This window comes from Bos indicus, chromosome 21, assembly GCF_029378745.1.
Source record: "Bos indicus isolate NIAB-ARS_2022 breed Sahiwal x Tharparkar chromosome 21, NIAB-ARS_B.indTharparkar_mat_pri_1.0, whole genome shotgun sequence".
In the NCBI taxonomy this organism is placed as follows: Eukaryota; Metazoa; Chordata; class Mammalia; order Artiodactyla; family Bovidae; genus Bos; species Bos indicus.
This window is the reverse complement of record NC_091780.1, coordinates 58,635,841-58,777,067: the sequence shown is the minus strand read 5'-3', so window position 1 is coordinate 58,777,067 and position 141,227 is coordinate 58,635,841. Positions and strand designations below refer to the sequence as shown.

Genomic DNA, 141,227 nt, shown 5'->3' with positions numbered 1-141,227 from the left:
CAGAGGATGAGATGGTTGGATAGCATCACCAACTTGATGGACATGAATTTGAGCAAGCTCTGGGAGTTGGTGATGGGCAGGGAAGCGTGGCATGCTGCAGTCCATGGGGTTGCAAAGAGTCAGACACAACTGAGCAACTGAACTGAAACTGAAAACATCCCTCGCTTTAAGCTGCGTTTCAGGGTGATTTGTCACGCAGCATTAGATGACTAATACAGTCTCTCTTGCTCTCAGCCTCAATCTGCTCCTCTAAGAAGTGGGGTTAAAGATACATCTCTGGGTAATCGTGTGGATGAACTCGGCTCTGGAGGTTCTTCCTCAAGACCCCACTGGAGGCAGAGTAGATGTTCCATAGCACCATCCCTCGCTTCTACTTTAGTCACACAAATCAAAGTCAAATAGCAAACTATGCAAGTGCTGGGAAGGAAGAGAACAGGGTGCTGTGGGGGCAGAAGCTGTGGCCCTGGCCTGGCCTGGGAGAGGGGAGGTTTCTTAGAGGAGGTGAATTTTGACTGAGATCTGAAGGCTGAGTTGGAAGAGGGTTCATTTATCCTTCTCTTCCCTACCCCCTTGTTAGTCTCTTTCTTAGCACTTTGTGGTTTCCTATCCTAGTACTTATCACAGTTCATGACTGCTCATGGAGAAGGAAATGGCAACCCACTCCAGTATTCTTGCCTGGAGAAGCCCAGGGACAGAGGAGGCTGGTGGGCTGCCGTCTGTGGGGTCGCACAGAGTCAGACATGACTGAAGCGACTTAGCAGCAGCAGCATGACTGCTCATGTGTCTCTGCCTTGAGGAAGCTCCAGGTCACATAGTAGAGCAAGTACGTGGCACAGGGCCTGGAACATAGTAGGTGCTCCAGAAAACTGCCCTGAATGAATGGGTAGGCACAAGACCAGGGGACAAAGCATTAGTGGGAGAGGGAACAGCATAGGTGACCGTCTGGGAGGGGGCCCATCAGGCTGGCATGAGGAGCGTGGTACCAGTCAGCCTGGAGAAGGAGGCCAGGGCCAGATCACGTAGGCCTTGAGGCCTCGGGAAGGGAGTTGTCTTCAGGGCAATAGGGAGCCATAGAAGGGACAGGAGGGAGAGCGACACAATCAGATATGCTCTTTTGCGAGATTGGTCTGGCTGCTATGAGGTGAATGGGGTTCAAGAGGGCAGCACTGGAAGCAGAAGGCTTGAAGGTCAGAGACGAGAGGGCCAGGAAAGAGTGGACCATATACAGGGACAGAAGGTGACATGGACAGGCCCTGTGGTGACTAGACCTGGGGCGGCAGGAGAGAGAGGGTCCAGGCTGATGCCACGACAGTGCAGCCTGCATTAGACTGAGCAGAGCTCAGTGTCTGAGGGAATCCCCCAGGACATGAAAAATGGAGACATTCAGGGCTCTGTGATCCTGGAAACTCTCTAGGTCCCTGGTGAGCAAAGCTCAGAAGAGCCTGGCCTTGGAGGGGGCTGGTAAAAGCTTCTTGAAACTCGAGCCTGTGTTTACAGACGATGGAGGTTGTGTGGGGAGAGTGCCGGCTTCCCCGGTCCAGGTCTCAGGGGTCCCTGAGTTCCGCCAGGCAGAGCTTGAAGAGCGAATAAACACGGAGCAGCTTTCTGGATCATCTGTTTTCCTCAAAGATTTTTACAGGGAAGAAAACAATATATATATATACTGGTATAAAACAAAGTATTACAAAGTAGAAAGCAAATTCACTCACATAAAAATTTCGTATGAAAATGCAAAAGTGTGAAGATATTTGGTTTCCCTCAGGTCCAAATACCAGACCCCTGAAAGTCTGAGTAAACTCTTCTCCACCACTGGAGATATTTGGGCGGGAAGGAGGGGAGGGTTCTTGACTTTGAGCATGAAAAGTGCTCTAACTTTGACGGCAGCCAGACTTCGGCTCTGCCACCAGATTGCTGTGTGACCGTGAGTGAGTTACTGTGCCTCTCTGAGCCCAGGTATCAGTTTCAGTGGCCCTCGAAGGACCTGTCACTCCCCAGCTTCAAGCAGCCGTTCCTCTCAGACTGGCTTTCCAGCTCTCCCAAGTCTTACCTTTTTGCCACTTGCTGAAGGAGGATTAAAATTTGCTCATTTCCTAAGTGGCAGCATTTTGCATAGAATAATTTCTTCTATGAGATCACAGGAAACAGAAAAATGAACTGAATCATTGTAGAAATAAATAACTGTAGGTATACCCAGTCTCCCCACCATATCTTATGCAAGCATTGATAGTAAAATCCAAACTGTATAAAGGTCTTAGATTAACTCTTTTTTTAGATCAACTTTTTGAAATCTTTTAATATGATGTGCTACACTATTTGGTATGAAAGAAAACAAGAAAGAAAATTTGAAAGTTCCCAATAGATATCATGAGATCTTATTTTTAATCAGAACTTCCCATAAATGAGCAAGAAGACATAAATAGACATTTTACTGAAGAGGGTGTAAGTTGGAAAATAAGTATACAAATAGGTTTTCCACAGCATTAATCAGTGGGTTATGCAAATTAAAATCACAGTGAGATACCATGATGTGCTTATTAATTAGAACAACATTAAAAAGAATGACTCCACCAAATAAGAGGATATAGAGAAATGGGGCCACTCACTCACTGCTAATGGGAATGTAAAATGGTACAGCCACTCTGGAAAAGAGTACTGTGGTCTCTTACAAAACTAAAATTACATTTACCAAACAACCCAGCAACTGTACTCTTGAACATTACATCAGAGAAATGAAAAACTTTTGTTCATACAAACGTGAAGTGAAAGTCTCTCAGTCGTGTCTGACTCTTTGTGACCCCGCAGACTACACATATTAAAAAGCAGAGACATTACTTTGCCAGCAAAGGTCCATCTAGTCAAAGCTATGGCTTTTCCAGTAGTCGTGTATGGATGTGAGAGTTGGACTATAAAGCAAGCTGAGTGCTGAAGAATTGATGCTTTTGAACTGTGATGCTGGAGGAGACTCTTGAGAGTCCCTTGGACTGCAAGGAGATCCAACCAGTCCATCCTAAAGGAGATCAGTCCTGAATATTCAGGAAGGACTTATGCTGAAGCTGAAACTCCAATACTTTGGCCACCTGATGTGAAGAGCTGACTCATTTGAAAAGACCCTGATGCTGGGAAAGACTGAAGGCAGGAGGAGAAGGGGATGACAGAGGATGAGGTGGTTGGATGGCATCACTGACTCAATGGACATGAGTTTGAGTAAACTCTGGGATTTGGTGATGGACAGGGAGGCCTGGCGTGCTGCAGTCCATGGGGTCACAAAGAGTCAGACACGACCAAGCAGCTGAACTGAACTGAACTGGACTATACAGTCCATGGAATTCTCCAGGCCAGAATACTGGAGTGGGTAGTCTTTCCCTTCACCAGGGGCTCGTCCCAACCCAGGGATCGAACCTAGGTCTCCTGTATTGCAGGCAGTTCTTTACCAGTTGAGCCACAAGTGAAGCCCACAACAGGTGAGTGGTTCAGCAAACTGCAGTCCATCCACATCATGGAACATTACTTAGCAGGACAAAGGAACAAACTATTGACGCACAGAACAGCTCACTCGACTGTCAAGGGAATTGTGTGCAAATAAAAATTATGAGTGAAAAAAAGGTCCATATCAAACAGGTTATATGCTGTAAATTTTCACCTGTATAACATTCTTGAAATGGCAAAATTAAAGAGAAAAACATGGCGGTGGTTGCTAGGTGTTGTGGTATTAAGTGGGGTGGGGAGAGCTTTTGATTATGGCTATAAAAGGGTGGCTGGAAGAATTCTTTTGCTGGGATTTTTCTGTATCCTGACTGTGGTGATGGCCACAAGAATCTACATGTGTGATAAACTGCATGCAACTAATTACATGCCCATATACATTCAATGAAGGCCTGCAGAACTGGGTAAAATCTGAATAAGTTCAATGGGCTGCCTCAGTGACTGTTTCCTGGTTGTTACACTGTGCTCCAGTTATGTAAGACAGCTACCACTGGGGGAAGCGGAGTGAATGCCATGCAAAGATTTTTGTATTATTTCTTACAACTAAATGTTGTAAGAAATGTCTATAATGTGTCAAAATAAAAGGGTTTTTTAAAACAAATCTTTTATTAAAAGAACTTCCCAAATCCATCCCATAGAGCTGGTGATAATCTAGCCAGCCATTGTGAATAAACTATTAACAGACAAATACACACACACACACACACACACACACACACACACACAAGGCCCGTCGTGTTTTTTTATCCCCTTTCCATTTCATCCATCCCAACTCCATATGTTAAAGGCCAGCGAGGACTGGAAGGGCTCTGTGGGCCGCTGTGGCTCACTCCAGAGCAAGTCTCTGTGGCTCCGAAAAGGTAGACACTGTCACTGTCTTGAGTGAGGGTACTGGCTGTCCTGAGGCCCCCTCCTCCCTCACCCCTTGGAACAGCCCAGAGTGATGGGCTACAGCATTCTTACGATCTATGATATTGTGCAGAGAAGAGAGAGGGAGATTTCCCCTGAGAATTCCCTTGGAGGACTCATGAATCCTCGCCTGGTTTAGCAAGTCTCACCCTGGGCGACTGGTGGAGAGACAGCTCACCCTGGATGGTGGCATGGCCCCACCCAGGTATCCATCAGCACCCATGTATGGGACATGGATGACCCCGATGGCCAAGTGGTAGACAAGATCCCTCTGCCTTCCCAAATATCCCTCACTCGGGGCTCCTATGCAGGCCTTAAACATCTTTTCTCTTAGAGATTCATTTCTTTGCTTAAGACTTTCGTTTGTTCATTCATTCACTCAGTGGGTATAAGAATGCATTCATTCAAAACTTATTTCCTGACACCTATTCTGTGCTAGGCTCCATGCTGGGTGCTAGAGTATGTAGTTAAGACATGACTTTCCTGAGAACTTCTCCTTCAGGTAGAGAAGATATAAATTCAAACAATTAAATGATACCTTTAAGGAGGTAGGTACTCTTGAGAACCTTGTACAAGGGGATAGCAACCCAGAGGTGGGCTGTGGGGCAGGGGCAGCTGGGAAGGCTTCATGGAGGAGGTGAGGCTGGAAGAGGATGGAGGAGAGGGGCAGGGAAAGGGAGTCAGGGCAGAAGGAACCTTCCTTGAAGCACAGGACCACAGTGGGAGCCCAGGTGGTTGATTGGCTGGCTAGAGACAAGGCTCCTCCCACTTCCCAGACGCCCTTCCCAGATCCCAGCGGAACCACGAGTCACACCTTCACCAGAGGGGAATGCAACCTTGCCTCAGAGCAAATTAGACCAGTGCTTGGCCATGCAGGTGGATCCTGAGAGGATCTTGTTAAAATGCAGATTCTCTGCCTTTCTCACAAGCTCCCAGGTGACTCCCGGGACGCAGGTCCCTGGACCACACTTTGAGTAGTTAGGGATCTATAGTAGCAACCTCCCTTGATTCCACCTGGGAACTTCATTTCACCCAGATCTGAACTTGAGCCATTGGCTGCTGCCCTCTAGGTCATGATTCACACCTTCATAACACCCACCCGTCCCACCAACTCTGGAAGGAGACAGATGTGGGGCCTGCCCCTGGGCTGTGTGACCTCAGGCAAGTCTTCAACCTCTCTGAGCCTCCATTTCCTCATCTGCAAAATAAGATAGTCGTTTTCACAGGGTGAGTATGAAGGCTGCATGAGCAATGATGAGCTTAGCAAAGTGGATGGCACCCAGCACGACCAATGCATGTTAGTGCTTGTACTTGCTCTTTTGCTGCCAACGTTTCCAGTTATATTGTTCCATCTGGAGCCCAGCGGACTTGAGTTAATGTCCCAGCTCAACCACTGAGCAGCTGTGTGACCTTGGACAAACCACACAACTGCACCAAGCGGCGGCTGCCCCTTCTGTAGAATGGAGTTGGGAAACTGCCGCTTCCTAGCTCACGGGTTGTGGGGAGGTTCCAGTGGTCTGTAAGCAGCCTCCTGGTACCACACCAGGAAGTCCTGACCACGTGGAGAGCCAGCAGGAAGCCTAGCTGTCTAGATTTACTCACACATCCTTGCTTGTCCAACACTGAACACCCGCTCTGTGCCCCCCGATAGGCACAGAGATTGAGGGGTGAGGGAGATGTCACTCGGAGCCTCACGTCTCGCCATGCACAGGGCTGGAGAGCCACTTGGGGGCCTCGGGCTGGGCATCCTGGCAGCTGGCAGCTAGGACAAGCGAGCTTTGGCACCAAAGGGCACAGAGATGGTGCAGCGGCCTCTGAAGATGCCTAGTAAGATACAGGGACATGCTGGTACCGGGTGGGCTTGGGTCTGAACACGTTTGAGATTTTTTTTTAATTTTTAATTGGAGTATAGTTGCTCTACAATGCTGTTGGTTTCTACTGTACAGCAAAGTGAATCAGCTGTACCTATACATATAGCCTCTCTTTTTGGATTTCCTTCCTGTTTAGGTCACCACTGAGCACTGAGTAGGATTCCCTGTGCTTTACAGTAGGTTCTGAAGACATTTTAGATGTTCCCGTAGTCTGGCCAGCACTTATAGTCTTGAGTACAAGTCTTGAAGTAGCCGGCCATTCCTGGGCCAAGAACAGGGCTGGGCAGAGCCTGAATCCCCAGGGTGATGAGCTGGGAGTGAAGGCAGAAATGCCCAGAGCCTCTTTTCAGCTGGGGCCATGGCGAGGAAGCCTCCTCCACAATTGTCCTGTTACCCGGTCTAGGAAACTTCCTTACCTGAAGAATGGAACTCAGATTGGGACATCAGATTTTTAAGGTTAGATAGAGACCATTCAGAGAATGGAGCCACATTCCAGAAAGCAGAATTGCTGAACTTGGAGAAAGCAGTATTCAGGGGCCAAGAACCCTGTCTTCAGAGACTGATGAGAGTCCTGTGGTTGAACCACCTGACAATCTGCTTTGTTCTTAGAGATGTCAAAGGTTAGGATCAGTGAAATGCCAAGAGTTGGTTTCCAATTACTTTAATCAATTTTTGAATAAAGTTCCCCCCCAATTATAAAAGTTAACCATGCTTATTGCAGAAACTTTGGAAAATATACAAAACTATAAAGAAAAAAATGAAAAATTAGAATCTTCCAATCCAGGGTTCACCATTTTTAACATGGCAGAACAGAGTTTCTAACTCTTTTTTGACAGTTCAGTGGTCCTTAGGGACCCAATTCCTGCCCAGCAGGTGGGCTGCTCCCCATATGCTGGTGATTTTTGGATTAGAAACAGCATGGAATTTGAAGAAGTGTGCAGGTGTATCTGACAGCTACTGCTGTGATACTGTGTAACAAACAAACTCCCAGTTCACTGGCTTACAATTATAAGCATTTATTTCATAATCAGGTCTGTGGGTTCAGTGAGGAGTGAATGGTATCAGTGAATCTAAGCTGCGGGTTGGTCTATGTGGGCTCCATGTGGCTTTCATCCCTCCGCAAGCTGGGAGCTCCCACAGGCACATAAGGCCCACTGCACAGTAAGTTTTAAGCCTCTGCTTGTGTCATAATCCACTAACATCCCATTGGCCAGAACAAGTAACATGGCCAACCCAAAGTCAAGAGGTAGAGATGAACACAGCCTTTGGCAAGAGTGTGGATGTAGATGCGCCCATGGGCTGGGGGGTGGGGCACTTATTCAATCTTCTGCATCTGGTGGGTCTAACACTTCCCACCCCCTCCCCAGGGTCAGGACCCTCCTGTGTGGAAGCACTGCTTCCGCCCTTTAGTCTATTTCCCTCTTTTACATATATAATTTTGATTACACAGTGTTAGTCGCTAAGTCATGTCCAACACTTTAATGGCCCCATGGACTGTAGCCTGCCAGGCTTGTCTGTCCATGGGATTTCCCAGGCAAGAATACTGGAGTGGGTTGCCATTTCCTTCTCTAGCATTGGGTGTATATTCAACTTTTTAAAAAATGCTTGTTTTCTTTTTTCACTTAGCTTTATACCCTATAGATAATTTCCTTATATTAAATATTTTTGAGAACATGGAATATAATGGCTACAGAATTATAAAGTCATAAAGTTTTGCATGACTGGTTGCACTCTCCCTCTGAGATACTGAGGTTTTATCCAGTTTGGCTGCTATAAGTAGCAATGTGGTAGACATCTTGGTACAGACACTGCTTGTACCACATTGGTCATATGGTTGGTCTCTAGCCATGGAAGATACGCACCTCACTAAAGCTCAAAAATTTGACCAAGGCCTGGAAATCAGAGCATGGAATCTCCCCTAGTCATAGAGATTTGTTCAGAATGGAGAGGGAGCCTAGGCTTGGCCAGTCAGGGATTTGTTTCAAGAGTGACATCTGACCCAAGGTGATCCAATCAGAGTAAAGCCTGGGACTTGCCGGGGGTTTACTGGGAGGAGACACACTCTCTTTTCCTCTGACTTCAACTTTAAAGGATGCATGCCCGAGGATGCTGGCAGCTGTTTTGTTTATGCGAAGCCTGAGAATGAAGCCAAGATGCAGGAAAGCAGAGCCCACAAACAGACTGGATTCTGTGGCCACTGGGCCCCTGATCAAGCTGTTCCTGAAGCTTGAGAATTCCTGGACTTCTTGTTTTATAAGCCAATACACTCTCTCTTTGGCTTAAGCCAAGTTGAGTTGGACTTTGTCATTTTGAACCAAATAGCTCTGGTTTCATTCACTTAAATTTTTTGACTTAGAATTGCTGAGCCAAAGGACACAAACATTTTGTAAGCCTCTTAAGACCCCTTTTCAGAGCGCTTTCCAGAGAGTTTATACAAACAGCATTGCAGTGTTGGAGAGTCTATCTTACATGGATTAATGTACTAGCTAATATTTTTTTGATGGGCAGAAGTTATAAGGTGTGGACGTCCCTGGTGGTCCTGTGGTTAAGAATCCACCTGCCAATGCAGGGGATACAGGTTAGATCCCTTGCCTTGGAAGAGTCCACGTGCCACAGAGCAACTAAGCCCGTGTGCCAGAGCTCCTGAAACTGCATACCCTAGAGCCTGTGCTCCTCCAGAAGAGAAGCCACCGCAGTGAGAAGCCCTACGGCCACAACTAGAGAAAGCCCCAGCAGCAGTGAAGACTCAGCGCAGCCAAAAATCAGTAAATCTTTACGTAACCACATCCACAAAGACCCTTTGAAAAAAAGTTATAATGTGCAATTTTATTTTCAGTCAAGAGAAAGATCTTTCATGTTTGTAGGCCATTTTTATTTTGTGATTTATTTTTTGTCCATTTCGGGAACAATTGATGTCATTCTTTTTACTCGCGTTCTTTCAATGTCAAAAACATTGATCCTTTTTCAAATTTCTCAGCATTTCCTTGATCTCACCCCACCCCCATTTTATTTTCTTTAGACATTTTGCTGTGTTCTGAGGTAGATGCAGCTTTCATTTTTATGTGGTTGAACTATTTTCAGGCATCGCTCCTGGTTGCTTTGATGCTTCCGAAAATTCTTCCGGACTAAAGGTAGATGTGGAGCAGATTTCTTCTTTTTGACGTGGGTGTACTCGGTGTTTCGCACCCTGTGATTGGAGACCAGTCTGCGCTGGAATCATCTGGGATGATTGTTAAAACAACAGATCTTGGGGGCCTCATGCCAGAATTCATAATTTCTGAGAATAAGCCCTGTTTAGCAAGTGTCATAGGTGGTTTTAATGAATACTGTCGTTGGAAAACCACCTCTCAAAGGAATTGGAATATACTATAATATCTGGTGGGAAAAAAGACATAACTTGATCTTTCTGCCAAATAGCCAATTTTCTCAGCTCCAGCCATTAGCTAATAGTCTGCCTCTTCCTGAATGGTCTGTAGAAAGAATGCTCTCACACTTAAAGAAAATTAAAGCTGGAATTTGATGTCAGGTACAAAGAGCTCTCAGTCTTGGAAAATGTCCAGGCCCTCAGGCTCCTGGTGTCTTGGGGTCTCAGGGTCTGGATGTGAAGTCAGATGACATGACATTTCATAAGGTATCTGAAACCACTGCTTTTTTCCTCCAAATGCTCCTGAAGGCCTTTCTCCAGCTAACTTGGAATCCAGAAAGAAAGTGCTTTGAAGGTTCACGGCCACGGCTGAGAGAGCTTTCTCAAAAGACAGCCTTTTTTTTTTGACAAAAAAGCCCAGCAAGGATAAACTCCCATGCTCTAGTACATGCCAGCAGCCTGGGAGCACAGGGCCCTTCAATGCAGGGCCCAGTTGTCAATTTCATGACCAGGCTCTGCCCAGGGGAGGCTGGGAGTTTCTAGAAGACTCGGTCGGATGCCTGCTGTAACTTATAGCAGTGACCAGGTCATTGTCACACCAGTCCTCTGTTCTGATGGCCCTCCTCCCCAGGAAGTGTGTCAAACATCTGAACTCGACCTACTAACACACGCATAACGTGTGCACAGCAGGTAGATGGCAGGGTACAGAAGGACAAGAGCTCTTCACAGAGCCCCAGTGGGCAAAGGCAGAGGACCGTGCCCTGGGCCCCTAACAGGGTGTTATGTCCAGGACCTCTGGGGAGGTCATATGGGGTGGGGATGGCCCTCCCAGAATGCCAGGACCCCATCATGCTTGCCCCATTGTACAGATGGGAACTGGAGTGCAGGCAGGGGGCTTGGTGTTCCACGTGGAGCAGAGCCCACCTTAAGCATTTGGGATTTGTCATTCCTCCAAAGCAGCAGTTCCCAAAATGTGGTCCTGGGACCAGCAGCATCAACATCACTGGGGAGCTTGTCATAAATGCAGACTCCAAGGCCTGGCCACCCCAGGCCTGCTAAGCTCTGGGTGTGGATCCACACTCGATCCTAAAAAGCCTTCCTATGCAGATTTAGGAATCATTGGCTTAACATGTGCCCACATGACATGGGATCCCATTACATGGGTTCTCCCACAGTACAGGGAAATTAAGGAGATGCTTCAGATCTCTTTGGAAAGCAGATGTTGCGGGGAGAGAAAGAAAGCAGAGGGGAGTGGATGTGAGAGGCTTCCTGTGATGGACTGAGCATTCCTGTCCCCCGGCACTCCTATGTTGAAATCCTCAGCCCACTACAATGGTGTTGAAAGTGCGGCCTCTGGGAGGTGATCGGGTGAGGGTAGAGCCCTCATGGATCGGATTAGTGTCCTTATAAAGGGACCCCAAGGGGCTCTATCACTCGTTCCACCGCCTGAACCAGGAAGTGGGCTCTCGCCAGACCAAACCTGCCATTGTCTTCATTGTTGACTTCCAGCCTCTAGAATCAGGAGAGAAACATCTGCTGTCTAAGCCACCCAGCATATGGTATTTTAAAAAGATTTACTTATTTATGGCTGTGCTGGATTTTCGTTGCTGCTTTCTCTAGTTGCAGCCTTATTTCATAGGCTTTCTCTAGTTGCGGTGAGAGAGGGATGCTCTCTAGTTGCAGTGTGTGGGCTCCTCATTGCCGTGGTCTCTCCTGTTGGGGAGCTTGGGCTCTAAGTGCACAGGCTTCAGTAGTCGTGACTCATGGGTTCCAGAGTGCAGTCTTGGTAGCTGTGGCTCACAGGCTCAGTTGCCCTGCAACATGTAGGATCTTCCATGACCAGGGATTGAACCAGTGTCCCTTGCACTGGAAGGTGGATTCTTAACCCCTGTACCACCATGGAAGCTCTGGCATATGGTATTTTATTATGGCAGCCAGAATGGACAAAACACTCCCATATATGTCCTCCAGAACAGAGTCCAAACCTCACAGCCCAGGCTTTGGAACCCCACGTGGCCCCCCAGCCCACCTACCATCTCAGACTGCCTGTCAGATTCTTCATGCTGCAGCCAAATGAGAAGGCCCCTGCCTTGTGTTTCCTTCACTTCCTCCAGCCCTCCCCTCACCTCTCTCTTCTGAAATCTGACTCAAGCTCTACCTGGGATGTTCTCTTGGCTCCAAAGGCCCAAGAGTCAAAAACTTGAAATGATGCTTTCTCTGCAGCACCCTCACCCTTTTGGTGTAAACTGCTCGTAAGACCTGACCCAACATCACCTCCTTTCTTATATTCAGCTTCCCTAATTAATTTAGTGGCCAGGTCCTACTCAGGGCCCCACCCCACTCTCCCTCCCTCTGAACCTCCCGTTATCTCTCCCAACAGTACCTGGAGAACATCAGTCCCGTGTTGCTTATTGGAGGAATTGCATCATCTCTTCTGAAACTCCCCCATGAAAGGTAACTTGCTGACATGCCACTGTTTGCCGCAAATCAGTTGCTCTGAACTTTCAACGTTTACCTAAGTCAGTCAACATCAGCAGATCCCCAGGGGCTGCGGTGGTCACTAGGATGATTTTACTCCGGTGGCTCAATGACACCAAGCCAGTGCATCCCTGCAGACCAAGTCTTTCCAACCTTGACCTAAGAACTTCAGACTGGAACAGGGACTCCCTTAGACATCCTCACACCCAATTTCACAGGTGGGAAAACCAGCTCTGAGAAGGGCTTTGCCTTGCCCCAGTCTCCCTAAGAGTAGCACTCATGCCAGGAAGCTCTTGGACCCTTGGGTGGGCAGTAGGCACTGGCTTGGTATCCAGCTTTTGGGAGCCAGTGATGAGATGCCCCCTACTAACTGAGTTCCCTCCACCCTGCTGTGGGTCAGGCCAGCTCCCATGCATCCTATGGCTCTGGGCGTCTCCTGTGACTCCTGTGTTCCCAATAATCAGGCATTTATCCAAAGCTCCTTGGTCTCAGATAGATCCACTCACAATAGTGAGAAATGCATCCCTTACTTCCGGTACGGGTCTCCAGCTTGATACCTCCCACCTGGCTGCTGCCTCCAACTCGTGACCTTCCCCTTGACCCCCTTCGCTTGTCCATGGTCCCAGGCAGGCCTCATCTTGATCCCTGTGCTGTGCTTAGTCGCTCAGTCATGTCCGATTCTTTGCGACCCCTTGGACTATAGCCCTGCCAGGTTCCTCCGTCCATGGGGCTTCTCCAGGCAAGAATACAGAGTGGGCTGCCATGCCCTCGTCTGAGAGATCTTCCCCAACCCAGGGATCGAACCCAGGTCTCCCACATTGCAGGCGGATTCTCGACCATCTGAGGCACCAGGGAAGCCCAAGAATACTGGAGTGGGTAGCCTGTCCCTTCTCCAGGGTATCTTCCCGACCTGTATTGCAGGTGGATTCTTTACCAGCTGAGCTACCAGGGAAGCTGCACTTTGATCCCTATCAGTCCCCAAATATGGGGAACAGTGCCCCCTCAGCCCCTTCTGGCCTCAGGATCCAATTCTGCTCTCTCACTGCCCCGCCCCCACCTGCTGGCCACCCCCTCCCTGCCCCACCCCCTCAATCCCAGGAGCCCAAGTGGGTGAAGAAAAGAGGCCAAGCAGGTGGGGATTTGGTCGTGATGCTGGCAGCCTGGAGGCCCCAGGCTGCCTCAGCTTAGGTTGAAGCACTCTGAAGTCTGGGTGCTGGGGAAGAGGTTCCTGGGGGTTGAGTCTTCACTCACTGAATGTTTCCTGAAGGGCCTAGGGTAGCTTCTGAGGCCCTGGTTGTTGGGATTGTTTGCTGTCCAGCACACGATGGGTCCCGTGAGCAGTGAGATGAATCTCACAGTCTCCATTTTGTCCAACATGAATTCCTGGAAGGAAACAGAAATCTCTGGCACCTGACTGGGCACCGGCCCCTGGACACCACTTCCCAGACACCAAACCACCATCAAAGGTTGACCTGCATGTCCTTTCACAAAGGTCCCCAACAAGGATGTGGTATCAATGCCAATTGGCAAGTGAGCAAACTGGGGTTCAGAGAGGTTAAGTGGTTTTCCTGAAACGACACAGCCCAGCAGTGGCAGAGGTGGATGGCTGAGTCCAGGTCCTCGTGAGGCTTCCTGAATGGGGTTGCCTCTTCTTACCACTTCCTCCAAGAAGCCCACCCTGACTGCCCACAGCCTCTCTCTCTGAGGGGCACTCATTTCTTAAGGGCCTGGTTACCGTTATTTCCTCTACCTCTACCTCTTTCTCAGGCATAAGAGTGTGACTGTAAGTCTTGACTGCTTGATTGTTGAGGGGGATCCTTGGGACCCCTTGACATCTCTGGGTAATTTCCTCCTTTTTCTTGGGAAGAAGATGAAATTAATACACTGTGAATATAAGGGCAAATAAGCCCTTTCTCAAATGTTCATTCGTGTCCAACATGAAGGAGCTACACCCCAGGGGATGCCAAATACATGGCATTCAGTGTGAGCTGTGCCACGGAGCAGGTGGCCCTGATACTGCCCATGACACTCTTGTGAGAAGTTCTTCTCAATTAAGACGCAGCCTCACTCACTGCTGGACAACACAGGCCATGGGTCTTGCCCGCCACCCTACCCCCTGCCAGTGTCCTGATAAATCCCATGGACAGAGGATCTTGGTGGGCTACAGTCCACTGAGTTGCAAAGAGTTGGACACGACTGAAGCAACTTAGCAGGCAGCAACAGGTCCCAGAGGCACTAACAATCCTGAATTCAAACTACTCCACTGAACCTGCCATGAACGAGGAAAGCAAGTGACGGCTTAGGATGAAGCCAGTGCTGAAGAGGAAATAGAGGAGGGTGGAAAGGACGGTCCTTGTGGTGCCACTGAGTCTGAACCCCACCTAGATGTTGAAATTACACGCACAATACAAGACATGCTGTTACAAGAGTCAAATAACCTCAAAAAAAAAAAAGGAAGAACAAAGCTGGAAGACTCACTTCCTGATTATAAAACTTACTACAAAGCTACAATGATCCAGACAGTGTGGTATTGGCTAAGGACAGATGTGAGGACCAATGCAATAGGATTAAGAGTCCAAAAATAAACCTTCACATCTGCAGCCAATTGATTTTTGATGAGGATGAGGAGACAATTCAATGAGGAAAGAGTAGTCCTTTCAGCAAATGGTAACAGGACAATTGAATATCCTTACACAAAATAATGAAATTGGACCCCCATCTGATACCATATACAAAAATTAACTAAAATTACATCACAAACCTAAAACTACAAATATCTTACAAGAAAACTTAGATATAAATCTTCATGACCTTGGATTAGGCAATAGTTTCTTAGATATGATGCATAAAGCACAAGTAACTAAAATAAAAATGTATACATTGGATTTCATCAAAATTGAAATCTTTGTGCTCTAAAAGACATCATCAAAGCGAATAGACAACCAGTAGAATGAGAGAAAATATTTTCAAGTAATATATTTGATAAGGAACTTATATTCAGAGTATGTAAAGAATATTTACAACTCAACAGTAAAAAAGACAAATAATCCAGTTTAAAAAACGGGAAAAGGATCTGAGTAGACATTTCTCCAAAGAAGATACGCAAATGGGCAATAAACACATGTTTATATTGCACATTATTCATCATCAGAGAGATTAAAATCAAAATCACAATGAGATACCACTTTATATCCACTAGGATGGCTAAACTATCAGAAACAGACCATCGAGTGTTAACAAGGATATGAAGAAACTGGACCCCTCATACTTTGTTCACAGGATTGTAAAATTACACAGCCACTTTGGAAACCAGTTGGCAGTTCCTCAAAACGTTAAACATAGAGTTACCACGTGAACCAGAAATTCCACTCCTAAGCGTTTACCCAAGATAACTGAAAAAGTTATGTCCACACAAGTACGTGGCCATGGGTACTTTCTTCGTGGTTCAACGGCTAAGACTCGAACTCCCAAGGCAGGGGGCCCAGGTTTGATCCATAGTCAGGGAACTAGATCCCACATGCTGCAACTTTAAAAGATCACACATGTTGCAATGAAGATCAAAAAATCCCCTGTGCTGCAACTAAGACTCAGTGCAGCCAAATAAATAAATATTTTTAAAGAACATGGGCAGTAGAGGCATTATTTATAATAGCCGCCAAATGAAGACAACCCAAATGCCCATCAGTTGCCTACCGGATAAACAAGAGTGGTCTGTCCATACAATGGAGTATTATTCAGTCATAAAAGGGAGTGATTTACATAATGAAGACATTATGCAAAGTGAAAGAAACCAGACACAAAATGTATTATTTGGGGGGAGTGGCAAAAGGATTCAGGAATGAGATACTGCGAATGATGGTGCAGTTCTGACTGTACTGAAAACAGTGAAGTGAGCTCTCTGAATGGGTAAGTCTTAGGGCACTGGAAGTAGGTCTCATTAAAGATATTATTAAAATTAAAACAAGGTGTGCTGTCATTGGTGGAAGCCAGTCTGATGACCTGACCTCCACTGTTGCAGCATCAGCATTATGACTGATGGGGGTGTGGACGACTGATGGGGGTGGGGACCCTCCCAGTGAGAAGGCAAAGCTCAGCGGACTTGAGGAGAGCCTGAAGTTTAAGACGAGGACCCCTCGGTCCTCATCGGGAGCTCATCAGTGCTCATCGGGAGCACTGAGGCTCCCTCGGTCACTGAAATATCCCTCCCCGTGCAAACATATGATCACACCTGTGAGCATCTTGGTGTGTTGCTTTGCAGGTGTGTCCATGTATGTTTCATGGGTATTGCAGGGTGTTTGGCGAGACCATATGACTATCTGTATGAGTGTGTACCCTGTATGTGTTTGTGTGTGTGTATGTGATGTAACAAAGTGGACTACACATTAAGACCAGGCAGGACAGGATTTCCTTTACAACTCTGACCCAGCACCAATAGGTGCTCACTACAAGTTTGTTGAGAGGCTAAAAAAGACCCCAAGACCCTACTGCACACATGCAGGCACCACGCAGCCAGGGAGGGAAGGGCCAACAGGGCAGCTCACCACGGACACACCAGGAGCCGAGGCCCAGGACAGGCTCAGGTCGAAGCCTGCCTGGGAAGCACAAGTCCTCACCTGGATGAGGTCAAGCTTGGAGAAGAGGCCCATGCCCCTGGGCACGGCGTGGGCAGCAGAGCAGCACTGCCGGGCCATGTCATTGATGGCCACTTGCACGTAGTTGAGCAGCTCGTTCTGCAGGGAGGGGAGCAGGCTGGGGCCCCCTCTTAGAATCCCCTGCCCCCTCTCCCCACCTTGCTCAGGCCAGATAGGCATCCTGGAGCCAGGAGCCACCTTCTCATCTCGGTCTGTGCTCCACACCCAAAGGGGCTGGGATGAGTCCCTCCACTCCCCGGAGCCAGAGCATCCTCCCCTGCAAAGAGGGACACAGGATGGACTGGCCTTCCAGAGAGTCCACCCAGCTGGGGACACCTGAGGTCCACACCCAACGGAGGGGCTTGGTCGGGGGGAACGTGAAGGAACCCAGGGCTCCTCACTCGGGGCAGCTCCAGAGTCCCACACTTCAGGTCTTCGGAGTCATCATTAGCTGCGGCTTCCTTGCTTCCCACCTTAAAGAGAAAGACCCAGAACAGGCTCTGTAAACTGCGGCCGATCCAGCTCCCCCTCAGGGCTCCTTGGCTGGGAGTAGAAGCCCATGGACTCCAATGCTCGTGTCTGCCAAACTAGTCTCCCATAGGGCCTGAGAAGGTCCCACATTCACCGACTGCACCCTGCCCATGTGGGGTGTGCCCAGCACAGCCCTGTTCCCCAGCCTGGCTTCCCCACCTCCTCCCAGCAAACCCCGAGGCTAGTACGGTGCAGACTCTGGCATGGGGAGGACCTGGGGGGTGTTCAGAAGGTAACTAGTGCACAATCCCCAGCCCAGGAAAGAGAGGCTCAAAGGATTAAACCCAGAAATCTTGGCTCCTGACTCCAGTTCAGTTCAGTCGCTCAGTCGTGACTCTTTGCAGCCCCATGGACTGCAGCACACCAGGCTTCCCTGTTCATCACCAGCTCCCGGAGCTTACTCAAACTCATGTCCACTGAGTCAGTGATGCCATCCAACCATCTCATCCTCTGTCGTCCCCTTCTCCTCCCGCCTTCAATCTTTCCCAGCATCAGGGTCTTTTCAGATGAGTCAGTTCTTCACACCAGGTGGCCAAAGTGTTGGAGTTTCAGCTTCAGCATCAGTCCTTCCAATGAATATTCAGAACTGATTTCCTTTAGGATGGACTGGTTGCATCTCCTCGCAGTCCAAAGGACTCTCAAGAGTATCCTCCAACACCACAGTTCAAAAGCATCAATTCTTCGGAGCTCAGCTTTCTTTATAGTCCAACTCTCACATCCATACCTGAGAACTGGAAAAACCATAGCTTCAAGTCCCTTGACTTCAGCCCTGACTTATTCTTTCTGAGCATCACTCTTCTCCAAGGTGAAATAGAATACGAATAAGAATCACATTATTTAGGGGTGCACATGCCTGAATGGGGGCATCCCAGCTACCTTAACAGCCTGTGGCCTCAGCATCTGCCTCATCTTAGAGAAGCCCTTTGAAAACTAATAGCCACCAAATCAGAGCAGTCAATCCTAAAGGAAATCAACCCTGAAGAGTTACTGGAAAGACTGATGCTGAAGCTGAAGCTCCTCTAGTCTGGCCACCTGATGCGAAGAACTGACTTATTAGTAAAGACCCTGATTCTGCGAAAGACTGAAGGCAGGAGGAGGAGGGGAAGACAGAGGAAGAGATGGATGAATGGCATCAGCGACTGGATGGGCATGAACTTGGGCAAACCCTGGGAAATGGTGAAGGACAGGGAAGAGTGGCATGCTGCAGTCCATGGGGTCACAAAGAGTCAGATACAACTTGGCAACTGAACGACAACAACAAGCCGTGAGGGAGAAGTGGGTAAGTGGTGTGTGTGTGTGTGTGTGTGTGTGTGTGTGTGTGTTGAGGGCTGATATTATGGAGGAGACAGCAGCCCCCAGCCCTTGCCCCACCCCCACCCACCCAGCAGACTGAGCTCACCTCACAGCTGCCCACGTCTTTCTGGAGGGTGAATCCATGTTCCAGCTGCTGCCACTGCTCCTGCTTGCGGTGACACCTCCTCTGCAGCTGGCACAGCCGGATCTTGAGGCGCTGCGGTGAGGGTGGCTGGGTCACTTCGATGCAGCAGACCCTCCCCGGGGGCATCTGCCCTGGGCCTGGTCCAGGAGCTCAGTGCTCAGGGTGGTCTGAGCGAGGATGGGAGTGGGGGTGAAAAGTTCGGGGATCAGAAAGTTCTGGGGGGAGTCAGAGCCATTCAAAGCACCAGGAGATGTAGGGAAAGGTATGTCTAGGTGTTCTCTGGTGGCTCAGGTGGCAAACAATTTGCCTGCAATGCGGGACACCCAGGTTCGATCCCACGAGGAGGGCATGGCAACCCACTCCAGTATTTCTTGACTGGAGAATTCTATGGATACAGGAGCCTGGCGGGCTACAGTCCATGCAGTCGCAAAGAGTCAGACATGAAAGTAAGAAAGTGAAGTCACTCAGTCGTGTCTGACTCTTTGCAACCCTGTGGACTGTAGCCCACCAAGTTCCTCCGTCCATGGGATTCTCCAGGCAAGAATACTGGAGTGGGTTGCCATTTCCTTCTCCAGGGGATCTTCCCAACCCAGGGACTGAACCCAGGTTTCCCTCATTGCAGGCAGACGCTTTAACCGGAGTCACCAGGGAAGCTCTACTGAGTGACAAACACTTTCACTTTTCAGGCCAACTGGGGTTTGAATCCCAGCTCAGCTCCTAGAACCCTGTTTCACTCTCCATAAGCAAAACCACCTGTCTGGGCCCTTCCGGCTGCAGGGCTGCTGGGAGGACCCTGGGTTGGGGATAAGGCTGTGAAGGCCTCTGGGGCACAGGCTGTGCTGGGCACACTCCCCCGCCAGGCCCCGTGAGGATGTGCTGGGGGACACAGGATATACATGACTCCTCACTTTTCTGAGCCCTCGTTTCCTTACTTCGAAAATGAGAAAAATAGCCTGCCTGGGACTAAAGTGCAACACTTGGCTCAGAACTAATATCATCAATATTTTAATGCGATGTTTTTAAAAATCAAAGTTAATGCAAAAAATAATGTATGATGAGCAAAATATTAAAATTTTCAATAAAGTTGGGATCCAATATTGCACTTGCACACCTCACTCACCTCCCCTAGTCTCAGCTCTAGGAATAGAAACACCTACCTTGGGGTGCTGGTGTGACATCTGAATGAGATAAAGCATGTTAAGTGCTTTTCACACTGTCCCTTAACTCAGCAGGGGCCACAGGACTGGAAAAGATCAGTTTTCATTCCAATCCCAAAGAAAGGCAATGCCAAAGACTGCTCAAACTACCACACAATTGCATTCATCTCACACGCTAGTAAAGTAATGCTCAAAATTCTCCAAGCCAGGCTTCAGCAATACGTGAACCGTGAACTTCCAGATGTTCAAGCTGGTTTTACGAAAGGCAGAGGAACCAGAGATCAAATTGCCAACATCCGATGGATCATCGATAAAGCAAGAGAGTTCCAGAAAAACATCTATTTCTGCTTTATTGACTATGCCAAAGCCTTTGATTGTGTGGATCACAATAACCTGTGGAAAATTCTTCAAGAGATGGGAATACCAGACCACCTGACCTGCCTCTCGAGAAACCTGTATGCAGGTTAGGAAGCAACAGTCAGAATTGGACATGGAACAACAGACTGGTTCCAAATAAGGAAAGGAGTAAGTCAAGGCTGTATATTGTCACCCTGCTTATTTAACTTATATGCAGAGTACATCATGAGAAATGCTGGGCTGGATGAAGCACAAGCTGGAATCAAGATTGCCGGGAGAAATATCAATAACCTCAGATGTGCAGATGACACCACCCTTATGGCAGAAAGTGAAGAGGAACTAAAAAGCCTCTTGATGAAAGTGAAAGAGGAGAGTGAAAAAGTTGGCTTAAAGTTCAACATTCAGAAAACTAAGATCATGGCATCCGGTCCCATCACTTCATGGCAAATAGATGGGGAAACAGTGGAAACAGTGGCTGACTTTACTTTTTTGGGCTCCAAAATCACTGCAGATGGTGATTGCAGCCATGAAATTAAAAGATGCTTACTCCTTGGAAGGAAAGTTATGACCAACCTAGACGGCATATTAAAAAGCAGAGACATTACTTTGTCAACAAAGGTCTGTCTAGTCAAGGCTATGGTTTTTCCAGTAGTCATGTATGAATGTGAGAGTTGGACTATAAAGAAAGATGAGCACTGAAGAATTGATGCTTTTGAACTGTGATGTTGGAGAAGATTCTTGAGAGATCCTTGGACTGCAAGGAGTTCCAACCAGTCCATCATAAAGTCCTGGGTGTTCATTGGAAGGACTGATGCTGAAGCTGAAACACCAATACTTCGGCCACTTCATGTGAAGAGTTGACTCATTGGAAAAGACCTTGATGCTGGGAGGGATTGGGGGCAGGAGGAGAAGGGGACAACAGAGGATGAGATGGTTGGATGGCATCACTGACTCAATGGACATGAGTCTGGGTAAACTCCGGAGTTGGTGATGGACAGGGAGGCCTGGCATGCTGCGGTTCATGGGGTCGCAAAGAGTGAACACGACTGAGCGACTGAACTGAATTGAACTGCATTTCCTCAAAGGAAAAAAAGAGATAGAGAAAAAATGGTGTAGGTTTTTAGTGCTACCACTAGGGGGCAGAGACTGGCTGCAAACTCCAAGCCAGGTCCTTGCAAGAATCAACCAACCCGTCAGCCTCTCTTTTCCTGTTTTCTCCCTCTCCACGTCCCTGTCCTCTGTCCTGTCGTGTCCCCAGGTCCCAGCTGCAGCACAAAAATTCATCATGCCATGCCTTTGCCAGGGCAGTTTCTTCTGCATGGAATTTCCATCCCTTGGGGTGAAAGTTGAATTTATTAGAAGATAAACCAAATATGAGAGAGATGACCTCTGGGGGCATTTACTCTGAGACAGTTTCTGTTCGGTGTCTCACAACTGCCTACCAGCTAGGTTGTATTGCCCCCATTTCACAGTTGAAGAAACTGAGGCTTAGAGAGGATCGTGCCCAGGATCATGGAGCTAGTCAGAGGCTAAAGAGGAATTTGAAACTCAGTCTGTCTGAATCTAGCACTCCTGACTTTTCTACCACAAAGATTACTTTTTAAGTATAAGCTGAGTTTTCCAGGGGACACACCCAGCAGAAGCGGAGGGAAAGGGATTCAGAACAAGGCTCTGGAGTGACAGCCCCACCCAGATTCCCAGCAGCCCACCCCTGCTCCAAGCCTTCTTCTGGGGTGCAGAGAGCGGTAGGTGCCTACACCCCAGTTCTCTGCCCAGGGGGATGAGCCAGGCTTCAGGCAGCTGTTACCAGGATCAGAGCCCTGTGACCCTCCTCTAGAGACTCCAGGCTCTTGTGGACGGCCTGGTTCATCTCGAGGAAGGCCTTGAGACGCTTCTGGATGTCCTGGCTGACTGCGAAGAGCTTCCCGTAGTGCTCCACCATGGCTGCCACGGGGGTTTCTTCCGGCTCCTCCCCTTGGTTGTAGCCTACGGAGACAGTGCGTGGCAGGATGGGTGGGCACAGAATGCCCAGCCCCTGCCTGCCCCCTGCAGTGATGCTCACACGGTGGTGGTGGGGAACTGCTGCTGTCAGCTGGAGCCTCAGAGTTGAGAAGGCTCCATCACCCACACCTCCTGTCCCTTCAGGAGAAGCCTCAGCATTTGAAAGGCTGCAAGGATTCAGGATTGAGTGATTCTGGATCACTGTCGAGCGAGGCAGGAGACTCCCCACGCCCTGCCCCATCCCCTGGAACCCCCAGGAGAAACTGCTGGCTGGGGGAGCCTGCAGGAAGAGGACAGGGGTCGTTGCTGCCCTGAGTGAACAGGCCCCAGCCTTGGTGTTTGCTCCTTCTAGGTGGGTTGAACAGGGTTGCATGGCTAGGAAGGCCCCAACCTAGGAGGTTGCTGGCAGCAGCCCTGGGCGCTGGGTCCACATCAAGACCTGTGCTTGGACTGGAGCCCTGTGCCCCTCCTTGGCTCGGTGCTCAAGGCTCTCTGGTGCTGCTCAACCTTCCAATCACACCTCCCAGCAACCCCTGCCGGGCCCCGGTGTTCCAGCACACTGGAACTCACCAGCCCCAAACACACCACGCGGGGCTCCAGCCTACGTTTGTGCTGTTCCCTCTGCCTGCAGCGCTGGTTCCCCTTTGCTGAACACCTTTGAGCTCCATGAGTGGCCCCCTCCTCCATGAAGCCTTCCCTGACCTCCAGGGCAGAGTCCTTGGGGCTCCCACAGCTCCAGAGCACTTAGCACAGTGGCTCTGAAATCAGATAGACCAAAGTCTGAGACCCAGCTCCACCACTTCCTGGCTGGGTGACCTTGGGTGAGTCCCTTAACGTCTCTGAGCCTAGGTAATACAGTTCCCAGAAGCTCCTACGTGTATGCATGCTCAGTCACCCAGTCATATCCAACTGTTTGCAACCCCATGGACTGTAGCCTGCCAGGCTCTACTGTCCCTGGGATTCTCCAGGCAAGAATACTGGATTGCCATTTCCTTTTCCAGGGGATCTTCCTGACCCAGGGATCAAACCTGCGTCTCCTGCATCTCGTTCTTTGACAGGCAGATTCTTTACCACTGAGCTACCTGGGAAGCCCTGGCACCTCGTAAGGAGGACTTATACCTTAGCACAGAGTAAATATTTCATAAACAATAACAGTTATTTTATTATTGATGGTGTAAAGATAATAATATGATGATAATAATACAAATATGTAACTATGACTTCCCTTCCATTTCCTACCAAATTCCCAGCACTGATCACAGTGGATTCTGGCACAAACCATGATCAAACGAGACACAGAAACCCATTGCAGATGTCTGTAATTTTAGCTCCTAAGAGCAAAACCAAAGACAAATGAGATAATAACAATAGCTGGCATTTCCTGGGTGCTAGCTGAACGTCAGGCACTGTGATTTGGGGTTGGCCAGAAAGTTCATTCGGGGTTTTCTATAAGATGGTACAGAAAAACCCAAGGGAACTTTTTGGCCAACCCAGTATGTGATGATGAAATGTGATCCAGGCCACAGAACTCTCATTGTCCTCACTGTACAGAGACGCTGAGAACTTGCCACACAGGTCACATGGCTGGCGGCCAAGCTGGCTCGACCACAGTGAAATGGGCCTGTGGGTTCCCATGCAGCAGGTGAGCTCGAGGTTCAGTGGGGCCACACATGCCCAGGTCCCAGGCTGGGAGGTGGTGGCGGAGAGGACAGGCCTTCTGCAAAAGTTCCATACGTACCCTTGGGGATTTTCTCAAGGACCTTGATCAGATAGTCTTCAAAAACCTTGTGCTTCTCCACCTCCCTCTTCAGCTTCCTCTGCCTGTAGAGTGAGCCAGACTTGAGGACGTGGTGTGGAGACCCCCAGGCCATGACCCCTGGCAAGGGCCCGTCTCTGGAGCCGTGTGGATCTGGGCTGGACCGGCCACTGTCCCCATCAGTGGGCCACTGACTGCGTCTCTCCACCCCCATTTTACTGCTGAGTAAACTGAGTCATAGAGAGGTCAAATAGATGCCTGTGGTCAGGCCGTAAGAAAGGAGACCTGGGGGGAAGAGCAAGGCTGAAACTTTCTGGCGTGGGGTCTACGGAGCCCCTCCTGCAGGCTGAGCAGGTGGCAGATGGCCTGAGCCCCCACTAGCCAGTCATCTGGCCAGGGGCTTCACCTCTCTGCCTGGGTGGGCCATGTGTAACAGGCGTAACTAGTTCCTCACAGGAAGGTGGGGACCAGGTCTGGAACGCCCAGCGCATCTGAGGTCGGGGCCCCAGCAGCCCCCAGAGGGGAGACGGCCACATGGACTGCCCAGCCAGGCTTGACAGTCAAGGGCATCACCAAGCAAGATGAGTCTCCTGCTCTGGGCCCATTCAAGGTCAGCAGTTAAGGGCAGAGAGCAGAGGGAGACAGGGCCATGGTTAGGTATCTCTGAGTGACCACTGAGTGCCCCAGGGCAAGCCACTCTGCATCTCAGACCCTATTTTCTCATCCACACCATCCTGAAAAATGCAAGAAAGAACGGTCTTTCCCGCTGCAAATACCACGTGGGGTAAGCCACAGTGCTAAACATTATTGGGGTTGGAAACCCTGTGAGAATATGATGGATGGGTTGGACCTTCTCTCCAAAAAATCGCTCACAGATGCATCCTTTTGCACCCAATTCAGGCTTTCGTGGGCAGCCTGATAGGGAAGGGGCTCTCTGGGCAAGGACCCAGGGCATCTGCTTGGAGCCAGGGCAGCAGCCTCGCACGTTGATTTTGGAAGGGCTGAGTTGACAGGTGCATGGGGATGGCCACCCACAGCCCTGCCTTCACGCTGGGAGACTGAGCTTGTGCGGGGCTTGGGGCCAGCCAAAGCCTGAAGTCAAAGAGGGAGAGTTAGGCGCCCCCACCCCTCTCTACTCACAATTCAGCTACCCCTCCTGACTTACTCCAGGCATCCCCCACCCCCTGGCCATTTCCTGGCCCTGAGGAATTTTTCCATTGCCTCCTCAGGCATTTTTGCTCAGTCCCAGCCGCTTAGGCCACTGCAGGTGGCCCTGGGGCCAGGGCCCGGGGCACAGCAGGGCTTGGGACAACTCGTACTTGGCCTGGAGTTGGCAGAGTTCCTGGAACAGCACCTGCAGGCCCCTGTCCTTGTTGCCGGGATCGCTCGGGCCAGCCTCCTGGCCTGCATCCCTGGCCGCCAGCATCGCCGCCACACCACCTCGGGCGACTCTGGACGATGGGGGCCGCGTGGGCCAGGCAGGAAGGAGGTGGGTGTCCACGACAACAGTCAAGGCAGCAGCTTTCTCTTCCAGTCCTCCTGACGGTCCTCAGAAGTCAGGTTCCAGTCTCGCTTCCTAGAAAAGGAAACCGAGGTTCAGAGGCGACCCCTGTGACCAGCTTGAGGATGTACAGCAGGGCTGATCTGGACTCCAGTTTCATTAAATTCAAAGTCTGGGGCCTTTGAGCAGTGCCTCCAGCTCTGGAGGAACCAAAGGTGCCATTCTGCAGTGGCATCATTGACATTGTCACACCATAACGGGGACTGTCAAGACCCATGGGCGCCGAGATGCCTGGGACTTGCAACAGGTGCTGGCTTCCAAGAGCATTTAGGAAAGAGTCCAAGGGTGCAGAGCTGTTGCAGAGTCAGAGAGTAGCCCACAGAGGGAGGAGGCTCCTTTGTCATCTGTCTCTCCCCACCCATCCTGCCAATCATTTATGCATTTAACTGACATCATATACTCTGAGTGTCCATAGAGCTAGACCGAGGTAGACACTTGGAATAAGCTCACGGTCAAGCTGGGAAGGTGGCCTAATTAACAGGCAGTTACAACACAGCCTTGCAAAGAGTTCCTGGGCTGCTCACCTAAACGGCTAAAAGAAGACAATCTCCCTAAGCACGCCATTCATTGGCCACCTGCTGGGCCAGGCCATCACATGGGAGGAGCAGGGTGAGAAGGGGAGGGGCTACTTGGTCAACTTTTCCAGCCCCCAGCGTCAGACAGGGGTCCATGAGCACAGGGAGGAGGAAGGGGCCTGGCTGACTCACTGGACAGCTCCGGGAGCACAAAGCCATCGCCAACCTATGACGTCACAATGCTGGCTTCTGTTCTCATGACATTGTCTATTGCAGGATTCACCTGGGGGTGGAGTGGAGGGCCTGATTCCCTGAGTTCCTGGGGGCCTTTTTCTCCCTGGTTCAGTTCAGGGGAAGGGCTGGAGAGGCGTTGGTGACCTCAGGGTAGGGGGTAGGGTGGACTTGGGCTATTTTTACCCTTCTTTCAAGGCTGATCTTTCTTGATACCCTACCTTGCAAGTTTCCCAAATCCTACTGGCTTGTCCTGGGACTCCCTTTTTGCCTCCTTTAACCTGATTTTGGGTAGCTATAGCTTGGGTACTTCCCTAGGTGGGATAGTCAGCAACTATGGAGGGTTCAGCCCCTCTCTCCTCCACTCCCCTGCCACCACCCCCCCCCCCCCAAGGCTAAGGATGAAGCCTGGCCTCGGGCAGGGGAGGTGGGGGAACAGAAGGAAACTTCTGGACCTAAACCTGGTCCTGGCCCTGCCCCTGCCTAATGCTCAGCCCTGTTACCTGGTGCAGGGCCTCTGTCACCGGCGGGGACCTGGGCATGGTGCCTGCCTCTGATACACCTGTTGCATTCACTGCCCAGTTATCTGGCCTGGCCTTCCCCACTGGAGGCCCCATTCAATCAGAGCGGGGGCTCTGCAGAGGGCAGCCTGGGAGGGTCTCACCGGGGAGAGCATCAGGAGGGGCTGCAGTGAAGGCCGAGGTAGGGCAGGGGCTCTGCAAGTGCAGAGACAGGCCTGGGCTTGAGGGCAGGGTGTGAGGTCGGGTCTGTGGCTGGAGCTGGGCAGGGGCTGGGGCTATGACTAAGGCTGGGGCAGGCTCTGGACCAAAGGTTGAGGATGGGGCAACAGCCAACCCAGAGGAGCTGGGTTGTTATTCTGGGACAGTTCCCCAGCTTGCACTCTTCAGCATTCCCCTCATGACTCTTCATCCACAGACAACGGGTTCGGTCTTAGCTGGCAGAGTCCCTGAGCAGATCCCAAGGGCGCTATCTGACCTCCATGGTTCTGGAGCCCAGAAAGCATTTGTTGAGACCAACCAAGAAACAAAGGTGGACCTGGATCTGGCCTTGGGCTCAGATGAAGGGTTGCTGGTGCTAAGGGAGAGAAGCCCGGGGCTGCCAGAGGGTCAGAGCCAGGCCTGGGGGCGGGGCTTGTGTGTGGAGGAGGGGCGGAGGAAGTCCCCCCAGTTTTGACAATGTCTGAGATGGTTCTTAAGCTTCCCAGTTGGTAGTAGTGGTAAAGAACCCACCTGCCAATGCAGGAGACATAAGACATGTGGGTTGGATCCCTGGGTTGGGAAGATCCCCTGGAGGAGGGTAAGGCAACCCACTACAGTATTCTTGCCTGGAGAATCCCATGGAGAGAGGAGCCTGGCGAGCTACATGGGGTCGCAAGATCACAAATAGTCGGACATGACTGAAGCAACTTAGCACGCATGTATGAGGTGGTTCTTGAAGATAAGAATGAATGAGGATGGACCTAGAGGCGATTGTAACAAGTAGAGTAAGTCAGAGAAAGACAAATGGCAGACATCACTTACATGTGGAATTAAAAAAAAAAATACAAATGACTATTTACCAAACAGAAACAGACTTTCAGACATAGAAAACAGACTTAGGATTAGCAAAGGGAAAAGGAGGAGGAGAGATAAGTTAGGAGTTTGGGATTAACAAATATATACTGGTGCTGCTGCTGCTAAGTCGCTTCAGTCGTGTCCGACTCTGTGCGACCCCATAGACGGCAGCCCACCAGGCTCCCCCGTCCCTGGGATTCTCCAAGCAAGAACACTGGAGTGGGTTGCCATTTCCTTCTCCAGTGCATGAAAGTGAAAAGTGAAAGTGAAGTCGCTCAGTCGTGTCCCACTCTTAAACAAGGCCCTACTGTCTAGCATGGGGAACTCGACTCAGTTCTTGTAATAACCTCTACTGGAAGGGAATCTGAACTAGAATAGATAGGTACATATGGATAACTGAGTCACTTTCCTGTATACCTGGAACAAACACAGCATTATAGATCAACCATACTTCAGTTTTAAAAAGAATGAGTGAGGAGAAGTAAGGTGGAAAGGGCATTCCTGCAGGAGGACTGGCAGAGACAAATGTTCAGAGACACACAGTAGCAGACATGGATCGTGAGAACAGTAGGTTTAGTGGCTAAGTCACGTCTGACTCTTACGACCCCATGGACTGCAGCCTGCCAGGCTCCTCTGTCCATGGGATTCTTCAGGTAAAAATACTGGAGTGGGTTGCCATTTCCTTCTCCAGGGGATCTTCCCAACCCAGGAATCAAACCCAGGTCGCCTGCAGTGCAGGCAGATTCTTTACCAACTGAGCTACAAGGGAAGCCCTGTGAGGACAGTAGGTGGATCCTTAAAAGCTGAAGGTGAAGGTCAAAGCCAGGATATGTCTGGGGAAGTTGCCAGCAGGATCCAGAGCATCTCCACCAGGACCTTGGGATGCCTGCAACAGAAACTGGCAGGGCCACTCTGGACAAAGAACACATCCGTGAGAGGCTGTGAGGGATTGCACAGAATCAGAAGAAAGGCTGAAGAGCCAGGTTCAGAGAGGACCAGGTCCCAGGGCAGCCCTGGAGATCCAGACAGCAGGAACTCAGGGTATAACCTCCCAAGTGAATCCTTCCAACCTCTTTCCATAAGCTTCTCCATCCTTAAGAGGCCAAGTCCTTAGAGAATGTGCCCAATTGGCTGAGCCTGGATCATGTGCCCGCCCCTTGGTTTGACTGACAGTCACATCATGGGCTCTGCCGTGGGGGCTGAAGGTTTCCCAGGGCAAATCCTGAGGCTGTTGACTCTAGAAGGGGAAATGGACCCTGGGCAGGGCTCCCTGCACGGAGGCTCAGAGAAGATGGAATAAGGAGTTTGGGCTTTATCCTGAAGGTGATAAGCAGCTAAAGGAGAGACACGGCCAGACTGCCATTTCAGAGCCTGCTGATGGGCTCAGAGTGGAAGGGAGGCGAGCAGGCCAGCTGTGGCAATGTCTAATGCTTTCAGCACACTTGTAAGCACTTCCCACGTGGGAGCTCATTTAATTGCTATTTTGCAGATGGGGAAACTGAGGCCCAGAGAGGTTAAGTAAGTTGCCCAAGGTCTCACCATTGGGAAATTGCTGAGCTATGAAGTTGGGATTCTAGAAGCGTCTGGAAGGTTGAGTTTTGCTGGGACATGGGGTCCTCCAAGGATATAGACTGAGGGAGGTGGCCCTGGGGGAGGCTCCATCAGTGCCCCCATCCCCGGGCGTCAAGCCTTCATTTATTAAGGGCACATGACTGACCCACCTTCTGCTAAAGCAGCTGCTGGAACAGCCTCACCAGACCCCCATCTCTTCCCAGGCTCACCCTACTCTGTAACCTCATCTCCCAGCAACACAGGGCCCTAAACCACTTGACCCAATACAGCCACAGGCAGGGGGGTTGCGCAGGTGGTGGACCATTCACTTCCCAGGGAGGATTTTATTTTTGGCCTGAAATGTCCCACCCGTGAACAAGACTGGGAGACAGACTGCATGTGGCTCCAGAGATATTTTTCCCTGTCTGGCCATACAGATGGGGCTTCCTGGATGGCTCAGAGGGTAAAGCATTCGCCTGCAATGTGGGAGACAGAGGAGACACAGGTCCAATACCTGGGTTGAGAAGATTCCCCTGGAGAAGGAAATGGCAACCTGCCCCAGCATTCTTGCCTGGAAAATTCCATGGACAGAGGAGCCTTGGGGGCTACAGTCCAAAGGGCCTCAAAGAGTCAGACATGACTATGCAGGGCCCCACAGAGCCCTATAGAAAGACAGCCACAATTTCCAGGGCACGACGCCTGCTGTGGACTTACTGCTGCCTGGCTCTTGGCCTGGAGTCTCTCTTTGAATTCTCAGCACAATCCTTGCAAAAGGTAGAAGCATGGCTCCATTTTACAGGTGAGAAAACTAAGGATCAATGAGGAGAAGTCACTTGCCAAGGGCACATGGCTCATAATGGGTAGCAGGGCTGGCTGTGCAATCTGTGGGACCCGGCGCAACAGGAAAAAGCTGGGCCCCTTACTCAGAAAATTAAGAATTTCAAGACAGCGACGGCAGGCCGTAAAACCAATTGGGAATCTTGGGAGTGCAGGCCTTGCACAACTGCATAGGTCCTGCTCGGGATTTGGACCCCGGTCTAGGGGGTCCAGAACCTGTTTTTAAACTCCCACTTCCTTCCAGACCACTAAGCTGCCCTGAACCCTCCTCCCCCCCGACACCCCACCCCACCTCCCCCCACCCCTCTCCAGCGACCTACAGCGACCAGGGTAGGAGTCAGGAGCTTACCTCGGGGCTGAAAGGAACTTCAGAAAAGTGGAGATCAAGGTGAGGGAGGCAGGAAGTGCCAAGGTTCCACCGCTGCGGAGGAGCCCAGGTTCCAGACCTCCCAGGGAAGCCTCTATCTCTTGGGCTTCCGGACAGAGAAATTCAAGGTCAAGCTGTCCATTATAGACAGCTGGGAGCCCACTTCAAGGGCAGAGCCACAATTAAATAGCAATAGAATCCCCTTTTGAAAAGCTTTAACAAGGACAGTGAGGCTGGAATTTGACCCCAGGGCTTGAGTCTCACAGCACAGCAGAAGGGAATGGCAGACCAGGCCTCTGCGCAGAATTCCAGCCCTGCCTGCTCTGCAGCCCCCAAATGCCCCTCAACAGGGACAAAGCTGGCCTTCTGCATCCAGAGGTGATGATGATGCCCAGAACGCAGAGAGTGAGGCTGTGGAGCCAGGCAGTTCGACCAACTGTGTGACCTTAGGAAAAGTACACAACCTCTCTGAGTCTCATTTTCCAGAAATGCAAACTAGAGTTAATAACAACCCAGGATTAAATGAAATAATCCACATAGAACATGTAACAGCATATCATTTTGGTAAAAATAGTGCGTGTGTGTGTGTACAAAGAGGAAACTCTAGAAGGATAGGAATAAGCTTTTAGGATCTGATTAATATTTTGGGGACAGAGGATGAGGGGAAACCTTCCTCTAACTCTTTGAGAAAAGCAAGCAGCTCTGCCTGACACCTGGTAGGAGTTCTACCAGCCTGAGTTTCCCTTCTCGCTCCCTCCAGATAACAGTGGCAGTGCCCGCCTGGCACAGGATGCTTGTCTGAGAGTGAGTTTTCACAGAGGGAGGGCCTGAAGCAGCTAAGCCCTGTTGCTGGGGCTGGTGCCAAGGGTGGCTCCAGGGAAGGGGTGGGGAGTCTATGTAGCTGGTGGGGGGTGAGGAGGGGTGACGGGTGGATGGGGGAGTTGCGGGGTGTGGGTGAAGGCGTAGCGAGCGTGAGGCAGACAAGCATAGCGGTTCTGCCAGAATCTTGCTAAGACCCTGCACTGCTTAGGCTCCCCACCCCCACCGAGATAGACTCTCAGGTATGTCCCTAACCCTCCCTCCCACCCCAGTCCTCTGAGGTCCCAGCTCCAGCCCTCATCCTTGCTCTGCGTCCCCCCAACCCGCCCCGCCCCCCCAGGAAGGTCTCGGGTACTAGAGCTGGGGCAGCCCTTCCGAGGCCTCCGGGCCCTCCTGGGACAGAGGACAGGGCACTGGCCGGGGCCCCAGGGCCCATCAAGGGAGCTGGGCCTTTCAATGTCTCTGCTATGACATCTTGGCTCCCTCCACGCCCCACACCCCCCACAGCAGCTCAGAGGAACTGCCCTCGAGAAGAGGTGTGGGAAGGGCCTGCTCCAACCACAAGAAGCGAGGGCTGAGTTGTTTAGTCGCTAAACTGTGTCCGGCTCTTTGCGACCGCATGGACTGTAGCTCCCCAGGCTTCCCCGTCAGTGGGATTTCCCAGGCAAGAATACTGGAATGGGTTGCCCTTTTCTTTCTCCAGGGGATCTTTCCTACCCGAGGATTGAACCCATGTCTCCTGCTTGGCAGGCACATTCCTTACCACTGAGCCACCAGGGAAGCCCACTAGGGCTGAGGGTCACCGGTTAATTATTTCCTCTTTGTCCTAGAACATAACCTTCCCCAGGAAGAGTCTTCAGGGCAATCTGGGGAAACACTGAGGTATAGGGAACAGAAAGGCCTGGGCTCAATCACAGCTCCTCCACACTCCAGCCTTGTAACATTGGCAGGTCACCTCTTTGCTCTGAGCTTCAGTAATGGGGTCATCTTAACGAGGCCCACTGGATCTGCCTTCAGAACCACTCAGATCCATCCACTGGCCCACACTGGTCCAAACCCCCATCTCTCCGACATGGGCCAATGCAGTGACTGTCCCTGCAGGCATCCTACTTCTCCGTCTCCTGCAGGCCAGTCTCCTCCCTGCAGCCAGAGAGGGTTCCTTCAAGAGCAAATCCCCTCTGCCCACTTCCCTGTCTAAAACCAGTGCAATGCAGATAACTGCTTAACCACCTGCTTCCCAGGGTGCAAAGCCATGACCTGTGGTGCTTGCCAATTTCCATGGTGTAAATACTCCCACTGTGGCTGATTTCAAGCTACTAATAGTTTAACAACAGGCAAAAAATCCTGAAGATTTAACAGATGATTGTCAGGAGTGGGCATGAGTTGTCTGCAGCACACCGCTGCTTACAAACCTTCCAATAATTACAAAAGAAATTTAAACCCTGGAGGACCAGGTCCCCAGTGATCTGGTCCCCTACCTCGGCCATTTTCCCCACATTGGTCTTCCCCTGGCTCACCCCAGGGCCTTTGTACCTGTGGTTTCCTCTGCCAAGAGCACTGTTTTCTCAGCTCTCCATAACATCAATACTTTCTCCCTCTTGCCTTTTTGATCTCAGCCCAGATGCACCTCTCAGAGTGGCCTCCCCTGACCATCTCAAACCCTCTTGACTTCAGCTCACCTTTGGTCTCACTGCATTCTTGTTCTGGGAAAAAAATGGAAAATGGGGAAATTGGGGAAAAAATGAAGCAGTGGCAGATTTTATTTTCTTGGGCTCCAAAATCACTGCAGAAGGTGACTGCAGCCATGAAATTAAAAAATATTTGCTCCTTGGAAGAAAAGCTATGACAAATCTAGATAGCATATTAAAAAGCAGAGACATCACCTTGCCAACAAAGGTCTATATTGTCAAAGCTATGGTTTTTCCCGTAATCATGTAAGAGTTGGACCATAAAGAAGGCTGAGCACCAAAAAATTGATGCTTTCAAATTGTGGTGCTGGAGAAGACTCTTGAGAGTCCTTTGGACAGTGAGGAGATCAAACCAGTCAATCCTAAAGGAAATCAACTTTAGATATTCATTGTAAGGACTGATACTGAAGCTGAAGCTGAAGCTCCAATACTTTGGCCATCTGATGTGAGGAGCCAACACTTTGGAAAAGACCCTGATTCTGGGAAAGATTGAGGGCAGGAGGAGAAGGGGGCGACAGAGGATGAGATGATTGGATGGCATCACCGACTCAATGGTTTGAGCAAGCTCTGGGAGATAGTGAAGGACAGAGAAGCCTGGCATGCTGCCGTCTATGGGGTCACAAAGAGTCAGACATGACTTAGCGATTGAACAACAACATTCTTGTTCAGTTCTATTTTGGTCTTGTTACTCTGGGTTGTCTCTCTCCTCACTGCAATCTGATGTCCACCAGGACAAAGAATGGTCCGTCTGGAATCTTAGTGTCTAAAAGAATAGTATATCTTTCAGGTGGCTCAGTGGTAAAGAATCCGCTTGCTAAAGTAGGAGACTCGGGTTCAATTTCTGGGTCAGGAAGATCCCCTGGAGAAGGGAATGGTAACCCACCACAGCATTCTTGCCTGGAGACTCCCATGGACAGAGAAGGCTGGAGGGCTACACCCCATGGGGTCCCAAAGAGCTGGACTTAGTGACTGAGCACATACACAGAGAAGAATAGTACCAGACACATAGTAGGTGCTCAATAGATGTATGGGTTCAAGCACAGCTTTGGAGACACACATCTTTGGTTTTAAGTCACGGCTCCCCCACCAGTCACGTGCATAACCATCATCACTTAATCTCTCTGGACCTCAGTTTCCTCATCTGTAAATTGGGGACAGCAGTGTCTGTGTGATGGAGCTGTGAGAACCCAGAGTACAGTGTCTGTTATTACCAGGGTCTCAGAAAATGCGACCAGCTTCTTCAGTTGCCTATATCCAATCGCAGGGACTCAGTCCCTCCCAAAGTCACCTTGTCCACCTCTGGGCCACTCTGACTGCCAGAACATCTTCCCTTCCTTACACTGAGACCAATTATGTCTCCTCATAGTGTCTCTTGTTAAGTCCTAGTTCCTCATAGGAAGTCTTGTGTTTTCATAACCACGCTGTGACTGTTGGAGCAGACTGATGTCACATTTCAGCACGGCACTGAAGGCAGATGTGACGTTCCTCAGTGGCTCCTCTCCAGTCACGAGCTGTCCCGTCTTGGCACATTGCCTGGCCTTGCTGAGCCTCAGTTTCTTCCTCTGTGAAATGGGGTTAATGTATACCTACCTGAAGTGTAGTTGTGGGGATTAAACTAGCTGATTTACACATATACTTGGGCTTCCTTTGTAGCTCAGCTGGCAAAGAATCCACCTACAATGCGGGAGACCCGGGTTCAATCTCTGGGTTGGGAAGATCCCCTGGAGAAGGGAAAGGCTGCCCATTCCAGTATTCTGGCCTGGAGAATTTCATGGACTGTATAGTCCATGGGGTCGCAAGAAGTCACACACAACTGAGCAACTTTCACAAGACCCCCCCCCACAGAAAGAGACTGTTATTACTCTTACTCTGCCTGGCGTGGGTCCACTCCCAGAGCCAGAATTTGTGCCACTTTCAGGTCCACAGCCGTTTCCGGTTAAGGCCAGGCCCTCTCTTGAATGCTCTGCAGCCAAGCTGGAAAAAGGGCCCGTTCTTTCTGGGTCGCCCACCCCACCTGCTCCCAGCTGTCAGAGCCACCCCCTCACAGTGGACCAGGGGGAGTCTCAGCACTTCCCAAACTCTCCAGGGATTACCTGACCCTGGGCGGTCATGCCATCATTCAGCTCGGAGGCGAGGCCCCCAGACCCTGTGCCATGAGCTGCCCCATGTGAGGGCTGAGTCCCCCTGGGATGACTTCTGCTGGCTCTCTGGGTGCTTGGGGGTGTCCCAATGTCCCTAAAAATGCTGGCAGTGGTAGATGAATGGGGCGAAGGAGACCAAGCTGGAGCCGCAAGGAGGAAGGAGGATGGATTTCTGAAAGTAGGAAGAAGGGGCTCAGGGAGAATCAAGTTCTAACCTGGTCCCACGGTTTCCCCATCCCCAGGACTGTGAATACAGTGAGCCGTCACACTCCTGATTACGTCACCTGCGCAGATCTAATGACGGCTCCGCATCCTGGGCTGAGAATGGAAGATCATTGCCAGGTAGGTCTGATCTCATCACGGGAGTCCCAGAAAGGCAGAGCATCTTCTCCAGCTGGTGGCAGGGGAGCGAGTCTGAGAAACTTCACACCCATCTGACACCCTGCCCTCTCTCTCCAAGCATCCTGTCCTAGATGCCAGCCCCCTCAGGGTTCTGCTGTGAGCTCAGAGCTGAGTCTGAGAATTTGGCCATGTCACTACTGACAGCCAGGGCCTGCTCATGGAAACAGGACCAGGAGGGCCTCTGTGCATGGTCTTGGGGGCATTTTAGGGGTTGATGCTATGCAACTGGGGAGATGTCGGGGTCAGTCCCCTCATCTTTAGACTGTGTTCTTGCCCTTAGGGAAACTTGATGCCACCGCAATACGAGAAAGAAGCAGCCCATAGCTCCAACCTTATGGCAGAAAGTAAAGAAGAACTAAAGAGCCTCTTGATGAAAATGAAAGAGGAGAGTAAAAAAGTTGGGTTAAAGCTCAACATTCAGAAAATGAAGATCATGGCATCTGGTCCCATCACTTCATGACAAATAGATGGGGAAACCGTGGACACAGTGGCTGACTTTATTTTTCTGGGCTCCAAAATCACTGCAGATGGTGATTGCAGCCATGAAATTAAAAGACATTTGCTCCTTGGAAGGAAAGTTATGACCAACCTAGACAGCATATTAAAAAGCAGAGACATTACTTTGCCAACAAAGGTCCGTCTAGTCATGGCTATGGTTTTTCCAGTGGTCATGTATGGATGTAAGAGTTGGACTATAAAGAAGGCTGAGCGCTGAAGAATTGATTCTTTTGAACTGTGGTGTTGGAGAAGACTCTTGAGAGTCCCTTGGACTTCAAGGAGATCCAACCAGTCCATCCTAAAGGAGATTAGTCCTGGGTGTTCATTGGAGGGACTGATGCTGAAGCTGAAACTCCAATACTTTGGCCACCTGATGCGAAGAGCTGACTCATTTGAAAAGACCCTGATGCTGGGAAAGATTGAGGGCAGGAGGAGAAGGGGACGACAGAGGATGAGACGGTTGGATGGCATCAGCATCTCAATGGACATGGGTTTGGGTAAATTCTGGGAGTTGGTGATGGACAGGGAGGCCTGGCGGCTGCGATTCATGGAGTCACAAAGAGTCGGACACAACTGAGCGACTGAACTGAACTGATAGCTCCGTCTATGCAGGCAGAGTGTAAGTGCTTCAAATCCAACCTATTCTTCTAGTCAGGGGTGACTGGAAATGCCTGTGATCTGAGGGACACGTTAGTCCGCCAATTAGGGGCCCTGTAAGTGGGATCACCAGATTTAGAAAGAAAAATACAGTGCACCTAGTTAAATTTGAATTTCAGATAAACAGCAGGGAATTGTGTAGTGTATCTTATGAAATAATTGGGACTGCTATACGTGGACTGGGTTTCCCTGATGGCTCAGTGGTAAGAATCTGACTGCCAATGCAGGAGACCTGGGTCCAATCCCTGGGTCAGGAAGATCCCCTGGAGAAGGGAACGGCAACCCACTCCAATCTTCTTGCCTGGAAAATCCCATGGACAGAGGATTACACGGGACTGGTGGGCTACAGTCCATGCAGTCACAAAGAATTAGACACGATTTGGCAACTAAAACAACCACATCACTTTGACTAAAGGAGTATTTATTGTATGTCTGAAAGTCAAGTTTAACTAGATATGCTGTATTTTATCTATAAGATACATCAGGCATATACCAAAGGTTGAATGAAGAGGAGCTGATGAAGGGACAGAGAGGTGGGCAGGATCAAGGGTACCAGGACAGACTGAGGCACTCGGAATTCAGGAACAGTGGGAAGCTGGCACCGTCCCCGGGAGGAAATGATGACCTGGAGCCTGGTGAGAAGCCTCCCAAAGAGCCACAGCCGAACTCGGGCCCAAAGCAGAGGAGGAGCTGGACAAATAAACACCGGACCTCTCCCCTGTCCCGCCTGCAATGAGGGAGAACTGGGTTTGATCTCTGGGTTGGGAAGATCCCCTGGAGAAGGGAAAGGCTACCCACTCCAGTATTCTGACCTGGAGAGTTCCATGGACTCTATAGTCCATAGGGTCGCAAAGAGTTGGATACAACTGAGCAACTTTCACTTCACTTCACTCCCCTGTCCCGCCCACCTGGCTTCCCATTGGCTGGACCCTGTCAAAAGCCAGAGGGCAGGGGGTCTTGGGTGATGCCCTGGTCAGCCTGCCAGGCACTGAAGGGCAGAGCAGGGATCTGAGAGCAAAGGAGCAGTCAGTACAGTGTGGACAGGAGACCAGGGCTTCTTAACCCGCCCTGGGCTCTGTCCCCTTGATGAGATTTAGAGTTCTTTCCCAGCATCTGCCCAGGATGGGGCAGAGTCACAGATGCTATATACAGGCCCCCAGGCCTCCAGGAAGAGGCCCCACATGCAGGCCAAGCAGACATGGCCAGATGTCCACAGGGCCCTTCCCCCTGTCAAAGCATGGCTCCAACTGGCTCCAAGCTCACCGGGGTCTCTGGCCCTTTGCGTCCAAAGCTTTTCCCAAGACTTCTACCAATTTCAGGACCTCTGTTCTCCTGCCCTCCAAGGCCCCTGCTCCAGGTTGGCTACCTCCACCCAGATTGGACGCCCCCTGCCCTCCCCAGTAGGCTCACTGTCTACAGCGCCCACCATTCACCAGTCGGAGCCTGACTGTCCTTCCTGGGAAATGCAGGCAGGTCGTCCCCCACCCACCTCTGCCTCCATATGCAGGGCTGGTCCTCTACAATGCCCTCCTCAGCTGTATCCTTCCTGGGTCCATGACCTTCTCTCTCTGCTGTGTGGAGTTGCTCCCCAGCTCTGAAGGCCCAGAATGAAGTGGGAGTTGCACCCACCCCAAACTTTCATTCAAGTATTTCCCAACCAAGACCCTCTTTCTCTGTCTCTCTTCCTCCCTCACTGCCTCCATCTCTCCCCCCTTGCTCCTCCCAACACCCCCCACCACCACCATATACCTTGCTCTAGGCTGTAGAAAGGAGAGAAACTTCCCCAGTTGCTCCTTGCCATGTGAGAAGACAGCCAGCCACCCACAAGCCAGGAAGTGGACCCTCACCAGACACTGGGTCTGCCGTCACCTTGATCTCAGTCTTCCTAGACTCCAGAATCCTGGAACCTGTGACAGCCCCACCCCAGACCTGCAGGTGATGCCAGACTTTAAGGGATGTCAGTGCAACCTGGGAACTTGGGTCGCTGACTGAGAAGCAAGCTACCCATCCCCTGAAATGCTGGCCTTGGACCGATACAGAGGAGGAATAAAGGCCCATCTTGGCAGCCCCAAAGGAAACCAAACCATCCCTCCATCGTCTCCCCCACAGTCCAAGCCCTCAAGCGTGGCCTGCCCAGCTCTGCTGGCCCAGTGCCTGCCTTCTCTTCCAGCCCACGTCTGCCCTTCCCCACACTCTGCCCTCTGGCCAGGCCCAGCTCCTGTGGTTGCCCAGCTGGCCACCGGCTTCAAGGCCACAGGCCTTGGCTCACGCCTCACCCTTGGCCTGGGATACCCCACACCCACCTGTGCACCTAGAAACTCTGCAGAGACTCAAGGCAGTCTGTTCCTCCTTTGTCGGATGGTCCTGACCCCCACGCTAACCCCTTCCCCTCCTTCTTCCCGGCCTACTCCCCTCTCCCACTCTTCCTGACTCCTCTCCCTTCACTCTCCCTACTGCAATTCCTGACCTCTGCTCCCTGCCCCCCGAGACTGTGTCTCCCCAGGGCTCAGATGTAGCAGTTCTACCTCCCAGCAGCTTCTGGCTCCTGATGGGGCTCATAGCATTTAGTTTGTGCCTCGAGAATAAAAATAGAAATAGTTACAGTCACTGAGCTTCACACAGCCCCGCCCTGAGTGTGTGTTAGTTGCTCAGTCGTGTCCTACTCTTTGTTTTTTAGTTTTAGGTTTTTTTAAATTAATTTATTTATTTTAATTGCAGCCTAATTACCTTACAATACTGTAGTGGTTTTTGCCATAAATTTACACGAATCAGCCATGGGTTTACATGTGTTCCCCATCCTGACCCTCCCTCCCACCTCCCTCTCCATCCCATCTCTCAGGGTCATCCCAGTGCACCGGTCCTGAGCCCCCTGCCTCAGGCATCGAACCTGGACTGGCGATCTATTCCACATATGATAATATACATGTTTTGATGCTTCTCTCAAATCATCCCACCCTCGCCGTCTCCCACAGAGTCCAGAAGTCTGTTCTTTATTTCTGTGTCTCTTTTGCTGTCTCGCATATAGGGTCATCGTTACCATCTTTCTAAATTCCATATATATGCATTAATATACTGTATTGGTGCTTTTCTTTCTGACTTACTTCATTCTGTATAATAGGCTCCAGTTTCATCCACCTCATTAGAGCTGATTCAAATGCATTCTTTTTAATAGCTGAGTAATATTCCATGGTGTATATGTACCACAGCTTTCTTATCCATTCATCTGCCGATGGACATCTAGGTTGCTTCCATGTCCTGGCTGTTGTAAACAGTGCCGACTCTTTGTGACCCCATGGGCTCTAGCCTTCCAGGCTCCTCTGTCCATGGGATTCTCCAGACAAGAATACTGGAGTGGGTTGCCATGCCATTCTCCAGGGGATCTTCCCGACCCAGGGACTGAACCCTGGTCTCCTGCATTGCAGATGAATTCTTTACCATCTGAGCCACCAGGGAAGCCCCAAACTGCCCTAGACCTTCTCATTTAAGCCTTATCTCAACCCCATGAGGAAGGTGCTCCTTATGGTTCTTGACTTGCAATTGAGAACCTGGGGCCCCGAGGGGGCTAAGCCTCCCAGCAGTTTCAGGGGAGTGGGGAGGGGGAGACAGACCCTCAGCAGACCACCCACACAGCACCTACTCTAACCTCTCACCAGCCGCTCTACAAAACCTGCCCGAAGGGTGAAGGGACAGACCAGCGCCGATCCTGGCGGGTCCGACACAGCCACGTGCAGACAGGTGGAGTGGGAATGAGGCACAGAGAGAACGAAGCTGCAGAAGGCATGGGAGGGGGGTGCAGACAGGTGGAGTGGGAATGGGGCACAGAGAGAACGAAGCTGCAGAAGGCATGGGAGGGGGGTGCAGACAGGTGGAGTGGGAATGGGGCACAGAGAGAACGAAGCTGCAGAAGGCACGGGAGGGGGGTGCAGACAGGTGGAGTGGGAAAGGGGCACAGAGAGAACGAAGCTGCAGAAGGCATGGGAGGGGGGCTGCCCACAGGGGCCTTGGAGAGCCCACCAAGGAGTCCAGGCAGCACGTGTCAGAGGCAGCCTGTTTTGATTCTCCCAGGATCCACGTGCCCCTGGGGGACGCAGCACCCTCACCCCCGACAGGCACCTGACGGCAAGGGTCAGGAGCCAGGCCACTGGGCACTGCAGCCTGGAGACTATCTTCATGCCCCAACAGTCCCCTCTCCCAGGACGCGTGGCATGGCAAACACCTGATCCTGCTATTTAGCGTTGCTGCTAAATAGAGGGCGGGAGGCCCAGAGAGAGGGACGAGCCCAAGGGGCCAGCTGACCAGCTGGGGCCACCCACAGGCCCCGCATCAACAAGAGGAGCCCAGGGGTTGGCAGACATCCTCCAACCCCGCTCCCCCGGCACAGCCCTGACTGCTGGCAGGCACCGGTGTGCATCCAGGTCACAGGCTCTTCAGTGGCCAGGAGCGATGACAGTGCAGTTTGGAGGGGACGCTGGCTGACTTGAGTGGCACCAGGAGAACTGGAAAGTAGAGGGGAAAGGAAAGAACAGAGACAGAGGAGAGTTTTCCTTCCGGCACCTGTAATAACTGAGTCAGCTTGGACTCGGAGACTTGTTCAAAATCACTGTTGTCCCTTTTTTTTTTTTTTTAATTTCTGGTTTTGAAAATATTTACATAGGCTCAATTTTGAATTCCAGCTGACTTAGAATTTTTATTCTCAGAGAGCAAAGGGATGTGGGTGCAGCCGCTTATGGCTGCTCCTGGTTTCAGAGGCTCTCGGAGTCTGCAGGGGCCTGGGTTCCTACCAGTTGATGGGGCAGCGCCGTTCTTTCCTCAAGGCTCCAGAGAGAGGAAAGGTCTGCATGAGGTCACAGAGAACTTTCCAGAAGGGCCCAGACCAGCACCCTGGTGGCTAGGCCTGAGCTCTTTTCAGAGTGCTAGCTGCCTCTCATCCAACACATGCACACACACACAGGCACCAAGAAAGAGAGGGAGGTCCAGTATTTGCTTTTAGGGAAAAAGAGACATTGACAGTTATTTAGTATTTGTATAAGACTTGCTGCTGTCCTCATTAGTATAGTGATGAGTATCCCCACCTGTCATGTGGGAGAATGGGGTTCGATCCCCAGTGGGAAGGCAACACCCCCTTTGGGGCTTTCCTGGTGGCTCAGCAGTAAAGAATTCGCCTGCAATGCAGGAGACGCAGGTTCAATTCCCTGGAGAAGGAAATGGCAACCCACGCCAGTATTCTTGCCTGGGAAATCCCATGGACAAAGAAGCCTGGTGGGCTACAGTCCATGGGGTCGCAAAGAGTCAGATGTGACTGATGCGACTAAACAGTTCCTTGGCCAATGGCCCTCACGACTGGTGGATTAAATTCAGCTCTTCACCGAAAGAAGGTAAGTTATGTGTAGTGTCCAGATGATCTAAGCATCGTCACTGTGTGTGTGTCTGTCTGTCTGTCTGTCTGAACGCACCAGCTACCAGCAGGGACGCCTGGCCCTCACAGGGCTGAGTCCCCCCTTCCCTGCCAACTGGCAGACCCCAGGCTTCATGGGGATCGCTGAGGCTGTTGCTTCTGCTTGGCTTGAACTATGGCTGCATTTGCCTCTGCTGGTGACCTTCAGGGCCAGTTTATGAGACCGGTTCAATGAGCCTTCCCTATAACAGTCTCAAGGTATTTAAACTCCAAACACCTGGCCCTCCTTGTGGCAATTATTCCTGAAATCCAAAGCCATCCTTGGGGAGCAGGGAGAGCCCTGGTCACTCCGAGCAGACCTCTTCCTACCCCGACAATCCTCTTCCTTCCACACGCCGTCCCTCCAGCCAGGCTTCTCCACCACTGCACCGCGCACATTGGGCTCTTAATTCTATGCTGGGGAGGCTGTCCTGAACACTAAAGGATGTTTGGCAGCATCCCTGACCTCTCCCCCACCAGATGCAGTAGCACGCCCAGCATCCTCACTTGTGGCTACCAGAAACATCTCCAGGAATTGTCAACTGTTCCCTAGGGGTAATGTCCCCAGTAAGAACCACTGTTTTCAACTAACCACCATTCCCTCTGTCTCTGTCAGGAAGTTTAAGCTAATAGCAACACCTAACATTTATAAGTCTTCATCCTAAGGAATATATACAGGTGTTGTTCAGTTGCCCAGTCGTGTCCGACTCTTTGTGACCCCGTGGACTGCAACACATCAGGCCTCCCTGTTCCTCACCATCTCCCAGAGTTTGCCCAAGTTCATGCCCATTGCACCAGTGATGCCATCCAGCCATCTCATCCTCAGATGCCCTCTTCTCCTTCTGCCCTCAATCTTTCCACAGCATCAGGGACTTTTCCAATAAGTTGGCTGTTCACATCAGGTGACCAAAATGTATACAGTAGTTCCCTCTTAGCCAAGGAGGACACATTCCAAGGCCCTCAGTGAATGCCAGAAACCATGGATAGTACTGAATCTATATATACTGCTTTTTCTTGTACATGCGTGCATGCGTGCTGAGTTGCTTCAGTTGTGCTCGACTCTGTGCAACGCTATGGACTGTAGCCTGCCTCGATCCTCTGTCCGTGGGATTCTCCAGGCAAGAATACTGCAGGGTTGCCACACCCTCCTCCAGGGGATCTTCCTGACCTAGGGATCAATTTTTGTCATGTCTCCTGTATTGGCAGGTGGGTTGTTTACCGCTAGAGCCACCTAGGAAGCCCACATACATTCCTATGATAAAGTTTAAATTTATAAATTAGGAACAGTAAGAGATTAGCAACAATAAGCAATAATAAAACTAAACAATCATAGCAATGAAGTGAAGTGAAAGTCATTCAGTTTTTTCTGACTCTTTGAGACCCCCACGGACTATACAGTTCATGGAATTCTCCAGGCCAGAATATTGGAGTGGGTAGCCTATCCCTTCTCCAGGGGACCTTCCCGACCCAGCAATCTAACCGGGGTCTCCTGCACTGCAGGTGGATTCTTTACCAGCTGAGCCACTTGTGATAAAAGATATGTGAGTGAAGTCCCTGTCTCTCTCTCTCAGAATAACTATTGTACAAATTTAATGCCCTTTTCAACTTAACTAAGTACTTGTCACATGCTGTGGCTGTAACTTTTGCAATTTGAAGTTTGACAGCAAAACTAGCATCAATCCCTTTATCCTTCTTCACAATTTCACAGATAGAAGATTTATTCTCACCCTAGATCTTAGCAACCTCAGTATACAATATTTTTTTTTCTCTCCTTATTAATTTGTGTGTTTTCACCTTTTCACTTAAAAGCACTTCACAGCTTCTCTTTGGCAGATCCAAATTGCCAGCATCAATGTGCCTGCATTTTGGGCTCATTATTAAGTAAAATGGTTACTTAGTGAACACAAGCACCGTGATACCTCGACAGTCAATCTGATAACTGAGATGGACACTGAGTGACCGATGCCGGGATGCGATGGACAAAGGGATGACTCAGGTCCCAGGCAGACAGAGCAGGATGGTGTGAGATTTCATCTTGCTACTCAGAAGAGCTTGAAATTGAAAACTTATGAATTGTCTATTTCTGGAACTTTCCATTTAATATTTTCAGACTGCGGTTGACCGAGGGTAACTGAAACCATGGAAAGTGAAACCGAGGGTAAGATGGGGGCACCCACTATAATAAAATTTAATCTTTGCAGCTTTCCTATGAGGCATAGGTACTATCATTTTTTCCTCCCACTTTATAGATCAGAATGCCAAGGCTCAGAGAGGTTAAGTAAGTTATCCAAGACCACACAGCTAGAAAGTTGTGGAGCTGGCAGATGACTCCGGAGTCTTGGTTCTTAGCCACTTGGCTCTGCAAGGGAGACCCGGGGCAGTCACCTTACAAGCGATTCTGTGCTGAGAGTGGCCCCTGCCTGACCTCCTGGAGTGGGAACAGGGAAGCACAGTGACATTGACACCCACGTTGCCTGTGCTTGAGCCTCCAGCTCTTCACTCAAACTTGTGGTCTGTTGCAAACCACAATCTCCCCACCCCGAAGCACTTCTGGGAGCCTCCAGGAGGCAGCAGGCATTGTAAATGTGCCCAGAGGACATCCAGCCTGCCTTTTGCCATCTCCCTCTGACGTGGTGGGGTTCCTGCCCACTTGCCCAGCAACTTGGGTTTTTGTGTCCAGGGCATGATGTGATTATCAACCTCTATGGCCACACCATAAGCTTGGGATGGAGCTGTGGAGAAGCAGAATTAATTTCTGGAAGCTGTGGTTTCTGCAAAGCCTCGCCCTCTCCAGCCTCATATTCCCTTTTCTCAGAAAAAGGATGCTGGGGTGGATGAACCCTGAGGACCTTCTGCTTCGGACATTTCTTCTTCTGATCTTTCAGTTCTCTGGGACAGTGGTGGTATGGCTGGAGGTGTCACCATCACCGGGAGCAGGTGAATCCCTGGAGGGTCTAGGTTCCTCCATCAGGATTATATACCTCCCTCTTGGATGGCCATGCAGGTGCCTGGACCCCTGGAGGGGCTGCTCAGTGGGGGTGTCTGCATCCCTCCCCAACCCCGGGATGTCGGAACACCCAATCTACTGCCTGCCTCCTCATCAGCCCCGACTCCCTCCCAGAACCCAGGTCCCCCCTCATCACAGCAAGCCCAAGCCTCCCTGATGACATCTCTGCAGTGTCACGTCTCTGGCCACTTTGCATTCCCTGAGGAATAAGGCAAAGATGAAGCGGTCAGCAGCCCGACAGCCAGCTGCCCGGCAGAGATGCCAGCCTGTGACAGCTGCGTTTCTGGAGTGGAGACTTTGTTCCCTGCAAGCTCCACCTCCAGAGTGGCTGACCAGGGACCGAATACAAGAGGTACCTGCCCTCCCTGCTCCATTGCAGTGGTGGAGGGAATGGCCCAGCAACCTGGCCTCAGCTCTGTATACATGGCGCTGAGCCGGCCAGGAGAGGCTGGACCCGGCAGGAAACGCATTGTCTGACACAGCCCGGGCTCGCCCCTGGGCAGGAGGGCCAGCCGGCTGCAGGCTCGCCCTGGTTGGGAGGTGGGTTGCCTTCCCTCTCACCAAAGGGCAATAGAGAGCTCCCAGCTCCACTCGAAACATGTTTATGTTCATGGAAAACCTGTTCCCAGCAGCTAACAAAGCTCACTCAAGCTCCCAAGGGTGATTCAGGCATGATGAAATCAAGCCCTGGAAGGGGCCAAGCAGCCTGGCCAGTGCAGGGGGCCAGCAGCTTCCAGGATGGATCAGTCCAAGGCCCACTCACTGGTCACCTGAGCCTGCCTGGCCCGTGGGAGACGCCCTCCCGCTCTGCACACACAGACCCTCTGCAGGGGGCAGGTGGGGTGGAAGAAGTCCCATGGATGAGCGTCTCCTGAGTGCGGGGCCTGGGGTGGGATGTCTGAGTCCTGGGATCTCGTCCAATCCCCTAATAGTCATGGAAGAGAAGAGTCAGTGCTCTCCTAGCCTCAGAAGATGAAAGTCAGATTCAGCGAGGTGCCGGGCTGTGGGCAGGTCCCGCAGCAAGCAGGGATTAACCAGCCGTAGTGCCCATGCTGAAAACAGGACAGGACGATGACAACGGGTTGCGCCAGTGGAGTCCTTCCAGTCTCTGCAAGGAAGATACTGCCTGCACGGGGCTGGCCCAGCATGTCCCCGCCAGGCCAGGACCACCCTCTGTTAGGACATCCTCCAGAGCCCGACGCTCCCTGGAGAAAGAGCTCACGGATGCATGGGCCCGGGGATGCAGGGCTTCTGCTGCAGATGGTTATGTATCCAAAGGCTGAAGCCTGAGAGCTGGGGTAGACGCCCTTGCTCTGTGTCTCTGGGCAGGGTAACTCTGCAGCCCGCCAAAGAGCGTTGGCCATTTGTTCAGTGGCAAGTGAGGTTTACAGCAGGGAGTTGTGAAGCTGGCTGTCTTGCTGGTCTGTCCTGGCTACTCTTGTTTGAGGGTCAGTCATGGATGGTCATGGCTCCAGGAAGGCCCAGGCAGCTGAAAAGAGCCCAGTGTTCCACAATGGAGTCTGTGTCTTGGATCTGCTCATTGTGATGGAAATCCTTACAAGATCCTGTTGTTCCTCCCTCACATGCCCAAGGGCTGTTAGGGGAGCAGGGCAGGATCGGACAGCCCTTCTCCAGTCCCCAGGGGTCCTGAGGGGGGTGATGGGGTGTGAGGCTGACCTGCCCTGCTCTCCCATCTGAGGGGTGAGGTCATGTGCTTACTCTACTCTCTGAAAAGCAAAGTGAAAGTGTTAGTTGCTCAGTTGTGTCCGACTCTTTGAGACCCCATGGACTGTCAGGCTCCTCTCTCCACGGAATTCTCCAGGCAAGAATACTGGAGTGGGTCACCATCCCCTTCTCCAGGGGATCTTCCCAACTCAGGGACCGAACCTGGGTCTTCTGAATTGCAGGCAGATTCTTCACTGTCTGAGCCACTTTGCTCCCTATAAATAGGCAAACGGTCTTCTCTCCAGGAGTCTGCCTTGGCCCCCTGAGCTGGGAGGTTGAGGAGGGTCCCGATTGCTCCGGAGGAAATGAGCTGTCGGTTAGCCACAGCCCAGAGGGCACCGTGCCCATCATAAGGAAAGGAGGAGAGGTGGGGACTTCTGTCTGCCTTCTCGCCCACTCCTTCCTTTCTGTAGACGCACCTTCCTCCCTCCCAGGACCCGGGGCTTTTGTCTGCCCTCCCTACCCCTGCCGTCTGCCTTTCGTCCTCTCCACCCCAGCACTCTGCCCAGAGTGTGGATCTGACTCTTTCCTGTCCCTCTTCATCCCTTGAAACCAAAATAAACTGATATCAAGAGGCAGCCAGGGCTAGGGGCCAGCGCACCAAGACCTCAGGGGTGCTTATTTTAGCTGGTGATGTGCCGTCACTGGGTCCAAACTGTTCCAAGACTCAGCACTGAGTCCCACATCCCAGTTCACAGCACCCTCTCCCTCTCCTCTTTCTCTCTCCTTCCTGAAAGAGGCGTCACTGTCATATGGAGTACATGCTGGGACTGGCTCCCTCTCTGGTCTTTATTAGGCTTGGGGCTCTATGAACTGCCTCCCTCCCCCCAACTTTACTCATTGAATTCAGATTAAAATAAACACGGAGGGAAGCCCGAAAGGTCTGCGGGGTGTGTGAGTGTGTGTATGTGTGTGTGTGTGTGTGTGTGTGTGTGTGTGTGTGAGCGTGAGTGTCTATGCAGCCATGAGCCAGGAGGAAGCTGCCAAACACGACACAGCCTTTCCCAGTTTAGACCCAGGAGCTGTGTGGCATTCATGTTAGCCCATATAGCAACAGTCATTTAATGAGCACCTACTATGCGCCGGGCATCATTGTAAGCCCTGATCCACAGCAGTGAACAAAAACATTATTCCAGACGGGACAGGCAGGCAATAAATAATGAGTGACAAATAAATACATCATAACTCTGGGGGAGGGTGATAAGTGCTCTGGAGATAAATGAAGCAGGGTAAGGAGCTAGAGAGGGAGGGAGGGGAGGCTCTGTGTGGGATCAGGAGAGAAGCCTCCTGGTGCCATCTGTGAGCCCTGGGGTTTTCTCTTGGCTGCCAGGCCTTCTTTCCATTGCCCTGCAGGTTGACCAGTTGTTTGGTTTCTGCCTCTGCATCTGTGCCCCCATTGACTCTTTTCTGTCTCTGTATAAATTTTCCCTGGAGGACTGTTCCACAGGACCATCTATAGGGCCTTGCACAAAGGCTCCGAATATCCCTGGGGCCAAGACTTTTCAGAGGTTTGTGTAATTTGTAATCTAAGACACTTAAGTGAAAGCCTTAGTGAATTAGCAGTATTGCCCATCAGAATGGATAATGGGAGAAAAGGTGGAAAATGCCAAGTGTTGGAGAGGATGTGGAGCACCTGGAACTCACGCACACAGACTGTGGGAGGGTAAGTTGGTCCAACACCTTTGGAAAACTGGCTGTGTTCCTGCAGCTGAACATACACTGATTTTATGACCTAGTGATTCCTGTCTTAGGTGTTGGCCCAGCAGAAATGGGCATGGATATTCACCAACAGACATGTTCTAGAATGTTCACAGCTACGAAATCCATCATAGTCCCAAACTAGGTATCACCCAAAGGACCATCAGCAGCAGACTGGACCAACTGAGATACACTCAGAGCACGGAAAACCACACAGCAACGGGAAGGAACAATCTGGAACTACATGAAACAATATGGACGGACCTCGGAATCTCTGGGGTAGAGGCAGGTATGGCTAAGTTTAATAGGACTCTAATGTGCAGTTTAGCTTGGGAATCGACAAGTTAGCCCAACTTCATTTTGGAGTTGACTGACCTGTAATGTGAACAGACAGGCCAACCTGGGTCTCGGACTCTGTGGACCTTTATCCAGAGCATCAAGTCTCCCACGCGGGATGCGTGAAGGACCAGGGGAATAGCACACATTCACCGATTTATAGTCAAAGCTTTGTGGCGCTCCTTGCTCTGCTCCAGCATTTGATTTCTTCATTACCTGGAGGATAGGGGCTTCCCTGGCGGCTCAGATGGTAAACAATCTGCCTACAGCAATGCGGGAGACCCGGGTTCAATCCCTGGGTTGAGAATATGCCTGGGAAAAGGGAATAGCTACCACTCCAGTATTTTTGCTGGGAGAATCCCGTGGACAGAGGAGCCTGGCAGGCTATAGTCCATGGAATCACAAAGAGTTGGACATGATTGATCGACTAACACTTTCACTTTGGGGAGATAGAGCTACAGCTAAAAGCATCAGTTTTTGCATCAGGCAGACATAGTTCAAATTGCTAAACCGTCACTTATAGATTCTGGACAAACTCTCCAGTCTCTCCATGCCTCAGTTTTCTCATCTGTGAAATGGGGGTAATGATAGCACTTGCTGCAAGAGTGTGCGGGAGCAGCCAGAAGACATTGTCATATATGAGTCAATCTGCCTACAGCAATGCGGGAGACCCGGGTTCAATCCCTGGGTTGAGAATATGCCTGGGAAAAGGGAATAGCTACCACTCCAGTATTTTTGCTGGGAGAATCCCATGGACAGAGGAGCCTGGCAGGCTATAGTCCATGGAATCACAAAGAGTTGGACATGACTGATCGACTAACATTTTCACTTTGGGGAGATAGAGCTACAGCTAAAAGCATCAGTTTTTGCATCAGGCAGACATGGTTCAAATTGCTAAACCGTCACTTATAGATTCTGGACAAACTCCCCAGTCTCTCCAAGCCTCGGTTTTCTCATCTGTGAAATGGGCGTAATGATAGCACTTGCTGCAAGAGTGTGCGGGAGCAGCCAGAAGACATTGTCATATATGAGTCAAAGTGTGTCTGGCCAGCCCCCTCCGATGCACTTTCTGTTCCCTGTGATGTGACGCACAATTCGGGCTCTTAATTTTCAAAAGCTGAGTGCAACCACAGGCAACAGGATTTGGAGACCGAGTTTCTCCAGCTTTCTTGACTCTATGAGGTTTGTCTGGACTAGGAGGGAGAGGCAAGACAGAGGGCCACCTGAGAAGGGGCCCTGTCCCTGCCACAGCCCAGTCCTCCTAGGAAGGCCAGATTTGGGATCTGTGACATAGAAAGCAGTGGCATCTGTGCCCTACATTTGGCAGGGATCCCAAGGAAGCAGTAGGACTCCAAGGACGCACTCCATGGAACCTGCTAGAACTTTCTGCCGAGAAAAATCCCCAAACAGCCCCGGACAGCCCCCCTCTTCTCTTGCATCCCTGTCATGGCACATGGCCTAGGGGTCCTATGTGTGAACTGACCTTGCGGGGTCATCAGCCACAGTGGCCTGGGGGACTCTCCCAAGTGAGAGTGAGGCTACTGGCCGGGAGACAGCCTGGGACTCGTCATGCCCTCCTGTCCTCAGCCCCAGGCCAGCCTCTAGAACACTGACCCGACTACAGGGCGCCCTGAACTCGCTGAGATTAATTTCCAGATGGAATATGCAAAGTGAGCCACACTCTGGGGTCACAAGTCCAATATCCTGCAAGGGGATGTGGTCTCTGAAATGGAAATTATTTTCCATTTACAGGAGTGGACCAAGTGACATTTCCAGCTTCCCCCACTCTGCAACCTGAGATCTGAATGCAGACGTGGGCATGTGGGTGCCTGGCATCGTGCATGCTCAGGGCGTGTGGCCCTACGTATGCAGTCTTTGCCACCCGAGGCTAACATTTTGGGTCACTCCATCGAGTCCAGAAGCAGATCATTTCTTCCCTGGGCCTGGAGAAAGGGCTCCACTGCCCCTGCACGGGGCTTGCCCACAGGCTTATTTGTTCATTTGCTCCCCTGCCCACCCCACAGACTCCAGCAGCTGGATTCCCACCCTGGGACCCGGAAATACCAGGCTCTGTCACCTGCTACCCGCAAAGGCCCCAACAGTGAACCCGCGCATCCTCGCTTCCCTCTTGTTCAGCCTTCTTCCTCCCTGCCTTCCTGCCTGCTCTCAGTCTCCCTCCGTCCCCTCTTCCTTCCCAGCCTCCCCGACTCCCCTCCTTCCTCCTCTCTTCTCTCTCCATCCTCTCTTCCCACTTTTCCTCTTTTCTCTCTCTTTTCCTCCCTTCTCCTCTCTCCCACACTTCCTTCCTTGCTCTTGCTTGCAGCTTTCTCTCCCAGCTCTGTGTCTCCTACTCTCTGCATCTCTCTCCTCTCTCGCTCCCTCCTGGGGAGTTCCAGAAACATACCCATATATGGCCTCCGTGTCAAGGATCAGAAGTGATGACGTCACGGGAGAGCCAAAGCTCCGAGATGCTCTCCGAAGTCAAGTCCGTAATTGACGCGGCCTGGAGGAAACCAGGATCCCGGCTTCCCCGGTGCAATCTTTAAACAGGAAATCTGAGATTCATAACATCTTATAGTTTGGCTTGCCATCATTGGTCATGCGATGGGCCCGAAATAAACTCCCTGCTTCAAAGGAGAGCGTTTCAGAACTGCCTGGCAGAGCAGCCAGAAGCCCAGGGCCAGGGCTGAAGGCAAACTCAGGGAGCATGTTCTGAATTAAGACACTCTCAGGAAAAATCCTTTTTCTTACCCCTGAATTTTACCCTTGTTTCAGAGCCTAACAGGTAATGCATGCTTTCAACTTTCTTATGCAGAAAGACTGCTTGTCGGGCTGGGACTTAACCGCTGCGGTGTCTATTCATAGCCTCTTAGAGTCAAAGTATGTTTGTGTGTCTCCCTCTTTCTCCTATTCTCTTGAGTTATTAAAGCAGGCTGGTGACTTTTATTTTGGACTGGGGGCACAGAGAATCAGCCGTTTGCATGTACTTGTCCAATCTTCCGGAGGATTCTTGCTCAGAATATCATTCTACTGTGTACTTCTAAAAATGGCAATGCAAAAGGAGTTATCAATGATGCTATTGTTGGTTCTATAGGCCTTGGGCAATGTCTGTATCAGACAAATGACTTTCAGAAATGCTTTTAGGTTGAGGGAAGAGATATTTTCATGCATGGGGGTGTTAATTTCATGTGCCATTTATGGAGCGTCTATGGAACATCTATGTATGGGCAGGATTGTGTGTATGTGTGTGTATTGGGGGGGTGGTGATAGCAACCTTGGATGCCACGAGCTGTATTTGCAATAACTTGGGGTTTAGGAGAGGAAATAAAATCTGCAAACAGAACTAAGATACCACGTAAAGAATGAAAAGGGGGGTGTGTGTAAACATGAGGACACATTCAAGGAAGTGCTGGCCTTTGAAAAGATGGATAGATGTCTCAGGTGGGCGGAGGGTGGGTGGGACAGGGACTTCCAGCTGGAGGATCAGCTCAGGCAAAGGCAGACAAGCTGGGGTGGGTCTGGGGAGATAGTAGGGAGAGCCGTGTGGTTACAGCAAAGGGTCAGGAGGTGAGAAGTGGCGGTGATGCTGGAAGGGGAAGTCGGGAATGGGGGTAGGGGTGGGAGATACTGCTCCCACCAGGCCAGGCAAGAGGATGGAACACATTCTGATTATTTTTGAGCAGAGGAGCAGTGGGGAGGATCTGACTTCAGGCAGCTCCTTGCAAAGCCAGGGGAAAGAAGAAGCAGGGGGGCAGAGACCCTTAGGTAAGTCATTAAGGCCTGAGTCAGGGCAGAAGTTGAGCTCCCGGCACAGGATAGAAGAGCTTGCCTCGACAATGGGAAAGTTTATGCACCAGGCAGCAGCTGAGGGAGTTAACAAGTGCCCAGGCAAAGCCGGCGGGGCCAGTGCATCAGCCATAGCCCCTGACCTCTGCGGTTGGAGGTCCGGGGCAGAGCGCAGTGGGGCAGCCAGGGGCGGACTCCAGTCACTTCTGCAACAGTTGGACAGGTCCTGACAGCTGATGGCAGGCCTGTTTACAGCACAGCCCCCTCCAGGACTGGCGGCTGCCACCACCTGGCAGCCTTCCAGGTTGCATCATCCATTCGTGCACAAACAGTCCAGCCCACGAGGGCCTGGTAGTGGGGGGAGGGTGTCACCTTCTTCCTCCTCCTTGGGGTGGGGCCATGTGTGATCCACCCGTGGAGACCTGACAATGAATAAGAGCACTTGTACCCCTGAGCCTTCACTGAGCATTCACCGTGAGCCGGGCGCTGGCCCAGTGCTTGTGGTAGTTCCTCTCACTGACTCTGCTCCTGGCAGCATGAATTAGAGACGATGGTCACTCCCATTTCCCAAAGGTGGAAACTGAGGTCCCGAGAGGTTAAGGGTCCACCTAAAGCCAGAGAGCTAGGAGGTGTTGGAGACGGGACTCAAATCCTGGCCTCTTAGCTGATGGGCCTCCAGTGCCCACAGCCTAAGCCATGGTCTCTGGGGTCCCCCAGGGAACCAGCACGGCAGTAAACAGACCCGTCCTGGCACCAATGAATCATCATAAGGTGCCGTACCATGTGGACAAGCTGGATCCAAAAGAGTCTTCCCAGAGGAGGCACAAAAATATCTCTGGACCCGCCCACTGTCCTTCCACTGCTGAGCTGAAGAGGGTTAGGCCGCCTGGAGCGGGCAGCTGTCACAGGACTTGTTTATTTCTTTACTTCTCATCCTCAGCACCTTCTTTTGAACCAATTAATGCTTGGGAGTATAAATGAGTTGTTAAGAGCTTTGTGGCCGAGGAAAACATTTTGGGAAGGTGATGGTAATACAGAACTCATGCTCAGTAGCTCAGTCGTGTCTGACTCTTCATGACCCTATGGACACTATAGCCCACCAGGCTCCTCTGTTCATGAGATTTTCCATACAGAAGTTAGGTGATTCCTAACCTGCCTGAATTGTTTAAAAAAAAGGAGACAGAAAAGAGGGGTAGAAAAGACAGAGAAAGTAGAGGGAGGAAAAGAAAAAGATTTAAGCAAAGGCAGGAGAACAAAAGCAAGCAAACAAACAACAAAAAAAAACCAAAAGGAGAAGGATCCTAGCTGATTTTGGGGTGATCTCGAATAAAAGATTTCCAGCCAGCCCTGCATGTGGTTAGGCTGGGTGAGGAGAGAGAGGGCTCTGGGAGGGCACCCCTGCCCACCTGAGATTTTCTCTTCTGGAGCCTAGAGTTAGAGCTTCCAGAACATTCTACCACCCAGGGGTCAAGATGAGAAAGAGTCCACGTCCTCCGGGTGCCCAGAATAGGGCTGGGCAAGGCCATACTTGGGCTCCCCAGGTGGCGTTAGTGGTAAAGAACCTGCCCGCCAATGCAGGAGACATGAGACGTGGGTTCGATCCCTGGGTGGGGAAGATCCCCTGGAGGAGGGCATGGCAACCCACTGCCTGGAGAATTCCGTGGACAGAGGAGCCTGGTGGGCTACACTCCCTAGGGTCGCAAAGAGTAGGACACGACTGAAGCAATTTAGCATGCAAAGCCATACTTGGGCTACGTGCGAGGGCTGGAGCAACAGTGATCAGAGGCTCAGACCTACACCAGGGAGCCCGGCCCCTTCTCATCCCCAGCCCAGGCTTCTGGCACAAGGCAAAGCCTGGCATTCGCTGAGCCCTGGGCAGAAACCGGGGCAGGGGTCTCGAGTACTCCATACGTGCCAGACCTGTATGCGCCGAGCCGTTGCTGTAGGAAAAAGTGAGGAGGTGGGCCCGGAGGGGCGTGGGAGGGGGCTAGCTGTGCCAGGACCAGCCCCTTCAGGGCTGGGAGGTAAGAGACACGTCCTCCACTTGGGAGGCTGAGCAGAAGGTGACCCACGGGGCCTGGGGACTCAATAGCATGGGACCCAAAGATATAAAATGGAAACTTGGCATTCACTGATGCTTTTCTTAGCTGGTGCTCATGGCCCCGCCTCAGGCTGTGGGCCTTTAGGCCTGTGCAGAGTATGTGCTTCTCCTTGGAAAATAGAATATTTTCCAACAAAAAAGAGGAAAGAGGTTTTCCCCCCTTGTTTTTTCTTCTTCCCTGTCTCCCCCTCCCCCTATTTCTCTCCCCCTGTTTTGGGGGTAGCCTCTGCCTGCAGTTTGCAACAATCAATACATAATCTTCTAAAATGTCATCAGGGTCCTAAGCCCTGGTGAGCGATTCATCCTGATTCAGGTTGGCAAGCGGTGCTCAGCTCGTTTAGGACAGTCTTGGACTCCTCTGTGTACGCTGGACACAGAGGGTCTGGGGGCGTGGTGGCGTGGGAGCGAATGTAGCTTTGGGCACGTTCAAATCCCTGTTCGTCACCTCCTTCCTTGATGGCTTGGGCTGGTCGAACCCTGTCTCTGGGCCTCAGTTTCCCCTCCTGGGCTATGGGTCAGCAGTGGTCAGGTAACCTTCAACAGGTTACTTAGTAACAGGTCAGCTCAGTAACCTCCAACAACCCTCATGCAGCCTCAGAAATCTAGAGTCCTAGCTCCCGAGGGAAGCCAGGAGTGTGTATGTCACCAGCATCAAAGTTTCTGAGATCAGAAGAGCTGGGAGGGGCTTTAGAGGTTTAGAGTCTGAACAAAGGCTCAAATCCTAACAGCTGTGAGGCCCCAGACGCCAGCAGCCAGAGGCTTGTCAGCACTGCCGGTTGCAAAGGCCCACCCTGGGGCTCTAACCTGGGCCCCTCTGGGGGCCAAGCAAGATGGCCCGGATTCCACTCCCGCTCCCACCAGGGCCAGGTCAGCCCTTAGCAGAGACTTCCAGACTAACCCCTGCCCACTGCCCTAAGCGTTCAGAGTCAGAGAGTCTGATGAAAACAGGGGCAGGGGGGCTCTCTACCACTTACAATCTGGGTCTCAGTCTTCCCATCTGGGCAATGGGAAGAATCCTCCCCCAGTGCAGGGGTCTTGAGAAAGTCAAAAGGTGCAGTGTGTGAAATTGGCCAGGAAATGGTGCAGGGACACACAGCACCGGCTTTTTTTTTTTTTTTTAGTTAGAGTGTAGTTGATTTATGATGTTTCAGGTGTACAGCAAAGTGATTCAGTTAATCACGTATATTGGGTTGACCAGAAAGTTCAGTAGACTTTTTTCATAACATCTTACAGAAAAATCCGAACGAACTCTTTGGTTAACCCGATATATGTATTGTTTCAGATTCTTCCATTTATAGGTCGTTACAAGATATTAAATATAGCTCCCTGTACTATACAGAAGGTCCTGTTGTTCATCTGTTCTATACATAGTTGTATGAGCACCAGCCTTTTCTATGGTTTAGCTTTTAAAGCCTTAGGACCCGAGAAGGGAAGAGATGCTTTAATGTTTTACAAACAGGAGTCTCCAGCTAGAAGTGTTTCCTCAGATTTCCCAGGACCCCTCCGGATCTGGGGCAACAGCAGATCAGAAAGATTAAGCTTCATAAACTTATTGGGCTTCACAAGAAGTGGGGTTGAGAACCCTAGGGGCCAAGAAACCGTCCAGGCCAATTCCTCACTTCCTCATACGGCCCCAGGCTCACCAAGCAGTCAGAGGTTAGGACTGCCCCAGACTAAGGTCATGGAATGTTTGGGAGGCCCTGGAATACATCGATAGACAATTATATACTCATGTAACATATATGTATATACATTTATAATATATTAATATACAAAAGTGAAAGTGTTAGTTGCTCAGTGCTGTCTGACTCTTTGCGACCGCATGGAATGTAGCCCGCCAGGCTCCTCTGTCCATGGGATTCTCCAGGCAAGAATACTGGACTGGGTTGCCATTTCCTCCTCCAGGGGATCTTTCCGAGCCAGGAATCGAACTCAGGTCTTCTGCATTGCAGCCATACTCTATCATCTGAGCCAAGGAAGCCCCCTTTGAATGTATACGTATGTGTGTGTGTTTATATATATATAGTCTTCAGTTTAACCTGGCCCTTTATTCAAAGCTTACAAAATGACTAAAATCTGTTGGTTACATGGGATGAGGACTAGGTGTGAAGTCAGAAGATGTAGCCTCTGGTCTCTTCTTTGTCAATTTTGTCCTGCTTTTGCCTCAGTTTCCTCATCTGTAGAATGGGAACAAAAAACACCCTCATCATATATCTACCACGTGGCTCAAGCAGACAACGTTGAGGAGAGTGTAAATTAACTGCAAGGGGAGGCTTTAGGGCTGTGGTTCTCCCAGTGCTTGTTGCAGCGTCTGAAACACAGCGCTTTGCATAAGAGCTGACTCAGACAGTCCACACTCATACCTAAAACACCTGCCTGAAACACTCATCCTACCCTTACTACGTGCCAGCCCTATTCCAGGAAATAAGTGCTCACTAGACACCCTCTATTGTTGTTTGTAGGCGGTCACCTCACACATGAATTCAAACCCAGGATTAGAAGGAGTGGGACGGGCTGTGGGTCCTTCCAAAGTTCCCAGGACAGAAGGTCATATACGCAGGAAGGGAGGAGGTGGCGGGAGGGGCCCTGGGGAGTGAGGGATTTGGAAGTGGTGGGCAGAATCCATCCTGCACCCAGGCTGGGCTTGGGGAGGGCATGACGATCTCCCTCCTTCCGAAGCTCTGAGCCCGTTACTCACCCCCGGGCCCTCCCAACAGGGTCCCACGGGGCTGCCTGGACTAATGTCCCTCCTGATCACAGCTGAGGGGAAAGCGGCTCACACGGAAACTGCCAACTGGGAAGGAGTTCCAGATGACAGCATCTGGGCAGGAATGAGTCAGAGCAGAGAATCACAGCATCTCAGGAGCATGGACTAGTGTTAGCAGGTTTTCCTGGGCTGCTGGCCACATGCTAAGTGGCCTGCCCCCTGTTTATCCATGTTTTTCCATGTCACCTTGTTTCATCTGACTGTACCTCTGTAGACCAGATGCTGCTATGTCTCCATTTTACAGAAGGGCAAAGTGAGGCAGAAGGGGTGGGAGCAACCTGCTTCCCATGACACGGCCAGCTCGTGGCAGAGCTGGGTTTGAACCCAGGCAGTCAGACATCTGCGGTCATGCTCTCTACCAAAAGCAGAGTCTTCTCACCATAGCTGTGCTTCCAAGGTTTGACCCAATCATTCATTCACCTGCCCGTCTGACATTTATTAAGTACCTACTGGGTACCTGGCCTTGGGTTAGGTCCTTGGGTTATGGCATGAATGTGACATGGCCCTGCTCTATGGATACCTTTGGACTCCCCAGGGAGCCAGGCCCACAGAGGGCAGTCAGAGTACTAGGAGAGGAGGGGTGCCCTTGAGGCAGCTCAGGGCTCCTCAGCCATCAGATTGGGGAGGCTTCCTGGTGAAGCCACAGGAAGGCATCTGGGACAGATAGTGAGTGGACGAGGAAGGAAAGGGAAGGCAGATGAGCGGAGGGCTGGAAGTGGCTTATCTGGGCTCTTACCTTTGACTCAGGTGCCCAGCAGAGTGCGAGCTTGGTGCCCTGGAAGATGCCTGCCAGGCCCTTTCCTGTCCCCGACACTCCCAGCCATGCTCCCAGCCCGTTTCTACTAAGACATCAAGAAGCCACTCTTCCCACCCCAAACAGCCACAAAGACACCACCCCATCTGTGGGAACCCAGGCCCCTGCCGGCTCCCAGGCCAACCCTGGCTGTCAGGGAGCCTGGATTTGTGGGGAGGGGAAGGAACCAGAGGAAGAAGGACCACTTTTCAAATGCTATTATTTAATCCTCACTTCAGTCTTGCAAGGGCCCATGTTTCTATGCCCATTTTACAGGTGTAGAAACTGAGGCCCAGCTTGGAAGAGCACCGACTGTGGATGGGCCAGGCATTGTGCTGAGTACTTTATTGTGTTAACACAAGAATCCCCATCACAGCAACTGTTACCCCTATTTTACAGATGCCACCTAGGAGAGGTGGGGGTTCCCCTGGAGCCAATGTTTGGGGACCTACAAAGGAGGAAAAGAGGGGCCCCCGGAAGCCTCGGTCTCCCCTATTCCAAGCTGGCTTTGGATGGGCCACGCTCAAACACTGCTCCCTCTGCAGGCCCCTAGCTTGACTGGCAGGGCCCACTGCACTCTCACTTTTCCCTGGGAAAGGGCTATTTTTATCTCAATCAGCCTCCCAGAGGGTCCTGTGAGACCGCCGGCCTCTTTCCTGGAAGCAGGCCCAGAAGGTGGCCCAGCCCCCAAGCCGAGGCCTCAGAAATCAAGCTGAGCAGCACGAAGATGGGGAGAAACTGAGGACAAGAGAGGGGCAGGGTATCACCCAGGACCTCACCTCCTCACCCCCCCGTCACTCTGCCATGAAACAGGTGCTCTTATTAAGCTCACTGTAGGGACACCACTCTCATGGCAGAAAGCGAAGACCTGAAGAGCCTCTTGATGAAAGTGAAAGAGGAGAGTGAAAAAGTTGGCTTAAAGCTCAACATTCAGAAAACTAAGATCATGGCATCCGGTCCCATCACTTCATGGGAAATAGATGGGGAAACAGTGGACACGGTGGCTGACTTTATTTTGGGGGGCTCCAAAATCACTGCAGATGGTGATTGCAGCCATGAAATTAAAAGACACTTGCTCCTTGGAAGAAAAGTTATGACCAACCTAGATAGCATACTAAAAACCAGAGACATTACTTTGCCAACAAAGGTCCATCTAGTCAAGGCTATGGTTTTTCCAGTAGTCATGTATGGATGTGAGAATTGGACTATAAAGAAATCTGAGTGCCAAAGAATTGATGCTTTTGAACTGTGGTGTTAGAGAAGACTCTTGAGAGTCCTTTAGCCTGCAAGGAGATCCAACCAGTCCATTCTAAAGGAAATCAGTCCTGAATATTCACTGGAAATACTGATGCTGAAGCTGAAACTCCAATACTTTGGCTACCTGAACTGACTCATTGGAACAGACCCTGATGCTGGGAAAGATTGAAGGCAGGAGGAGAAGGGGACAACAGAGGATGAGATGGTTGGATGGCATCACCGACTCAATGGACATGAGTTTGAGTAAACTCATGTTTACTCAAACATGAGTTGGTGATGGACAGGGAGGCCTGGTGTGCTGCAATCCATGGGGTCGCAAAGAGTCGGACATGACTGAGCGACTGAACTGAGCTGAACTGAACTAAACAGGTAGAGTAACTCAACTTCTAATAACAGGCAAAGCTGTGATTTGAACCCAGCCAGTGTCCCCAGAGGCTGTTCCCTAACAGCCCCTCAGGCTAAGGCTGGGGAGTCCCACCCACCTCGGGGAGACACCCCCGTGTCCTCGGCAGCAGCCCTAGCCTGTGACGGGGAAGCCCAGTGACGGGGAAGCAACCGGGCATCGCAGGCTTCCACACCAACAGCCGGGTCCCGTGCTAGGCCTGCTACGCCTGCGCCCTCTTAATTCTACCACCACCTCCTCACAACAGTCCTTACCAGTGACTCTGTTTTTGCACATGAGGCTTCTAAAGGTGGGGAACTTACTCAAGGCTGAGGATCTCCCAACCAAGTACTAACCAGGCCGAGATCAGATGAGACTGGGCTTGTTTAGGGTGGTGTGGCCGCAGACAGACTGAGGATCTCAATGGGAAAATCAAGAGATGTCAGGTCCCACAGCGAAGTTGGGGAAGCTCCTCTCCTTCAAGAACCTTCAAGGTCAACCCCCCATCTGGGAAACTTCCCCTGCATGGGCTGAGAGCCTGACACCGTGCCCACTGTGCAGATGCCAGGCTGGAGGAGGATGGCAATATTATCCCTGCCTGCTCAGAACCCCGTGAGTGCTGCTTACCTGGATCCGTGTCCCTGAAATTCCCAGAAGGAGCACTGGCTTTGAGGTAGGAAGCTTGGGCTCCAAAGCCCTATGTTCCAGCTGCCTGTCCTCATGCGACCCTTTCCCTTCCCCTTTCTGAATCGTAATTGCTTCATCCATCACACCCATGTGTGGGTATCAAGTACGTAGGGACATCAAGTCCTGGTGGAAGGCTCGAGGATGCAGAAGATTTAGTAAGTTAATTCAACAAAAAACGTTCTTACTTTCTAGGGCTGTTGTCAAGGCAATGCCATGAGATAAATGATAAAAGGGAAAGTCTCTGGATGCATCTCACCCATGGGGGTGGGGGATGGGGGATTGGGGAGTCTGGCATTAGTTGCAGGAGATGGCAGCTCCAGGTGAGCATCACCTAGCTGCCCTCGCCTTCCTAGAAATCTGGTCAGGGAAGGGGTGCTCGTTGGAGCTGGGTGCTGTCCAGGTGCCTCTGAACCACCCACACCAGGCTGCAGAGCCAATGGCTATCTTGGGGTGAAGGACTGGAGGGGTCTCCTCCCCACTGCCCGCACCTACCCAGCATAGGTATGGCTCCCACAACGTGGTGAAGTGTGTTGTCTCATTCCCATTTTTACTGATAAAGGAGCTGAAGCCCAGAAGGGGAAGTGACTTGACCAAGGTCACAAAGCTAGTAAGTTGAAGAATTGAAACTAGACCTAGAGTTCCTGACTCTCAGATCTGAGATCCTTCCACTCCTACCTGGGTCCCTATTCCCCCTGCTAAGCTCCATAACTATGGAGAATTTGTTGACGTGGCCATAGGGACCCCCAGGGACAAAGAGTTTGGGCTTCACTAGCACAGAGCTGACCAAACATCTCAATGAGCTGCAGAAATTTTAGAACAGGAAGAGCCCTTGGAAGCCTTCTAGCCAAAACCCTCCTTTTGCAATGGGAAAACTGAGGCCCAGAGAGGGACAGGGATGTGGCTGAGGTCACACAGCGCTTGAGCATCGACTTGGAGACTGTAACTCAGGAAAACTGAGGCCCAGAGAGGGACAGGAATGTGGCTGAGGTCACACAGCACTTGAGCATCGACTTGGAGACTGTAACTCAGGAAAACTGAGGCCCAGAGAGGGACAGGGATGTGGCTGAGGTCACACAGCACTTGAGCATCGACTTGGAGACTGTAACTCAGGAAAACTGAGGCCCAGAGAGGGACAGGGATGTGGCTGAGGTCACACAGCACTTGAGCATCGACTTGGAGACTGTAACTCAGGAAAACTGAGGCCCAGAGAGGGACAGGGATGTGGCTGAGGTCGCACAGCGCTTGAGCATCGACTTGGAGACTATAACTCAGGTCTCTGACTCTTAGTCCAGTGCTCTCCCCCCTGGCCACTGGCCTGGAGCAGGGGGATGCCTGCAGGTGGAGGCATCAAAACAGGCCAGGCACTGGGCGTCTGTACTTCTGGTCAGGTAGCACCACAGTTACTGAGTCTCTGCCTTGTTCCAAGTCAGGGGTAGAGCTGGACTCCAGGCCTGGAAAAGCCAAGGCAGGGACCTTAGGCACAGGGTAGCGAGGGAGACGTGGGAAGCAGGGTCTGGCCCAGACGGCTGTGGGGACCACCTGGCTGCATAGTGCCAGTGACAGAGGGCAGGATCTAGTCCATCCTGCCATTTAACAGATGGAAAAACCAAGGGCCCAAGAGACGAAGATGCTCATGGCTGAGCTGGGAAATTTACCCAAGTCTCTTTGATTCCCAGTCTTGAGCTATTTATACAATAAGCAAAACTGATGTTGTTGCTACTGCAAAATAATAATAATGGTAGAGGTAGGAGATCAGGTGGAACTTTATAGGCCAACAGTTGTTACTCTTAGGGCTGTGACAGTAATTGTGTGTATGTGTGTGTGTGTACGTTCAGTCGCTACATCATGTCTGAGTCTTTGGGACCACATGGACTGTAGCCTTCCAGGCTCCTCTGTGCATGGGATTTCCCAGGCAAGAATACTGGAGTGGGTTGCCATTTCCTTCTCCAGGGATCATCCCAGATCAGGGATTAAATCCAGTCTCTTGCATTGGCAGGTAGATTCTTTTTTTTTTTTTACTTTATTTTATTTTTTAAAATTTTATTTTATTTTTAAACTTTACATAATTATAATAGTTTTGCCAAATATCATAATGAATCCGCCACAGGTATGCATGTGTTCCCCATCCTGAACCCTCCTCCCTCCTCCCTCCCCATACCATCCCTCTGGGTCGTCCCAGTGCACTAGCCCCAAGCATCCAGTATTGTGCATCGAACCTGGACTGGCAACTCGTTTCATACATGATATTTTACATGTTTCAATGCCATTCTCCCAAATCTTCCCACCCTCTCCCTCTCCCACAGAGTCCATAAGACTGTTCTATACATCAGTGTCTCTTTTGCTGTCTCGTACACAGGGTTCTTGTTACCATCTTTCTAAAGTCCATATATATGCGTTGGTATACTGTATTGTTGTTTTTCCTTCTGGCTTACTTCACTCTGTATAATAGGCTCCAGTTTCATCCACCTCATTAGAACTGATTCAAATGTATTCTTTTTAATGGCTGAGTAATACTCCATTGTGTATATGTACCATAGCTTTCTTATCCATTCATCTGCTGATGGACATCAGCTACCAGGTAAGCCCCGGTGACAGTCATGGGAAGAATATTTACCAAGGACTCAGCCCATGTCCTCATCCCTTGCCCCTCCTCCACCCCGGACGGTGCTCCCCTGCCCGACTTGTGCTTTATCACTGCTCATTCTGCCAAGTGATGGTGCCCAGTCCCCCGTGCAGCTCTTAGAAGAAGAGTGACACCCAGGCCACACACCAGAATCCAGAGATTCTGACGCAATGGGTCTGAGATGAGGCCCAAACACAATCCTTCATAGAGAACCAATCTTATATACTTTCAAAGTAGACATATTATTGTGGTATAATGTACTCACAGAGAAGCGTACAGATCACTTGAATTGCTCCAAGGATTCAAAGGGAACCAACCGATAGTAAACCACTTAGATCAAGAAATACAGGGGACTTCCCTGGCAGTCCAGTGGTTAGGACTTCCCCATCCAATGCAGGGGGTGCAGGTTCGATCCCTGGTCAGGGAACTAAGACCCCACATGCCTCAGGGCCAACAAGCCAACACATAAAACAGAAGCAGAATTGTAACAAACTCAACAAAGACTTTTTAAATGGTCCTCATCAAAAAAAAGTCTTAAAAAAACACCGTGTAACCGGCCCCCTTCATGGTCCTTCTCACTTTGTTAACTCCTAAAGGTAATCACTCTCCATTGCCTGTTCTTGAACTTTATACAAGTTGAATGGTGTGTGTATATTCTTTATTATCCGATTTCTTTTGCTCAGTTTGGCTCATGAGACTCATCCTGTTATTGTGTATAGCGGCAATTTGAGTGTTTCAATGATGTATACTATCCGTCACGTGAATATACCAGAATGTAGTAATCCATTCAAATGCTGATAGACATTTGGGGAGTTTCCACGGGGTTATTATGAACAGTGCTGCTATGGATATTCTTGAACTTGCCTTTTTGTACACAAGTCTCGGACATAGAGCCTGGAGTGGGGATTTGAGGATCAAAGGAAATAAATATGCTCAGCATTAGCAAATGTCATCCCATTTTGACACTCCTGCCAGGAGTAGGGAGCATCCTGGTTTCTCCACATCCTCTCTAACCCTCATCATTTCCCATCTTCTCTTGAGCCATTCTGGTGGGTATATAGCGGTATTACATTGGAGTCTTGAGTTACATTCTCCCCAGATACTTAGGAAGTGAAGTGCCCTTACCTCTGGTGGTTGGCCATTTAGCTCTGTTCTTTGTGAAGTGCCTGGCATAGTCTTTTGAGTATCAGTTATCTAGAGCCACAAGAATCCTACATAACACAGCACCCCCAATAAGAATTCATTCTCAGGAATTCCTTGGTGGTTCAGTGGTTAGGACTCCATGATCTTAATGAGGAGGGCAGGGGTTCAATTTCTTGTTAGGGAACTAAGATCCCACAAGTTACTTGGTGCAGCCAAAACAAGGGGAAAAAAAAGAGTTTATTCTGGTGTTCTGCGTCTGCAGGTCGATGGGCTGATCTAGGCAATGCCAGGCTGGGCTACTGAGCTTCAGGCTGCAGGCCCACTGGACACAGCTCCTCTATGTGGGTTGGGCTAAGGCTGCTCCAAGTGAGTTCACTCTGGGGCCCAGCTAAAGGGCAATGGCTCTGGGGGGAGTCCTGGAGCTGGCAGAGGAGCGAGTGCCACTGCCCATGCGCGTGTCAACTGGCTGCTTTATCATGTCCACCAATATTCACTGTCCAGAGCAAGCTACAAGGCCAAGCCCAATCTCAGCAGGGAAGGACAGGGGAACAATCTGCCTCTGAGGGGAAGAGGAAGGTGAATATTTGCTGAGCAAACCAAATTACAGCCCTGGTATTTTGCATATTTTTTTAAAAGACCTTATATGACTCTAATCTTCAATCAAGGCTCAGAACCACTGACCTAGAGTCACACTGCATGTCAGCCAGTCAAAACAAAAGTCAGGCCTAGCTGATTTGGCCTCATTTCCTTAAAGCAGTTGACTCAAGCAAAGTCCATTTCACCTTTAGGCTTTTTTTTTTTTTTGAGAAGACAGTCCCTGGATTAACATGGCAAGTGATTTTAACAACTGGTTTTTAACTAGAGCATATGATTCATCTCTAATAATCGCAACTCTAGTACAGGGCAGAGAAGTGGGGAATTAGGTGTTGTGGATAATTGGAAGGAAGGAATGTGAGCACAGTTGTGTAAGTGCCGTGATGGCAGGGATTCTGTCGTTGGTATCGTTGTTATATCACCAAAGCTTAGAAGAGTGCTCAGTAAATAATCTCTCAATTAATGATGCATGCATACATGCATAGATAGGCTGTCTGGGATGGAAAAATAAACCGTGGATGAGTGGATGGTTGGTTGAATACATAGATGTATAGGTGGCTGAATGGATAAATGACTGGGTGGGGGACAGACAAATACATCAGAGGTTGAATAGTGGAGAGATGGGTGAATGACTGGATGGTTGGATAGACAGATGAGTGGATGGATAGGAGCATGGATGGTTGGATGGACAGATTATTAGAAGGTTGGACAAATGGATGGTGAGGTGAATGAATGGGAGGGTGAATGGATAAATGAGTGGGTAGGTGGACAGCTAGATCCAAGAGAGGATGAATAATTGGACAGGTGGGTAGTTGGTTGGATGGATAGTCAGGCTGGCAGACTGATGAATAGAGGAGTGGATGGATGGTGGATGGATGGATGGATAGGTGAATGGGTGATTGGGTAGATCATATGACAAAACGAAAGGATGAAACATGATTGTGTGATTGCTGCAAGAAAGCATAGCCTTCCCTGTGTCTAAACACAGCTACTTTCCAAACTCTTAGTTACCAGGATGGCTTTGATCTCCTCACAGAGTTTTCTGGTTTGATGCTTGCTCCTCCCTGCTGAGTGTCTTCTGGAGGCGGAGGTGAGGCGTGGAAGAGGATGGCCACGGAGATCAGTGCTTGGGGCAGACCGCGCGCCATTGGGCAAGAGGAATACAACCTGTACAGCAGCCTGAGCGAGGACGAGCTGGTCCAGATGGCCATTGAGCAGAGCCTGGCTGACAAGACTCGGGGCCCAACCACCACTGAGACCACTGTGCCCACACGTGTCAACCGTGAACCCGCCCACTTCTATCCATGGACCAGGTGAGCAAGGGGCATCCAATAGGGTGCAGATCCCAAACACTGTTAAGCCAAGACCAAAGTAGCCTGGTCTCTAAGCTGTATTTTCACACTGTAATGACTTACAGTTGTTATCTAAGCTTACTGAGCTCTGAAGGTGCCAGGCACTGCCCTGGGTGCTCTACGCACTTTGCCTCATTTTATCCTCTTAAGGACCTTCTAGGAATCTCTGTGCTATATCCCATTTTAGAGATAAGGAAACTGAAGCTCAGGGCTGAGTGACTAGTCCAGGGTCACACAGCTGGCAGATTGTGTGGCAGACGTTGGACCTATCTGGTTCCAAAGCCCATAGCTTAGTCTTGCTTCACTGGCTTTATGATTGGATGCAGTGGAACTGAGGTGCTGAATCTGGCGAGTTTACAACCCTATCTATGCTGTCTCCCTGGAAATACATGTCTGAGAAGCAGTAATATCTGCCTGGCAAAGCCATCTTGCCTTCTGTTCTGGCTCCCCCATCTGGATATGACCTCATCATCCCATTAGCCGGACCATCTACAGCAGCGCCAGGTTGCATCAGAAGAACTATGATGTGGGCCTCAACTGTAATTTCACAGATGCAATTTGACTATCCCAAGAGCCACACTAAAAAGTAAAGAGAAACAGATGAAATTAATTTGTATCTAAAATACTATCATTTCCAAATGTCATTAATATGAAGCTTACCAATGAGATATTTACATGCCCTTTCCTTTCCAGAGAAGTTAGTGTGTATTTTATGTTCACAGCCCATCTCAATTCAGACTAGCCGCATCTCAAGGGCTCACTAGTCATACGTGGCTACATGCTGGACATGTAGCATGTCCAGAGACAAATCTAGACACCTACCCCCTTCATAGGAGATGAGAGGCAGGGAGGTAATTAGGATCTTAAAATGGCACTGGATCTTATAATGCTTTTAGAAAAGAAGCATATACATTTTAAAAAATGCTTTTGCTCAGCATGGAGTCCAAGTCAAGTGTGTATTTGCAGGAATTTAAAAAATTTTTATTTTTATTATTTTTTTAACACCAGAAACATTTTGTAATGGGGTATAGCCTATTAACAATTGGGATATAGTTGTGATAATTTCAGATGAACAGTAAAGGAACTCAACCATACATATACATGTGTCCATTCTCCGTGGGGATAGGAAGTGATATAACACTTGTGTGGGTGTTACCTTGAGGCATGGGCCTTAAATCTTATTGTCTTCAACAGCCAGTTGACTTCCTGTGTGACCTCGGGCAAGTTACTTAACCTCTCTGAACCTCAAACAATAATAGTAATAACAGCAGCAACAATAAACAGACTTTCTGATGCCCAGAACCAGTGGATAGGGATGAAGGTGGGTGATGGTACACCTTGACCCTGTCCCCTGATGAAAGGGTGACTTTGGCCTTTTGGAGGCTAGACCACTTTTGCCAGGCAGGCTGAGCAAAGTCCTGGGATGCGCACCACTCAGGCGTCCCTTCCTTAAAGGGGCAGGAAGGCATAAGGAAGTCCCGTCCTGGGACTCAATCTGAAATGCAGAAGTCCAAAGCCAAGATTGTGATGGCTCATGTTCTAGAAGCTCTGGTTCCTGTTCTGGCCGGTTCAGCCTAAGTCAGACCACAGGTTCCTCTTTCTCAGGGGGATCAGATAGAGAGAAGAGCATCCTCCCCTCATCCTAGCTGCAGCACAAACCACGTAACCTGGGGCCACCTCTGCAGCCTTCTCCTGTGTGGGAACCACCCCCAGGAGTCCTGGGGACCCTTGAAAATATTAGCACTGGGCCCTGACCTCCTTCTTCTTCTCGGGGTAGGAAGAAGAGGCCCACTGTGGGGTGTAAACATTTATCCTGAGAAAAAACCTCTCACACAGCAGGGAAAGGACTTATGCGGGGCCACGTGATCCTCACCTAAGACCCAGGCAGAGTCATGCAGGGCAGGAGGACTGAGCCTGCCTCTCCGCACCCTGGAGGTGACCTGAGGCTGCCTGGGTTCTGTTCTGCCCTTTCGTCTCTGAAAGGAGGCAGAGCTGCTGGGAAAGCAAGTCCCTTTCATGGGACTTTTAATGAAATTCTTCTCTCCTGCCCAGCAAGCTTAGCCCACAGGCGTTCACCTGACCCTGAGAGAAGCCACGGAAGGTGGATGTCTCGGGGTCCAGTTTACATGTGACAATGCAGGCGCCCCGCAGGTCCAGGACCCAAACCAAGGTCTGACCCGCCCTGAGTTTCAGACACTTAGCCAGCTGTGCTGATGCTACAGAGGCCTCTGTTTCCTGTCCCTCCTCCACTTCCAAGGGCCTCTTCCCCACTGAGATTTAGGGTCCCACCCCGACAAGAGACATATGGACTTGCGTTCAGACACAGCCTGAGAGTAAGTATAGGGCCCAAGAGAGTCCTTGAACACATTTATCCCCGAATATCACCGTGTCCATCTAAGTGCACCCACAGCACGTCTAGAAGGCGGGCATCACATATGCCCTCGGAGGCTCCCCGTGGCCAGCCCCTCTTCATCTTTGAGCAGGCTCCCCGACCAAGCAGGTTGCATTTTTACTTTCCTGGCTGTTTACTTCGCTGCCCTGACAATGACTTACAGCTTCTATCTTTTTATTTCTGCCGTTCACCTGTGAACTCCTTGAAGGCCGGAGTTCTTCTTTCCTGTGAGGCCCCGTGTCTAGCACATGGGGCTTGACCTGTGGCAACACCACAGAGCTCTTTGTAGGCAGATGAATGGCTTAATGCAGACCTGAGTGAGGCGGTGGCTGATCAGACCGGAAAGAGAAGGGGGTGTAGAGTGGGTTCGGATCCTTCCTATGTCATTACTGGCTGTGTGACCTCAGGCAAGTGACTTGACTTTTCTGAGCCCCAGCAGCCTTATCCCTAAAATGGTAATAACAAAACTTGCCTAGGCTCACCTGGCACCTTTTCTTATGAAAAGCAAATCAGATGAGGTAGGTGTTGAAGTCCCCCGCAACATCCTGCTGCCTGAACGACTTCCCCCCACTTCCTCCCTGCGTACCCTGACTGCTCATCTCATGACAGCCTCCGTTTCCTGGACAAGCTTTTGTGTCACTGTAGGAAGACATTATCTGGCCTCCTGAGAGTGTCCCCAGTGACACTGTGTGACCTCCTTGGGGACAGGGAACAGATATTACTCACTTTTGTATCCTCAGTTCAGTTCAGTCCAGTCGCTCAGTCGTGTCTGACTCTTTGTGACCCCATGAATCCCAGCACACCAGGCCTCCCTGTCCATCACCAACTCCCGGAGTTCACGCAGACTCACGTCCATCGAGTCAGTGATGCCATCCAGCCATCTCATCCTCTGTCGTCCCCTTCTCCTCCTGCCCCCAATCCCTCCCAGCATCAGAGTCTTTTCCAACAAGTGCCTGGCAAAGAGCCTGGATCACTGTAGATGCCCAGTGAATGTTGTTATGCAGATCAGTGTACTTTGAATCCAATAAAATTCTCTAGAAATACAATTTATTGTTACCTGCTTGTGACCAAAATGGCAAATGTGGACATAAAGGTCAACTGGTGCTTTGGGATCCTAGAAATAAAAGCCAGCTCAGCACTTCAGAGAAATATAATATTCCCTCTTAAAGTCATTGTCCAATTTGCCTCTCTTCTACCACAGGGTAAAGGGTTGAACCATGATCCCTGAACCCAAGGTAAAGGGTTTGGCTTGAATATGTATGACGATCATTTGCCAAACCTTGGCCCACTGAGGACTCCCTGAATGGAAGAGGAACTTTCTATCCAGTAAAGAAGCAGGATTCATGCACTCATGAAGCAGGAAGTCCAGGGTTACCGAAATGAACCAGTTCAAATGGGTCTAGAAAGCTGGGTCTTCCAGTTTTCAAACTTCTGCATTTTATTTAAGGTTACATTTCTAAGAAAATGAAAGCATGAGGCAGGAACTTGCTTGAGCTGATGTATGCACAGCTGCAAACAATTCAAATAAGCCACTTTTACTATACAACTATGATGTTCCACTTCATTCTTGGCACTTGTATGTAAATCAGGCCTGGTCCCTGCTTTCCCTAAGCTTGCAGTCTAACGAGGGCACAGTCTAACCATGAGTACAGAGGGCTCAGAGGTACATAATGATCGAATAGGACGGATGCAACAAAGAGGCTTGCTTCAGTGTCAGAGGGACACAGGAAGAGTTGATTTATTTCTTAGTCTAGGAGGTGGGCTTTGCAGGATGAATAGGAGTTTGTCAAACAGGCTAGAGGAAGTGAACCTCTCTGAGCCTCAGTTTCCTCATCTGCAAAAGGGAGCCAATTATATTGCCTTCACAAAGTGGTCTAGAGGATGAAATGAAGTACTCTGTGCCACGTGCCTATCATAAGACATACAGCAAGCTCTCAATGAATCTTAGCCTTCGATGGGAAGGCAGAAGTTGCTGCAGTCGGAACTCACATTCTCCTCTACCTGTGAGTCCTTTCTGGCCAGCCCAGGAAGGATGAGTTGGCCAGTGGATGAGAGGGAAGCAGAACCCTCATGGGTGGCATGGGCATGGAGGTAGTGACCTCATGTGAGCTCTCCCTCTCTGTAACCATGAGTACAGAGGGCTGGTTCTCCAGGAATCTGAGGTCTTGGCCTATAACCACACAGCACCAAGATTGCCATAGAGGGTATTACCCTTTCAAAGGTTTTTGTTTGCTTGTTTTGTAATATTCATTGAAATTTATCAAGCAACTACTGCGTGCTTCCCTGGGGGCTCAAACAGTAAAGAATCTGCATGCAATGCAGGAGACTCAGCTTCGATCCCTGAGTCAGGAAGATCCTCTGGGGAAGGGAATGGCTACCCACACCAGTATTCTTGCCTGGAGAATCCCATGGACAGAGGAGACTGGCAGGCTACAGTCCATGGGGTTGCAAAGAGTCAGACACGACTGAGCGACTAACACCTGACCTGTGCCAGACCCTGTACTCATGACACCTGTGCTGGACACAGGGTTCGTGTAAGGACCAGATGAGAGAGCAGGTATCAGATGCTGCTTGTTAGGGTGGCAGGCACAGGGAAGAGTCTTGTTATCAGCTCCCTCCGCTGTTAAGATGCCTGCTTGCCACCTGCATTCACCCAGGTCCAGGCCAAATTAACACCCTTCCTGGGACTGTCCTGGGCGTCTCGTTAACTCTGACAGGACTCACTGAGAAGTTAGAAGACCTTGTCATCACTGCCCGGCTCCCCACTCTCACCGAGCCTGACCCGTGTCTGAAGCCAGGATCAGGATGGGCTGGATTCCAGGACAGGGACCTGGCTATGGTGACACTCCCCCAACCCCGACCTGCCCGCCCACACAGAGGACGGGGGACCCTTCCTGGGCCCCTTCCAGGTCGTGACCTGTGCCCACATCCTGCCAGGTCCCTCTCACCTCTGATGACTCAGCCCTGGTGGTTTTCTCTGCTGGGAATTTCCCTGCTCCAGACCTGAGGGGAAGTGGGGTCAGCAGGCTTGATCAGAAAGAACATGGAACCCAGTTGGGACCCCGCATGCTTTCCAGCTCTGAGCACTCACCCTATCTGCCCCTCCAGCCCAGTTAACGCCTGATTTCAGAGCCCCCAGAGCGAGTCCTCCAGCCTCTCTCCCAGCCCCTCCCCTGCAGCCTGGTGGTGGTGGGTGTCCTGGCCCCCCAACACTGTAGATCTCTGAACATCTTGAGGATCACATCAACGATCTGCACCACTCGGGGCCTAGTGCAGGGCGTGGGACGAGCAGGAGCTGGGAAGGTCTCCTGGAAACAAACCTGGTCTGTCTGTTTCCTCCTCCGCCTGTGGGAGCAGTCCGCCCCCTGCCTCCATCCAGGGAGCTGGGAGGATGGAAAGAAGGTGCTGCCCTGAGACTTCATGAGGGAAAGTCACTGTCACCACCTCGCTGCCACCCCCACCAGCCTCACCGTCCCTTTCTTGCTGTTACGTTTACGCCATCAGTGAGATGTCCCCATTTCAGGGTGGGAGTGGGCTGCTATCAATGCTTTTTACCTGGCTAAAATCAGTCTAACAGCAAAAAGTGATGAGGCCACACATGGACCCATGATGAGAGTGACTGGGTCCCCAGGACCACGCAGATGTAGAAGCCCAGGGCTTTGTCATGACCCTCGGGCTGGGGACTGCCGCTGTGCCCAGAAGTCTCCCCTTTTCAGGGCCAGGAGTAAAGAATATACCAGCCAATACAGGAGACTCGAGCTCGATCCCTGAGTTGGGAAGATTCCCTGGAAGAGGAAAAGGCAACCCACTCCAGTATTCTTGCCTGGAGAATCCCCATGGACAGAGAAGCCTGGCGGGCTACAGTCCACAGGGTTGCAAAGAGTCAGACACGACTGAGCGACTGAGCACATACACACGCAGCATGTACAGCAGTGACGCTGAAGCAGCAGCTCTTGGGGCTGGGGGAGAGGACCCTGGCAGCCAGGCTCTGAGCCCCCTTGCCAGGACATGGCCTTCGATGTGTATGGCCTCCTGAGTCTCCACGTGAGTTCACTGCAGTGAAAGCTCCATGACCACCACAGCAGCGAGGGGACCCCTGGTCTGGTCCCGCCTCCTCATTTTGCAAAAGAGGAAACTGAGGCACAGAGGGGTGGGGGCTTGTTCCCAGTTGCAGGGCTTGTCAGTGTGGTGGACTGAGGACCGGAGAGGGGATAAAGGGATGGGAGAGAGGGAGAGACCAAGGCTCTGGGGAATAGAGCCCATCGTCAGAGCTCCACGGACAGGCAGGCAGCAACTTCGCAGCTGAGTGTGGGCCTGGGGCAGTTTCTCACTTCTTGGAGCCTCAGCCTCCATGTCTAGACAAAGCAGTGGCATTGGCACCCACTCTAGCGTTCGTGGCACCACACTCGGCCTCACAGTGCTCAGGAACAGGTGTGGGAGAAGGCAGGTGGGAAGTGATGACCGTCCTGCAGTGATGAGCCGCGTGGAACAGGTGCTGGCCTCCTGCCCATCTCTCTGCCCCTCACCCTTCCCCGTGTCCCCACCTGGCTGAGGGTGCCCACAAAATCTGCAGGGCCTACAATTCCAGCACCTCCGTGGCCCACAGGGGGCTGGTCACCTGTACCAGCATCCTCCCCAATCCTTCAGGGCACCCCAAGAAGGGCACAGGAGACCAGACTGGGTCCTCTGGGGAGTCCATGGCCCCAGGGCCCCAAACCTGCTGGAAGAGGGGCCAGCAAGCCCTGTTCCCATGCCAACTCCAACCAATTCGGATCTGTACAGAGGCCACCACCCCTCCTTTTGACCCTCCTGTCCTTACACGGGGGAGCCTGGTGGGCTGCCGTCTATGGGGTTGCACAGAGTCGGACACGGCTGAAGCAACTTAGCAGCAGCAGCAGCAGTCCTTACAACAGCCTGGGGTGGGGGTAGGAAAACTGAGCCCAGAGAGACGAAATCATGATATGATCAACGGTGGACACGTGTCGAGCCCTGTGCCCGGCCCTCTGATAAGCCCTTTACACCATTCACGCACTCAGGCCTCACCAGACTGAATCCCAGAGAAGGAGTACCTGTTCAAGGTCACACAGCCAGGAAGTACCAGAGCTGGATTTGAACCCATGTCGGTCTGACTCCAAGCCCTGGCTCCCATGACCCTCACGCATCCTTCTGATGTGCCCTCTGCACTGTTTGTTCTGACCCTGGGATGGCAGGACCCTCTAATGAGGAGCCGGCGAGGTGGGGGTGGGTCACTGACCTGGCTTGGCGCCCCAGCTTTGCTCTCCTTGTCCCCCACCCCGGTGAATTTCTTGTCCATCTCTTGTTGGGACCCAGCCCAGCCCGCCCCAAGACTGAGCGCTTTTCATCCTGGGACCTGCCACTGACTACTTCTCACATCTTCTGGGTGAAGAATGTCACCTTGCTTCATATCTGCCTCCCGCGTGGTTGGCTGGGGAGGGGGACCTGGGGCGTGGGGTGAGGTTAACCTCATTGTTGTCTTATATGGTCATTTAAATCTCCCAGGGCTTCCTCCAAGGGCCAAAAATAATCTGGAGACACAGCAGCTGCGTCCAGACACAGGGAGGACCCGGCCATCTGCTTTGGTTCAGAGCCCTGTGTCTGTCTGTCAGTCTCCCCCGCGCTCTCCCTCCATCCTCGTTCCTGCCTCCGGCCATGACCCGCTTCTCATACACGGAATACTTTTCCCTCTTTCACTCCTGCCCTGCACCCTCCAGGTCCTCTGTGTCTCCTGAGAGCGCCCCGACCTCAGCCCCCAAGGGCCTGTTCCAGGAGGTGATGCAGAAATACAACCGCAGCAAGTCCTCCCAGCTGGCGTAAGTGCCCCCCGCCGTGGCCCCCAGACCATCCAAGCTCACTCTCCTCCAGACTGGGGTTGGGGGTGGAAGGCAGGCCCACGGGCCCCAGGAAGGGACAGCCCCCCACCAGACACACACCTCTTCCAGGTATGTCCCCTTGAGACTCAGAGGCTCCAGCCAAGCCGGGCTTGGTGGTCACAGACTCTATCCTCCAGGACCTGCCAGCCAGGCTGAGCTTGTGATTAACCCCTGGGTACGCCGCCCCCTCCAATGGGCCCTGAATACTGGAGTCACCCCACAGGGCTCTGAACCTGGGGACCCAGTGAGAGGGAGACTGGGGAGACAGCCCCAGGACCCCAGAGGCTCAGAGCTGAGGCTGATGAATCTGCTGCTCGTCTGTCTCACTTTCCCCCTGCCATCAGCGTGGGTCTGTCTGAGCACATCCACAAAGCCCACACCCACAAGTTCGGTTTTGCTTTGTTGCTTTTATTTATTAAGTGCCAGGTGCTAAAACAGAGAAACAATCTGAGCCACAGGAGGGGCTGTCTTTGCCTAGTACTAGGATGCTGGGCTAGGCGTGTCCTTGAAAATAGCTCTGTGCGAGTTCTGTCTCTGCTCCCGCATATCGACCCTAGAAGCAGCTAAAAGCCAAAGAGGGGTCCCATCGCTGGAGACCCTGTATCCTTGATGAGTTACGTTGTGGGGAGGCGGTGACTGGCCAACGCTTTGCTTCTCCTTCTCAGCCCTTCGCAAGCCCTATCCCACCTCTTCCTTGGTGCTGCAGGGAGGATTGTGATTGTCTGGAGGAGCGAGACCCAGCTTCTGGTCTCTGCGTTGCTGCCACTTCCTGTGCAACTGTCCACGAGTCGCTGTCCCTCTCTGAGTCTCCGTCCTGTGTTAGGACAGAGTGGCCTCGAGGGTCCTGTGTGGCTTCTTAGTCTCTGATGGCCTGACACCCCAACAGCTCCCCCCACCCTCGAGGCGGGCACTCTGGCTGAGCTCACAGACAAGCCAGCGGTGTGTGTGCCTGAGCACTCCAGGGTCCTTGCACCACAGCTGGACGAGACCCAGGCTGGGCAGCGGGTCCTGAGAGTGTTCTCATGACACCGCACACCACCAAGGCCACAAGAATAGCCAGCCCTCTTCCCTTCCACTTCAGCCGGGTCCCACAGGAGACCTTCCGGGGGAGACGGGACACCTACCCCACCGGGGCCTTTCCTGACACCAACAGGGGCTGCTCCGGCTGCTCGTAAGAGGAGCTCGTCAAGGTGGCAGTGATGGCGTTGATGGGGACTCCAGGGCTTATCTGGTCAGTTACCCATCGTCCTTGCAGGGTCTGTAACTTAACCGGCATCTGTGCTCTGAAGCTATTAATAACCAGAGAGGCTGAGAGCCGGGAGGAAGTGCTGCTCTTGCTGCAGGAAGCAGCTGGGAGGCTGAAGGGGCTGGCCCTGCAGACGTTCCGGGCCTATCCGGGCCCCTGACAGGGATGAGGGTCCTGGGACAAGGCTGGCCTCTGGTCTCACCTCCTCCATCCGGCAGATGGGAACATTTATGCAGCATGTTTTCCAAGGGTGGAACCATAGCAGTCGTAGTCCTCACTGACTTTCTAAGGATGGAGGAAGTCAGCTCAGAGAATGAATGAATGAATGAACAAGTGAAGTGGCTTGGATGAGTCAAGCTAAGAAGTTATCTTTTACCGTGGCCCTGGAATCTTTTTGACGTTCACGAGTTTTAAATTGTGAAGGCTTCAGATGTATTAGTCCTCCAGGCATTTAAATCTTGTAGCAGCTAAAAGTTCTAGGGGTGAGGAGAAGGATCTGGAGGAAGAAAAGGGTTGGGAAGACCCCAGAGAGATGCTCGATGTGAATAGTCCCACTCTGAGGGGTCTGTGCTTTCATCTCAGTGCAAATAGGCCCTGAGGTGGAGGCGTTTGGTACACTCTGGAGTGCTACGTGCAGGGAAGGTGTTTAACTATCATTAAAACTCCCATGGGGCTGGTTATCCATCACTTTGGAGGCCAGCGCTGGATGCCCGAATCCCCTGGCACAATGGTCTTGGTGCAGCAGAGCCAGGCACTGAAAGCTGCAGGGACAGAGGGGTGCCCTAATTCTCTTTTGGCCACCAAGGAGCTCCTTGTAAAAAGGGACCCCTGGTTTCCATCTGTGAAGGTGAATGAGCTTGCCGTGTTTCTAGCAGAGTTTCCCCCTGTGGTGCCCAACTCAGAGGTAAAGACGTGGAAACGCTCCAAGTTCAGCAGGGCTCACAAGGGTATGGAACACAGGCAAGGCCTGATCCAGAGCCCCCATATTTAATCTCATAGGTTGATTTGCCTCCAAATAGGGCTTCCCCGATAGCCAGTTGATAAAGAATCTGCCTGCAATGCAGGAGACCCCGGTTCTATTCCTGGGTTGGGAAGATCCACTGGAGAAAGGATAGGCTACCCACTCCAGTATTCTTGGGCTTCCCTTGTGGCTCAGTTGGTAAAGAATCTGCCTGCAGTGAGGGAGACCTGGGTTCCATCCCTGGGTTGGCAAGATCCCTTGGAGAAAGGAAAGGGGACCCACGCCAGTATTCTGGCCTGGAGAATTCCATGGGCTATGTGATCCATGAGGTCTCGAACAGTCAAACACGACTGAGCGACTTTCACTTTCACTTTCATGCCTCCAAATGCTCAAAGGAAATCATTGCAAAGTTGTTTTGAATGAGATGCAAATAAAATTCCCAAAGAAAAGCAAAAATCTAACAGGGAAGAAACTGTCTTTTGGGAAATAGAAGAGATGAAGGAGTGAAAGAATTAGGGGTTTGTTTGGTTGGGTTGGTTTTTTGTTTGCTTGCTTGGTGGCAAGGTATGTGAGATTTTAGTTCCCTGAACGAGCAGGGAACTGTGTCCCTTGCAGTGGAAGGGCGGAGCACTAACCACTGGACCCTAGAGAATTCCCTGTTTCGGTTCTTAAATTCTGAACTCTTCCTCCTCCCTCCCTCCCTTCCTTCTGTGTTCTTTCTCGCTCTTTCTTTCAAGCAGCAAATATTTATTAAGCACCTGTTACGGACCAGCCGCTGAGCTGGGCCCTGGGAATCAAATCACGAGGGATAAAAAGAAAGATACAGGCGCTATGGTCTTGACGCTCACAGTCCAGTGAAGGAGACAGACAGACGGTGGGCAAATGATCAAAGACATGTAAAGACAAGTGATGAGTCGATGGCTTATGACCGGAGGCAGGGAGAGGCTGACGCGGGCGGGCAGGCCAAAGAAGCTGTGATGGGGCTAAGAGCTGGAGGGGCCAAGGTCAGGCCTGAGGTCGGGGCAGGCTTCCCAGGGCTCGCCCGTGGGGGTTAGGAAGGATTATTCTCCTCATCGAGAGGACACAGCTGCAGGGGCTGAGGGCTGTGTGATCCCGTGGCCAACCCCTCTCCTGGCCCTGCCTCCGTCTGCCCCGGTCCTGAGGAATGACCAGCCCCTTGCTCTTACAGGCCTGTGGACCCTGTGCTAAAGGCCATCAAGGAAGACGATGAAGAGGCCTTGACGGCTATGATCAAGGCGGGCAAGAACCTCTCAGAACCCAACAAGGAGGGCTGGCTGCCGCTGCACGAGGCGGCCTACTACGGCCAGCTGAACTGCCTGAAGGCCCTGCACCGAGGTGAGGCGGCGGGTCGGGCTGCGGCCACAGGTGGGACTGGGACCCATGGGTGGTGGCACTTTCCTTCTGGAGCTTTGGCCCACAACGACCGTGATGACCGGGGGCAAGGCCAAGGTACCACCCCGCCTTGCAGAGTTAAAGTCAGCACGTCGGAAGGGACGAAGTGATGTGTCTCCCGCCTCCCCGACTCCGCGCTCCCCACCCCATCCCGCCACCTCTCCAGCCCTCCAGGACAGGAGAGTCTAATTCCTAGAAGAGGACTGAGGGAGGGCTGACTTCTGGGAGCGCCAGCTTGTCCCAGAATGTTCCAGGAGTTGATCTGGTGTGGAAAATACCGCAGCTGTGCCTGTGCCCTGCCAAGGCCGTCTCCAACAGCTGTGAGATTCTGGGCAACTCCTGCCTCCTCTCTGGAGCCTTGACTTTCCCCCAGGCTAGATGAGGGTGGGGGACACCTGCAGGCGGGATCTACCTCTGCCCTCGGGGATCCAGAAAGGGACCCCAGGCAGCCCACCACACGCCAGGGCAGAAAGAGCAGCAGTGGCTGGTGGGAGTGTGAGGGAAGGCTGGGCTCATTCGGAGAAGGAGGGGGTTCGATCAGGGAAGGCTTCCCAGAGGAGGTGGCATTGGAGCTGGATTAATATGACTTGGAAGCTGAAACAGCCTGTTGAAAGTGGCTGAATCCAGGACCAAGAGGAAGAAGGCAGTCTGGTTGGTAAATTCAGGCAGAGGCCACACATGTCTGTCCTCAGAATGGGAGGAAATCAGGACCAACTCTGTGTTGGAGGGAGAGATGGGTATCTTCCTCCTTCATGAATTTCCTGGTCTGTCCTGCACAGCATACCCGGCAGTCATCGACCAGCGCACCCTGCAGGAGGAAACGGCCCTTTACCTGGCGACATGCAGGGGACACGTGGACTGCCTCCAATTCCTGCTCCAGGCTGGCGCCGAGCCCGACATCTCCAACAAGTCCCGAGAGACACCGCTCTACAAAGGTGAGCCTAGGGGTATGGGCTTCCCCCAGGAAAGGTCCAGAGACTGAGTGGCTATCAGGAGGATTTGCTTGCAAGGTGTACAACCCTCCCCACCGGGGTCTACTGTGATGGTGCAGCCTCATTCAGGTGTATAACTTACATAACTGAACCACTCAGTCGTGCATGTATTCAGGCAGTATTTCCCAAGTTCTCCCACGGGCCTGGCACACTGAAGACTCAGAGATGAAAAGATACGGTCCATGCCCGTCCAGTCCGATAGACATTGATTCAAAGACGATATACATTGATTCTCAGTCAGCTACTGGCACCGAAGAGCTTGACACAAGGGAGCATGGAGGAAGAACCAGGATGTGGGAGAGGGCACCCCCACAGAAGGGGGTCCCAGAGCTGAGCCTGAACAGGAGGGATTCACCGGCTGGATGAACCAGGGGAACAGCATAGGCAAAAGTGAAGAGGCATGAGAGGGAATTTGTTGCTCTAGGATTTTTGAGAAAATGAAAACCTCCAACTTACTCAATATGTCATCCAAGGACAGTCACCGGCTACCCTAGCAGTGCCCAGAGTCAAAATCCGAATAATCATAACAGCTGGCAATTATCAAGTGTTTACTATACACCAGGCTCTGTTCTTTTTTCTAACCCTCACATCCATCCACATAAGAAGTAAGCACTGCTAGCTTCCCCAGTTTACAGATGAGGCCTTAAGGCATAGAGAGCAGACAGGAGGCACCCAGGATCACACGGCCAGGAAGGGCAGACCTGGGATCTAACCCTGAGGGCTGGATGCCAGCATCACGCTCTGAACTACTCCACTCTCCAGTGTCTAGTTCAACCCACTCCAGTGTTCTTGCCTGGAGAATCCCAGGGACAGGAGAGCCTGGTGGGCTGCCATCTACGGGGTTTACGCATGTAAACAATCAGTTTTGGGTCTTGCAAAAAGGACAGGACCTCTACACTTTGAAAAACGACAGAAATTCCCAATTTCCCACATGTCTGGTCTCTAAAACCTGGAATATCCCATCAGCAGCAGGAACTGGGTCCACTGCAGACCTGCGGTGGAGGTGTCTTCCCTAGAACTCATGTCCCCCAGGCACCGGAGCCATCACCCAGAGCCCCAGCTGTCCCAGAAAGAGCTCCCAGGATGCTGAGTGACTCACAGCTGAAGCCTGAACCCTGATCCTGCATGAGCTCCACCCTAGAACCTTCGTACCTTGCCCCACTCCATTCTCCCACAGCTTCCTCTCGGGAAGGTTTCGTTACCTGTGCTTTACAGGTGAAAGAGCCCAAGGCTTAGAGAAGCCATGAGCTTTGCTTGGGGTCCTGTTTGAAACACTACACAGGCAGCCCCTCTTCCTTTCTGTGCATGCGTGTTCAGTCCCTCAATCATGTCTGATTCTTTGCCACCCCATGGACTGTAACCCACCAGGCTCCTTTGCCCATGGGATTTCCCAGGCAAGAATACTGGAGTGGGTTGCCATTCCCTACTTCAGGGAATCTTCCCAACCCAGGGATCGAACCTGTGTCTCCTGCATTTGCGGGCAGATTCTTTATCACTGAGCCACGTAGAAAGCCCCTCTTCCTTCTCCCCACCTCCCTAACTGAGGAAGTTTCCAGGGGAGGTTAATTTGGACAAGTTCTCAGTCTCCTTGGAACAGCTCTGCCAGCACTAAGGCTACATTTAGAGTCTAGAGCCAGATAAGGCTTAAAAGGGAGGTTTGAGCAGGTTGAGAAAGACTTGATGAGCTGCACTCAGAAGACAAATTTTAATTGAGTAGCCTCTGAGCAAGTGCTTTGAGCAGGAATATGACACTGCCCTCCTCTTCTTCTGGCCTCGTGGAGGACTGAAGCAGGTAACACTGGAAAGGGAGATGAGTTAGGGGCATTCTGGAACCTTCCAGGGGACAGAGACTCCAGACCTGACTACCTGGATTCGAATCCCAGTTCTGCACTTACTGTGTGACCCTGGGCAGGTCACTTAACTTCTCTGTGCCTCACTGTCCTCCTCTGTGAAAAGGGACAACACAGCATCCTTTAAGGGTAGTTGGGAGAACTAAATTAATCACGTGAAGTGCTTAGAATAGAGTGCAGGTGCATAACCAGTGCTACACACACATCAGGATATTATTGCTGATTGTTACTATTACTATAGTTGTATATCCTAGGTTTAGTGAAGTGACTGGACCTTAGTGCAGACTCAGCAGATATTTGTTGCGGGAATTCACTTCTGGCTGATGAACGAATGGTTGGATGGACAAATGAATGAATGAAGGCGTGGCTGCCCAGGTCCTGCCAGGGGCCCCGCTGACCATCTTGCTTCTTGCTGGGCACAGCCTGTGAGCGCAAGAACGTGGAGGCAGTGAGGATTCTGGTGCAGTACAAGGCGGACACCAACCACCGCTGTAACCGAGGCTGGACGGCTCTGCACGAGTCTGTTGCTCGCAATGACCTGGAGGTCATGGAGATCCTGGTGAGCGGAGGCGCCAAGGTGGAAGCCAAGAATGCCTATGGCATCACCCCCTTGTTCGTGGCCGCCCAGAGTGGGCAGCTGGAGGCACTGAGATTCCTGGCCAAATACGGTGAGTAGTAAGGGTCCCTGGGTCATGGAATACCCAAGGGGCACAGCTGGGAAGGACCTCAGGTTAAGTCTAAGGGAAAGCAAGTTTCAGTGCCACCTATGGACATATTCCGGAGAAGGCAATGGCACCCCACTCCAGTACTCTTGCCTGGCAAATCCCATGGACGGAGGAGCCTGGTAGGCTGCAGTCCATGGGGTCGCTAAGAGTCGGATATGACTGAGCAACTTCACTTTTCACTTTCATCACTTTCACGCATTGGAGAAGGAAATGTCAACCCATTCCAGTGTTCTTGCCTGGAGAATCCCAGGGACGGGGGATCCTGGTGGGCTGCCGTCTCTGAGGTCGCACAGAGTCAGACACGACTGAAGCGACTCAGCAGCAGCAGCAGCATGGACATACTCTGATTGAGTGACAGCATCTTCCAGGTGTGTTAAGAAGGATTCTGAGGTTGTGCCTAGGCTCAGCTGGAAACAAGTTGAGATCCACCAGCAATGCCTGCAATTAGGAACACACTTGGAGGGGTGTGGTACACCTGCCCCCTGTTAGCCTTCTCTCACCTAGTCCAACATCCTCATTTTACAAATGAGGAATCTGAGGCCCAGAAAGAGGAAGCAACTTATCTATCTATAGTCACGCAGCAAATTACTTATAGACTAGCCAGACTCTTAGCCTCCCAACACCCCAACAACTTCTCTTTCCATCACATCACCCTTCAGGGCTGAAGGAACTTCAGACAACATTTAGGTCACCTCTTCACTTTTTATGGAGAGGGAAATGACAACCCACTCCAGTATTCTTGCTTGAAAACCCCATGGACAGAGGAACCTAGGAGGCTACAGTCTATGGGGTCACAAAAGAGTCAGACACAACTTCGGAACTAAAGAACAACTCATTTTATAGGTGATGAAACCAAGGGCCAGCATGGGAAAGTGATTTGTCCAAGGTCACACAACAGATTAGTGGCAGAACTGGGATTTAGACCCTGGTCTTTGTACTCTTTGCCTCTTAAAAATCTTTGTTCATTTAATGGGATAAAATAAAATAATATTGCCCAGATTATTATGTCCCAGTAACAGAAGACTCTGAGACCATGGCAGACGTTCTTTTGGTTAAAAAGATCATAATATTCTGATTTTCCCCAAGAACTCTTTTGATTTCTCTTCTCACTCCCATGGAAGTGACCTTTCCACTAGAGAAACAGACACCAGAAGCAAGCCAGACCTGGGGGCTGAGCTGGAATAAGCTTTCAAGGACCTGCTGTGTGACAGGCCCTGCACTAAGCATGAATGCAGAATAGGCCCGGGGGGGGGGGGGGCGGTTTCTCTGTAGCCTAGGGGGCAGGGATTGGAGGAGACTGAGGCTCGGAGAGATTAAATGATTGGTCACAATCGGAGCCTGGATTCTGACTGCCATCATCTGACCCCAAACTGCATGCTCTTTGCACTCCACCACCCCACCCCAGGGCTCGAGAATTTCCATCCTGGGACTTGGCCTGAATAAGCATCCATTTACTCAGCACGTGCCCAAGCTGTTGGGAAAACAGATCGAGGGCACATCCTTGGCACTGGGGACAAATCTGCACTGACCAGCCAGAGGCCAAAGAGCACAGGCAGGGTCCTGGGAGCCAGGCAAGGAGGCTGGACAAAGGGCCAAGTGCTCAGCGGGTGAGAGGAACAGGCTAGCACTGAACATCTGCCCAGCTCTCCTGCTGACGCCCTGAGTCAGAGTCTGTTCCCGTTGCGGGCTGAGTCCATTTGCAAATCCAAATATTTTTCTTGTGTGAGCGGGCGGCTATGCTGGCGGGAGTCCAGGCTTTCAGGGAGCAAGTCTTCCAGAGCTCAGGGGTGTTGGAGCCACTTGCCAATTCTCCCTCGGGTGGAGGCAGGAGCAGTGCCTGCCTCCCAGCCCTTAGTCTTGGGGAACTCATGTTTGCTGAGCACCCTCTCTGTGTCAGGCTCGGGTGGAGAGGTTGTCTTAGTCCACTCAGGTGGCTATCACAGAATAAAACAGTTGGATGGCTTATAGACAACAGAGGTTTATTTCTCACAGTTTTGGAGGCTGGGAAGTCCAAGATCAAGGTGCCAGTGGTCTCAGCGTCCCATGAGAGCCTGTTCCTACCTCCTAGATATCCATCTTCTTGTGTCCTCACATGGTGGAAGGGGCAAGGGAGCTCTCTGGGGTCTTTTCTATTAGGGCACTAATCCCATTCATGAGGGCTCCACCCACAAAACCTAATCACCTCCCAAAGGCTCTACCTCCTAACACCATCACACTGAGGATTAGGGTCCATGTGATTCTTGGGGGGACATACGTGTTTTTGTCTATAGCAGATATTTAATTCCATTATCTTACTTAGATAACCTCACAGTAACCCTGGTTGCTAGGTACTATTTTTCTCAGTCAACAGAGGAGAAAACTGAGGCTTCTAAAGGTGTTTGAGGCTATGGAGCTTGTAAAACATGGAACAGAAACTTCAGCCTCTGTCTGTCATGAAAACCTGTGATATTTCCACTAGACCGGAAACCAGTCATCAAATATTAAATTTATCAGAGAGCTTGTGATAAGCTGACTGCCCAGAAAGGATCTGTGGTTTAACAGATACTTCTGATTTCAGCCCTTGCTGATGTTTCACTGCTATCTCATTTCCATTTCCTATCAGAATAAGGGTTGGGGAACAGGCTGCACTTCTTTCTGCAGAGAAACCCCTGCCTTCTCTCTCCATCACCACCAGGAGATGGAGCAGATGTAGGAGATTGGGCTGAAGGGAGACCATCGCCAGACTGATGCCTCCTCCTGGCAGCACGGCGTAGTGTTTCTTTCAGAGGAGACAAGAAGCTATGGCTGTTAATAAATTCTTCTCTTAATCCTTGAAATGGAAGGCATGCTGCATGCATGATCAGTCACTGCACTAGTCTCCAGCTCTTTGGGACCCTATGGACTGTAGCCCACCAAGTTCCTCTATCCATGGGAGTCTTCAGGCAAGAATACTGGGGTGGATTTCCATGCCCTCCTCCAGGGGATCTTCCCCACCCAGGGACTGAACCGGGGTCTCCCACATTGCAGGCGGATTCTTTACCATCTTAGCCACCAGGCAGAAAAGAGCATATAAGTCCTAATTAATAAAGTTATTGGGTTTTTTTCTTTATGAGGAGGCTCTGTGCCCCCCTAGAACTGTGAGGGCCTTCCTCAGGGCAGGATCTGGATCATTCTAGGTGGAACAAGCGTTAGGAGCATTGTCTCTGCCATCAGAACATCTGCCAGGGCTTCTGCCATCAGACCCTCTGGATCATTCTTTGGCTCTTCCCTTATGAGCTGCAGGATCTGGGGCCCATTGCAGAGGTTCTCTGTGCTTCACTGCAAGAGACATAAGAGATGCGGGTTCGATCACTGGATCAGGAAGATTCCCTGAAGGAGGGCATGGCAAGCCACCCCAGTATTCTTGCTTGGAGAATCCCGTAGACAGAGGAGCCAGGCAGGCTATAGTCCATAGGGTCGCCAAGAGTTGGACTTGACTGAAGCGATTTAGCACACACACACACACGTGCTTCAGTGTTCTTGTCTGTAACATGGAGATAAAGTTGTTACTGATGGCATGGGGTTAGCAAATGTTGTGGACTCAAAGAGATAGCACATGTACAGCTCCCTGTGTGTCTTAGTTGCTCAGTCGTGTATGACTCTTTGCAGCACTATAGACCATTGCACGCCAGGCTCCTCTATCCATGGAATTCTCCAGGCAAGAATACTGGAGTGGGTTGCCATTCCCTTCTCCAGGGGATCTTCCCGACCCAGGGATCAAACTCAGGTCTCCTGAATTGCAAGCAAATTCTTTACCACATGAGCCACCAGGGAGGGCCCAGCATAGAGCAAGTGGTTGGAAATCCCAGCATCACTATGGCAGTTCAGGCTGGCGGCCCGGGGTCTCAGTGTAGCAGAAAGGAGCTGGGGGTCCTCCGGGTGATCCAATGTGTCAGAGTGGTTACGGCAGCAGCGCCCAGCCCGAGGTGGGCGTTACATCAACGACAGTGACTGGCCTGATCACTCACCAATCCGCCTTTCCTTCTCCAGGCGCTGACATCAACACACAGGCCAGCGACAGCGCGTCCGCCCTCTATGAGGCCTGCAAGAACGGGCACGAGGAGGTGGTGGAGTTCCTGCTGTCACAGGGTGCGGACGCCAACAAGACCAACAAGGACGGCATGCTCCCGCTGCACATCGCCTCCAAGAAGGGTAACTACAGGTCAGCCCAGGCCCCGCCCCCAGACCCCGCGGCTCCTCCCACTTCCCCACCCATTCCTCCGAATGCCCTGCCCACTGCGGGGTAGGGAGGGCCGGAGAGTTCAGGGCCCAGGGCACGGTTTAGGTGGAAAAGTGGAACACCACCGAGCAGTTAGCAAGCTAGAGTGAACGCTTATAACAACGGCAACAACAATAACAACAGCAAACTCCTATGTGGCACTTAGCAGCACTTTACATTATAAACATATTTAATCCTTTTAACAACTCTACTTTTCATAATTCCATTAACAGATATACTGAGGTAGATATGATTACCTTCATTTTTTTTTTTTTTTTCAAAATGAGGAAGCTAAGACACAGGGAGGTTGAGTGACTTGCCCAAGATCACTCAGCTTGTAAATGACAGGAGCTCACTTGTTCCGAACCTTATGTCTACCAGATTCCACACAGGAAGCCAGATAGGGGATATTTCTGTTGGGGATGCAAAAATAACCTCTTAGGCAGTAAGCAAGGATGCAGGGAACATCTACAATAATACAAATAGCACCATGGGTACTAGCTAGTTTTTGTTGAGCATTTATTATGTGTTAGGTACTTTGAAAGAGATGAAGGAAGCCAAAGCTCTCAGGGAGCAGTCTGGTGGGAGGGAAGATGCACGCACACACAGAAACATGCTCATGAAAATGAAAAGGCACGCAGGACTGAGTTGCATGGGGGTCCTCGAGACGAGCGTGGGCTGGAAGCAGAGGTGTGCTAGACCTGGCTTGTGCAACTGCTGTGAGCTGACTGATCACCTTGGTAGTCTGAAATCGGCCTTGGTGAGAGTATTTACTTCATGGAAACTGGTGATTGTTAGCAATCAGAGCCCCCTCCTTCCCCCAAAGAGCAAGCTGTTAAACTTCCACCAGTACCACCACTAGCTGGAGGGTCAGAAGAGCCTTGCCCAGGGGGTGGAACTCCAGCTGACCATGAAGGATGCATGGGCCCAGTAATTTCCACTTGATCAGTGTTCCCTAAACTGAGCATTCACAGACTTTCTTCCTGCTTTTAGATGTCTATACCCTCACTTCTTCGTATGGTCCCTTAAAGACATATTTATTTTAAATGAATTTATTTTCAAAAGGAAACATTTATCACATGATTAAATTGTTCAAATTACCAATTTACAATTAGTAATAATAATAATAAAAAACCTTCTCACCTATAATCCCATCTCCTGTACCCCAGATGACACACTTCAGGAAATGCAGCCCTGTCCCCAACAGGGAGAAGATTGTGCATGCTAGAGGGTGTGGGTGGTCTTCGCTTAGGGAGATGGGGGTGAGAATGACACCCTGGGGAATGGATTGGAGACACAGGAGACAGAGCTGACCCTCAGGGCTCCAGGCCCTGCTCCGCAGGGACCCATACAAATGACCAGCCAAGGATGCCTCCCCGCCCCATCCGTGCACACAGGAGACCTTGCCTTCTCCGGGCCACGTAGCAGGCTATGAGGCAGACAGATGTGGGTTTTAATTCCTACTGAGGCCTTAGGGAAGTTATTTAACCTTTCTGAGCCTCAATTCCCTCTGTAAAATACGAAGTAGTTGTACTGCCTGGCGGGGCTACTGTGGGGACTAGTGAAATGGATGCACGTGTGTATAGAGTAGAAATAAAGCGCCCAGCAGAGTGCAGCACACAGTAGGTGCTTGCTGGGTCTGTGTTCTCTCTCATGTAGGAAGGGTAAATTCCATCATTTTTCCGTGAAGCCAGTGGAAGGACAAAAGCAACTCAAGTAAGGCAGAGGTGATGGGCAAGATAGCATCTCGCGCTCCAGTTGCAAAAAGATCCAGCAGCAGTCAACAAACATGGCTTATCTTACTCTGACTCTAGAAAGATCCAGAGGGAAAGAGAGAGAAGGGTTGACCCTCAAAATCTCCTGGTCTACTGGCTCTCCAAACCTGCCTGTACAGCACGGTCACTCTAGGCTGTTTTTTAAATGACGCCTCCCAGACACACAAAACCGGAATCTCCAGGAGAGAAGGAGCCCATGCCTTTATCTTTGAAAAGCTCCCAGCCAACCAGATACAACCCAGTCAGACCTTCAGGAGGAACACTGATGTAATCCAATCCTCTGCAATGATTTTGCAGAGGAGGGACCAGAGGTCAGCGATGGGAAGTGGCATGCCAGAGAGTGGCAGAGCAGGGACTGTCACTTGGAATCATTCAATCACACCCAATGCCTTCAGGCGGGCCCAGGTGCCAGCAGTCTGGCCTCAGCTGGTGGAAAGTTTGAAGGAGCACTGCGCATGCCTAAGGCTGGCCAGGGAGCAAGGCTGGGCCTCTCTGGAACCACCTATGTGAATGATGTATGCTCCTGGAAAGTCTCCTGCTTGAGACTCGTGCTGACCCCCGAAGCCATTTCTCTGGTTATTCACCCTCCATTCTCAGATCCCAGGTTCCTCTGGACCCCAAGAGTGAGAGGGACCAGGCTGCAGTTTGGGGGCTGCCCTACAAAGGGGTAAAACCAGGTTCCCAAGGGCTTCTGTCACCTGGCAAGGCCCCAGTGCTGCACTCACCCTGGGGCATGTGGCATGTGGCCCTCTCCATGCTGTCCTTCCTTGGCTGCTCAGGGATCTGCTGTGACATTCTCTAGGCTTTCCACACTCAGCCGCGTGCCAGGATACCCTGCCTGTCCATGGCTCCAGCAGCTGGAGTCCGTGTTCGCCAGATGGTGAATTCAACACATTTACTGCAGAGCATGACATTTAGGTGTGGCTGAGAAAGAAGCCACCAAGACCCCAAAGTCTTAGGCACCTCCAAGTTATACCTTTTTCTTAGTTTTCATTTCCAGTTTAGCAAATGCAACTTTTGAGATTAAAACTCAGCACCAAGTGAAAGAAAGTGAAGTCACTCAGTTGTGTCCGGCCTCGTGGGTTCCTCTGTCCATGGGATTTTCCAGGTGAAAATACTGAAGTGGCTTGCCATTTCCTTCTCCAGGGGATCTTCCCAACCCAGGGATCGAATCCGGGCCTCCCACACTGCAGGCAGACTCTTTACCATCTAAGCCACCAGGGAAGCTAGCACCAAAGATAGATTTATCAAGAAACTGTTGGTATTAGACAAGAGCAGATGGCCCAAGGTTCCTTTAAACTGAATTTAGAATAGCACTGCAACCACTGGTTCTCAACCTTGGCTACACACTGGGACCCTGGCGAACTCTTAAAGCCCCAAGGCTTGGGCCCCAGCCTCAGAGATCTCACTGAAAGCAATCTGGGTTGGAGCTGGGGCTGCAGATGAGTTTATGAGGCATCCCAGGAGAGAACCAGTATCTTAGACTCAATTTTGTGGCTGACATATAACACAGACTTGCCTTTGGACTTTACTTCTGGCCTCCTCATTTTAAAATATACTTTCTCTTTTACTTCTAATTAATCTTACCTTTGCAAGACCCTTAAAACTCTTTCTGAGAAAACTGCTTCCCTGCTCTAGCTCCCAGGAGAAAAGCTGCAGACTTTCCCCCATAGGGACCCCTCATGGGCAGAAGTTCCACTATGCCCTTGGGGACACCCGCAGGCAGACTCTCCTCTGTGGAGTCTTTTCTGGCTCCACACAGCCTCAGAGGAGAGATAATGCCCCCAACACACACACACACACACACACACACACACACACACACACACACAGCTGGGTTGAAACACGGCTGCCCAGCGTTACTGGGAGCGGAGCCATTTGTGAACAGCTGGTTCCCTTGTGAAACTCAAGTCCATGGTCAAATTTACACTGAATGCTGGCAAAGGTCACACCACCATGACCTGGTGACCCAGGAGGCTGAGCTGGTGGGTGCAGCCTCCGTGCTGGGGAAAGAAGAAGAGACGGATGGGACACTGGGCCTCCCAGACACCAAAACTTGTACCAGGCAATGGGCACCTTTGCTCTCTACTTAAGTTGCATTTCAAGCTCCTGTGGTCTCAGGACCTGCTGTAGGAGAAGTGGGAAGGTCCCAGCCTGTCTTATTAGATCCAGCCCTCATTCTCCTGCCTTCTTCCCACCAACTGGGCTGGGGGAGAGGAATGATGACATGCAGTCTGGCCACCAACACCTTCATTCTGCCTGGGCTTTGCCATCCACCTCCAGGCCAACCTCACTCTCTCCTCCCCGCCCCCCGCCCCACATTCAGGTCTCAGTTTCACCCTCTGTAAAATGGGAGGCTGGACACATTGATGTCCAGGCCCCACACAGCATGACACACTGACTCTCAGCTTGGCCATGTCCTACAGAAGTGTACAACAATTAGATGATTTCACTGTTATTAAGATGATGCTTCTGGGACCTAGGCTGCCTCCAGTCACGTTTCCACATTTCTGCCACTTTGCCTTGGTTCGACAGGGGACCACTGTGACCTGCCAGATCTCAGCCCATCTGGCCAGCGGCCCTGGGCAGTCCCCCTCGCTGTTTTTCCCGTGGTTGGGCACGTTACGGCTGTTACAGAGCATTTGTCAGCGATGGCTGCGGTCCAGGGTGAGGCCCCGGCCCTGCCTTTGACCAGCACCTCTACAGAGCAAGGTCAGGCCTCCTGAGCCTGCACAAATAGAAATTAGGAGGCAATTAGCCCCCCTGGGTGTGTGAATTTCCTTTTGAGGTTCAAGAGGCAGATTTTAAGCAAACACAGCGTCACTAACCAAAATAATACTTTCCACCGAGATCCTAACGGGAGATCCCTGGCATCAGATTTCCAGGAAGCCAGAGGCCCAGGGAACCCAAGTGCCCAGAGTGAGGGAGGCTTGGAAACAGGCTTGGTGCACCTGCTTGCCCTGCCGTGGTCACCTCCTTGAAGCCCACCCGAGGTCACCGGTCAGCAGGGGTTGGGGAAATTAGGGTCTGGAATCATGTCAGTGGCAAGAGCTTGGCAGGCGTCACGGGTTTAGGAAAGAGAGCAAATACAAGAGGTCAGGAGTCCTGGGGTCAAGCCCCAGAACGGCTTTATGGCCTTTGATCAGTCGCTTCCTCTCTCTGAGCCCCCTCTGTTATAAAGAAGCCCACAGACCCAGTTGGGCAGCCCCACTGGGCCGCAGTGAAGGTACAGTGGGTCAGGCAAGTTAATGCATTGTAAGGAGCTCAAAACCCTGTGACATAGCAGCTGTCACCTGACCGCTAGCTACACAGGAAGTAGGGGAGTGGCTAAGAGTGTGGCTCACTCCAGGACAAGGGGCCCCAACCTCCGGGATCTACTGCCTGATGATCTGAGGTGGGGCTGATGCAGTAACAGTAGAAATAAAGTGCACAAGAAATAGAATGCGCTTGAATCGTCTGGAAACCATCCCCCCCATCCCCAGTCCATGGAAAAATTGTGTTCTGTGAAGCTAGTCCCTGATGCCGAAAAAGCTGGAGACAGCTACTCTAGGGGGAATCAGACTACCTGCCTCCATCACCTTCTACTGGCTGTGTGTCCCAGGGCAAGTCACTGGGTTTCTGGGTTTCTGTTTCCTTATCTGTAAGTGAGATTAATCCTAGTACACACCTCATAGGGCTGTTGGGAGGATATATTATAATAGATTACTGTAGGTTAACTGCCGAGAACACCACCTGATTCAGCAGGAGAGACCACAGTCAGGACTGGCAGGAATCTCCAGCCTCAGCCACAGCTGATCAGCCCACTCCAGGCGACAGGCAGGGCAGCGAGCCAGGGAGAGGCTAGAATCAGCCTTCAGGGGAAGAGGCATTGAGATCTACAGGACAGGGGAGGCGACCTCACGGTCACTGAGGGCTGACCGGGGCCTGGGGCAGAAGTGGTTGGGACAGACACGTTTGTCCCCTCTTGTCCCCCAGGACCTGGCAGCTCCGCCAAGTCCTCGGGGCAGCAAAACAGAGACGCAGGGTAGCTCAGCCCCGGAGTCAGAGGAGGGGACAAGTCCCCGTTTGTGTCTCCCAACATATGGCCTGGGCAAGTCCCCTAACATCACTGAGCACGGATTTTCTCATCTGAAACAAATGTGCATGACCAGACACACTTTACGGGTTGTTGTGGAGATTAAACCAAATAATGCGTGTGAAGCCTTTGGACGGTGTCCTGGCACATAGTGAGCCCTTGGATAGGGCTGTCCCCGCCCCCCCAACCCCCCCACCGACCTAGGCAGGGCAGGGTCTGCACAACTTCATGTTTTCCCACTCTAGGTCTGGGGGCCTTCCAGTCAATTCCTCTAGAAAACTGAGCTGGGAGTGGGCAATACCCCTTAGCCTGAAAGAAGTCAGCAAGAGATTCTTGAAATTGCCCTCCGGTGTGGCTGAGACTTTTTTAAAGGGCTCAGACTTTGGAGGCTTGTGGCTCAGCTTCTAAAGAATCCGCTTGCAATGTGGGAGATCTGGGTTCGATCCCTGGGTTGGGAAGATCCCCTGGAGAAGGGTATGGGTGCACACTCCAGTATTCTGGCCGGGAGAATTCCATGGACTGTATAGTCCATGGGGTCACAAAAAGTCAGACACGACTGAGTGACTTTCACTTCACACTAACTTTAGGGGTTCTGGGTTTGAAGCCCAGCTCCACTCGTTACCGGCTCTGAGGTTTTGAGAACGTGGTGGAAGCTCTCTGAGCCTCAGTTTCCCTGTCTGTAAAGTGGACCCCCCTCTCCCTCCAGTGGTTAATTGTGGAGACTGGCCGTCTCCACGGCGCCCCCTGCTGGTGGGCCCTGCCGCTCCCACGCAGTGGTTGCGAGCGGTCGAGCCTGGACCCCTCCGCTCCCCCTGCCGGCGGGTCCGGTGCCGTGACCCGCGCGTGCCCGCCTCGCCCGCAGGATCGTGCAGATGCTGCTGCCGGTGACCAGCCGCACGCGCGTGCGCCGTAGCGGCATCAGCCCGCTGCACCTGGCGGCCGAGCGCAACAACGACGAGGTGCTCGAGGCCCTGCTGGGCGCGCGCTTCGACGTGAACGCGCCGCTGGCGCCCGAGCGCGCGCGCCTCTACGAGGACCGCCGCAGCTCGGCGCTCTACTTCGCGGTGGTCAACAACAACGTGTACGCCACCGAGCTGCTGCTGCTCGCCGGAGCCGACCCTAACCGCGACGTCATCAACCCCCTGCTCGTGGCTATCCGACACGGCTGCCTGCGCACCATGCAGCTGCTGCTGGACCACGGCGCCAACATCGACGCCTACATCGCCACGCACCCCACCGCCTTCCCCGCCACCATCATGTTCGCCATGAAGTGCTTGTCGCTGCTCAAGTTCCTCATGGACCTCGGCTGCAACGGCGAGCCCTGCTTCTCGTGTCTGTACGGCAACGGCCCGCACCCGCCCGCCCCGCCGCCCTCCAACAGGTTCAATGATGCGCCCGCCTCGGACAAGGCGCCCAGCGCGGTCCAGGTAGGGGGCGCGCCGCGGGGACTGCGGCCAGGACCAGCGGGCTCCCGAGGCTGGGGGGGCTGGAAGCAGGGCGGACCCTCGGCAGGGTGGACTGCACTTGGGAGGCAGCTGGAGACGGTGGTGAACAGGATTTGGAGGCAGTGTGGGCTAACGGTTAGTGCACTTTGGAGGGCGTGTCAGCTGGCGTTTAGCACCCATTGGAGGCAGTGGAAACTCAATGGTTAACATGCTTTAGAGGCAGCAGGACTTAGCGGTTCACAGGAGCATTTCGGTCCCCTGTATTAGGGGAGGGAACAGTTTGGCAGGCGATTGGTGGGGAACCCTGCAAAACTGAGGGGTTCACCACCCCCAGCAAACCTACACCTGGAATATCATGGTGATGGACCAAGATCCGGGTAGAGGTGAGAACAGGCCTACTAGAAGAGCAGGTGAGCTACAGAAAGTCAGTGACCCCAGAGGCAAGACCTGCCCATGGTGTGACTTAATAAGTCAAAGTCCAATGAACAGGAAGTTAGAGGCGCTTCCCTAGTGGTCCAGTGGTTAAGAATCCACCTTACACTGCAAGGGACACTGGTTCCATCCCCGGTCCCAGAAGATCTCACATACCACCGAGCAGCTAAGCCTGTGAGTCGCAACTATGGAAGCCTGTGCAACAAGAGAAGCCAACACAGTGAGAAGCCTGCAGACTGCAATGAAGAGTAGCCCCCCGCTTGCTGCAACTAGAGAAAGCCTGTGTGCAGCGACAAAAACCCACCATAGGCGAAAAAGATAAATCTTTAAAAAGGAAGTTAGAAACACTCTTCTCTTAGAGATATTAACAATGGCTAATGGCATCACTATGGGCCATCTTCTATGTGCAACAAAGTTTATGTTTATATTGCCTTAATTCTCATAAAAAAACCCTTCAAGTGAGTGCCATATATCCATTTTCTAGACAAGGAAGTTGAGGCTTAGGGGGCCCAAGCTGCCCACCTCCCACTTTTGGCATCAGAGGTGTGTTGATGAGAGAGAGGTGTGGATCTGGAGAGCTGGATTCTACCCTGGGCATGCATGGTGTCTGTGCTCGGACATGTCCCCTGCCCTCACTGGCTGTGGGTTCCCGCCTGTAGGATGGACTTGCTGAGAAAGTGCTCTTGATCCTGGGCATCTCAGCGCTGGTGTGTGTTCTCTTTCAGTTCTGCGAGTTCCTGTCTGCCCCGGAAGTGAGCCGCTGGGCAGGGCCCATCATCGATGTCCTCTTGGACTACGTGGGCAACGTGCAGCTCTGCTCGCGGCTGAAGGAGCATATTGACAGCTTCGAGGACTGGGCTGTCATTAAGGAGAAAGCAGGTACGGGCTGTCACTGCTGCTGCTGCTGGCAGACGCCCCTGCCTGACTTGGGCCCAGGACTCGGGGCCTGTGACTGCTCCTGACATTTGATGAGCACCTTCTCATGCCAGGCTCTGAGCTGTGTGTCACATCCAGTGTCTCCGTGATCCTTTGTTTTGTAAATGAGGAGACCAACCCTCACAGAGATTGTCACTTGGGCAAATGTCTCATCACTAGTTAGTGGCAGAGTGGGGATTCAAATCCAGATTTGATCCACTAAAGAGTGTGTTAAACAAAAACCCCAGCTCCCTGAGAGGTGTCAGGACCTTTAGAGTAAGTTGTCCGGGTTTGTGGGCCACTGGGAAGCCGTGTGGTGGGTGGAGGAGGAAGTGATGGGCTTGGCATCTCAAACTGTAAAATGCACATGAAGCACCCGAGCATCTTATTTAAAATGCAGAGTCTAACGTGGCAGGTCTGGGGCGGGGCCTAAACGTGTACATTTCAACATGCTCCCAGGGCAGCCCCAGAGCAGCACTGGTCTAGGAGGCAGGCCCCCAGAGCTCTGGAACCAGGGGCTTGCTGGGTGATCGTGGGCAGGACGCCCCTCTGGACCTCAGGGCCCCTGTCCAAACAGAGCAAGCTGGACGTGCTCAATGTCTGGCTCCTCCAGCTCTGCCAGCCTGGGGTGTTTGCAGGTGAGATGTGCCTGGCGCAGTGAGGTGGGCTTTGGCCATGTTCCAATAGCTGTGTGCAGCGTAGTTGAGGCAGCCTGGCTGTCAGGCCAGAAATCCCTCTCAGGAATTGTGGCGCTCACCTGGGCAGGTGAGGCGTCAGGGGCAGTTGCACTGGGTGCTTCAGCTGATACTGAGGACATGCCTGTCCCCAAGAGAACCAACTGCCCCAGGACTTCCTCTGGGTCTGAAGGGCACCTCTCCAGCTGTGTGTCGATCACACAGCACAGAGGCTGACTCACAGGAAGTTATTTTTATCCCACTGCTGCTGCTGTTGTCCCCAGGTGAGAATGCTGCCTCGTTACCTGTCCAGGTGTCCCGCAGCCCAGTGCCCAGTCTTGCTGAGTTTCTCTTTGATCCCTGGGCCCCTTTAAGTCTAAACTTTCTGGTAGGATTTTCCATTTACACAAATGCCTGGGAGCACTTGAGTTGAGGCCCTTGATAAAGTTACTGGGAAGGTGATGGAGGGGGCGTGGAGAGAGAGACCCATGCTGGGGTGACACAGGAAGGAGGGGGGTATTGATTTGCTTATTGGCTGGGAGCTCAAAATTCTCAATAAAACATTCTTTGAATTCATAAATGGTTGCTGTCACTGGAACTGGCCACTAGAGGCCACTAGAGAGTAGAGCAGTTCTTGCTGAGAATCCCACCCCTCACTTTCTCCTGGACCTGCCCTGCCTGGGAAGGGTAATTAACAGCTAAACTGTCCCTGGGAGAAAAAATTGCAGAACCTTTTATTGTGCTATAAACATTTATTAACAAGAAGAACAAATAGTTCTTTTCATTTAATGCTGTGTTGTTGATATCAGAGACTCCGAAGTAGGGAACACCACTAGACCATTTAGGTATGACCTAAATCAAATCTCTTACGATTATACAGTAGAAGTGACAAATAGATTCAAGGGATTAGGTCTGATAAACAGAGTGCCTGAAGAACTATGGATGGATGTTCATGAGATTGTACAGGAGGCAGTGATCAAGACCATCCATCCCCAAGAAAAAGAAATGCGGAAAGGCAAAATGGTTGTTTGAGGAGGCCTTACAAATAGCTGAGAAAAGAAGACAAGCTAAAGGCAAAGGAGAAAAGGAAAGATATATCCATCTGAATGCAGAGTTCCAAAGAATACCATGGAGAGATAAGAAAGCCTTCCTCAGTGATCAATACGAAGAAATAGAGGAAAACAATAGAATGGGAAAGACCAGATATCTCTTCAAGAAAATTAGAGATACCAAGGGAACATTTCATGCAAAGATGGGCTCGATAAAGGACAGAAAAGGACAATAAAGGACAAAAAAGGCCCTAAGGGAAACAGAAGATACTAAGAGGTGACAAGAATACACAGAAGAACTGTACTAAAAAGATCTTCACGACCCAGATAACCACAACTGTGTGATCACTCACCTAGAGCCAGACATCCTGGAATGTAAAGCCAAGTGGCCTTTAGGAAGCATCACTATGACCAAAGCTAGCGGAGGTGATGGAATTCCAGTTGAGCTATTTCAAATTCTAAAGATGATGCTATGAAAGTGCTACACTCAATATGCTGGCAAATTTGGAAAACTCAGCAGTGGCCACAGGACTGGAAAAGGTCAGATTTCATTCCAACCCCAAAGAAAGGCAATGCTAAAGAATGTTCAAACTAACACACAATTGCACTCATCTCACACACTAGCAAAGTAAAGCTCAAAATTCTCCAAGTCAGGCTTCAACAGTATGTAAACAGTGAACTTCCACATGTTCAAGCTGGATTTAGAAAAGGCAGAGGAACCAGAGATCAAATTGCCAACATCTGTTGGATCATCAAAAAACCAAGAGCATTCCAGAAAAACATCTACTTCTGCTTTATTGACTATGCCAAAGCCTTTGACTGTGTAGATCACAACAAACTGTGGAAAATCCTTCAAGAGATGGGAATACCAGGAGACCTGAACTGCCTCCTGAGAAATCTGTATGGAGGTCAAGAAGCAACAGTTAGAACTGGACATGGAACAACAGACAGGTTCCAAATAGGGAAAAGAGTACGTCAAGGCTGTATATTGTCATCCTGTTTATTTAACTTATATGCAGATTATATCATGCGAAATGCCAGGCTGGAAGAAGCAAAAGCTGGAATCAAGATTGCCAGGAGAAATATCAATAATTTCAGATATGCAGATGACACCACCCTTATGGCAGAAAGTGAAGAGGAACTAAAAAGCCTCTTGATGAAAGTGAAAGAGGAGAGTGAAAAAGTTGGCTTAAAGCTCAACATTCAGAAAACTAAGATCATGGCATCCGGTCCCATCACTTCATGGTAAATAGATGGAGAAACAGTGGAAACAGTGGGAGACTTTATTTTATTGGGCTCTAAAATCACTGCAAGTGGTAACTGTAGCCATGAAATTAAAAGACATTTGCTCCTTGGAAGAAAAGCTATGACCAGCCTAGACAAGATATTAAAAGGCAGAGATATTACTTTGCCAACAAAGGTCCGTTTAGTCAAGGCTATGGTTTTTCCAGTAGTCATGTATGGATATGAGATTTGGACTATAAAGAAATCTGAGTGCCAAAGAATTGATGCTTTTGAACTGTGGTGTTGGAGAAGATTCTTGAGAGTCCCTTGGACTGCAAGGAGATCCAACCAGTTCATCCTAAAGGAGATCAGTCCTGGCTGTTCATTGGAACAACTGATGCTGAAGCTGAAACTCCTCTACTTTGGCCACCTGATGCCAAGAACTGACTCATTGTAAAAGACCCTGAAGCTGGGAAAGATTGAGGGCAGGAGGAGAAGGGGACAACAGAGGATGAGGTGGTTGGCTGACATCACTGACTCGATGGACGTGAGTTTGAGCAAGCTCTGGGACAGGGAAGCCTGGCATGCTGCAGTCCATGGGGTCACAAAGAGACGGACACAGCTGAGTGACTGAACTGACTGACTGACTTTCATTTAATGCTATGTTGTTGATATCAGAGACTCCAAAGCCAGCCAGAATGCCAGCCTTGGAGGCCCTGTATCCTCTGCCCGCCAGCAGCCTTTTGCCTTCCCACAAGCTCAGCCTTTGCTCTGCTGAGAAAGGGGCTGCGCTTCCCAGGGCAGGCTCTGTCCTGAGATCAGAGGTCAGTGGAAGTGTCAGAAATGCCCTGATGGGGCGGCTGGAGAGGCTACACTCTGGTGCCCTAGCCTCTCCACCCTCCCAACGTTCCCTCCGCATTCCTGTCTCCCCTGGGCGGTCTCTTTGGCTTGGCACTGCCGCTTCCCCTGCTTGGACTGCCCTGCCTCCATCCCTCACCTGGAAAATTCCTACCCACCCATCGAGACCTTTCTCAGATGCACCATTTGGTATGGAAGGCTTTCCCCAAAGCTCCTGAGTGGATACCCCTGCATCTCTGTCCAAGAACAGGGCCAAGCGCAGTGAAGGGGTCAGCGTGTGTGTGTTGAATGAATGAATGGATGGCATTCTTTGATTCAGCAAATGCCTACCCTGTTCCCGGAGCTGAAATTAATTACCCCATTACTAGATGCATCAGGACCAGTTCTTACCCCCCCTCTCCGCCCCCCACCCCTTAGCTGAGAAAGCTCCACTTAATGAAGTATCCCTTGGGGCCTCCTGGAAGAGATGGCCTGGTAGGATTCTGGGACCTGCTCAGTCCCTGCCCATTGATCCTGACTTCTCTGCACCTCCTAGAACCCAGAGCTGAACTGGATGCATGGGGTCACTTAGGAGGTTGTATTTGCTGAGGCTGTGAGGAAGGGTGGAGTCTGGGCTGACACGTAGAGGAGGGAGCTCAGGACAAGCTCCAGTGCCAGGCATGATTCTTGCTAAGCCCTCACCTGTGAAATGGGTTTGCTACCTGCCCTCCTTGCGCTTCCCTGGTGGCTCAGTGGTAAAGAGTCCATCTGACAATGCAGGAGATGTGAGCGCCATCCCTGGGTCAGGATGATCCCCTGGAGAAGGAAATGGCATCCCACTCCAGTATTATTCTCGCCTGGGAAATCCCATGGACAGAGGAGCCTGGTGGGCTACCATCCATGGGGTCACAAAAGAGTTGAACATGACTTAGCAACTAAACAACAACAAACCTGCCCTCCTCCTTCCTTGGGCTGCGCAGATGAGTGAAGGATGACACCTTTGCAGTGGCAGGGACCATGAGAATGGGGGAGTCAGGACATCTCCTCTCTTAGCCAGCCACATGGGTCAGGAGCTTCCTACAAGCCAGGGGTCAGAGATGCAGACCCTCTGCTGGGTGCAGGTGACCAATCAGCATCTCTCTTTCTGTCCTTTTCCCAGAACCTCCAAGACCCCTGGCTCATCTTTGCCGGCTGCGAGTTCGAAAGGCCATTGGGAAATACCGCATCAAACTCCTGGACACGTTGCCGCTTCCAGGCAGGCTGATCAGATACCTGAAATACGAGAACACCCAGTAACCAGAGCACACGGGGGAGGAGCAGCAGCTCCTCAGACGGTTTCACTGAGTCTCAGGACAGCGGTGTCCCCAAATCCAGGGGACCCAGGGACAGATGTGGCTGGGAGCCGCTGGGCTCTCAGATATCTCTGGGCCAGAGCTTTGCCCAGAGCAGAGGACAGCTGTGTCGAGCAGGAGAAGAACCGTGTTGGCTTTCACTTGGATAAGGAGATCCCAGACCTGCTCTGCCATTGGGAATGGCAGAAAGCTCCATTCCTGGGGCCAGGAGGCAGGACCAGGGTAGAACTTGGGGTGGTCGGGGGAAGGCAAGGGGGCCGGCAGCAAAGCCCTGACCCCACCTCCAGGCTATGGCTGGAGAGCTTTCTTTCCGGGGTGATTCTGTCTTTGCTGGGCCACCTCCTGCAGAGCTGCCCCGTGCCCCTCCCCCTGTGCTCTGTGAAACTCTCCACTTGACTCTGAGTTCTCTCCCCAAAGCTGTGGCCCAGGGGAGCAGGGTGGGAGACTTTGGGCCCAGAGGGCTTCCTTAGGTACAATAAATGTTGCACAGATGACGCCCTGCCCAGTGAAGTCTCTTTCACCAGCACCCTCCAGGGCCTTGAGGTCCTCAGCCCTGCTCTTGGTGGGAGTGAGGGTGGTACCGGGGGCTGGGACAGGGCACATGGAGCCCTGATCGTGTCACTTTGGTTTGGACTTCTGAAAGGCCCCAGAGCATGTGTCCTTCATTCACCAGAAGAGACCCGACGGCCTGAGGAGAGGGGGCAGCTTGCTGCCCTGTGATCGGAGCTGGCAACGTTGGTTTCTCTCTCCTGGTTCCGTTGCCATAGAAACCGGAGCTTCATCACAAACAAGGTCTCAGAGCCTACAAGTCTCCTAACACCTGGCCTTGTCTTACACACATGTTCCCTGCCACTGTCTTCACGTCTTAACTCACCCATTTGGCGACAAAGGCTGAGATACGAGGGGAAAGCCGTCTAAATACTGGCTCCTGTGAGCAGGTGCCGGAGGGAGGCTGTCGTCAGCCCTCGCAAAGGCCCCACACTAGAGAGGCAGGAAGCCAGCCCTGTGCCCTCTGCAGCATCCTCCCATCCTCCCATGCCTTGGGGGTAGCCGGGCAGGAGCCGCCAGCCTGCTGTGGGTGTTACAGGTGAGAGCACTGAGGATTGGCACTTAGGGCACTTTCTCAAGGTCTGAGTCTCTCTTACAAAACCCTGTTTGTTTTTCCATGGAAGTCACAGTCAGTCATTCTGGAGAAGGAAATGGAAACCCACTCCAGTGTTCTTGCCTGGAGAATCCCGTGGACAGAGGAGCCTGGTGGGCTGCTGCCCATGGGGTCGCAAAGAATCAGATGTGACTGAGTGAGCACGCACAGTAGCTCATAGGCACTGTCTTCCCCCACATGACTAAAGCCACTCAGGTGACACCAGAGCAGGTGACCTTGCTGAAGAGCCTGCTCGGGCCTCCTCTAGGAGAGGCTTGCTGCGGCTGCTAAGTTGCTTCAGTCGTGTCCGACTCTGTGCAACCCCACAGACGGCAGCCCACCAGGCTCCACCGTCCCTGGGATTCTTAATGGAGATCAAAGGTTATTTATGGCCTTTGCTCGATGAGCAGCCGGGAGGGTTGCAAGAGCACTGGTCCCAGGCCTGGCTTCACCAGGGCTTGCACCTCTGGGGCCTTGGGTTCCCAGCCTTGTGGCCCTTGGTGGCCTTTCTGGCTCTTACATCTTGGCTTTCCATGGAACCAGTAAGTCCCAGTGCCTTCCTAAAGAGGCCGAGTCTGCCAATAGCACCTTCCAGCCAGGGGTTTGGGGGACCTGGCTGCTTCTTTCCCCCTCCTCCCTGGTACAGGTGGGAAAACAGGCCCAGAGAGGGGAAGGGACTTGCCTGGGTACACACAGCAAATCCCAGGGGGTCCAGCCCAGCAGTGCTTGGCTAGAGTCTCGTGCTGTCTTGCTGCAGAGATCCTGAAGAAATCCCGAAGGAAGCCTGCATCCTCCCAGACTGGGGATGTTCAACCCTAGGGTCCAGAGCAAGGGGCCAAGGAGGGCTCGGTGCATAGTAGGGAAAATCCTGACTGCATAATGCCTCCTCCGACCAGGAGCCAGAGGGCATGGCGGCAGTCTAGGATGGGATGGGACAGAAAGATGCTTGGGTGCGTTTGGGATGGGGCTGGGCATCAGGCAGGCTCCAGCACTTCTCAGGTCACCTTATGTCCTAGGGGGTCCTAACAGACAGGGGCCATGGATATCAGGCAGGATAGGGACATTGGTCACAGGGAGGTCTCCCCTGGAGGAGGTGAGGCTTGAGGAGATGGCAGGAGGTGGGAGGGAGGGCTCAGTCTCTGCATTCAGCACTGTGTGTGTGTGTGTGTTTGTGCATGCACACGCATGCATGCTCAGTCATGTCCAAGTCTTTGCGACCCCATGAACTATATAGCCTGTCAGGCTCCTCTGTCCATGGAGTTCTCCAGGCAAAAATACTGGAGCGGGTTGCCATTTCCTTCTCCAGGGGATCTTCCTGACCCAGGGATCAAACCTGCAGTCTCTTGCATCTCCTGCATTGGCTAGTGGGTTCTTTACCAGCTGAGCCACCAGGGAAGCCTGCATTCAGCATTGGCACCATCTCTAGCCAGGGAGGCCCTGGAGTCACCTTGGTTCTTAGAATATTGTTATCCGTCCATACCAGTCAGTCACAGCCACTGGTCGGGGTCCTTCCTCTCCAGTGCCTCACCCAGGCATGGCTTTTGCAGATTCCCCTCCCAGTCCCCCAACCACCTCTGCATAACCCAGCAGCTAAAGGGTTAACATCCCACTGCTTCCGGAGTCAATCCTGATTGGTCGGTGCTCAGACTGTGCCAGGGGTTTCCTTTTTTGACAATATCTGCTGTCAAGAGGACTGTGCAGCCCGCACTCCCATGCTTACCCAGCCCCTGGGAGGATTTCAGCCTCAGAGATGTGTAGACAGCCTCACCCAACAGTCCAAGTCCTGAAAGTGGCTCCATGTCGTGGGCAGAAGCACATGTGACCCAGTGCTGTTTTGATTAGGGGAGCAGCTACTTCTGCAGCGGCAGCTGTCCATTTATTTTGATACTGAGAATTTCCGAGGTGTGTCTTTTCCCCAGCTTGTTTCCACGTGGGGAATTATGATGTCAGGTGCTTCTGTTGGGTGGCACCTTGGTAAAGGTTTCTGCTTCCAGACAAGGCTCCCAGCGTGTGACTGAAGAAGAACCACCAGGTATACCCCCTGGGAAAGGCTGAACCCCAGAGGGGCTGTGGGGGCCCAAGCTCCGTGCGCTGGAGCAGCACCCCAAGGAAACATGCCTCCCAGAGCGGGGCTCCTTCTCTGAAGGAGTCGGCTGGTTCGATGGCCCTAGAACCCATTCCTGTGGGCCGCCCAGTCTATAAACATTGAAATACTGGCGTGGAAGGACCTAGAGACTTAGTCAGATGACTAGGTGACTTTGGGTGGGTGCAGCTTTTCAATCCTTTGTGCCACGCTAGACTGCCTGGTGCTCTCACCATCCCCACAGCTACCCACGTGGCAGCTCTATTTTCCTTTTTTTAAATTTTCGATCACATTTTTCACATGAAGAAATTCTGGCACAGAGAGGTCAAGTAACTTGCCCAAGGTCACACAGCTACTAGGTGGCAGGGCCAGGATTAGAGCTTTTGACACCCTGCCGTACCGTGTGGAAGGACTGAACCTTATCACAATGGGTCCTGCAGGGACCTTTGTAATGACGTGCAAGTCGGGAAAGAGGGGACCTGCCTCCTCCAGGGACCCTGTCTAAGAGTGGAGCAGCCTGAGGTGAGGGTCCTGGCCGAGGGCTCCTTACCTCATGAACCAGATGATCATGCAAAACAACCTTGCCTGTGTCACATGGCCTTGCGGCTTTGCCATCCTCTGAGACCATCGGACATAAAACACCAGAAACCTACCAACTTTCCCAGCGAGCAAGCTGCCCCATCCCTGGGGATGCCTCACTTCAGGGGGAACCTGCAGGCCCTTAGCAATCACTAATTCTGAGTCCTGTGTTAGGAAGGATTCTGAGGCCATATCTGGACCTGAAAGGGGAGCGTCTGTGACCAGTTATGAGGCTCACGTTGGATGCAGAAGTGGTGGGTGCATCTGATTGCTATCTTTGATCTGGTCCCTCCTTTACGGAGGGGCTTCCCAGGTGGTACTAGTGGTAAAGAACCCACCTGCCAATGCAGGAGACATAAGAGGTACAAGTTCAACCCCTGGGTTGGGAAGATGCCCTGGAGAAGGAAACGGTAACCCGCTCCAGAGTCGGACAGGACTGAGAGACCCAGCACGCATGTGCTACTTTACAGAGGAGGAAACGGAGGCGCAGAATGGGGAGTAACCTGTTCAACATTCTGCTGTCGATGTGGGTGTGGAGTCCCCCGCCAGGCTGGCCCCCTGCCCCTGTCCCAGTCGTGAGAACTGTGCTTTGAGGAAATGAGACGCTCAGCCTCTGTGGCAGCCCCCACACTCTCAGCCATGGAGCCACGCCACCCACTGCAGGATGGTGGAGGCCTCCAGTGGCTTGGCTGGTTTGGGTGCTGTCGGGGCCAACCGAGGGCCGCTGCCCACGAGCAGTGCCCCTCCGTGTGCATGGTCGCTGGCAGAGGCCCTCATCTTTCCATTGACGGGCGCCTAGTGTGTGCCAAGGGCTGCATCAGGCCCGGGAAGAGAGCCAGCGGCAGGAGACCTAGGAATCTGAATTAGCTAGAGGTGATGTTGACGGTGACGACAGTGATGGTGATGACTTTGAAACAACTCGGTCAGACAACCAGTTATTTTGTCCACAAGAGGCCCCGTTCCTGTTCGGCCTGACATTCCCCTCTGACCAGGGTCGGACATGACTGCCTTGGCCCAGCCTCTGCTCTGAGGCTGTGATGGGGTGGGAGGTGCCACCGAGGGTCCTGTTCTCATCTCACCCCTCATCCCACAGGTGGGGCAGGGAGGCCTAGAGAGGAAGGGTCCAGCCCTACATCCCATGGCAGAACCAGGAGGACAGATTCATCCCCCACCCCCCACACATACACCCCAGTACCAGCTCCTATTCTCCAGAGCAGTTTGGGCCCTCTGGGGCTCCAGGCCTCCCCTGGCCTCTATTTGCTGAGATTGGGAACCAGAGCATTCCTTTCCCAGGAATCCTCTCCACCCTCCTTCAGGTTGAGCTATCAGGCTCCCAGGCCCATTTCAGGCATCACGGAGGCCTCTGGGCCACTCTGGGCACCACCCCCCGCCCCTGCCAGCCTCTGTAAGCAGCCCTCCACCTGGGCATAGCCAGCATTTCCTAGGCCGGGGGACTAATCAACTTCATGAACCCGAGAATGTGAAAACTGCAAAAGAAATGCCTTTATTCTCTTAACCTTCTTAGTATTTACAAAGAACAAGAAGAACAAGACTGAGACTGGCTTACACAGTGGGTGGCAGGTGAACAGGTGGTGTAACGCTGGCTTCTGGGGTGGCCGGAGGGCCAGGGCAAAGGCCCCGGCCACCTGAGGTCTGCACGGGCACACAGGTGATCTGTAGGGCTCTGGCCTGCTTGCGGAGGGGCTGGCCTCCGGAGGCTGTGCGGACTGGCTGGACTGCTGCCCGAGAAGAAGCCCCTGCCCCATCCTGCCCTGCCCTCCTCCCCCCAATGCAAAGGGATGGTTCTCTCCCAGCCCACTCCTCACCAGAAGAGCTCGCTCCTGGGGGTCCCCGATACCCTGCAGGCCAGAAGAGGGAGCCAAGGCCCTCCCCACCTGGCTAGAGGTAGCCGAAGACATTGAAGATGGGTGGGGGCACAGCCGGCTTGGTGGGGATGGGTTTCAGAACCACAGGTCTGTACACTTTCTGCCCCGGGCCCTCCGCATCCTTGCAGAAGTGGGCCAGCTCGCCGGGGGAAGCTGCGCTTTTCCGCCAGAGGCCCAGGCTAGGCATCGGGCTCTGGGGCAGGGCACCTGGAGGGCTTGGGTAGACGGGCTGTCCATGGTACTGGAAGGGGCAGCAGCTCCAGGCACTGACGCGGCCCACCAGAGAGACCCCAGGCATCTTGAGTGGCTCCTTTTCAGCTGGTGCCCTGGGGGAGGTGGGCACTGGGGTGGTCTCGGGCCCCAGGGGCTCCAAGCCTTTACAGTGTTTCTTACCCTCGTAGGGAGGTCCCTCCCGGGGTCCCAGTCCCCCCTCCAGCCCCACGGGGTAGCTGTGGGTGGGCCGTGGCTCTTCCCAGAAGGAAGCAGGCAGCTGTCTTTTCCTCATGGGCACCTGGCCAGGCCTGGCAGCTCCTGGATCTGGCCCATGGAGGGTCCGCTCCTTAGAGAGGCTTTCCTCCCGGTCCAGGTTCCCCAATGCCTTCTCCTTGCAGCCCCCACCCCCGCCAGGGCTGGAACCGTGGCCAGATTCGAGGGGCAGCGGCCTCCCGGGCCGGTCCTCGGGCCCCCTTTTCAGGTGAGGCTCAGCCCCTCTGCCGGGGAGGCCCCGCGGGAGCCGGGAATACTTCTGGGAGAAGCGTTTGAGCTGCTTCTGCAGGTACTTGCGGTGGTCCACCGAGCGGCGGCAGGGCGCGGACTTGTCCAGGGCCGCCTTGATGTCGCTGGACGCCAGGTTCACGAAGTTTAGCAGCATCTTCACGTCACTGTCGGATGCCATCACCAGAGCGCCGCTGCACCGGGCTTTCCATGAAGAGGCTGGGTTCTCCAGGCAGCTGGCAGCTCCAGGGAAGAGCACAGAGCCAACCTGGCGAGGGACACAACAGCCGTTGGTGTCTCTCCGAGCATCCACAGTCCACCCTCCCCAAAGGCTACATGGCTGCAGACAGCAGTGGTCCCCACCTCAGCCCCCCTCAGGCCTAGACAGAATCCCTGGGTCATGGGATACCCATTCAGGCTGCTAAGCATCTCCCAGAGCCTCTGGGATGCAACGGGAAGAAACCCATTTCATCTTCAACAGGCTCCGCACATGCAGGTGAGGCTGAGACAGGTCAGGCAACTTGCCCAAGGCCACTTGGCCCTACCAAATGGCACTGCTGGGGTGGGAGCCCACCAGCAACGTGTGTGTCTCCCCACACACCACGCTGCCCGCAGGGCACGACTTGCCAGCAAGGTTTTCATTTTCTGAGCCTAGGCAGCCACTCTACTTTAAGGCAAGGCCAAGCCCCTTGGTTGCCTGGCGGTGCCCTCCTCCTCCCACCCCCGCCCCCAAGTCCTGCTAGCAGCCGCCCCCCCCCCCTTTGGTCCCCACGCTCCACCCACAGGTCTCACGCAGGACAGGCAGGACCCCTGTCTGGCACTCAAGCCGAGGCCTGCCTGGCGGGCTGATCGCAGGCTGTGGGCAGCAGGGGCTCCCCCGTAGAAGCATCTGCAGCAATTTCATGCCTCCTCGGCCACCACCCCGCAGCCCCCTGCCCCTCCCCCAGGCCCCGGCCAGCCCCACGCCCCCCACCTAGTGGGGCCTGAGCCGCCAGGGCCTCCACACTGACCGAAAGTGCGGGGGCCCGGGCCCCCGCCAAGGTGGCCCGGCAGAGGTTTCCCCCGTGCTGCAGACCTGGGCCAGGCTTGGCGCGGCCGGCGAGCTCCGTGGTCCGGCTGGAGGCAGTTGTGCCGCCCTCGAGTGGGCTGAATGGAGGACGACGGGTCCCCGGAGCTGGGGGGCCCTCAGGCCAATCAGGAGCGCCTCTCCAGATACAAAGCATCCCAAGCAGGCGGCGGCCCCGTTCCCACATTCTTTGCCGTCACAAATTGTCACCATGGGGACCATCACAAAAAAGACAGCTCCCAAATGCAATCATTTCCCGGTAAATTTCTACCCTTCAGCCCACTCTCCCTTCTCGGCCTCCACGCCCCTCCTCCCCTTGACCTCAGTTCCCTGGTTTCTCGAGGGGGCGGGGTGTGTTGTGTGCGTGCGCGTATGTGTGTGTGTGTGTGTGTGTATTTAAAAAGTCCAAGATTGAGGAGGGGCTGGACCCAGAAGAGATGGGCTTGCAAACCTCCCCCCAAGACTCCGGGCCCGCAGCGGCCATGCTCCAGTGCAGACAGACAATCGGACGGGGTAAGCCAGGGCGGGCTGCTTTCCCCGCTGTCCTTGAGTGTTGAGTGGCTCACTCGCACTGTCTCTCTCTCTCTCTCTTTCTCTCCCTCCCCACCCCCTTCCCAAGGCATGGGCACTGGCGGGCCTGCGAGGGCGGGCAGCACGCTGATGTTGGAAAGGTGGCCAGGGAAGGGCCCTCTAACGAGGTGCTGGGATATCCATGGGAAGGGGGCCGGAGCTCTCAGGAATCTTGTCTTTATGTTTGCTTCCTCAATTGAGCTGCACAAAGCCTGAATTGCCCATTCAGTGAGGCCGGACAAAAGGTTGGCGTTGCACGGTCCCCTAGCATTTGTAGTCAAACAGTTAGGGACTTAAATCGAGTCGTCATGATGGAGAAAGAGGTGGACAAAGCCCATAGAATTGCCATCAGCAAACATTTTCCTGTGTCATATTAGCCAGTCTCCATGGCTCCCCTTGGCCTGGGGACAATGGCACAAGTTTGCACACTTGGCTACTGTCACCGTGCCAACGCCGGCGGGGCCGCAAGCAGGGCCGCTCCGAGCAAGCAAGGGAACCCGGGGCCGGCCGCTGGCCCTGCCCACTGACTGGCCCGAGGGAAGGTGAGGCTGCAGGCTGAGGGAGACTGCCTGGGAAATCCGGATGGGCGAGGCCTCCGTGCCAGCCAGCTGGGTGGGCCCCCGGCACGCCACCCTCTGCCTCTTCTTTCCTCTCCTCCTCTCCGTCTCCTTCCCCCTCTCCTCTGCCACCTTCTCATCCTGCCCCCTAGCCAGCCGACACCAGCCCACACCTTGACATCACGAACTAAAGTACCAGGGGTACTCTCCAAAGCCCCCTCCCCACCCCCAGCCTGGGAGCCCCGGCAGGGCAGGACTCACCCACCAGTGACGCTCCCACCCCTTCCTTCTGGCCAGTGGGCAGCCACTGCCAGTGCCAGGTGCCTGCAGGCAGCACGGGGGCTCCAAGTCAACCCCGCTCTGGCCTGAGGGTCCCCACAGGCTGAATGAGGGGTTTGGAGGAGATGGTTTAGGCCCTCTTCCCCTGCTGCTGAGATGAAGGCTTGACCCTGGGCTGCAGCACCCCGACTGTGGGCCCCTATCTGCAGCAGCCTCTGCCTGCCTGAGGGCTAAACCACTGTCATTTCACCCCCTGAGATGTAGGGGTTTTTCACTTCTGCAGCTCCGTCCAGCCCACCCTGACTGGTAGAAGCAGGAGACATCCTTTCTGCTCCAACGTGCCCTGCCCACACGGCTGGAGAAAGCACTCTGCTGCCCGAGGTCACCCGGTTAGGCTCTGGAGCAGCTCTCACCATGGCTCCACACTGCCTGCTGCTGGGGGCACCCAGGCTCGTATGAATTCCAGCCCTTCCACAACCCATAGCCGGCCCAGGAGCCACCTTCTCCATCATTCTCTGCTGGGAGATTGACCTCAAATTACCCCAGCCCCAGACCCGCCTGGCCTCCAGACCCTCTGTGTCTGCTCCTGCCAGCCTCTCTGTCTGGAAGGCCTTCCCTCCTCTAAGAGCGTGGGGATGCTCTCTGCACACTCCGCTCAGATCTCAGCTTCCTCCGAGAGGCCAGCGCGCCTGCAGTCCCTTCAGCCCACCTGACGCCGCCTGCCCGTGACGTCATCCCCATCCACCAATGATGGACTCCCATCCCCAACAGGTCCCTGAGCTTCGTGGGACTCCAGTCTGCGTCTTTAAAAATCTCCAGAGCTCTTAATAGGGGCTGTCCTTCCACCAAATAAAGGAGAGAGGCGAGCAAGGAAGGGAGGGAGAGAAAAACAGGGTGATTTATGGAGACTTGCAGAGCACCTGGTCCCCACTGAGACGCACGCACTTGGACCAGCTCACGCGGCCCTGGGACCGCTCCGAGGTGTGGGTGTGGCCAGCCCAGAAGGGTAGCACAAGAGGCAGCTAGGTTCCCAAGTGCCCAGAGCTACTAACTGGTAGAACTTGAACCTGAAGCCGGGACTGTCTGTATACAAAGCCCATGTCAGTCCCGCCAGGCCATGACGCTCCCCTGAGCTGTTGGGTTGGACAGCCTCTCAGACCGGGTTTTCTGTGTCAAGTTCTAGCTTCAGCTCTTCTGTCCTTCGTCAGGACGTGACTCTCAACTTCTGACTCAGGAACATGGGAGCTACAGCGATGGGCGATCAGGCGAGGGGAGGGGTGGCAACTGTGGCTTGAACTGTGGCCTGAGACCCTGAACCACCACCCTGCACAGACCCAGCCCCACCCCAGGCCTCAGGCCACACCTCTGGGACTGCTGAGGAAGCCTTCTCCATGATTTTCTGATGGCCTGTATACACAGGTGGAAAGACATCACTGAAAATAATCATGCCTCGCTCTGGAGAGAATTCCCACAGTCATTCTCTCAGTGTGGTCCTGGGTCTGTGCAGGGAAGCAGTTGTTTTCCCGTTTACAGTGGGTGACGCAAAGACAAGCTTCGGACTTCTGCTTCTTGGGCCCAATTCAGGCAACCCTGTCCCCTCAGCACTCTTCCGGGCCCAGCTCAAACATCCAGGAAATCTTTCACCAACATGCCAGCATTATACATGCTCTCATCCTCCATTTACAGATTCGAAGATGAAGTCTAACCTCCTTGGTTTAACACCGAAGGCTGGCACAGAGGGTTGTTGCTGTTCAGTCGCTAAGTCATGTCTGACTGTTTGAGACCCCATGGACTGGAGCACGCCAGGCTTCCCTGACCTTCACTGCCTCCTTGCTTGCTCAAACTCATGTGCATTAAGTCAGTGATACCATCCAACCATCTTATCCTCTGTCAGCCCCTTCTCTTCTTGCCCTCAATCATTCCCAGCATTAGGATCTTTTCCAGTGAGTCAGCTCTCCACATCAAGTGGCCAAAGTACTGGAGCTTCAGCTTCAGCATCAGTTCTTCCAATGAATATAGAGGGTTGATTTCCTTTAGAGTTGACTATTTTGACATCCTTGCAGTCCAAGGGACTCTCAAGAGTCTTCTCCAGCACAATTCAAAAACATCAATTCTTTGGCACTCAGCCTTCTTCATGGTTCAACTCTCACATCTGTACATGACTACTGGAAAAACCATAGCTTTGACTATATGGACCTCTGTCGGCAAAGTGATGTCTCTGTTTTTTAATATGCTGTCTAGGTTGGTCATAGCTTTTCTTCCAAGGAGCAAGCGTCTTAATTTTGTGGCTGCAGTCACTGTCCACAGTGATTTTGGAGCCCAAGAAAGTAGCTTCTCACTAAATGTTTCATGAATTAAGTACTTTGGACATCCCATTACATAGAATTTACCTTGTGGACTAGAAGCAACTGCTTCCTGTCTAGTATTATTGTTTATACACCCCACCCATCCAGCGCCACCTGTGTGAGCTCCATGAAAGCAGGGAGCTTGTCCACTGGCTCATTTCTGTATCTCCAGTGCCTAGAATGGCCTTGGCAAAGAGCAGGCCTTCATGACGGACCCTTGTGTCTGCCATGCATGCACTTGATGACCCATTGTGTGCTCCATGTGTCTTCAAACGGGAGGCACTGTTTCACAATTGCGACCCCCTACACCACAGCAGGGGCTCTAGAAAGCTCTGTTGAAGGCAAGCCAACGGTGCTGACTTGGACTTGAGGGTCCCGTCCCAACCATCTGCTGTCAGTGCCATGGATCTCCAACATTCCAGTTGTGTTAACCCCGCCTCAAATTTATCCACACTGTTCATCACGAGCGACTCCATTCAGCACCCACCATGTGCCAGGGACCAGAGAGGCCAGAGTGGGCTCGCTTGGCTTGCTCCTTTGTTCCCGAGGCAACTTACTACAGAACAGGTCAACTTTGTCTTGATGATTAAGCACCCATTTTCTGCCCATCCGCCAGTGAAATGAACAACTCCCTAACTTTCCTCTGTTTCTTAAACTACTAGGGGCCACCCTTACAGAATCTCTAGATGTCATCTGACATGGCCCTCTTCTGGAGTTAGCTGACCCAGGTGCAACCCGAAACTGAAAACTAAAGGAGGCATTTGGCCATGTCTTGTGCCAGCCAAGCCAGAGGGAACCTAGGGAGGTGATCTGGGGGCAGTGGGCTTTCAAACTGCTTTTATGCAGAGAAGCCCGTTAAAAAGTATTGTGTGGGAGCCCATTATGTAAAATAGTGGCAGTGGTGTGCAGTGAACACAGATCGATTTTTGCACACACAAATGCATGCTTCCAAAAAAAAAAAAAAAACAAATGCATGCTTCCTATTTATATTGCAAACAGTAGGTCAGAACAAGGAAGTTGTTTTGATGACAGGGAATGTTGAAACAAGGGTCTATAGATTACAATCTGACATCAGCTGTACTGCCAATCACCCCAGCTCAGGAAACATACAAAGGCCACATGGAGGGCGAGGGCACAGTGGTGCAACCAGCACCTCTGTGGTGGTGTGACGCAGACATCACAAGATGATTTATGTAACCTCTTTATATAATGGGAGTGTTTCTATCAAAGACCAGCCTGAGGCTTGCTGTCAACTGTAATCAGAGCAGACAGGCTTCCTGGCTTCTTTGGAATGGGAGGTGTGGGGTTGAAATTGGGCTGCTGAGCCGCGGGCTTCCCGTCTTGGCGAAACTTGCCTCACAACTGAGGCTGTTCATCGGCATGGCTGGGCCCTCAGAGCGATTGGAGACCTCATGACGACCCAGGAGAAGCCACAGCCCAGCTCAGACAGTCCCTGTGTCCCTGGCTGCAGTGACAGGGACAAATGTCAGTGTGATTAAGTCCCATATTGGAAGCAATTTCACCACTGGCTTTGGAGACAAGATCTCTGAACTCTGCCTATAGCTGGCTGTGTGATCTTGGACCAGCCACTCACCTTCTCTGGGCCTCAGTTTCATGGCTGGATTATATAAGTAGTTCTCAGCCTCCATTTTTGCACACACAGACATTGGTGAGGGGCTGGTGTGTCACAAGTCAGTGTTATTTTCAAAGGTTCCAAACTTAGCAAATGTGCTTTTTCTTAACATAAATTAGAACAGAGTTAGCATAATAAAGTTAGATGTACTCCCTTGCATTCCCCAGTGTTTTCTTGAAGGTGATATGAATGAGCTGGTAAGTCTGATAACACAACTTTCAAGGAAGAGAGGATAGGGCATTGAATTTTCATTCATGTGGGGTCTCAGAAAGATCAGGGTTCAGGAAAGAATTTTATGCTGGATGAGGTGAGCACAGACATGTGTGCCTTGTCCTAAGTGTCAGGGGGAATGCATTCAGTCTGATGTTAGCTATAGGATTTTTGTAGATGCTCTTCATCTAATTGAGAAAGTTTTCTTTTATTCCTAATATACAGACATTTGTGTGTGTTTTTTTAATAAATCACAAATGTGTGTTGAATATTGTCAAGTGATTTTTTTCCATCAGTTTATATGATCATGTTGTTTTTCTTGTTTAGCCTATTGATATGGTGGATCATACTGATTGATATTTAAATACTGAACCAGCCTTGCATTCCTGGGGAAAATATCCTATTCACTTAGGGTGTATAATTCTTTTCATATAAGCTGAATATAATATGCTAATATTTTGTTGCAGATTTTTTTTCTTTGCTCTTCTCTATGTTTATGGAATGTATTAGTCTATAGGCTTGTTTTTTTGTAATTGTTTTTCCTAGTTTTGGCTTCATGATAACACTGGCCTCATAAAATGAATTGGGAAGTGTTTCCTTTGCATTTTTTTCCCCTAGAAGGGTGTAAAATTGATGCTAACTCATTAAATGTTTGGTAAGATTCTCCCATGAGAATATCCGGGCCTGGGGATTTATTTTGAGGGAGATTTTTAACTATGGATTCAATTTCTTTAATATTTATAGAGTTACTCAGATTATCTCCTTCCTGTTGGATGAGCTTTGGTAGGTTGTAGTCTTTCAAGAATGGATCCATCTCCTCTAGGTTATTGAATTTATGTGCGCAGTTCATGTTATTCTCTTATTATCCTTTTGATATCTGCTGGATCTGCAGTACAATCCCATTTCATCCTTGATGCTAGTCATTTGTGTCTGTTTTGTCAGCCTTGCTAAACAATCTTATTGATCTTTCAAAGAACAAGCATTTTATTGATTTCCTCTATTGTTTTCTGTTTTCAGTTTCATTGATTTCTATTCTTTTTTAACTTTTTTCCTTCTTCTTTGGATTTGTTTTGTTTCTCTTTTTCTAGTTTCCTAAACTTAGATTATAGAGATTTGCTTTTCTAATGTAAAAAGTTAGCACTATAAAATTTCCTCTCAGTGCTGCTTTAGCTGCGTCTCACATATTTTGACATGTTTTATTTTCATTTTCAATCAGTTCAGTGCATTTTTGTATTTCCCTTGATACAATCTCTTTGACCCTGGGATGGTTAATTTTATGTGTCAGCTTGACTCGATTACAAGGTGCCCAGATGTCTGGTTAGTCATGAGTTCAGGGTGTGACTGTCAGGGTGTTTCTGGAAGAGATGAGAATTTGAAATACTGGACTGAGAAGAAGGCATTGCCCTTCCCAGTGTGGGTGGCACCACCCAATCTGTTGAGGACCTGAATAAAACAAAAAGCAAAGGAGGGAGGATTTATTTCTTTCCCGGTTCCCTGCTTGAGCAGGGACATTAGTCTTCCCCTGCCATTGAACTGAACCAGGACTTACATATTCAGCTCGCCTGGTTCTCAGACCTTTGTACTCAGACTAGAAGTACACTACCAGCTTTGCTGGGTCTCTAGCTTGCATTTGGCAAACTAAGAGATCATAGGATTTCTTAGCCTCTATAATTGCATGAGTCAGTGCCTCATAATAAATCTGTCTCTCTCGCCCATATATTCGTGAAGTATGTTGTTTTAATTTCTAGCACCTAGAGATTTGAGGAGATCTTTCTGCTATTGATTCTAATTCGATTTCATTAGGGTCAGAGAACATACACAGTGTAATGTAAATTCTTTTAAATTTGTTGAAGTTTATTTAATGAGCCAGGATATGGTCTATCCTAGCAAATATTCCACAAACACCTGAAAAGAATGTATATTCTGTTCCTGCTGGCTGGAGTGTTATATGTCAATGAGAACTTGCTGGCTGATGATGCCGTTCAGTTCTTTTATATCTTTGTTGGTTTTCTGTTTAGTAGTTCTATCAGTTGCTGAAAGAGGGTTGTCTAAGTGTTCAACTGTAATTGTGGACTTGTCTTCTTTTCCTTTCAGCCTTATGGGTTTTACTTCATGTACTTTGCAGCTCTGTTTTTTGATGCACAAACATTTAGGATGGCTATGTTTTGTTTCTTGGTTGATTGACACTTTAAGTATTACATAATGCTTCTCTTTATCCCTGGTAGTTCTCTTTGCTCTAACATCTACTTTGCGGCTAAGCTGCTAAGTCGCTTCAGTTGTGTCCGACTCTGTGAGACCCCATAGACGGCAGCCCACCAGGCTCCCCCGTCCTTGGGATTCTCTAGGCAAGAACACCGGAGTGGGTTGCCATTTCCTTCTCCAATGCGTGAAAGTGAAAAGTGAAAATGAAGTCGCTCAGTCACATGTGACTCTTAGCGACCCCATGGACTGCAGCCCACCAGGCTCCGCCGTCCATGGGATTCTCCAGGCAAGAGTACTGGAGTGGGGTGCCATCGCCTTTACCTGGTATTAATATAGCCACTCCTGATTTTTTGTAAATTAATGCTTACATAATATATCTTTATTCATCTTTCTACCTTCAACCTGCCTATTACAGTTATATTTGAAGTGAGTCTCTTGTGGGACAATATGTGATTGGATAATTTTATTAATCAACTCTGCCAATCTCTTCCAATTTTTATGTCATTTAAGTTACATTAACTGATGAAATGTTAGGGATTAAATCTGACATTTGGTCATTTGTTTTCTGTTTTTTTTAAAATATATCTCTTTATATAGTTTTTTTCTTTTTTAGTGGTTGCCCTACATATTTCAGTGTACACACATAACTTGTTATTTTCAACACGTTACCATCATTTTACGGTTGTCTCAGATCAGTGCTTCTCTATCTGATGCCAGGCCCTTCCCCAGACCAACAAATTCAGAATCTTTTATTGGGTGGGATGAGGGAGGTGAGTCAGACCCTGTTTTCTTTTTTTGAACCAGGTGATTCTAATGTGCAGCCAGGCTGGAAATTCAGTGCCTGGGTGCTCTCTGAGACTCCTTCCAGGACAGATAAATTAGGCAGGTGAAGATTCTCAGAGAGCCTGGAAACATGTCCAGGTCCAAAGCCTCATTATAGTTCCAACACTAGAAGTCACTTAGTACACTAAGGCACCACCCTTATGGCAGAAAGCAAAGAACTGAAGAGCCTCTTGAGGAAAGTGAGAGTGAATAAGCAGGCCTAAAACTCAACATTCAGAAAACTAAGATCATGGCATCCGGTCCCATCACTTCATGGCAAATAGACGGAGAAACAATGGAAACAACGAGGGACTTTAATTTTGGGGGCTCCAGAATCACTGCAGATGGTGACTGTAGCCATGAAATTAAAAGACGCTTGCTCCTTAGAAGAAAAGCTATGACCAACCTAGACAGCTTATTAAAAAGCAGAGACATTGCTCAGCCAACAAAGGTCAATCTAGTCAAAACTATGGTTTTTCCGGTAGTCATATATGGATGTGAGAGTTGGACCATAAAGAAAGCTGAGTGCCAAAGAACTGATGCTTTTGAACTGTGGTGTTGGAGAAGACTCCTGAGAGTCCCTTGAACTGCAAGGAGATCCAACCAGTCCATCCTAAAGGAAATCAGTCCTGAATATTCATTGGAAGGATTGATGCGGAAGCTGAAACTCCAGTATCTTGGCCACCTGATGAGAACTAACTCATTGGAAAAGACCCTGATGCTGGGAAAGATTGAAGGCAGGAGAAGAAGGGGATGACAGAGGATGAGCTGGTTGGATGGCATCACCGACTCAATCAATGGACATGAGTTTGAGCCAGCTCTGGGAGTTGGTAATAGACAGGGAAGCCTGACGTGCTGCAGTCCATGGGGGTGCAGAGTCGGACACGACTGAGTGACTGGACACTAAAGCAAACTTGCAGATGAGGTTAGGAAGAAGACAGACAGTGTTCGTCTCACCAAGGAGGGCTCTGCCCTTTGCCCGTGCTCAGTTTCTCTAGAGTCAGTGCCCCTGGCTGTTCTGGAGGCTGGCCATTTACAAAACACCTCGGTCACCGAGTGAGCATCAGGAGATAGAGGAAAGGCTCAGGACCCTTTGCCACGAGGCTTGGGGCCAGATCCCAGCCAAAGAACCAGCCTTTTATCATTTCCTTTACAGATGGTCGTTGGATGCCCGTTGTTCACTTCCATCCCCGTTGGTCACTTCCGTCCCCATGCAGACATCACTAACAGATCACAACACCCTCTCCTGCTGACCCGTGCAGCGGCTCTGCACCTTTCAGCAGCCTCCACTAAACAAATAAGGTAAAACCTGTGTTCAATCCCTACCCAGCTTACGGGCACCTTGAACTCTCTTAATCTGCTTTATATCATGTTCATTTTTTCACCTCCCACTGCCTGCAATCAAAGTCAGCTTGGGACACACTTATCAAACACCTCATTTTCTTTATAGATCTAGCTTTCAGACTTCATTGGCTAATGAATTCCTTCTGGTCAGAATCACTGTCCACTCGTGCATTCTCCTGTCACATGGTTATGTATCCTCTATTCAGGGGCTGAGCAGCAGGTGAGACTTGGAGACATTTTAAGGAAAAAGTGAAGGGTAAAGCCCCTTAGGGAAGCACTCTGGGGGATACACCTGGAGTGGAGGCTGGCTCCACCATTTCTTAGCTCTGGCACTTTGGGCAGGTCAGCTAATCACACAGAGCTTCAGTTTTTCTCTCTGTGAAATGGGGACATGGAGAGTTATGCAAGACTCTTCTAAGGATAGTCAGAGCCCAGTGGTTTAGTTCCAAAGTATTTAATGAGCACCTACTATGTGCAAGGCATTCTATGAGGCACCAGAGATGTCAAAAAGAATAAGACATCCACGCTAACAGCCTAGCAAATAGACCTCTTACTCTATGCTGTAGAGAATGTTCCAAAAATGTCATCTGTATCAACTCCTTCATAACAAGCTGGCTGTTGCTATCCTCCCCACTCTACAGATGAGAAGACTGAGCCACAGGCTGACTAGGGGACTTGCCCAAGACATCACAGCTAGAAGAGGTGAAGCTGGAGTTCAACCCCAGCAGATTATCATAGTTTTATGATAATAAGCTCTGAGCCTCAGGTTCTTCATCTTTAAAATGAAGTTCCCCAGCAAGGCAGATAATGGGAAGTAAGAAACATCATCTTTGAAAAAGACTAACGAGGTGCCTGGCTCATAGCCAATGCCCTTCCCTCTCCTTTGCTTCCCCTCTGTGCTGGGTCCAAAACTGCCCAGGTGATGTCCACGTTGGGCATGTCTCACCCGTAGAGGGGCTGATGTGACAGGAGTGACATGGAAGTAGTATCTCAGTGCCCCTGTGGACGCCCCAGTGGACCAGGGCTTCACTTCTCACCGTGAGAGATCCCATTCTGGCCCCTGCCGCCCTCCGCATGCCCCATCACTTGGATTGTACCTTCTGGCGCCTTTCTGATGTGTCTCTTCACCTCACCCAGGACACCAGCCCGGGATGAAAAGTCCGTTTAATCTCAACTGCCAACTCGGATTTGATTGGTGATGGCTGGCGGGTGCCCCTGGAAAGATTCCGAGGGCCCCTCAGGGCTTAGCAGTTAGAATGCCCCAATCAGCTAGTGATGTCTTCCATGGGCCTGGATTAGCTAGGTGTCCCTGGATCCAGTTTGAGATCACAGGATGCAAAGCTTGGCATTCTGGTAACCCATCACAGGATGCTAAGGTTGACATTCTGGTAACCGAGTCTCTGGGGTTTTCATTAAGGGAACAGGACAAAGAGAAGGGAAGTGACTCCCCAAGGACTCAAGTGCTCCCACTCTCCAGGCCAGAGTTCACTGATTCAGTCAACAAACTGAGACTGGGGTGTTAGGAATGTTGGAGAATGGAGCCAGTGAGAACTTTAGTGCAGTGGAGGGGGGAGGTCGCCCCAGGAAGTAGGGCAGGATAAGGTGAGAAAGTAAGTTGTCTTCCATGTATATTTGCATGCATGTGTGCTAAGTCGCTTCGGTCATGTCCGATTCTTTGAGACCCAGTGGACTGTAGCCCACCAGGCTCCTCTGTCCATGGGATTCTTCAGGCAAGAATACTGGAGTAGGTTGCCATACTCTCCTCTAGAGGATCTTCCTGACCCAGGGATTGAACCCGGTTCTCTTACATCTCCTGCACATGCAGGTGGGTTCTTTACCACTAGCACCACCTGGGAGGCCATATTTGCATGCAGTAGGCGCATAATAAAGCCTGTTGAATGTGGTTCAGTGAACAAACTAGAATATGGAGCAAAATGATTGGTTGGCTTCCGAGCCATCTTGGAAACTCAACAGTCATCTCCCAAAGTGTAAATAGCAGCTGCCTCCGCAATGCTTGGCCCTCCTGGCCACAGCTCTCCCTCTTGGCTGCTTTGCACAAACAACAGACTCTCATCATCAAAGAGGAGCCTTTGCCCCCTGGGAGTGGGATTTCCCCAGAGAAAGGTGGTGGGGCAGGGGCCTGACGCCCCTTGAACACCACAACGTGCTGAGAGTTTTATACCTGCCGTCTCATTTAATCCTCAATGAACCAATGAATAAATGAAACTTTCTAAGACAGGAGTTATCCTTCCCATTTGACAGGTTAAGAAACTGAGGTTTGGGGAGTTAGAATTCTTTACTGTCACTGTACTGAGCAGCAGAAGAGCTGGGTCTGACCTCGGTCTGTGTCTACACCACTGCACCCCTCAGAGAAATGGAGGGCATTGTCCCCTCTTGTCTGGTCTGGCCTCTTGGATCTCCAGCCCTGTGCTTCCCACCTGGAGCGTCTGCTCCTCTTTGGTCCTACACAGTGGGCTCCTTTTCATCACCTAACTTTTGCTTCCTGACCTCTGATTGCAGTTCTGTATGTCACCCAAATCCAACCCAAAATATATCTTTAAAGGATTCTCTGAACAAAGTCTTGCTACAGGAGAGGAACAATTACGTAACGAGCAAATGGGCTCTTCAAGCCTGCTTTGTGCATTCCCTTCCCAGGGTCCTTCACAGGTCCTGACTAGGTAGGAGGGGAGTAAGAAGAGTTACCACGGGACTTCCTTGGTGATCCAGAGGTTAAGAATCCTCCTTGCAATGCAAGGGACAGAGGTTCGATCCCTGGTCAGGGAACTAAGATTCCCACATGGAGCCCACACACCACAACTGGAGGATCCATACACTGCAGTGAAAGTTCCCACATGCCACAGCTAAGACCCCAAACAGCCAAATAAATGAACAGATAAATAAATAAGAAGAGTTACCATGGTGAACGCAGTGCCCGCTCACCTCCGCCCCCATGCCAGACCCGAGCTCTTCTGGCCAACATCACCCCCTTGTACGGTGTTCCTGTGTTTGTTTCAGGGAACCACAGTTCTCCTTGCTTTTCCTCAATCACCAGGCACTCCATCTTTGCATTTGCTGTTCCCGCTTTCAGGAACTCCCTTCCCGCCACCTAGTTCTATAAATAAAGTTTTACTGGGACACAGCCAGGCCCTGATCCATCTATGCTGCTCTGGGGCAAGAGTGGCTGCGACAGACACCAGAGGGCGTACAAAACCAGAAATATTTACCATCTGGTCCTCTATAGAAAACTGCCAACCCCTGCCCTGGATCTTTGCAGGGTCCACCCTTTCACCTCATTTATGTCTTTATCCCCCCTATCCTCCTGCTGCATTCTCTGCTTTATTCTTCCCCATCACACTCACCTCCACGAAGCCCTGTGGATATTTATGCACCTGCTTTACTGCCTGATGCCACTAGAGGTCAGTCACACAGAAGGCAGGAACTTGGACTCCTGCTAACTCGATTGTCCCAGTGCCTAGAACTGTACTTCACACATGGTGCTGGAGAAGTAAATTCTCAGCGAATTAATGTTTCCCACACTCCGGGACACTGGTCTGGCCCATACCTCTGGGCTTCTGACTCAGTTTCCTCTGCCAGGTCTCTCCCCAGGGAGGCTGAGTCCCGTTATGAATGGATGCAGGCCCCAGGGACACTCAGCCTGGGTTCAGGCAAGCCCTGTACCACTTCCATGTCATGAAGTTCTCATCATATTAAAAAAATTTTAACACATTCTAACTTGGAGGGAGGTGCAGAAATGCTGATGCTTTAAGTGTTTACATGTGACAGAATAATACTCCCCTAACACAGAAAAGCTTTGCAATATAATGGTGAAACTTACAAGATAGTTACAGTTTATTTTTGCTTTTAATTCAATTCAGTTAAAATATTAATTGAAATCTATTACAATAAGATAAATAATTAATTTTGAAATAGTTAAAGTTGAGGTTAACTTAGATATTAATGAGCAGTGCCCGGGAGGACACAGGTGATGATGTTAGAGAGTCGCTCTTTCTTTTCTTCTTTCCTCGATCCTATGAAATGGTCATCTCATTGGAGGGAATGTCCAAAGTCTGGACCAGAAAAAAAAAAAATCCAAAACCTCACTGCTGGAGCACTTCTAACTCCCCCTGAGACACCTGGCACAGTGTAGGAGGGTCTCTGCCCTGCCATCAGCTCCCCCTCCACTTCCACTCAACCTTTCCCCTGGGGTCCCTATGAGTCCCTCTGAGACGCCCCATGTCAGGAGCTTCCGTTGAGACCAGTAAGCCCTGGTCAGAGCGCTACATCCATCTATAAGGAGACAGATAGGGGCGCAGGTTCACTCCCCAAATCCTCCACCACCGCGGGGCAGAGGATAAGAGCGGAGCCCTGGGGCAGCTGGATCTTCTCCTGGGTAAGCGCTCGGCCCAGAGAACATAGTTTCGTGATGGCTAGTTGAGTGGTGGTCATAATTTCTTCCGCAAAGGCAGTACATTTTGGGTTTTGTTTTGTTTGGGTTTTTTTTTTTGGTCATGCCATGCAGCTTGTGGGATTTCAGTTCCCTGCCCAGAGACTGAACTTGAGCCATGACAGTGAAAGCCTGGAATCCTAACCATTAGACAACCAGGGAACTCCCACAGATAGTGCTTTAAATTTTTGGCCACACCATATGGCATGTGGGATCTTAGTTCCCTGAACAGAGATTGAACCTGAGCCCTCTGCACAGGGATGGTTGAGTCTTAGCCGCTGTGCCACCAGGGAAGTCCTGACGGTGCATTTTGTATATGAGCTTACTTAGGGCTTCCCACGGAGAAGGCAATGGCACCCCACTCCAGTACTCTTGCCTGGAAAATCCCATGGATGGAGGAGCCTGGCGGGCTGCAGTCCATGGGGTCGCTAAGAGTCAGACACGACTGAGCGACTTCACTTTCACTTTTCACTTTCATGCATTGGAGAAGGAAATGGCAACCCACTCCAGTGTTCTTGCCTGGAGAATCCAGGGACGGGGGAGCCTGGTGGGCTGCCGTCTCTGGGGTCGCGCAGAGTCGGACACGACGGAAGCGACTTAGCGGCAGCCGCAGCAGCCGCAGCAGGGCTTCCCCAGCGGCGCTAGTGCTAAAGAGCCGCCTGCTGATGCAGGAGGCGTAAGAGACGTGGGTTCGATCCCTGGGTTGGGAAGATCCGCTGGAGGAGGTAATGGCAACCCACCCCAGTATTCTTGCCTGGAGAATCCCTTGGACGGAGGAGCAGGCTATGGTCCACAGGGTCGCACAGAGTCAGACGCGACTGAAGCAACTTAGCGCTAGCACTGTGGCCGGAAGCCTGGCCAACTGGCTCTTCACTTCCCGTCTTAGCTGCCTGCCACGGCCCTAAGGGCTCCTGCGAATCTCTCTCTCTCCAGCAGACACCTTGAACCATAGGACAGAAATAGCAGGGACCGTGGAGGCCATGAGAAACCCATGGGAGTTGGGGGAGGGGGGCGTGCCCAATTCTGCCACTTTCCAGCTGGGTGACTGAAGACAAGCCACTCAACCAATCGAGCCTCAGTTTTTCCTCTGTCGCCTACCAGCCACGCCCTTGGAGGAGCCCAAATAACACAGGCCCGTGCTTAGCCCACAGCTGGCCGGTGGTCAGCATTTCCCATTCATTTCATCAGTCCAGTTCAGTTCAGTTGCACAGTTGTGTCTGACTCTTTGTGACCCCATGGACGTTCAGAACGCCTGTCCATCACCAACTCCTGCAGCTTGCTCAAACTCATGTCCATCGAGTCGGTGATGCCATCCAAGCATCTCATCCTCTGTCATCCATCCCGTATCATTTCATTTCATCTGACCTCCTTGTTAATCAGGTGAGGGAACTAAAGCTGAGAGCTGAAATGGCTCGTCCAAAGACCCAGGTGAGCTCGTGGCATGGCGAGGTCAAGCTTCCTGACTCCGAAAGCAGTGCTCCCACCCTCTCTTTTGAGCCTTTTTTTTTCTGCGCTGTTGTTTGGCTACGAGAGGAAAATGCAGGATTCTTCTGTGGGTGCTTGCCTTTGGCCTCAAGTGACCACAAGTGGGCGCCCTCTGAATTGTTCAGAGTCTCCTGCGTTGCAGGTGAGGGAGACTTTAGGTCCTTCTGCTCCCAAGTTCATGGTCTCCCAGGCCTGCAGCCCAAGCTCCCACGCCATCAGGCTTCTGAAGGGAGCCCTCCACGTCCCACCCCATCCAGCACCTTCCAGAGCCCCTGCCCACCTCCTTCCTGCCCCCACCTCCTACCTCCAACCCCAGGAAGATCTAGTCTCCATTTCTGAATAGATCTGGGATACTTGGAAGCCCCTCCTTGTTTTCGCTGAGCAGGGGGTTCGGGATCACATTGATGTTTGTTCATTGCTTCCACCCACACCCCCAAACCTCTACCCACTGACATGTGCTCAGCACTTGCTGGTAGGAGGGCGAGGCCAGGCCTGGGAGGTGGAGCAGGGCCCAAGGGAGTCGCTTGCCTCTCGGAGGGAACGTTCCAGGAGGGGAGGGGGGCTTAGTTACAACACTGATGACAGGATGTACTTCAGTGCGTTACTGGGGGTGAGGGTGGGACCCCAGGGCAGTTTCTGGAGGCTGATTCTCCTGATTTGCGTTCTCCAAGAAGCAGAGGAGTTGTCCAAGTAAAGAGAGCCCCTGGTTCAGAGAAGTCACAGGGGGAGATCCATGCCTTTGGGTGAGGATCCCCATTCTGGACACTTCTCCCCATCTGTAAATGGGAATAACAACTCATGCCTACTCTGCCTCCTCTTAGAATGAAAGAGGATACAACGACTAACAATGGAAGCAGGCTGGAAATGCTAAAAAAACCCACACCAACACTGGTGTTAAACAATATAATGCAGCACCGGTGTTTTCTTCTTTCACGAGGCTCTACCCAGTGAGCCTCCAGTTCACGGTCTCCAGCATGCGCCCTCCCTTCCTTGACCTGCTTGCAGATGCATTTCCTGGGTCCCTAATGACAGTCCCTGCGGGGCTCCTGCTGCTGACCCCACCCTTCCCTTTTCCTTCCTCAGCTTCCCCTGAGTCATTTTAAGTTTCTCGTATAAGGCCTATTAGAATAAAAGCAGGAAGAAAGACAAGCCAGGAGACCATCCTACAGCTCTTAGAAGATTAAAGTCTATGGAAAGGATCCCAGGTGGCTATGGGCACCATGCCCCCTGCACCCTGAGGCTGCCGGCCAGGAGGACCTGACTCTGGGCTGAAGAGTACTGTTTGAATGTTGGCATTGCCCCATCACCCCTTTTCCATCATTTTAGACTCACAGATGACAAGCTAGCTTCAAATTTCATTTTTCCAAAGAGTCCTTCTGGTCTGGGGCAGGGGTGAAGTGAGAACGGAGCCCCTCCATACCGTAACCACACCCTCCTTGGGTTCAGTGGACCACTTTCAAGGACCCAAAAAGCACGCTTACATTCCAAAGCCTGTGGTTCACTTGGCTTTGCTTTCTCTCCTCGCCTGGCCATGCATCACCAAGTATGCACTTCTCCACTTCTCCCAAAGGCATTCTCCTGGAGGGCAGAGTGGAACCATATGAGATCTCACTCAGATGAGTTGGGGAAGCATTATCAGAGACCAAGCGGCCTCTCGGGGGGCTCTGATTGACCCAGGAGCCCCCTCCTCTGCCCCGGGATGGGAGGCTTGCTGAGGGTCCTGGGCTCTGGGCCCAGGATCAAAGGCTCAGCAGGGTTTGGGGAGGGCCTTTCTCTCCCTGATCAAGGAGGAGTGGGATCATCACCCACTACTATGAGAAACTGGAGGCTCATATACCTATCAGGCAGCCTTCCCAAACCTCTTCCTAGGGAAGCCACCTTAAATGCCCATTTTAACCAGATTTCAAATGGCTTTGAAGGCTGAGATGACCGCATCTCGTTTGGATGTATGTGACTGTAAAGGGGCGTGGACTTGGGGACTTCCCTGGTGGCTCAGTGGCTAAGAGTCCATCCCAGTTGCTGCAACTAAGAACTGGCACAGCCAAAAAAAACAAAAATAGTTTTCTTTAAAAAAAGAGAGTGGACTTGGACACGTGTGAATCAGTAAGTGGATGGCTGGAGTCGACAGTGTTCCAGGTCCTGGGCCAGGGTCAGCCCGAGTGTCAGCTGCCTCTCTCTCTGGCTTGGCCACGACCTCCTCCCCATCCTCTCTAAGCTTCTTCTCTGCTCCTCCCTCCCAAGAACACACTCCAGGTGCCTGAGTCCCCAGCCCTGAGGACTCGGGTCATTCCGCCTGACACCCAGCAGAGGCATTCCCAGGCACTTGCTCTGTGCCCGGGCTTCCCCGGGATGCTGGGACACAACAGACACCTCGGAGAGCCCAGCCCGCTCCATCATGTGCAAAAGACAGACCCTGAACACACCCAAGCTTCTGGCCTTGATTCCCAAGCAGGGGATTAACAGGGGCCATGAGACAGGTCAGGGAGGGCCTTTCTGGGGAGGAGACATTTAAGCTGGGACCTGAATGTCAAGGTGACAGTAGGTATTTCCCAGAGAGAGACATGCATGAGCTTTCAAGAAAAGGGGAGCAATCAAAGGTAACCCTTAGATCTTTGACCCGAGCAAGCAGATGAACAGAAAGGATATTTTCTGGGAAAAGAAAAGCAGAGGCAGGAGTGAGTTTGTGGGAGGAAATCCAGAGTTCAGGTCTGGCCACCGTAAACCTGATATGTCACTTAGACATGGATCTGGAGTGTCATGAGGGCAGGTAGAAACGTGAGCTCGGATTCTTAGGGGAAGCGCGAGTGTGGGAGACCACGATGGACCAGTGTCTAAGGCCTGGGAGTTAGAGGAGATTGCTGAGTTGTGCCCAGGTCTTAGAATTTATCATAAAGGTGACTGAGTCACCACACAGAGGCCGATCCCATTGAAAGAAACTTTAATGTACTCACAGCTCCCCTAGAAACAGGAGGATAGCATGCCAGGCACAGTCACAGGGGAGCACCAGGACTGGTGGTCAGAGGCAGAAAAAAGCAAGGGGAGGGCCTAGGCCGCAGCCTTCATTGGTGTTTCTGCAGACAAGGCAGGGCCAGGCACTGAGAACAGCTGGGGCCTGGAGAGCTTGAATAATCCGGGAGATCTCTAGCTGTAGGCACTGGGCCTAGGTGCTGAAGTGGTGGGGGAGGGGAGACCAAGAGGGCGGTTGGGGATGTGGATGCAGGCTCGGCTGGAGGGTTTGTAATATGATTTCCACACACCTTGGAGAGCTGGATTGCAGGGCAGATGTGAACAACTTTGGAGCTGAGTTTGGCGCTTGGTTTTATGGATGCCACAAACAAGTGACTACACCAGGAAAGTCAACTGGGGCCACGTAGAGGGTGGGTTTTTAAAGGGGATCCCACTGAAGCCAGGCCAGCAATTAGACGAGATTTGCAGAGTACCGAGCAGGGTCATCAGAGGTGAGGGAGTCAAGGGCGCCTCCTTTGGGGATTTGAGTTGACAGATTCTTTAGCAAATTGAGGCTTGGACACGGAGTCTTGGAGGGAGCTAGACTGCAGCCTGAAGGCTGGTGGGAGCGGGGAGAAAAAAGGGGGCACTCTTGTCCCTTCTGGGCTCATTTCCCTCTGCCACCCCCCACCCAGTGTCCAAGGGCTAGTTCTCTGAAGTCATGTGGGGCAGTAGAGCCAAAGTCTGCACTCCAGGACTTTGGAGTCTTCATGCTGCCCTTTTTCTCCTTTGCAGGTATCATGCCCTCCACCTGTTACACCCCGACTTCTTTCTGGAAAACACCTACTCATCCATCAAGACACAGCCCAAGTATCACCCCCTCCAGGAAGTCTCCCAGTACTTGCAATTCGCAGTTGATTAACTCCTTGGAGCTCCCACAGCACCCACTTGGGCTTTTCTCTGGGTTTCTATTACTCTATACTTGCCTCCCCTTCTCTTCCCCTCAGGCTGGGGAAATTACTTCCTGCATGCTAAGTTGCTTCAGTAGTGTCTGACTCTTTGCGACCCTATGGACTATAGCCTGCCAGGCTCCTTTGTGCATGAGATTCTCTGGGCAAAAATACTGGAGTGGGTTGTCATGCCCTGCTTCAGGGGATCTTCCTGACCGAGGGATCGAACCCGTGTCTCTTACATCTCCTGCATTGGCAGGTGGGTTCTTACCCACTAGCGCCCCCTGGGACTTCCCTAATTGCTTCCTAGGTGGCCCAAAGGAGATCTTGTGCCCTTAGTCCATCCAGGGGCCTCAGGCCCCCTTGAGAAGCAGGGTAAACAAAGAGCAAGTTAAGCTGTCCCAACCCCTCCCGGACTGCAACGTGTTTCTAAGCATTTTAGGTAGAAGGAGGAGGCTGTCACTACAGGAAGAGAACTTGACAATTAGAAACACAGCCAACGCCCAGATGCCCATGGACAGGCAGGGGTGTATTTTTTTAGTAAAATCTCATGTCTGCAGCGTCAGGCAAAATAGCAACAAGAAGGCCTTTTCATGACTGCACAAGTCTTAGGAGAAGATGCTTCCTGATCTTTCGTTTTACAGATGGGGAGGCTCAGAGGTGGGAGGGGCCTGACCAGGTCAATGGGCAGTGCCCTTCCTCCCGGTGCTGGGGATGGGCTTGGCTCAGAGCTTGGAACTGGCACGTCGTGGCCCACAGTGGCTTACTGACAGCAGCTCAAACTACAGAGCAGCTAGAGGGAACCTTGGCACTTAACACTGGGGGTGGAGGTGGGCAGCTTTGAGTGTCAGCTGGTCACCTTGCGGTCCAGACAGGTCCAACACCGTATGACCCCCTTGTTGGCCTGGGCAGCGGGAGATGGTGCCCCAAGGCGCCCCCTGCTGGAGGAGCAGTTAAAGGACTCGGCCCCCAGAGCTGGCAGGACTCAGGCTTGCCACTCTCATCGGCTTCCAGCCCCGCCTGCATGGATTCCAAGTTCAAGGTGTGCGAGTGGGTGTAAGAGATTATCCTGGAAGAGACTTCACTGGTCTCCGCGACAGAGTAGGGCTCTCCAGGAGGGTGTCAGCACCCAAGTGGGGAGAAGTAAAGCTTATACCATGAGGAAGGTGCAGCAGCAGCAGTCCTGGCGGGAGAGGACAGCCAGTGAGTGGGGCTGAAACACCCGGGGGGCTGGCACACAGGGGCCGGAGACCAGAGTCCAGAGAAGGGGCTAAGGCAGGCAGGAAGGCCAGGTCCTTGCTCCTTCTCTGCACACTGTGCATCCTGTACAGAGTCCCACTGGGAGACGTGGCCTCTCCCCGGCTCCTCTCTGATTGGTCAGGAACCCAGCCCTCACCTGCCAGTCTGGGCCTCGGGGTGCTCCCATCCAGGGGCTGGAGCCTGTCCTGGACACAGACTGGAAGGAGCACGTGGCAACCCAGGATCAGGAAGATGAGGGGCATTGTGGAACCTGCACCTCCTTCAGAGAGACGAGCAGACAGCTGATCTATGACAGCTTTAGAGAGAGGAGCGGGTATTGCCCAGAGACAGGGCTGGAGGTAGAAGCAGAAGGCATCCCTGTCTGTCCACCTCCTCACTCTCCCCAGACTCCCAGGCAGGGTTCCTGGTCAGCTGGCAACACATGACAGATGCTCCAGTGGGGCGTATCCATCACATGAGGAGACACAGCAGTGATTTTCCACTTCTTTATCAAGGACCTTGGGTCTCCTTGGATTGTCTCCGATTTGGTGAGAAGCCTGGTCTCCCTGGCTGTAGCGGGAAGGATGTCACCATGAGTGAAGATGCAGGAGAAAGGAAGGCAGTGCTGGTCTGCTTCTGGACGGATCATTCATGATACGCATGGTCCAAAGGATAAGCCTCAGACTCCAGACTTGAGCCCACCCTCACGATGTTACCCACCTGCCTGGTCCCCTAAAGATCTAGAATAGAGAGTAAAAAGTGACTGTCACTCCTCCCCTGCCCCAGCCTCCGAGGTCCCCTCTCTGTGTTATTGTGGTCGTTCAGTCACTGAATCGTGTCCGACTCTTTGAGACCCCCACGGACTGCAGCACGCCAGGCATCCCTGTCTCTCACTACCTCCCGGAGTTTGCCCAAGTTCATGTCCATTGAATCCGTGATGCTATCCAATCATCCCCCTCTCTGTAGGTAGCTACATTTCCAGTCTTGGTGTATATTTCCAGAGGTGGTCTAGGCAGCTCCAGCTGCTTGTGTGGACAAGAATATTTTCCAACTCCTTCTGTTTGTGTACACTTGTCCACAAAGGACAGCACACTCCTTCTGACCATGAGTCTGTGCTAACGTTTTCTACTGACTTGACTTTAGTGATCAGTCCACAGCAGTATGTAAATGAGCTCCTGCATAAAGACAGGCGCTTAACTGGTCTCCCCAGCCTGGTCTTCCCTCCCTGAAGCCACATTTGTGTCCGATACTAACTAAAATGATGTGTTACGTACTGCCGCTGCTGCTGCTACTAAGTCACTTCAGTCGTGTCCGACTCTGTGCAACCCCATAGACGGCAGCCCACCAGGCTCCGCCGTCCCTGGGATTCTCCAGGCAAGAACACTGGAGTGGGTTGCCATTTCCTTCCCCAGTGTTACATACTAACAGTGGTTAATTCAGAGTAATGCAGGTACGTGATGTCATCATTTTCCTAAGAGAATTTTTCCTCTGTTTGTTAAATTTTTCCAAATTAAAATGAGGCCTAGGGCTCAGGGTCCAGAGGACCCCAGCATTTGGGAGACAGACTTCCCTGGTGGCTCAATGGTAAATAATCCACCTACAAATGCAGGGGACACAGGAGACCCAGGTTCGATCCCTGCGTCGGGAAGATCCCCTGGAGAAGGAAATGGCAACTCACTCCAGCATTCTTGCTGGAGGATCCCATGGACAGAGGAGCCTGGCGACCTACCGTCCTTGCGGTCACAGGACTCAGACAAGACTTAGTGACTAGACAACAACAGAGCCCAGAGCAGTCACGCCAGCTTTTGTTTGTCTGGGGCTTGATGGGGCCATTGTCAAATATGTTGGCAAAGGAGCAGTTGAAGAGGAAGGGGTGCTAAGGATAAGGAAGGGGACAGAGAGTCTGAAAGAGTCAGAGAGAGAAAGGAGGGGGAGAGGGAAAGGGGTACCTTCTCCAGGGTTGGGCCGGGGCCCCTTAAGCAGAGTCTCTTTGAGGATAAACCATCACTTCTTCCCAGGTTACAAACCAGGCAGCTTTTCCTGCTCCAGCTTTCAAAGAGAAGCAGACACGACTTAGCGACTGAGCACACATATAAAAGTCCATCTTGGCCCATATGTTCATCTCACTCCAGAGAATTCTCTGGAATGGAGAAAGAACCCAAGTGGCATTTGTTTGCAGTGAAAAGCAGCAGAAGAGAAGCCCCGTCAGCTGGAAAGCGTCCGAGCCTCAGCGAGCGGCCCCCTCCCGCAGCTGCGGCGCCTCTTATTAACACAGATGTAATGACATTAGGCCGCCTGATTAAGTCAGCAGCCCTGGGCCCTGCTACCCCTCATCCCAGAGTTACAGCCTCATTTTTCAATTATATTTTAATTTGAACATCTACAGAGAACGCCTGGAGAACACAGGAGTCCCGGAGGAGAGCTGGACATGGTTCAGCCTGTCTTTCCCTCCCCCCTGGAGTGGACGGAGCTCATTTTGCAGGTCTGGGATCTGGGTCCTGTTCCCAGATCCTGAACCTCAGACTTGAGAATTCTTCCAGCCCCATCTGAGTGCCATCTGTTGTCCTCAGTCATGACATAGGAAATGTTCAAGCCAAGAGGATTCCTCAGAGATCAAAACCAGCCTTTTCACTGACAAGTGGGGCAACGGAGTTCCCAAAGGGCCTGGACTTGCTTGGAGCCCAGCCAGACCCAACTCAAAGACTCTAGATTTCTAAACCAGAATCCAAAGGAGCAAACACCTCAGATGGATGTTGGGCCCTCTGTAGAGCCATCTTGCTGCCGTGATAAATGGAAGGGCCTCTGCCACCTAAGGGTGCACAGACTGGGGGTCCAAGGGCTGGTGCTGGTCAAGCCCCTTATGGCCTCCTGGGTACCTGTCTGAAGTTCCCAGGGCCGCCACTAGGTGGCCCCAGGTATCGCCAACCAGTGCTTCAGGGTCCAGTCGTTTTCCACCTACTGGGACTGGAAGAGTGCAGAGTGCTCCTGCTGGTCTCCATCCTCCCCTCTCCTTGTAAATTGAATCCGCCGAACACTGAGAGTTCAGGTCCTAAATTTTCAGCAGGTGCAGAAGCACAAGGATTGGAGGGAGAAGCCTGCTCGGGTGTCCTGAGCATGTTGCCTCTTATCTCCAAGTCTCCCTTACGCTTCCTTACTCACCTTACACACCTGTGAACAAGTGTGTTAATAGCCTCCTGCCTCACAGAGTTATTATAACAATACTGGGTGTGGAGCCCCGTGGGAATGGCAGCCCAAAAGTTCCAAATGCCAGACCAGAGTCACATCCTCTGGGAGACTGTTGACAAGCACAGCCTGGGAGCCAGAATCGGAAGCAAAAGGTCTAGAGCAGGCAGATCCATCGGTGAGGGTCCTCCCGGCCAGCAGGCAAGCAGGCGGAGGGGAGTACGTCTCGACACAGAATGCTCACGAGGGCAGGGTCCTGACCCTCAGCACTGGCCCAGAGCTCTCCCCTTGCACTAGAGCCGCCTTCCTCCAGGGCAAAAGAAAGGTCACCAAGACACCTTGCAGCACCCTGCACTCATTCTGGTGGGAGGCAGACCATGCAAACTGTTACAGCCCTGCCTGGGAAGTGATGGCCTCGCAGTGGGACAGGAACCTGCTGGGGTGCTGTGATCCACTGTGAGGCGCTGGGCAAGGCAAGGGCTTCCAACCACTTCCAGAAGCCTGGTGCTTGTCCATGATGCACTCGACAAATGAAAGCAGACTTCCCATACAAACATCACTCTCATGCAAGGCAGGCTTTCCAGAATGTTCTGGGGGTAGATGTAGCATGACCGTGCAGAGAGTTCAGCCCCAAAACCTCAGGCCTGTGTCCTGCTGAGATGCCTTGGGATAGTGGATAGATGGGGAGTCTTTGTGCTTTGAACATTACCCTTACCAGAGAGTGGTTTAGGGTTGATGTTTGGTGGAGGGGACTCTCGAGCTGGGTCTTCGAGGAGGTGAGAGGATGCCCAGGAAGTGAGAGCACGTGTGAAAGGGACAGAAGACTGCCAAGGCCTGATAAGGCCACAAACATTTGATAAGGCTGGGGAGAAGGGAGCAGAAGGTGGGCAATGGGTGGGGTAGTCTCATGGGGGCTGGACCTGCAAGGGCTCCTAAGCCAGGCTGAGCTGTTCAGATTTTACACAGAAATTCACAAGGACCTCTTAAGGCTTCTCACCTCCTTGAGGGCATGGACTGGGGGACAGGGAGACTAGATGGCAGGAGCAGCAGGGGGCAGAGCAGCAGAAGTGACAGCAGAGGTGGGAGGCAGGGCCAGGCACTGGAGACGCTTAGGTCGCGGGATCTACCGGACATGGGTCCACAGCAGCAATGGATGGGCCGCGGACTGCAGAAAAACCAGAGTGGCCAGAGGGAAGGAGGAGGGGGCAGGGGACAGGGCGCCCGACAGCTGATGGCGTCTGGGTGTGAGAGGCCCTGAGAGCTTGTACCTGTGTGAGCCTGGCTTCAGGACGGCCCCTTAGGAAGATGGATCTGGAGCAGAGGGAGCAGGAAGGATTGGCAAGAGGACCCAGAGAAAGGGTAGGGAGTCAATGTTCAGGGAAAATTCCCTCTGCAGTGGCACACAGAGCAGATGGACAAGGATGTGGAGGTGGGTACACAGCCAGGACTGCAGGGGACACAGGTGGAATTCCAAGGGAGAGAAACTAAGGGCAGACTCACAGAAACTTCCAGGGCCCCAGAGGGGTCTGCAGAGGAGTCGCTCAAGAATAACTGGGACCAACTCACTGTGTGATCATATGCAAATCCCTTCTCACCTCTCAGCCTTGTTTTCCTTATTTATGTAGTAAATAAAAGGATGGATGAGGTAAGGTCCTGAGAGTATGGACCTTCCTGAGTTGTCTAACTAGAGTATATTCCAACTTCTTAAGGAAAACATTAGGTAGCAAGATTGATGGGGATGTCTACACAGCATATAGGCCACTTCTGGACATGCCCTCTGAATGGTCATAGAAGTCTATTTTGTGTAAGTCCAGCCAGGGCTGCTATGTACAGTTGCACAGGCTACGCACTGTACAACTCCAGGCACTGCTATCTCTTTAGACTAGAGCATGAGGGAGGCATGCAAAGCAGCCACTCTGCTGAGAGCATCCTGGCTGTTCCATGGACAGGCCCCACATAGAGCAGCTGCAGTGCCTACCCCTGGGAGCCTGGAAACTATTAAAGTGGTTGGAGAGACTGGGAAAGGCCATGTATCAGGAAAGTGAGGACCTGAGCTCCAGGCTGACCTGCTGTGTCACATGGCAGGCCTTCCCCTTTCTGGGCCTCTGTCTGTTTCTCTGTAAAGTGCCTGGGACAAGTGGGTCTTCAAGGCCTCGTCCAGCTTGTGTTCCACACTTTTCTCTGTGGAGCTTGCAGCAGCCCCCACATGGCTGATGCTGAGGTCATGACTCCTGCCAGGGTCCATGACAGACTCCAGCACTGAGGGGGCCACGTGGCCTCTCCTGGCCCCTCCCTGCTACTCCTGGAAGCTGAGACTTTTCTGTGGGCCTGCATGCTGCAGAGCAGACCCTATGCTGGGCCCAGTCCAACCCACATGCTCCCAGGAGCCCTGGGAACTCACTCCCAGCCTCAGTGGCTTCCTCCTGGCTGTGGCCATGAACCAGGGCTTCATGACTGCCTTGGCTGCCAGGCCAGCATTAAATGTCCAGACTAAGCAGTTGATCAAGAATCACATGACAGCTGGGCAGTTCTTGTTTAAACCATCAGTATCGCCTTTACATCCCACGAGTAAAACCTCTGGATTTGCTGCTGAGAAAAGCACACAAGGCCTTCATCTTGGGGACCCTCTAGCCCACGGATGGGGTTGGTGAGATTCACTGCTTTGCAGAAATCCAGCCTCATTACAGAGCACCACTTAACATAGTGCATAGCATGCACACATACTTTACAGTCCGTAGAGCCCTTTCCACGCTCATTAAGTCACTCGACAAACACCAAGGCCCTTTCTGGGTTAGCTCACAAGGGGCCATGGACATGAATCTGCATTGCTCAAAATCATTCACAGAGCACCTGCCTCAGAGCTCATTAGAGTCTCATGAACAATGAGCTTGGAATTATTTTCAGCCCCATTTTGCAGAGATGGAAACTAAGGACAGGAAGACTGAGGGACTTAGCCAAGTGCTCGTGGCTAGTCTTGAACACAGGCAGCAAACTCGAACCCTCGAGTTCTTTGTTCCACCCCAGGTGCTGAGACCTGGGTCCAGCACCTTCCCTTTCTGGGCCTCAGTTTCCTGGCCTGTCCAGTGCAGGGACCCTGTAGTGGTAACACAGCTGTGATGTCACAGATCCTCTGATACTATATCTGCCATGGGTTTGACAAGCAAGAGTTAGCTTCCAAGATCAAGTTGGCAGACCGAGAGCTCTAAATCAGAACAGACTCTGCCTGGCAAGCCAACCAGGCCAGCAGGTGTTCAGGCCAAGACTGAAACATGCACAACTCACTTTATAAACATCCCGCAATCCGAGTTCCAGCTGTCTACTACCCTGCCTGTGAGCTGACGTCTGCTGGCTCTGACCCAAATTTCAGCCCCGAAACTGGCGTTTCATTTCTCCCCAGAGTGTCTCACATTGTAAATCAGATGCTGGGCTGTGGAGGGGAGCGGGGAGACTGTCAGAGGCCAGACCTGGCCACGCTGTGCACAGGGCGGAAGTGGCAGAACCTGCAGAGGATGAAGGAGAAACAGCGGGCCTGCTCGCAGCGATGGCGCTCGAGGCTCCTGTGCACCTGGTCTCTGCCCACGAGGCCTCAGTGCAGGACACCAGGGTGAGAGCAGTCCGTGGAGTTAGAAGCATCTCACTGTTAAACCATCATAGAAAACAAAATATTTTTTTAAAAGGAAAAGGGACTTCCCTGGTGGTCCAGTGTCTAAGACACTGCACTCCCAATGCAGGGGACCCAGGATGGGTTCCTGGTCAGGGAACTAGACCCCACAAGCTGCAACGAAAGATCACGCTTGCCTCAACTAAGACCCATGCGTGCTTGCTAAGTTGCTGCAGTCGTGTCTGACTCTTTGCGACCCCATGGACTGTAGCCCACCAGGCTCCTCTGTCCATGGGATGCTCCAGGCAAGAGTACTGCAGTGGGTTGCCATTTCCTTCTCCAGGGGATCTTCCCAACCCAGGGATCGAACCCACGTCTCCTGCATTGGCAGGTGGGTTCTGTACCACTAGCACTAACTGGGAAGCCCAACTAAGACCCAGCACAGCCAAATTTAAAAAAAAAAGGAACGTACACATATATGTATGTATATAACTGAATTACTTTGCTGTACAACAGTAATTAACACAACATTTTAAATCAACTATACTTTGGTATAAAAAATTTTTGTGAAAGCAAGTTCAACTTTCTCATTAAAGATTATTTGCAAAAAAGTAAAACATAAAAGTAAAATAAAAAATAAAGCAATTCAGAAACTTTTAAACTTTGTACAATAAAGCAAAAGCTAAAAACAAACAAAAACTTAGCAGCCTCCGACTAATGATTTCCACATGCCCATCCAGAGCCATGCCCACTCTCCCCACCATCCTGTGTCCAGCAGGGGAATCGCTGGATGTGTTTAAATGACACCTCGCCTCTGCTTCCCAGGGAGGCCCCACAGGAGTAGGCATGCGCGTAGGATCCGGGGTGCCAGACAGCGAGGCTGGGTGTTCCTTCCCCTGGCTCTTTCCTGCAAAGAGGGCAGCATGAGTCAAGCTATTCTTTCCTATGGCCTCTCCCCAGGTTGTGGTAACTGCTTCTTCTTCTTGCCCCTAAAGCTCCCAGCTGTGGCCAGCCAGAGACCTTGCACCCCCTGGTTGATTTTCCTTAGCCCTGCCCACAACTTTGTAAATGTCTCCTCTACTAAATTCACATTCTCTTCCACATATGCTACATATGCTATGGGATTTCTACCAGGAGGCTCACAGATACCGCCATTTACTGCACATCATAGAATCTAGGGACATCAGCTTTAAGATCCACTATTACTTCTATGTCTCACTAACAAAAAACAGACCTCTGTCACAATGATGACACCAAGGAGACTTGTAAATTATGACACTTCTTTGTCATCTTAAAATGTTTTTATTTCATATTTGTTGAAACTTATTTAGACCTAGAGTTTTTTATTTAATCGTGTATCACCCTTGTGCATACATTAAAAGGAGAATCAGTCAAGGTATTTGCAGAACTTCTCCACTCCCAGAGCCCACCTTTGCCTCAGAATCGTGACGTGCGTGTTGGTCCACGTGGTGCTGACTCAGGGCCGTCATGGGCACTGGCGACGCAGCGCTTCTGAGAGGAGTGCTCCGCTATTGTCCCTAGCATTTTTTCCAAACCACTACCTGCGATATGCAGATTTTCATGTGCATGTGTGAGCAACGGAATCTACATTAGGACTCACAGCTGTTAGCATCAACTGGACGTTTATAAATGGTCCACTGGTAGCTCGGACAGTAAAGCATCTGCCTACGATGCGGGAGACCCAGGTTCGACCCCTGGGTCAGGAAGATCCCCTGGAGAAGGAAATGGCAACCCACTCCAGTATTCCTGCCTGGAGAATCCCATGGACCGAGGAGCCTGGTGGGCTACAGTCCATGGGGTCGAAAGAGTCAGACAGGACTGAGCGACTTCTCTTCACTTTAACCACTTTACTCAACTTTACCCAGTGATCTATACATTCAAAGAAATACCAGTAAAAATCCCAGAAAGTTATTATTTGGATATCACCAAACTGGTTCTGAAGTTTATTTGGAAAGATAAAAGACCCAGAACAGCCGACATAACACTTAATAAGAACAAAGTCAGAGGACTGACATTACTCAACTTCAAGACTTATTATAAACCTACTGCAATCAAGACAGTGTAGTATTGATGAAAAAATAAACAAATAGATCAAAGGAACAGAAAAAAGAACCCAGAAAACAGACCCATACCTGTATAGTCAAATGATCTTTGACAAAAGAGCAAAGGTGATAAAAAGGAGAAGGATGGTCTCTCCAACACACGGTGATAGAGTAACTGTGCCTCCACATACCAAAAAATAAAAAGAAAGAAAGAAAGAAGATAAAAAACACAAAATTAAAATAAATTAATTAAAAAAAAAAAAGAAAACAAAACCCACAAAAGGATCTAGATAATGGCCTTATGCTTTTCATAAAAATCAACTCACAAGGGGTCACAGACTTAATGTAAAACAAGACCATAAAACTTCTAGAAGACAACATGTGTGACCTTGGGTTTGGCAATGAGTTTATAGATACATCACCAAAAGCACAATCCATGAAAGAAAAATCAATAACTTGGATTTCATTGAAATGAAAATGTTTGCTCTCTTAAAAACACTCTTAAGAGAATGAAAAGTAAACTACACTCTGGTAGACAATATTTGCAAAACATACCCGATAAAGGACTAATATACATAATACATAAAGAGCTTAACAATAAGTAAATAAAACAACCCAATTTAAAAACGGGCAAAAGATCTGAATAGAGATCTCTCCAAGGAAAAGAAACAGATAGCAAAGAAGCATATGAAAAGATGTTCAACATCATATGCCATTAGGACATGCAACTTAAAACAACGAGATACCACTACACATCTACGAGAGTGGCCAAAGTCTGGGACACCGACATCAAACGCTGACAAGGATGTGAAGCAACAGGAACTCTCGTCACAGGTGGGAACGCTAATGTTACAGCCACTTTGGAAGACAGTTTGGTGGTTTCTTACAAAACTGAAAGTCTTCTTACCATATGATTAAACATTCTCACTCCTTGGTGTTTACCCAAAGGAGGTGAAAATTTATGCTCACACAACAACCCACACACAAATGTTTATAGCAGCTTCATTCCTAATTCACTGAAACTGGAAGCAACCAAGATGTCCTTCAAAAGCAGAAGGGATAAATAAGCTGTCACACATCCAAAAATGACTTGTTATTCAGTAATAAAAAGCCTTTTGTTGGCTCTCTGACCTCTGTCTGTGCCCCCAGGTGACCGTGCCTGGACTGATCTGCTGGAGAAGAGGCAACCGTGAGTGGCAGAGATGAGTCATGCTTTTGAGGCCAGTTCAGACCTCCAGCCAAACCTCAGGAAATCAGCCAAGACTGGCCCAATCAACAGAACAGCCCTGCCAAATAAAGACTTGGGAGAAATAATAGTGGTTGGCTTAAGCTCCTAAAATTTAGATTTTTTAATGTAGTCATAGCTAACAAATTCAAGTATATTTCTTTCTCTCATATTTGCTATGCGTTTTCTTTGCATGGTTATGTAACAATTGGGTAACCTGCTGTTTTTCACTTAACTTTATATCCAAAGAATGTTTCCATGAAAGTACATGTCTTTATGACCATCATTTTAATAATTCAACAATAAATAGCTGAAACAAAGGATTGGCAAGCCATGGCCCCTGGGGCAACTCCAACCTATCACCTGTTCTTATAAATAAAGTTTTATTGAAACACAGCCTTATCCACATCTATGGCTGCTTTTGCACTATAATGGCAGGTTAAGTAGTTACAACCGGAGAAGGCAATGGCACCCCACTCCAGTACTCTTGCCTGGAAAATCCCATGGACGGAGAAGCCTGGTAGGCTGCAGTCCATGGGGTCACTAGAGTCGGACACGACTGAGCGACTTCACTTTCACTTTTTGCTTTCATGCATTGGGGAAGGAAATGGCAACCCACTCCAGTGTTCTTGCCTGGAGAATCCAGGGACGGGGGAGCCTGGTGGGCTGCTGTCTATGGGGTCGCACAGAGTCGGACACGACTGAAGCGACTTAGCAGCAGCAGCAGCAGCAGCAAGTAGTTACAACAGACCCTGTATGATTCAGTCAGCTGAAAATATTTATTATCTGATCCATTTCAGAAAACACTTGCCCACCCCGCTTTAAACGTGCTTTTGACAAATTCTTTTCCGATGGATTGTCATGGAAGAGCCTGCCTTTCTGTGTCCAGGACAGCATTCAGTGTTTGGGTACTTTTGTTTGTTTGCTTTTGTATTTACACATTAAAAAATTAGAATAAAAAATAGTATTTTCTTATTTTCACTTGAATTTCTTAGACTATTGGTGAGTCTGAAATATTTTTTCATTTTTAAATTGTTTCCTAAATCACTTTTTTAGAGAATTCTCTATTGCTCATTTATTTGCTGAAAGACATGTTTATTTGTTTTGTTTGCCAATTTGTGTGAGCTCTTTCTGTAACTGAAGTATTAATACTTTTCTCACTTATTTGTCATAAATCCTAAAAAAAAAAACCTTGCAAAGGCATTTATGTGATTAATCCCTCAGGTGTCTGTGCAATTCTCTTAACCTCACTGAGCTCCAATTTCCTGATCTACAGGTAGAAATGGTTGGGTTTTTTTCACAGTGTTCTTCTGTAAGTGTGATGAAACCTGAAAACCACTGAAGAACTGAGTTATTATTGGTATTATTATTATCCATGAAAACAGGTTGGCAGAAATTTTAAAACATCCAATGCATTCTACCTGATTTGAAGGATGATATAGAACAGTGGTTCTTCAACTGTATTCCGTGAACCCTAATATAGCAGTCAGGATTCCTTCCGTTATAAGTGAGAGCAAGCCGAGCTCAAACAGGCTTAAGCAAAGTGGGAAATCTATAAGCTCAGGTAACTGTGAAGTGAAGGATTGCATTTGTGCAGGTAGAGCCAGATCCCAGAGTCCAAACGACGTCATTAGCCGTTGTTTACTTTTTCTCCATCTCCTGAGCCTGCCGTCCTCTGACTTGGCTATATTAGGAAGGCTCTCGCCTGTGGATGCCCACAGATTCTGCCTTCCGCTCAACCAGCCAAGCAACCCCAGAACAAAGAGCAGACTTCTGATTTGATGCTCCTAGGAAGAGTTCCAGCGCTAGACCCTGGACCAACCCAGGTCACGTGTCTTTCCCAAGCCAATCACTGCAGACAGAGTGTGGCACTGGCTGATTGGCAAGGTTGGGTGCATGGAATCCCGGTCTGAGAATGGGTGAGGGTGGGTCCACAGAGGAAAATCAGAGTCTGTTACGAAAGAGGGCACGAGTATGGCTGGGCAGGAACTAGATATCTCTGCAGGCGCCTGGGGGGCCACACTGGGAACTGGCAGGCCAAGGAGTATGGGGACCCTGCTCTCCTCCCCGACTTTGGCCAGATTACCTTCCTGTTTATCTGTTTTATATAGTGGGCCTGCTGCTAAGATTTCATTTGGAGAACAGCTGCTGCTGCTAAGTGAGTTTGGACGTCTGTGATTTAGACAAAGGGAAACATGTCCAGAGAGGGGGCTGTGGATGTGAGGGCCCTGAATCCACTTTTTGCAAGGGGCCATGGAGGAACCAGTGGCCAGGAGACTCTGAGGACACAGGTACCACATTCTTGGAAGAAGCATTTATTGAGCATCTACTGTATGCTAGACCTGAGATGACAGTGGGAGCAAGATAAAGACCCATCCTGGCAGGGGACTTGCATTCTAGTTTGGTAGACAGCAACGTGTGCCTAGGTAAATTTTGTATTACAGTTAAACAGTCAAGGAAATCAACCCTGAATATTCACTGGAAGGACTGATGCTGAAGCTCCAATAATTTGGCAATCTGATGAGAAGAGCCAATTCATTGGAAAAGACCCTGATGCTGGGTAAGACTGAGGGTTGGAGGAGAAGTGGGTGACAGAGAATGAGATGGTTGGATGGAATCACCAACTCAATGGACGTGAGTTTGAGCAAACTCCGGGAGGTAGTGTAGGACAGG

The 141,227-nt window shown here is 51.3% G+C and overlaps 3 protein-coding genes and 1 long non-coding RNA gene across 8 annotated transcripts; 2 read left to right on the top strand and 2 right to left on the bottom strand.

The window, feature by feature from the left end:
- Positions 1 to 13,207: 13,207 nt before the first annotated feature.
- On the bottom strand, positions 13,208 to 26,348 carry CCDC197 (coiled-coil domain containing 197). Of its 3 annotated transcripts, none has more exons than XM_070775601.1 (8): positions 26,062 to 26,346; positions 25,331 to 25,552; positions 23,959 to 24,041; positions 22,027 to 22,205; positions 18,667 to 18,777; positions 17,138 to 17,209; positions 16,719 to 16,835; positions 13,208 to 13,488 (listed from the first exon to the last, which is right to left on the bottom strand). In XM_070775601.1, exons 2-8 carry the CDS (start codon positions 25,384 to 25,386, stop codon positions 13,285 to 13,287), a joined length of 822 nt encoding a protein of 273 aa, XP_070631702.1. In that variant the 5' UTR covers positions 25,387 to 25,552; positions 26,062 to 26,346; the 3' UTR covers positions 13,208 to 13,284. The 3 variants fall into 3 exon arrangements, with proteins under 3 accessions (XP_070631702.1, XP_019839534.2, XP_070631703.1); XM_019983975.2 differs by having other exon boundaries at positions 25,296 to 25,552; positions 26,062 to 26,342; XM_070775602.1 differs by lacking the exon at positions 16,719 to 16,835 and having other exon boundaries at positions 25,296 to 25,552; positions 26,062 to 26,348.
- A 25,300-nt stretch (positions 26,349 to 51,648) lies between these two features.
- ASB2 (ankyrin repeat and SOCS box containing 2) lies at positions 51,649 to 100,481 on the top strand. The gene is made up of 10 exons (XM_070775599.1): positions 51,649 to 51,802; positions 66,187 to 66,463; positions 74,627 to 74,725; positions 78,182 to 78,348; positions 79,185 to 79,340; positions 81,670 to 81,915; positions 85,981 to 86,152; positions 92,922 to 93,486; positions 94,662 to 94,815; positions 99,795 to 100,481. The coding sequence occupies exons 2-10, from the start codon at positions 66,258 to 66,260 to the stop codon at positions 99,929 to 99,931; spliced, it is 1,902 nt and encodes a 633-aa protein (XP_070631700.1). The 5' UTR covers positions 51,649 to 51,802; positions 66,187 to 66,257; the 3' UTR covers positions 99,932 to 100,481.
- A 4,788-nt stretch (positions 100,482 to 105,269) lies between these two features.
- Positions 105,270 to 118,625, bottom strand: FAM181A (family with sequence similarity 181 member A). 3 transcript variants are annotated; one of them, XM_070775600.1, is made up of 2 exons: positions 118,516 to 118,625; positions 105,270 to 106,658 (listed from the first exon to the last, which is right to left on the bottom strand). In XM_070775600.1, the coding sequence occupies exon 2, from the start codon at positions 106,569 to 106,571 to the stop codon at positions 105,690 to 105,692; it is 882 nt and encodes a 293-aa protein (XP_070631701.1). In that variant the 5' UTR covers positions 106,572 to 106,658; positions 118,516 to 118,625; the 3' UTR covers positions 105,270 to 105,689. The 3 variants fall into 3 exon arrangements, with proteins under 3 accessions (XP_070631701.1, XP_019839554.2, XP_019839553.2); XM_019983995.2 differs by lacking the exon at positions 118,516 to 118,625 and adding an exon at positions 107,466 to 107,678; XM_019983994.2 differs by lacking the exon at positions 118,516 to 118,625 and adding an exon at positions 107,401 to 107,643.
- Positions 107,876 to 129,756, top strand: LOC109575709 (uncharacterized). Its single transcript, XR_002183275.2, has 3 exons — positions 107,876 to 107,969; positions 117,231 to 117,376; positions 127,089 to 129,756. It is a non-coding gene; the product is annotated as an uncharacterized lncRNA (long non-coding RNA).
- The last annotated feature ends 11,471 nt before the right edge of the window (positions 129,757 to 141,227 follow it).

What these genes read in the sequence shown, in the direction of transcription:
- ASB2 (XM_070775599.1), top strand. Translation starts at nt 66,258, where the DNA reads ATGGCCACGGAGATCAGTGCTTGGGGCAGACCGCGCGCCATTGGGCAA. An exon ending in CCTGAAGGCCCTGCACCGAG is followed by an intron (nt 78,349 to 79,184) that starts GTGAGGCGGCGG and finishes TGTCCTGCACAG; the next exon opens with CATACCCGGCAGTCATCGAC. An exon ending in AGAGACACCGCTCTACAAAG is followed by an intron (nt 79,341 to 81,669) that starts GTGAGCCTAGGG and finishes TGCTGGGCACAG; the next exon opens with CCTGTGAGCGCAAGAACGTG.
- FAM181A (XM_019983994.2), bottom strand. Translation starts at nt 107,643, where the DNA reads ATGTGGGAACGGGGCCGCCGCCTGCTTGGGATGCTTTGTATCTGGAGA. An exon ending in CCCGGGCCCCCGCACTTTCG is followed by an intron (nt 106,659 to 107,400) that starts GTCAGTGTGGAG and finishes GTCCCTCGCCAG; the next exon opens with GTTGGCTCTGTGCTCTTCCC.
- CCDC197 (XM_019983975.2), bottom strand. Translation starts at nt 25,402, where the DNA reads ATGCTGGCGGCCAGGGATGCAGGCCAGGAGGCTGGCCCGAGCGATCCC. An exon ending in AAGACGTGGGCAGCTGTGAG is followed by an intron (nt 17,210 to 18,666) that starts GTGAGCTCAGTC and finishes TTTCTCTTTAAG; the next exon opens with GTGGGAAGCAAGGAAGCCGC. An exon ending in CCAAGCTTGACCTCATCCAG is followed by an intron (nt 13,489 to 16,718) that starts GTGAGGACTTGT and finishes GTTTCCTTCCAG; the next exon opens with GAATTCATGTTGGACAAAAT.